Consider the following 142,807-nt stretch of genomic DNA (forward strand, 5'->3'; position numbering starts at 1 on the left):
AATATATATATATTATAAAATATAATATAATATAAATATATATATTTATATTTAAAACAAATTAAAATTAATTTTAATTAAAATGAAAACAAATCAACATTGTTGATGTTTTGTATCTTCAGTCATTGCTCAATTTGTTAAAAAAATGTTTCAAAAGATGTAAATTATTTGTAAAGTATTAAATGTTTGTTGGTGTAAATCCAAAACATAAAAAAAAAAAAAAAAAAAAAACACAAGAAACTCAGAATCAAGCCACTTTTATTCCTCCATGTAGATGACAACAAAATATTTTGGCCGAGGCCCTGTGAAGCTCGCTATACGTTTACCCCCATCAGATTGACCGGCCTGTTGTGGTATCGCTTTGAAATGTCTGATTCAATCTGTAGAAACAAACAAGGGTTTCCAGTTAGAAAAGATGACACTCGTAATTACTGTGATATACTGTGACATTTAGTTTAATTTATATGCAACTGTTTAATACGCAGCATTTACTACCACAGATGTATCGACATGATGAGTGCTGACATTTTCAGTATAAAAACTGCCCCTGAAATTTACTGAACTCAAACAGACGACAAGGCTGCGTTGCCTCCTTTTTTTAGTGACTTGGGAAACCTTCAACATAGTGAATATAACTAAATGAAAAAAGTAACACAATACCAGTTTCTGGAGCTCCCGGGTGCATCCTGCCAGCAGGTCAATTCGAGGCTCCAGTCTCGACTGCTCCTCTAGAGCTTCCTGCCTCTTCTCAGCCATCGTGGCACCTTTCAGCACCAGAATATCCGCTTGCTTCAGCTTCTGTCTAAGCACCTCTGACACACGTTCAACATACCTACACAAAGTGATATTTATTTATATGGCATATTTCATTCCAAGGAAGAGTCAATGTGCTTAATGAAAGCATGTGTGTACAGCATCCTGTACGCGTACAAGTGCAAAACAATTAATCTAAAACCCAATCACAGACAACCAACCAGATCAACCTAAATACTCAAATGCACAGAAAGTTTTTTTTTGTCTGCTTTTAAACACTGCAAATTTTGGAAACAAATCTAATACAATCTGGCAAAAAAATGTAATAAAATTCCAGCAACTGGGAGGACAAGAAGTGAAGAACTTCTTTAACTTTTGCTATGATTAAAGAGTCTGAACCAGAGGACGGAAGACTGAGACATGAACTTGAGTCGATCTGAGAATAGGCATGAAGCAGAACAGTTAGTTTATTTTCATTTTTAGCTGCAGTCAGTTCATAGTATTTTCAAGTAGAGCACAGAGGAGGCACGGCAAAAGTCCAACTGATAGGATATGAATACAGGAGACATAAAGCCCTTATCTGTTTTTTTCTTGTAATGACAAAAAGAATTTTTTATGCTGGCAACATAGTTCTGAAAGTCTCAATCAACTATTATGCATTTGATATTGAGAATGATGACAAAGGCACATTTTCAATGCCGCAGGAGTAAAGCAAGGATCTTTATGCTGCTGCACAAGTTACATACCATTCTGTGCAATAGCAAATGTGTAAAACAATGACACAGTTTATGCTGACTGACATTGATTTGATGAACATCATTTACCGTGGCGAGGCCTGGATCATAAAGAGGTGCTGCATCCGTAGAGTGGTCAGCCGGCCCAGAAGGTCCTGCACCTTAGAGAGCATCTCCCGGACATGTTCACAGGTTTGGTTTTGGATGACAGAGGGGGCCAGCTGGAACTGGCTCATAGCCACGACGTCTCCTTCTTCTCCCATCTCACTCAGGCGCTGGGTTAGGAACACTTCCAGCTGCAGAAACACAAAAAAAACCACCAGCACAAAAATGTGACCCTCCATTCTGTGACAACCCTGTCCCACCTGTCACCTTCCCAGGAATTCATTTCACGCCCATAGCCCTCATCATCGCATTTATTGCAAACATGTTAGCAAACAGTTATTTATTTACATATCCAACAGACATGCAGAAAGTCGCTGTCGCTGCAGCCAGAGATGACCCTACAACCCAAAACAATGAGCTGAGATATGGTGAAGCCCCTAAGAGCTGAGGGGACTTCAGATTGAGAGATGATATTTCTCTGTGTTCATCTCTGAAAAAAGACCCCTTTCGTGAACATGTCACTTGATTCATTGTTAACAGAAAGGAACTGATTGAAACAAACTTACGCATAGTTTAGGGGGAAATGGATTTTCTGTGAAAAGCAGAGAAGTATGTTTGGCAATGACTGAGTGAAAGTCCTGAACCTAATCCTTGACAAATGTTGCAGAGGGAGGCAGACACTTCATGCAGAAAAGCCAACCAACAGCTGTTCTGTGAAGGAGGGGCGTAAAATCCCTATACGCCGAAATGCATTTAGTTAAAGTTTTAGTAAAGGGGCCACGTCATTTACTAAAGCCACAGTACATAAATGAATATATGTACTTTTTATGTCTCATTTACATAGTTGAGTTTCCTTTTTTCTGGTTCTGGGACCTACAAACTTTGAAGCGCCCCTGTATATTGCACATTATTATGAGTATGCTTTTCTATAGCTCCCTTTGTTATAGGACTGTGATCTTCTGACAACATTACTTTGCACACAAAGATCAAACGGGAGCGAAGCCTTCAAAAGGTAATATGACACTAGATGACCGTACTCTTTACCTCCATTAGCTCATCGATGAACTGGCTGCGTGACTGAGAGTTCTCCAGTATGGTTAAAGCATCCTCACCCCTTGCCACACCCTCAGGACCTACAACATAATACGATACACTCGTCTTTAGCACACAGATTCCTACAATTGGAAGGGTGGTAATATTTAAAAGTACATACAGTCTGTGCCTGCATCCACAATTTCAATGGGAGCTGCTTCACTGTCCCCCCAGTCGATACCACCTGCACCAGTGTCCTGTAGAAGGAGACACACATGACTGATGTATTAGAGCTGTTGATTCCAAATGATTTTTGTCAGATTAAGCCCACCACCACCACCTTTCATATTAAAGTACATTTTAAACTAAAATACGCTCCCACACTTGCTCATAGTTTATCGTCATTTATTTATACAAGGTAAATGTCAGTGTTTAAATTGGTGGAATCTGTATGTCGATCATAAAGCCATATTAAGCATAACGTTTAGCAATATGGGTAAAGTATTGGCCACTTATTTAGCTGTTTCAGTGATTCCAGCAACTTCATTATTCATCCATTACTTAGCCAACTATTTTGGCCATTTTGCATTACTTTTAGTCATTTAAAGCATTTATCCTTTATCTATCTATCTATCTATGTGTATATATATATATATATATATATATATATATATATATATATATATATATATATATATATATATATATATATATATATATTTTTTTTTTTTTTTTCCCCAGGTATTTCATAGCTAACAATTGCAACCATTTATCCAATGCTTTCAGCTATCTATATTGGCCATTTATGCTTTCTACCATTTATTCTAGCTAACAACAAAAACTCATATTTTGTAGAGACCTTTCTTAGTATATTTGATTACCAAAATGTTAACAATGGAATAGCATAAATTAAGATCAACTTTAAGATTAAATACAGATGTGTTCAGATGGCAAACGTCCAACGTTAGTGTAATACAGTAGTCAAGTGAGACGAGAACTTAACTTAATTTATTGATGACCATTTTAGGACCATAAAACGAAAACAGCTGGAGAAGGTAAAAGTTTCCATAGTATCATCAGTCCAGTTGTGTAGAGCACAAGAGGCTGTCCATCGATTAAAATGAACAAGAACAGGATGTCTGACTGAAGGCGAACATTCAGGTGCACAAATCAGACACAGCACTTAATGTAAATCTTACCTCATTAAGTAGCTGTGAGGTTGGATAATATTTGCTTTACAAATTACAAGGAGTTTAGATAAAGTAGGTGCTGTTGTGCCCTGTCATTGTTCTCCATAGCTGTTCCCAGAATACAAATGGAATCCACTGCTGGCAATAAATTCTGCTAATGTTTTGTATGGTAGAGTGGGCAAATTACATTTTAGTTTGAAGAATGTGATGCAAATGTTATCACTTTCCGTGTCATCAAACATGTAGAAGTGGAAAATCAGAAACAGAAATGTAAAAAATATATAGACATAAGGCTACATATTTCTTTAAAACACTGAAAAGAAACTACTTCATAATTTGAAGAGGAAAAAGAAAATACCGAAAAAAGCTGAAACTATAGCACTACATACCCCTGAGTTTGGCTCCAGACTGATTCCCCAGTCTGTACCTTCCTCGAGCTTGATGCCAGAACTAACACCCTGAGTATCTGCTCCTTTGCCAAAGTCACCCCAGTCAATCTAAAGCGGGTTTTAAAAGACAAGGAAACACAAGTCAGTCATGAAGAGAATCTGTTTTGATTGCAAGAATATGTTGCAAGAATATATCTGAAATCTGGTAACCATGTTAAATTAGCCACCCTTTTGTGTTCTTATCACGATCAATGCTTAACTTAAGAGAGAGTAATACTAACTGTGCACTCTGTGACTGTCTCAGGAGGAGCATCCTCCACAATTGGCCTCTCAATAACTGTGGGCACCTTCCCCGTTCTCCACTCATAAAACGTTGTGTTTCCTCTGTTCTGGACAAACGTCAGCATCGGCAGGACCGGTTCAGACCTGCAAACAACAACATGTCAGGTCTTATGACAGAAAGTGAAAATAACCTGTTTCTCTTTTATAATAGTTACAGAAAACACATACTGGCAATGAATTACATTTTTTTCAGAGCTTTAGAAACTGTTAACACTGCACTTTACACAGGGATGTGTAGATGCAGTATACTAAGAAATATACGGTACTTGAACAACTATCAAATGATATTTTATTATGAATCCAGATTGTATGCACTCACCAATCACATATAAAGTTGGTGAAAGCAGTGTAAAACCGGATTAGTTCCTCTAACTTCTCTGCATCTTTACCGACCTCATCAAGAACAGCTGGTAAATCTTTTACCAGTGCCTGAAGCTCACGAGCCACGTTTTCTCCCTGCCAACAGAAAACAGAGCAATCATGGCAGCTCATCAGTTTAATATTCAAATGCATAATTTGGAACATTATTCGAGTGTTAGTCAGAGTTCTTGTGTTAAACTGTTGCGCATGCATGTTCTTGCACGTACTCTGATGCCATACTGTTTACAGGCAGCATAGTAGCGTTCCCTCAGGTCTGCAGCTGAGCTCTGGCACTCCACTTCCCGCCTGCTCAGCTCCTGCTGCAGCTGCTGGGCTTTGGCCAGCTGCTTCCTCAGAGCCGGGCCTTCATAGCTCACATTGCGACTCAGCAAGCTGGCCACCTCCGCTGGGAAACACAATCAAATATTTTTATTTTTACAATGCAGCAGTTATTCAGCTATTCAACCAAAACCACGGTTTAGCCGGGCGGCTGTAGCTGAGTGGGTAAGGCAGTCATCCACGGACCACAACGTCAGTCGTTCGATCCTCTCATCAGGTGTCCTTGGGCAAGGCACTGAACCCCAAGTTGCTCCTGCTGGGTCAGGTGAGCACATTGCAGCTACCGCCATCGGTGTGTGAGTGTGTGTGAATGGGTGAATGGGAATCAACATTGTAAAGTGCTTTGGATAAAAGCACTACATAAATGGCCATTTACGGTTTTCTCAGTTTTTACACGTTGAATATTGGCTTCTAATGCTTTAAAAAACAAAAGCATTTTTCTGTATCACACTTACCCAAATAGACATTGTCTGCCTCATAAAGGGACACAACCTCCTGCCAGTCCTGTGAAAAGAAGACCAGATGCCACAATTTAAATCCAGTTTTTAGAACATCTTTTGGTTTGACACACCATTTAGAAACTTTGGCCATCTGATGTATTGATGGACCTTCTGTGAAACTGACAGAATCCTCTCACCTTCATCCTCTGAGATGAATATCTGCCAAAGATGTTCTTGGAGGAAGCCTCTGTTCCCTTCAGTATCTCCACTATCCTCAAGCAGTGAAAGTAGTGAATGTCTATGGATGAAAGCAAAAAAAATAAGTATTCAGCTTTATAATAATTTACCCAAAGTAGTTTATTAAAGATAAGCTATCAAATTTAAAACGTATACACACTAGTTTTCTCAAGTTAATGAAAATTTATTGATTAAAGTGGTAGTGTAACGTGTTTTAATTTTAACGACTGATCAAGACCTGCGCTAGTCTGCACATTGTTGTGCGATTTTCGTTGCAGGACTACGTAATAATAACACTTATTAGTGCACATAGTAGTTTATGAGATGCATGATCTGCTAGCTACAAGAGACCTACAGGACCCGGACAGGAGCTGCTTGATCTCTTCGTTTTCTGGCATGTCCTGGATAGCAGCATTAATCTTCTCTCTGATTCCTTTGACTGCATTCTGCCATTTCAAATTACAGTGTCGTCGATCCAGCAGCCAGTCTGCAGACCGAGAATAATTAGTTATAATAAATGTACGTGGATGTTATGACCATTTAATTGATCTATTCGAGCCAATTCATGAAAACTGTAAACTGATAACCAGCTTTGAGTAATAAGCCAATGGAGAAAAAATGTATGAGGAAAAAAAACACCAAGTATTGACATTAATAAGAACCTGTATAAGTCCATGCACAGAACCCAGACTTCCCAGTGCATTAAATAAGATAAAAAGTAAGTAACACAATATAATAATGGGAATGTCCTGTTTTTAGGTAGATGCAGTACTGCAGAAGCAGTACTTTATATGTCTCATGCCTTTAATTATTAGTCTTTTTTAGATGTACTCAGTATCGTGGTGACTTCGTGACAGATGTCAGTACACTCAATGTGATAAAGCAAAAGAGAACTGATGATAAATGTAACGTAAAAACATTAGGCTAAAAAAAACAACTTAAAAATAAGTCTCACTTTGCAGCTCAGTGTGAGTTGCTGTATGTGCTGAGTCAGGAATCTGAACCTGACCGAGAATTATGTATTTTAGTTCGTTTAACATTAAGGTGCCAAAACCCAAATTTTAAAAGCTGATGTCGATTGTCCGGTAGGTAATAAAGAGAAGATGCTTCTTGCCTTACCTAGAAGCTTGCTGGTCTGTATGTCAATGGGGAGGTTTTGAATGTCCTGCTAAAGTAACAAACCGTCAAATCATTAATGTCAGTTCCTCAGGATATTCAGCAGTGTGAAAGAGGGTTACATTAGTCAGCGATTTGCAAAGTTAAGAACAGAATCACAATAATGAAGAAAGAGGACAAAGTACTTTCTATATTACGCTTTGCAAAATGTTTCTTTTTTCAGCTAAGTGGACCTTGACAGCTAGTTGACGTTAGCTAACAGACTATAATGGTTTCCACAAAAGACAACCAGAGAGTGTCAGCCTACATTAATTTACCTCCATTGTGTCTTCGCCTTTTATCAAGCCCAAACACTTCCAAGATTTTTTTTTATTTTTTTTATTAAAGCTTCATTATTAGTATCTTTGGGGGATCTGCATGCTCGGTCCTAAACACTATCCAGATTTCACTGTTTATGACACGTTAAGAGAAATGGAACCAATAGAACGAGGCGATATTACGTCGGGCAAAGGACCTGACCATTCAAGTGTCAGCGTGCTGAACCTTGTAGCTGATTGGTTGATATTTTAGCTCTCATTGGGTGCAGTGTCAAACCCTGTCAGTAGAGGGCAGAATTGCACCTTTTTAACTAATCAGTAATAAAATAACAAGACAGAAATAAAAATAAGACATATGAATCAAAATGTATACAATGAAACATTTTGAGAAACATAAATTAAAATTAATGTAATAGTATTAAGAAAAAATACTATCTTTTGCATACACTAACTTTCCTCTTACCAAAGCCCTCAGGAAACCAAACTTCATCATGTTTGGTATGTAGACAAAAATAAAATTATAACTGTAGTAAGATGACAATAAAAATCCTTGTTTAAAAAAAAACACACACACAACTATGTTAATACACAAAGTATTTTACTATTAGAGCAATACTGCTTACTGTAGGATGATTGGTTTTTGAGGCAAAATGTATTCAAAATGTGTTCCTTTTTTTCTACATAATACTTTTCAATCTGCATAGTGGTTTCAGCTGCTTTTGTCAGGTTTGCAGGTATGAATTTCTGTATAAGTCTGGGTTGACTAATAGGTGACCGAGGAACATTTTGGAACTCTTGACAAGTGTTGACTTTAATATAAAGTGCTGATCTGACAAACTGGTGGAGGGGGTTAAAGTTCTGTGCAATGCTGATGGCTTTAATTGTTATTTATATTGTAACTCAGATCCAGGAATGTGAGAAAGCTTGTTTTTGTGTTTAGTGGTGAGAGAATTGTGTCCCCAGAGGAAAAACTGAAGACGAGTAAAGGCTCAGTGATCTGAATACTTCTCCTATGACTGTGAAAAACATCGGACATTTAAATAATAAAGCTGAGCAAAAGTGACCCGAACACAGTCTTTGTTGTAAATCTCTGCATCTCCAGGAGCAGCATCTCCACCGTGACCTAGTTGGAAGCTATTTGAATGGTAAAGTAAGTACCAATTCACGGTCTATGATTTTGCACAGAACATGCAAAACATCAGGGAAACTCAACTCATTCACATGGTCTTTTAAAGCTTTGAGCTCTTTTCTCCCTGCCTCTCTTCTCTCTCCAGCTCAGAGTAATTACTAAGAGCTGTGTGACATAAAACTGACATTATTCTGTGTCTAGTATCCACATTAAAACAGGACCAAGTTTGCATGTGACACTGATAAAGCACATTTATTTGCAGTTTGGAGAACTCAAGTTCACATTAACCCTGCAGTCCTGATGTACACTGGGTGAACCTGAATCACATGGCCACAGCATTTGCTCCTTTAGCGTGGGGCGGGCTTCAGTTGAGTGTTTGAGGAGGGTGTGTTCTAGGCTGGAGAGTACAGAGGGTAAAGGTGTGTGAGAGAGAGAGAGAGAGCGAGAGATGCTGCACCTGTGCTTTACCACCTGAGGACAAGAGTTTAAAAAAAACACAGACGGAGAAGGAGGAGGAATCATGGAGGAGCAGTTTTACATCTGAGAGAATCTCCTTCAACAAGCTCCTTGTCAACAGGGTAAGAAAAAACAACCCAAATCAAAACGCTTAATGTCTTGTTGTATGTATTTGATAAAAGTGACTTATTTTGGTTGACAGTGGGAATTTGGTTTGTAGCGGTTTTAATGATAATTTATCAAAGACAAAACCTCAGAGTCTAAAAAATAAAGTTTGACTGGTTTCTGCTCTAATGTCAGTGGTATTTTTAGAGCTCAATAGCTTCACCAGTCCGGGTGATCCATTGGCAAATAAGTGGACAGACAGAAAATATTTCAGCAGCTACTTCGATTATGAAACGTTTTTAATGGACGATTTCATGCCTTTCTTAGCCATACATGGGAGCAAGCAGAATATTATTGGTTTTTCGACTCGTTATCAGACAAACATTACTGACCGCAGCTTCCGCTCTGGACTGTTGTCGTCGTCATGGGGATTATTATGTTTTAAAAATTAATTAAATTTAAAAAAAAAAATCCAGTTGTAATACGAAATGGAGACAGTTCCCAGTTTGCCTCAAGCTTATTAAGTGTCAAGCCTAATAACCAGAATTGTTGATATGTCCTATGATCAAACAATACTAAGAATTCACAGACCTTTCTACTGGTTCTAATTATGGTCAGACCTGAGGGCTCTTCGTCAGGTCATGCAGCTATGCTGCTACGGGTCAACGCTGAAACTGTCACAAGCGACGAAACCTGAGAATCTAATGAACCTTCAGCTCAATTATCAGGGCAGCAAAGTCCTCGGTGCCCTTGGGGCCTCCTCTGGCTGCGCTGCTGGAGAGGGACTTGGCGGCTGGTTAGTGATTCAGTGTCTCCTTTCGCTCTGTGATCTCTGAGCCTTTGCTGAGCAACTCAGCCACAAATAACAGAACGCACGGTAACTTATTAAAGAGAACTGCGGAGGGCCTCCTTTATGTCAACAGCTGTTTTTTTTTTTGTCTCAAAGGTCACATCGAAGTCAAACATGGCATACTTAAAGAAATATGTATGCATACCAGAGCTGCCCGCCGTCTTCTCCTAATGCCGTACAAGTTTGCAGCTCAACTACTTTGTTCTGCAGAAGCTGCTTGATGAAAAGTCAACAAAACTGCACAAAGGCAGTGTAAATGTTTGTTATGGAGCAACCTGTCTTCCGTTGAAGATCAAACACATCCATGTTGCTGAATTTGGCAAATAAAAGTAATTTTGAAAAAGAGGACGAGGATCAACCTTAGATTTACAATCAGGTTGAAGTGACTGTAAAGAAGCTGGGAAACTGCAGTGTTTGCTGTGTCTGTGCAGAACCACATCAGAAACAAGCAACACTGTTTCACTGTGGGACTAAGGTTCCAAAGCCTAAAGAACAATAAAGAACAATGCCTCTTAGGGAACAAATATTCCGTATAAGTGTCCGTAGACGCGGTTTCAAGGTCACTGTCCCTGCCCTGTCACATCGTCAAATCCAAAATCTCATCTGCCGTTTCCTTCCAGAACCTTTGCACTGCTTGCTTGTGCCAGGTGCTTAACATCACATGGCTCAGATAAGAGCAAGAAGAGTGTTTCTGGAAAGGGCACGGACTCTTTATTTGCATAGGTGCTTCACGATAAAATCACCACACGAAAGAAGGATTTGTGTGGTTCTCTGCTTCCTCCCAGCCCTCATAAAGCAGGAATCGGAGGGTTTGGGAAACTCGTAAAAGCCGATTAATCCCAGCACTGTTTCGATTTCTTTTACAATTTAAAGCTTTAAGTGTGTTTCAGCTTTAAATATATTTAACAAAGTACGAAGGAACATTCACGTTGGAAACAAAAGAATCGAAAAGGCTACGTTGGAAGAAGGATTCCGATATTTTACGGAAACAAAAGTAGAAACACTACAGTCGCGGAAACTATTTCACAGGTAAAAGTCCTGCATTTGATATGTTAGACAACTATAAAAGTATTAAATGAAAGTAAAAGTACATAAGATGTGTTCTGCAGCTTGTACTGGTCATTCGTGTACAAGTACTACAGCCCAGTCTGTTTATTAATTATGTAAAGTTGTCAGATACACACAAAAGTACAATTAACGTACAAAATGTGCCGCTGAAATTGTGGCAAAGTATAAACTAGTACATTTTAAAGTATAGGCTCCATTCTTATGTAATCTCCAGTGGAGACAAACAGGAAACAGGCGGTTATAACAAATGTCTGCCATAGTTTTTCACCTTTGAGAGTTTGTCCCAACTGGGAAGATGAATACAAGTACAAAACTATTATTCATCAAATCAATGACACGTTGATATTATCAGCAGCCTCAAAGTGCAGCTTAAAATGTAAATACATTTCAATAATGTAGTTAGTATTTCAACTTGGGTACAGAATTTGAAGTGGTACTTGTTGTAAAGTACTTGCACTTTTACTTACTAAAATGTCCCAATAATCCCCACATTTATATCTGACACTTAAAAAACTACTGAACTTGTTAATAAACTTCCAAAGAACTAAAAATCTTACAAACTCCCCTTAAAGGACATTTTTGACTCTGGAATCTTTACTCTTTAGTGGTTTATTTATGTGATTTATATATTGATAAAAAGAGGATTAATCGGTTTGACATGAGGAAGTTGTTTCAGTGGCGGCGTTGCCATGTAACCGGGTCTAATTGCTGCTTCTGTAAAGTTGAATGACGGCAGGAGATGTCACAAAAACAAATGAGCATCCAGTCATTTAGTGATTCTGACACTAGAGACTCTTCTTTGCTGTTCAATCACTGAGCACCTTGATGGGGGATTAAAACAACAGCTTGTTTCCTCATCAGCTGAAGCCCCCCCCCCCCCCCCCCCCCCTTTTTTTTTTTTCCTGACTTCATATCAGATCACATGGAAGAGACAGAGGATACTGTTCAGATGCTCATTAATTTATCAGCTGGGAGCAAAGTGTCAGGTGTCATCCCCCCATTAGGTTACAGCTCCATCCCAATCGTGGGCTTGTGCAGCGGATTAAAAGCTTTTGGGCCTTTGAAGCAATTTGACAAAAGACTGTTAGCACAAAGTTTGCTACCACACACTGAGGCTTTCATCAGTAAATTAGTGTGGTGTTTCTAAAAATGATCTTTATAGACTTAATCTACACACATACTTCATTTCTTAGGCCCCATTGGTTCTAATTTTGTGTAGATATGTTGGACAGTTTTGTAAAATGGTAAATAAAGTTGGAATAAACAATGCTTCTCTGTCTTTCTCTTGCCGTCCATTTCCAACCACTTTTAACCCCCTTACACAATGATTTAAACTAAAGTGGCCTTCTGACAAGATCAGTCCAGAAATGCAGATTTACTGTTAGGATTGATTTTAAAAAATGTGCATAAAAACATTCATATTTTCCCATCTGTTCTTTTTAAAAGAGCAACTAAAACCAACCGTGTGCAGCTGTATAATAAAAACCTTCTGTTTGTTAAAGACTCCAAATCAGCGGGAGCAGTTCCAGTGAAAAGGTCTTAGAGAAAACCCAACAAATCCCCCTTGAGGAGCACTAAGGCAGCAGTGGAGAGAAAAAAAAAAACTCCCTTTAACGGAAGAAACCTCCAGCAGAACCAGGCTCAGGGTGGGCGGCCATCAAGTGAGTTGGTAGGACCAGTAGCTGCGCAATGGAAAACACCTTCAGAAAGGGACAGAGAGAGGGAGACAGAGAAGGAGAAAGACAACTACAGCAGAAAGAAGACACAAAGTTAATGTCCTACAGGGAGAGGAGAGAGGGACAAGAGGAGGAAAGGAGCTCAGTGCATTGGGGGGTGGGTCCCCCAGCAGTCTAAGCCTATAGCAGCATGACTATAACTAACTATAAGCTTTATTAAAGAGGAAGGTTTTGAGCCTAGACTTCAAAGTAATGATGGTGTCTGCTTCCCGAATCTGAACTGGGAGCTTGATAGCTAAAGGCTCTGCCTCACGTTCTACCTTTGGAAATTCTGGGAACCACAAGTAGGCCTGCATACTGAGATGGAAGTGGTCTACTGGGATGATATGGTGCTACGAGGTCTTCTATATACGATGGAGCTTGACCGTTCAGAGCTTTATATGTAAGAAGCAGGGTTTTCAATTCTATTTTAGATTATATTGGAAGCCAATGGAGCGAAGCTAGTGAAGGTGAAATATGATCTCTCTGAAGAAGAAAGCAGGGCCAAGCCAGACGTTACAGTTCTGTGTCATAACTTCACAGTTTCAGTTTGACTTCTACTTTCCTTTGCTGGTTTTGGTCTTTATGAATATGTTGGTTAAGTGTTGGAGAAGTCAGTGGTTGCCCTCCTTCCTATGAGCCAATCAGAAATAAGAAGCCACGCGCCGAGTTTACGTGCCCCACACGCCGGTTTCAGTTAGGTAATTGTGTAGGCTTGTTGCTGAAGGCAGGGTTTTTTTCCAACCATTTTCCACAGGAAGCATGAAGAATACACCCCCTCTAACAAGCCCCTGGGTGTCACCTCCAATAAACTTCACTGTTGACACACAAACTGCTGTTGCACTTGTGTTTTATGTTGATGCTCACAGTCTAAATACAACTGCGGTTGGTAACGTGTCTCTGTGCTCTGTGGCCTGCAGGTCAGCCCTCCGGTCTCTGTTGGTGCCATGGCCGAACCAAGCTGGTGGAAACTGACCTTCTCACGCAAGAAGAAATCCGAACCCAAAGTCCTGTACGAGATCCCGGCCGAGCATGGCAGTAACACTGGGAACAAGGCACCGTCAAGCAGTAACCCCCCCGCAGACCCCATGGACAGCCAGTTCAACGCCAGACTGGAGAAGATAGTCGATAAATCCGCCACAAAAGGCCGCCACGTCAAGGTATCACACTCTGGTCGCTTCAAGGAGAAGAAGAAGGTCCGAGCCACGCTGGCCGAGAACCCAAATCTGTTTCCGGAGCACAACCTCAGTGACGAGAACCAAAAAAATTAGACTGAAAAATAGCACACACCCTCCCCCAAAACACAGCAGCGCAACAAATATACTTGATCACAACTGTGTCATATATCAGTGTCACGATTCTAGAAGCTTTGACAACGACTAAAGTATACAGCATGCAAACACAATGATGTTGTGCTACAATTTCAAGGTGGATAAACACCTGTTACCATGCACCACACCCACTTAGATACAGTAACCAATGGACTCACACCAATACAAACAACTGGTATCAGCAGAAAACCATTAAACATTCACAGAACAGAGTGAAGGCTGAAGTCCTGGACACATTTGACTCTCTCAGCACCTTCCAAACTGTTGCTAAACGCACCCAGATAAAACTGATGCAGTCTAACACAACAATCAATCTGCAATGAATGTTGTTGTTGAAATTGTTTTAGAGATATGTTGAGTCAGCGAGGCTGTTATTTAACCTTATTTATATAAATAGGGTGGACAAAATAATATAAACACAAAAATATATTGAGATATTGCAGCAGGCGACTAATCTACTTTTGGATTAAGGCACTAATACTGTAGACGTAAAACATCTTTGTAACACTTTTGTAATTTAAGTTTTTGGTTTTTTTTACCGTCCTTGCTGTGGAGTTGTTGTTTTTTTTTTTATGTCTTACACAATCAGTCCAGAAGATATTTGTGTAGAGTGCAACCAAAGCACAGGAAATTTTTATTACATTTTTACGAACCAAAGCAAATACGGACTTGATTTTGGTCACTGTGTGTGAAATATAGAACATTTAAAAAAAAAATGCTGTTTGTATAATCATTTTGTTGGCATCCTAAAGCAAGACAAATTTGTTTTTAATAAATGTAATGTGTTCACGTAAACGAGCGCTTTGTGTTTGTGCACGAGCCTGCACACGATCACACTTATTTGTACGTGTAGATCAGTGACTCGAGCGGCTTAACGTGTTCCTCTCAGTGACATCACTCTTTCAGGTTACAAGCCGAGTTTGTCATTTCACCTGAACCTTCGCCGTCAGCTTTTGTTGACATGGCGACAGTAAGCAGACACTGACATTTGATACCACATGCAGTGCTCCTACCTTTGGCTGCAGGTATGAGCTAAGTGATTGCAAAGTGTTGTGTTGCTGACATCTGCTGGACAAACACGCACCTAGTCCTCAGTTACAAATGACACTTTATTACCGGCTCTATTTCACAGTCGATTCCAACAAACAAACAATCTTAAGTTGCACATTACACATGTGAAAATGTGCACAAATAACATCACAATTAGTTCATAAGCAGCTGCTTGGATTATTTGGCAACATCTCACTTTAGTGGGATTCTAATTTCCTACAAATGATCTGAAATATCTGATAACATGAACGTTCCTGGGAAATGGAGACAGTGTTCACATTGGTCAACACACTTCATAATAATCAATGAATTCCATTTGACTCAATTCAGCAGGTTTTGTCTACAGTCAAACACATTGTTTATTAAATGAATTCTATTACATTGAGAATTGTTTCTAACCTTCCGCCCTCCCTTCGTTATCTCCATGAGGAGGCAGAATATTAGAAACCTACACCATCACCACAGCACTACAACTACCAGTAGAACTGAATTCACGTCTCAGTGTAAAATAGTTACGAGCATCACTGTAGTAGATTTTAAGATCTAACTGTTGTGTTTGCGTTACAATTTCCACGTGTTACCTAATAGAGTGGCCTGGAATTTCCTGCAAACTAAGAACGTGTACAACGTGTACAACAGCGCTGAATCACCAACATTAATGGAGATCGGGAATTTACAAGAACAGGTGGAGTTTGCTCTCCGGTTTGGGTCGGTGCACTTTCTAGCCACGCTCCGTTTGGCCGCGCTGGCGTGCTGCCCGGTGGGTTGCGGCAAAGGTGGGGGAAACCTGAGTCAATGAGATGCAAGCAGCCAATGAGGCTGCTCATCATCGTCAGCTGAGGGACAGAGACACATTAATATTGTCCCAATAAGTGAGATAGTCACAAATGCAGTTTTAGGTTATTCAGTTTCATTCACTTATGATTTTACACAGGTAATATTCAGCTATCATGTCTGGAGACTTTCTGATACACAATGAACTGTCTTGCTGCATAAGTTGCCTGTGCTTTCTGAAAGCACATTGCAAATAATATACGGGTCAGTATACACTTTGATTTGGCACAAAGAGTAAAACAAAGACTTGTTTTAACCAACCTAATATTAATTACCATTGATCTGGTAATGATGTTCCTCATCATAAGCAAAATGATTGAAGAGTAAAATCCAAAGTTATAGTAAAATATTTAAAATTATTTGAGTGCAAAAACTTCACAGGGTCGACTGTCTCTTCATTTTTAGCTTTTTCACTGACAGTAGCCTTACGTCTACACCAGACGCCTGATTTTACACATTAAACTTAATTACCTAGAGCGTTTATCGAGGAGGTTGCAAACGTTTGCACTGATCCAATTTGCATTATTTGACTAAAACAATTATTTTTTTATTATACCCTCCTGTCTTGCCAAACTCTGAACAACATACTGGCTCTGTCACGAGTCTCTCATTTAGCAGGGGGCTTGGTTGGCCAGTCACATGCATGCAAGTGCACACTCCTGGTAGATTAATTTAAAACATTAAATTCAGATCTTTACCTTCCGCCTTTTGATTTCATGATGCACAGAATATGCAAAGTTGCACATTCAGTTGTACATAGCTACCACTGAGCAAAATGTGTAAAACTGCTGGCCTCAATAAATTTTCTAAGTTAGGTTCCAAGACAAGATGGTGAAATCTGGGAACAAACTGCGGCGCCTATTTAATCACCACGAAATGGATTTCGTCAATAGTGGATGAGTAGTATTGCAGTAAAGTTGGTGAGATTTTATTAATGATAAGGTTTCGTTTTTAGATTAAAATTCCGACCTTTCCCGTATATGACAGACTGTCGTGGTCTCGTCTCACGGAGACAGTCGCTGGTACACCCAGCCTCCCTCTGCAGGGTGCTGAAACTCTCCCAAGTCCGACTCTCCATCCTTTGGCCTGGTGAAGACGATGCGGTCGTGAAGTCTATTGGTCTGACCCTGCCAGAACTCAATCAGGTGAGGCTGGACGATGTACCCACCCCTGTTAGAAAAACACGCCGCAGGACAGTTACAGTAGGTGTAAAACCCTTTGTATGTGCAAACACATTCGGTGCACAAATGCAGTTTCTGACTTTCGTCTGAAAAAAGATGTGCTATTAATTTTTCAAAGAAAACTTGGACATCTTCAAAATAATGCTTGTGGCTGTGTGCAAATGTTATCCAACTGTTAAACACGGTGGCGGAATTTGCACTGCACTGACAAAGAGAAGAATGGATTCCGCTAATTATTAGAAAATCCTGGAGACAAATGTCCTGAAGTCAGTCAAACAATGAAAGGGAGCGCACACACACACACACACACACACACACACACACACACACACACACACACACACACAATCTGATGGGACATATAAAATGTGCTCTGTGTGCAGGACAGTCCAAAAATAAAAGGGAGAGGAAAGACTGGCTACAAAAAGCCAAATGTGGATTCATTAGGCCCAATGGTTCCAACTTTTCAATACAACTCTACTTGATTTCTTCATAAATTATTCAAATCCCATTTTATTTTCATCACAATTTAATGTGTTGTACACTCAATTTGGATAAAAGAGACATTTCAAACTAATCAATAACCCTTAATTCAGAAGCCCCCTTTAGCCAAAATTACATCTCTACACATTCTCAAGTTCTGTCAGACAGGTCGAGATCATCTATAGGTTTCTCCAAATGCCTTTAATGCCTTAAAGTGACATCACTTTTCTTATTTAACTCTCTGCAAGAAAGCAAAGCAGCATAAAAAATATTAAATCAGTCCCATAACACTGTGAGACTAAGGACTAAAAGAAATTCTTACCAGTAGTCAGGCATTGGCACTTCTTCCTTCTCGTACTTTTCCTCCAATTCTGCATTTTTTTGCCTTAGATACTAGGAGAAGTCAGAGTAAGATCGAATGTTTACTGTATGCATGACCTGCACAGCACAATATGGTTTGGCTTCTTACATCTCTGTTAGGAACAGGGCTGCTTTGCCGGCTCACGACGGCACCGATCTGGCTGCTCTTTGGTCGGGAGTGGAAGTATTCGCAGGAGCTCTGGTAGGGGATTTGCTGCACTGTGCCCTCGATGCGTATCTGCACAATAAAACGAAGGAAATGAAAGTGAAATTCCGCGATTGTGGCGTGATAACGGAGAGCTGGGTAGGAACATGAGATGTGCTGTACCTGTCTGTTGAGGGGTTCCCAGTAGAAGACTAAGCACGCATGTGGATTGCTCTCCTGCAGGCAACAGACACATCAGAGGGGTCAATTAGTAAAAAAAATAAATAAATGAGAAAGGTGGTTCACTTCTGCCCTCCATCAGCACTAAACATACTCACAAAGCAATGCATCAAATAGTTCAAACAACCAGTTTAAGTAGACAATCGGAGCTGGGCCTGCAGCTACGAGCATTCACTTTATGGACCACGCACTTGGCCCACGAAATGTCACAGGTACAAATGATTTTGTTCTGGCTAAATAAGTATTCACACAAATGTTGAGACATTTCCACAAGCCTCCTTACATCAACTAAGGCCCCAAGAATTGTGATTGTAAAGACTGTACATCACAATTAAACCGAGATATTTAGCATTAGGCATGCGGACATATGCGCGAACATCACATAAGTCACCCACCAGCTCCGAGCCCTTTCGGCTCTCGTAGCTTGTAAAGAAACGAAACCCTTCGTTGCTGTAACCTTTCAGAAGGACCATACGAGCAGACGGACGTCCATCTCTGGGCAGACACAGATAAGGTTTGACGTTAAGACTGTGAAAAACTGTAAACAAATCATTTTCATGACAAGCGCTGGTGCTACCTACTTGGTTGCAGTGGCAAGACACATAGCGTTGGCTTCTCCAATTTCAGGGCACTTTGAGGCTTGTTCAAACCAATTTCCAAATTGCTTGATGGGGTCCAGAGATGCAAGCTGACTCTCCTCGAAACACTGGGAACAAATTAATCAATTATATTTGAAAGCATTAGAAAAAACATAAACTTCATTAGATTACTAACCAACCATAGCAGGGGCCAATTGGAGGCTTGGGGCCCTGTCAATATTTACTATATGTAATTTGGATCTGGATCATTGTATTTATTGCAAATGTGTTTTGCAAATAGAAAATCCGCTCAGACCATTCTTCTCAACTATTATTTTAACCACCAATAGTTCTGACAGTTGATTTCCTTATCAAATTATTAATTAAGTGGAACACAGACGGAAAAAAAACCAAAACTCCCCAAGTCCAAGCATAACATATTCAAATATCTTGATTTGTCTCATCAATTCTCAATAAAACAATGTAAATAATAATGTATGGCAGTTGTCCACGGACCACAGGGTCAGTGGTTCGATCTCCAGTCCCCGCTATATGTCGAAGTGTCTCTGGCCAAGACACTGAACCCCCAACAGCCCATTCGCATCCCCAGTAGCGCAGCGCCTCTGAACGCACAGGATAACCCGAAAGGTCAAAGACAAATAAATAAAAATTTAACAACACGCGCAATGTAAATCTGGGGGGAAAGTAGCATCATCGTACTATGGAATGGATTTTTTATTTATGATATTTGAGCAGGCCACAAGTCAAAATAAAAGTCTGAAACATCTAGGTCACATACAATGAAAGACAACTGCTTTCGCCAGCTGTTATCACCACAGTGCATATTGGATCCACACTGGAATATGTGCATAACTGGATTTTCATTATAACCTTGCGGTTACGCGGACAGGGCGTTGGATTAAGTAACAACACTCAGCATAACATTTATTCACCGTGACACGTGTCTGTGGAAGGATCCTCACCTCATCGGCCGATTTGTATTTCTTCCTCATGTTGCTCAGGTCCATGTTTCCACTGTCAGTCGGGGATTTCCTGCAGAAACGCAGCGCAAAGACCCGGTGTTGACCCACTGGCAGAGAGGCCTGATACGGAAGACTTCCACAAACTAACCCGACAGACCTCAGTAAACCCGCACTGAGTATGCGCCTCATGCTTGGCAAACAGACCGTGACGTAACCGCGCAGGCACCTTTACGTAGAACAAACGTTACGTCAAACGTGGAGGACTTTTGGAATTGGACCAAAGGTTATTTAAAAATATGTTTTTTTTCCCACTAGACTTTAGTGATGAATGAATATAGCGTTGCGTGTACAATGGGTTTGAGTTAAAAACAATTTCCAAAAAGCGACATTGAGGATTTTAACAACATATTGATCGACGTGTTGTGCTGCGTTCACGTCCCAACTGTGAATAATGCAACCAGGTGGAGAATTGTCTAAAATAAAACTACATTTACCCCACACACCATTTAGACTGTGAATAGCTAAATGTATTTCAGTAAGGTCTTATGATAATGATTGATAATCAATTTAAAAGCCATACAATTATCAGATATTATGTCATGTGCAAAGGTGCTATGAGTTCACAAATGTCTTAATGCTCAAGTAAAAGTGCATATACTTCTGCTCCCTTTCAGGGGTCTCCACAGCTAACATGAGCTGTCCCTCTGATGTCTTCAGTCCTGATCCTGTCCATCCTCGTCTCTCCCAAATAGAACCTCAACATCTTAAGCTCTGCTACCTCCAGCTCTGCCTCCTGTCTTTTCTTCAGTGCCACTGTCTCTAAGCCGAACAACATCTCTGGTCTCACCACCGTCTTGAACATCTTTCCTTTCATTCTCGCTGATACTCTTTTATCACACAACACACCTGACACTTTTCTCCACCCGTTCCAACCTGCCTGCACTCGCCTCTTCACCTCTTTTCCACACTCTCCGTTGCTCTGAACCGTTGACCCTAAGTACTTGAAGTCCTGCACCTTCTTCACCTCTGCTCCCTGTAACCTTACTGTTCCACCAGGGTCCCTCTCATTGACACACATGTATTCTGTCTTACTGCGGCTAAGCTTCATTCCTCTGTTTTCCAGAGCAAACCTCCACCTCTCTAGATTTTCCTCCACCTGCTCCCTGCTCTCACTACAAATAACAATGTCATCTGCAAACATCATAGTCCACAGAGATTCCTGTCTAACCTCATCTGTCAGTCTGTCCATCACCAGAGCAAACAAGAAGGGGCTCAGAGCCGGTGCTTGATGCAGATGTGGATGTGGTATGTCATCAGGACCAACTGCCTTTCCACTCTTCATCTTCTTCAACGCCCACCTCACTTTATGCTTAGTAATCTTTACTTCCTGCTTCACACCAGTCACCTCTTTTCCTCTTCGTTCCTTTCACTTTCCTATTAAGTACCCCTTCCATCTTACCACAGAGTCCCCTCCTACCTGTCTCCCTGATCACATTAGCTGTACTGGTCCAGTCATCTGGAAGCACCTCCAAACCACCCAGAGTCTGTCTCAGCTCCTCCCTGAAGACTACATAACATTCTTCCTTTTTCAACTTCAACCACTTTGTCCTCTGCTCTGCCTTTGTCCTCTTCATCTTCCTCATCACCAGCATCATTTTACACACCACCATCCTGTGTTGTCTGGCTACACTCTCCCCTACCAACACTTTACAGTCACTGGTCTCTTTCAGATTACAATGGATGTCGTCCACCTGAGTGCTTCTGACTCCGCTCTTGTACGTCACCCTATGTTCCTGCCTCTTCTGGAAGAAAGTGTTCACTGCAGCCATTTCCATCCTCTTTATAAAGTCTACCACCATCTGTCCTTCTGTGTTCCTGTCCTGAAGACCAAACCTGTCCATCACATTCTCATCACATCTGTTCCCATCACCAACATGTCCATTGAAATCTGCACCAATCAACACTCTCTCACCTGTGGGGATGCTTTGCATCACTTCACCTAACTCACTCCAGAATTGACGTCCTCCCTGTAGTGCATCAACCTGTCTGATACTCTTTTCACTTCTAGAACATTCCTCACAAACTCCTCTTTCAGGATAACTCCTTCCCATCGGACCAATGATAAAACAACTTGAACCCTGCTCCTAAGCTTCGAACCTTGCTACCTTCAAAATGTACACAAGTAAAAAAGTATACATTTAAAGTATTATAAGAGTACTCATTTTAATGCAATACAGGTAGAAGTAATATAAAATGAAAATTCTTAAGCACGTGTAGCTGGTTAGTTTCCTGACTGGAAATGTGAGAAAACGAGTAATTTGAGGTTCATTTCCACTAAAATATGATTTCGTTCTTCCGACGTGGCTACGAATGCAGCATTTGTGCGAACGTCACTTCCTGAAAACGCGATCTCCCGTCAAACATGGCCGCGACCTTGTGCGTGAAATATCTACCGAAACAGGGTAACGTAGAGTCAATGCTGCGTTTCTAACCTTTTCTTCGTACTGTGTTCCACGTTGTTGTACAAGTTGCCAAAGCTAACAGCGGTAGCTAGGCCTCGGCTAAAGCGCTTAACGGAGGTGATGCTCAGCCAGTTTCTCCGCTGTTAGCATCCTGTCATTCTCACTTCCAGTGCAGCTTCTCGCCAGATGTTAACCAGATTTTGTGCCTTTCAGGATGGCTCCCGCTCACACAGAGTGTACGACACGGCTCCAAGGCAGTGACTCGCCACAGGAAACCCATGCACATCCACAAGCAGAAGCTAATGGCTGTTACCAAGTATATTCCTCCTCCAAAGGCTGCTCCTCCAGGCGCCTATATAACCGCAACCAACCGAGTCCAGGAGGTAACAGTCATCCACGTTCTTCAAATCACAAGTGTGTCAACACCATCTAACCATGCAAACAATGTGATCTGCTGTTCTTACATCCTCTACTTTTAAGGAATGACATTCGACAAAAGTGTGGGACGTGGCTGCAGGGATTTATTATTTAGTGAGTTCTGTTGTTGATTGAGAACTTGTGGGTCACATGTCTCAGAGGGCTGTAAATGGGGCTGAGGTCAAGGCCCTGTGCAGACCGGTCATGTTCTTCAACGCCAAACGGAGAAAACGGTTCTTAATGGAGCTGTCTCTTTGAACAGCTCTCCCTGTTTGGAAAACAGTCCGTATGAAATGTCACCCGCAACCAAAAACTGGGCCCGAATCACAAGCTTAACTCCAAAGTTCAGCCTAAGTTGAGATGTCACTGTTTCCCTTAAGCTCAACACTGTGTTACTGCCAGCTTTGCAAAACCCAGACAAATTGTTTTAATACATACTTCCCTCCTCAAACTAGAGCCACAGAAAGCAAGTTGAGCAGATGTGAAGTTACCCTTCAATGAATGTCATGTTCTATTACTCTTGTACTCTCGGACAGTCTCTGCTGAAAGTCACACCATTTTTGTATTCATATTGTGTTAGAAATTAGTTTTTATATTTCTATGACGGTGAGAGCAGTGACTACGGGCATTATGTTTTTGTCTTGTCTGTCCATCTGTCTGTCCTGTTTCTGAGAACACGATATCTCAAGTGTCCGCTTGAACTCAATGCTGACCTGTTTAGATATTGATGGTCAAAGATCCAAATAACAATGAACTCAGGTCTGTCCAACTCTCATCAACCTAAAATCTCAGGAACACGAGAAGGGAATTTTATTACATCTGGCACAAACGTCCGCATGGACTCATGGATGTATTGATTAGAATTAGAGTTGATACAGACGTGCATGATGACTACGAAGTGACCGATTGGTGGAGGAATACAGAGAAGAGGAGACGCAGTTATTCTGGTTCTGTACAAGTTTAAGGTGATATACTGAAATGTGACACTTCCTCCTCTTTTATTTCATCAGGAGAACAGTTTGGTGATACTCATAAAGAAGGATCTGGAGAAGCTGTTCCAGAATTGTAGGATGCTCGCTGTGGTCCAGAACAATGCCAGCAATGCTGAGGACATGAGGCTTCTCAAGCACAGACTTTATAAACATGGCATCTATGTCAGGTTCTTTCCCAACAAGGTAACACGAAAATGTTTTGTATTTGTTTGGCGTTTTTTTTTTTTTTTTAGTTTTTATTGTTTATGTAAAGCTGCGAACAGAAGGCTTCCCTTTGGTAGCTGGTAGAGAGTTGATGAATAAATTAGGGTGAGAGGGATTCTGCAGGTTCTTAAATGTTCTGAAATCCACTACCCACATTAGGCCATAAAACGTCTTAGATACAGTCGACTGCAACAATAACCATCAAAGAAAATGAACAAGAACAACATATTTATAATTTCACCTTTAAGATCATAGAAAGTTGTTCTGCCCCCCCCCCCCACAGGTTGTACAGTCCTTCCTGAGTGACAGCATTTACTGCAACATGGCTCCACTGTTCATCGGTCCAACTGCTGTGGTTGTTAGTAAAGAGCCGAAGGTGAAGGAGATGCTGATGACGCTCAAGTCCAGCCCCCAGATGACCCTCCTAGGTATGTGTGTTTTGGATATGTCTGTGTGCAGGAACCATGTTCTGCAGGATGATTATAAAGTGTAATATGGATAGATTTCCATCCATAAACAGTTTGTTGCATTGGTATTTGTTACTGCTTTTTATTAATGCAGTGACAATATAACTAACACGAACTGAACAAATGTTGATACTGTTATTATATGTATGCAGATATAGTTTGCAAATTAGTTTGAATAATTATTGTTGATCTAAAATAAGTATTTGCTTGTTGAAAATGGTTTTATTATATTGTACACTTACATTTTTAAACCTAATTACGCTGAGCATCATTACTGTTTAGGGAAAATTAGGGCTGCAATTTAAAAGTTTTTTTTTTATTATTATTTTTCTTGATTAATCATCATAAAATACCAGGAAATTGCTAAATGCACATTTACCTTCTTATTGCTTTATTCCGACTTTCTGAAATCCCAAATATCACAAACGATGAACAAAAGAAGCAAATCATCACATGTGAGAATTTAGAATAAAGAAATGTTTCGCAATTTCACTTGAAAAAAATATTGATTGCACGATAATCAAAATAATTAACAACGTACAATTTCTTTACAAATGTTTATCGTGAATTAGAAGAAACTGTAATTTGGTCATTTAACCAATCGGTCACACGTTTGTTTAGTATTACTTACCTGATTTATTAATGAACTGATCTCAATACACCTGTTTCACAATGCAAACCATCTGTGAAGAAAGACTCAATCCTTTCACTGCAGCTCATTCCCCACTGCACCGCTTCCTTTTCAACAGGCGCCTGCATAGACAACACGTTGCTGAGCGTGCAGGGTGTGGTACACTACTCCAAACTGCCATCGGTGGCTGTTGTCCAGGGCGAGTTTGTCAGCGGGCTGGTGATGCTGACTTCCAACACGGCCTCCATGCTGCAGCGCAACCCAACGCACCTCTCAGCCCTGCTCCAACAGTACATCAAGCAGCAGAGCCCAGAGAGCGTTGTGGAGAAGGCCACGTAGAGCCTCAGAGGACATGACTGGGACTGTTTGCCTTGAGGATTTGCAGCAGCTTGGACTGAGTTGGATGCACGTCTTAACATTTTATTTAGTTCAGGGAAACGTTGAAGAGTCGGCGAGAAACAAGTTTGTTGCTCACACACTGTAAAAGTTGAGAGGAGATGTTAAACCTCTACAAAATTTTGACTAAATCCTCCGCAGAGCGTTCACCTGGAGGAACTCTGAGGTTTCTGGGAATGATTGAGTCTGTAGACTTGACTAGTTTCAGTGTATCATGGGGGGTCAGTTTTGGCCCAAAGATTCCTTTATTAAAGGAAACTGTCACATATAAAAATAAACTGTCAACTGAATCTATTGCTCTGAGCTATTCCTTTGGGTTTAAGAACTGCAGGATTTGTGGCAGACATGCATTCAAATGGTGGGTTTTAATTGTTAAAGTAATAAAAATGCAAATTTTCTTACAGGTGACTGTCCCAGTCCATACTGAAGGCTTAGTACAGTACACAGTAGTAGCTGGGGTCCATCGTGGGTGGCATCATGAAAACCACTTCAGCCAAAATACAAGTGGTCCCAGATCCTGATAGTTAATGGGGAGGGGACAGCATGTTAATCTGGGTCACTTGGTCTATTATGGCCCGCACTCAAGCAAGACCGCATGCTCCTGCAAAACAACACTGCTCTCGAAGCCATTTTGGTTCCCAAAGCAAAGCTGCAGCCCTGTCACTGTACTTCCACCTCAAGATAGTTGCACTAAGTTCCATATCTATCACAAAATGACCGGAACTGCCAAGAAAGGGGCTTGTGCATCTTTTTCAAATCATAAATTATGAGCTGCAGCGAATGACCCACAACTAAGGAAAGTATTAAGCTGTGTGCACTAAATAAAAACCTTTAATCAATGCCACCGCTCAGGATAACAAGAGCTTATTGAAACGCGTGTTTTTGCGCATCGCAAGGAAAAAACCTCATGTGTGCAAAGTGAGAGCAGGTTGGCCAGACTTGCCCTCCACCACATCCCTGCTAGACACCCTGTAAATCCAGCTTATGCGGATAATGGCCAGGACACGTTGCGCGCAGTGCGCACTGCCTGCGACTCACAGCTCTCCTTGGATTTGGAGAGAAGTCCTGTCCGAGCACGGCCCGTGAGATTATGTGGTCGGAGTAGGCGATCATCCGTGGATACAACCGGGGGTTTGGCGATAGTTTTTTGGTTTTGGGCTCGTCGAAATGGGGATTTTTCTGCTCTCTCTTGATCGTCAAATGACACTTTTGGTGGATTATTCAGAGGACTGCAACAGATGATGAGAGTCGGGGGTGGATTTCAGGTAGGACGTCTCGTCTCACATAAAACCATATTGTACACGGGTCTCTGTTGTGGACACATTGGGACAGACTTTATGATGTTATAAAATAAAAAAAGTTGGGTAAATGTGTCAAAATGTTAATGGAACTGATTTTTACTAAAAGTGTAAAAGGCGCCTGGTTGCACATAAGACATTTGCGACTAAAATCAGTGCAGCTGCCTCCTGTTTGTGCTTTGTCACTTAAACATCTAAAGAAATGCGGCCAAACACTTTAACAACTGATAAAAAGTCTAAATACTCGTGCTGTGCTTTGATGTACTTTGATTTATTGAAGAGTAAATCTGAAAATCCTCACACAGTTCGTTAAAGGCTCATTAACAGCGAAAACTGCTCTTTCATCAATATCTTGTCCTTTATCCATCGGATCCGTGTTTTATTGGCAGCACTTTTTGTCCCAGAGAAGAGATTATATCAGCCACCATCTCTGCATCTTAACTCCATCCTCTGGTGTGATGGAGAGCGGCTGTTGCCAACATGCATCCTGCACCTTGGCTGATTTTTTTTTGTGTGTGTGTGTGTGTGTGTGTAGGTTGGAATGGGCTCATGAATATTATTTCCTATTTGTTCTGTGCTGAACATGAGGGGAAAAAACGACTCAGTGGCCCAGAATACATCGTTTTATTGTGACTCGTCATACAAAAGTATTTTTTCCCCTTGTAGAATGTGTTCCTACTTAAGTAACCAAGCTCTGAACCTGCAAATCCCTTCATCCTGTTTCCACCATCACTGAGGTCAGTTACACTCATCCTCTCCTGCTCTTATGTAACAGCGAGACAAAGATTTACAAAGATATGTGTTCAAATGGAACAAACCAGACCGAGTCTGCAGCCTTTGAAGTGGCTCTGATACTGTACACATTCCATAGGGCAAGTGTTGTGTTCACTGACATTTATCCTTTAAAGGCCGTTTACATAACCTTACTTTTATTGTGCTACAGTTCAGAGGGGGATATTTAACTTCACCCCTCAGAATTTGCCCCTTTAGGTACTTTTGAGATGCAGATTTCAAATGCATTACATAATCTAACTGATGAATAAAGCTGCATTATTACGGATTAGCAACCCGTCAGTACATAAAGTGGTTAGCTGCCATATTAATGATGTTCACCCATGAATTACTTAATATTTATAATTCAATAATATATGCAAATCAGCATAATGAACAAAATGATGTAACTTGAACATAGGACATTCAACGCACACCCACCAAAAGCGTTTCAAATGAACGGTCCATAAACGCCTCACGAACATGCTCTGGAAGATTTACAGTTGTAAAACGAGCGCAATTGTTTTCCTTCAACCGCAGCTGCATGTTCGTCACGTTTTTGTGTCTGTAAAATGCTTTGTAAACCTTTCGCATTGGACTAAAAGACATGATCATCGCTCTCTGTCTGAATGTTAAGCGTTCTCCTACTTTGATTGTGGTCAGCATCTGTGAACCTTCTTGTTGTGTCACTGCTCTCGTCGTTGGGATCATGTTGCTAAAAACATCCCCTGAAAAACCAATTAGGCAGCGGTTGATAATCCTCCTTGCAGGCAGCATTGGCCGTGGTCTCACACAGCAATTACACCGGCTTGTGTACATCATCCTGTATCCTGTGTGATGCGCCCTTGTGCTTAATTTCCACTTCATGGTCTTTGAGTTGTTTCGGTTTTATTTGACCTTTTGTTTCATCTCCCTTTGTGTTTCTGATCTCCAGTTTTGAGAGGTGCTAGAAATAAAAAATCTCATGACATGTTATAAGGCAAATTACTCTACTTGTTTTAGGATCATGCAATACTACTAATAATAATAGGCCTATTAAAATAAACGATTTATAATTGATTCTTGTTATATATCAATTGTGTTGAAATGAAAAATCTTTCTCTTTGAATGTTAACTTTAATATTTTTAGAAACTTATATATCAAAGGTCTCATCTTCTCATGTCAAGTGTTATTTTTTTTTTTTTTGCCCAGTGAAGTGTGACTTTAAAATCCAGGGTGATCTGGATGAGGATTTAAGACCTGTTGTACTGTGTCCAGGTAGCTCTCACTGGATTACACACTATATCCTCTCCTTTCTCATCTCCTGAGTCGATTTAACACTTTGGCCTCTTGTTTGTGGTCTTATGTCATTGTGCAAGGAACAAACTTAACATACACAAGTTTTTTTTTTTTTTTTTTTGCAGGCTGTTGTATCTCAGCTCCTGTCCTAAGTTACTCAGGGAGGATTAGTCATCAGTCGTTGCAGCTCTACCTGATGTTCTCTCCTTGGCTAACCTTCCCATCCCGGACATTTCGGGAATCTTTTGGTAAACTGAAGTGGATCTCTCTCTCTCAACAAACAGGCGGGGCTTTGAGGTCTGTGCTGCAAAATGGATTCTTCGCTCAACCGCAGCCAGTCGCTGGCGAGCGGCCTGGAGAAGACGTCGCCAACATGGAACAAGCCACCTCACTCTAGGAGCAGCAGTACTCTGTCATCTCGCCACTCCAGACAGGTGAGTCACAGGTGAATCAGTATCCTGCCTGCATTTACGGTTTACCAGGCCACCGTTAGGTAGTGGGTTGGAAATTTATGATCAGATTATCGTGCACATGTGGTAATTTGGCAACATTTATCAATACACTTGCGTAATGCAGGATTAGATGAAAAGGAACAGTTTAGATGAAAAATGTAAATATATAAAATATAAATAAAAGTTGAATTTGATTTGGGCTATGGCAATTTTTCTAAATTTAAATAATACAAAAACTCAATATATGGCATCGCTTACAGAATCGCAACATAGTGTCGTATATGAAAATGTATCATGTATAAATGAGTTGTCAATAAAAAGCACTCAGTGACCTAATGTAAAACCAACAAAGTCTGCGTAAGGGGTGAAAGTGACAGTTTGCTTTCTGTGTCAAACCTAAAGTCAGCGTTCTAACTTCACTGTACTTCACCATAATCTTTTCCCTCATTCTGACCAAATCCTTTTTTTTGTGCCCAAACGGAACAAAGTTGCAGTTCTGTGTTTTAGTGTCATAACCATGAGCGCACATGTCTGACCCATGAAAACGTGCTACGGTCCCCAGAAAGGGTAATAGGTCACCAACGCATCCAGCATTTGTCCTGTTTGTCCTCTCCATAGATCATCAAAGACTGGGAAGTGGTTGAAGACCTTCATGTAGATGTGCACACGGGAGGTGACAGTCCTCAGGACACGGCCCCCCCAGGTTTATGTGAAGGATATCTGCTCAAGAGGAGGAAGTGGCCGCTGAAAGGGTGGCGCAAGGTGAGAAACCCGTCCAATCTTGTAAACCCCGTGAAATGTAAACAGAGACAGTTGGTGGAAACGTATTTGTTCTTTTGTTCAGCGATACTTTGTCTTGGAGGCAGGAATCTTGCGTTACTCCAAAAATCAACAAGATGTGAGTGAAGATTACGGTTTCCAACAGGATTTTCCTTCTAATAAAATTGAAAACACATATAAACTATACTTATTTTTTACTAAAGGTTTCTAGGGGAAGAGTACTGGGCTCCCTAGACATTAGCCTGGCTGTAATTTCAATAAATAAGAAATCAAATCGAATTGACCTGGACGCAGGGGACATCCTCTATCACATGAAGGTAAAGTCAGTCATTGAATGCTGCAGGTGTTTGACACAAAAAGATAAAGGAGCTAAAAGGCTTTTTTTGGTTTGTTTGTTTCCTCACTAAGGCAAAGTGTCCTGAGATCTTCTACATCTGGGTCACCAAGCTCCAAGCCCACCGACTGTTTAAGAAAAACGAAGCCGCCCACATTCACAGCGGCTTCCTGCACACTTTGTCCCACAGCACGGCGCCAGAACCACTGCAGACAAACGGGGATTTGGTGACTATCGCTTAAACAATGACTCTTTACAAGTGACCCAAAGAGATTTTCGAATGAAAACATGTCCTTTTCCGTCCGTCTTTGGTTCAGCAGAGCCCAGCGGGGACGGCAGGTTCCCCGGCAGCGTCAGGAGTGCTGCCCTCAGCCAGCGCTGCTGTGAACAGCAAAGTTTCTGCTTGGCTGCAGCAAAGTCACGACCCCGACACCTGTGTTCAAGGTATCCGTCACACATATTCCGATGTGGAGAAACAGACACGAACTGGTTTGGAATAAGATTTGTGTATATTATCATCTGTTAAAAAACTTCACTTCACTGTTTGTGGTATGAGGACTACGGATGAAAATGAGCTTCTAGCTAAATCCATCACGTATTTGCACCAAGTAGTTCATTAGTATAAAGTGTATGTTAAAAAAACACTTTAAACTTCTTACTACTCAATGTGATGCTTACTGAATATGTGGCTTTTAAGACAGTGAGGTGTGTGGGTACTGCGTCTGTCCATTCTCCCTCTGACTCCCCATAAAACCCTGCATTGCTTGTAATGTCTTTAATGTCAGAGCTGAACCGCTGCCATTTGGACCTTTCTGAGATAAACCTCCTAATCCAGAGGCTGCAGGCACTGGAGTCGGTCCAGGCTTTCACAAATGGAGAACTGCAGCGAATCATCAGCATACAGGTAGACTGCTAATGAGTTTTCCTGCCCAGGCGGCGTCGCACAGAGAGGTTTATTTGAGGTAACGTTGCGTAACGTTTCCTCCCAGAATCTGTCACTTGAGAGGCCAAAGAAGTCAAAGTCGGGGAAGAAGTGGGGCCACTCTCGCACGCTGTCCCGAGTGGAGGCCCTGGGAATGGTAAGAATGGTCTGTAACCTCCTCTGTCCGTACAAGTTAGACTGAGTGATGTGAATATGTGGTTTTACAAGTATCACTTCATAGTAACATGTCATGCTGATTAAGATGAAAGAGTAACTTCTGACTGGACACGATAAGTGTGAATGGCTTTGTTGCTGTACTAGGCGGTTCTGGACTCGCAGGGCTCGCTTAAAGGGCTCAGCAGGCAAAATGAATCATACTAAGAGAATGAAGTGTCCTTCTCCCCGTTTTTGTAAAGTGGCTCATTGATAGGATTATGATACTTGGAGGAGTTCATTTCTGAATCCTACAGTAAATTAGTCAAAGTCTGGAGGCCTGTCACAGACCACATCGGGACACCAAGAGAAAATGTATGTACTTATTTATTTTGCCTCCTGGACTCTGCAGACCCCCCCCCAAATCCTCTTTTTTATATTATACATGTAAGTGTGGCTCAACTCTTCACTTCAGCCCTGTTCATCTTCTAAAGTAACTGTCTGACGCTTTTATTTTTATTGAACTGAATCTATTTTGAATTGAATCTATTGGGTTCACTTGTTTGAAAGATGCACAAAATGTTCCAGGTTAAAAAAAAGGAGTCTCCAGTGAGAAGAACATGGGATTTTATTTACATCATTTCGACTCTCTCTATAACAGGGGGACAGTCCATGTCTGTCCCCCAAAGTACATTCTACACAATCGTACCCTCTAGGGCAAATTATTGGAATTAATCACCATTTACTGTCTGAGAGCCAATAAGGATATTTCCAGAGTAAAAGGCGGCACATACTAGATCCTCAGTTCTCACACCTTGTCTCACCTTTGTCTTACTCTCACAGTTGATTTTGTCTCGTCCCTGCAGGAAAAAACATACAGTAACTAACTCTGTTCCATCCTGCTCTCTGCACCTAGCTGTCCTCCGGTCACCTGAGCAGCTCGTCTCACCTCGGTGCATCAGTCCCCTCTATCCCAGACTTTGTCTACTCTCAGCTGTCCCCTCCGAGTGTCCCAGCACCTGAGGGCAAGAAAATCCAGCAGGACATCTGCGCCATGTCACTACGAGGTACTTACTGTATACACCAGAATGTTTGAACTATACAGTTTTTATATGGACGCCGTTGAAGAGACAGGAGACCTAACTGCAGACAGATGTGGGAAAATGTTAGTATTCAAGACCCCCATCTTTAAATAAACCTCATGTGTCTTGTTCCTTTGCAGTACTGTCCTCTCTGAAGTCAATCCATGAGACTCTGTCCCAGGAGAGGCAGAAACTGCAGGAAATCTGGGAAGCAAACAACATCCATCAGTCTAACACCTTAGCCGAGGTGAGATCCCTGCTCTGTCTGTCTGTCTTTCTGTCTGCCTGGATTCTCTGCCACATATTCTGTCATGGTGTTGTGATTCTCTTCCTCCGTCGTCAGCCTGCAGCGGTGAGGCCTTCATCCCACGGGCCTCCTTCAGTCGCAGACTCGGCGGGAGAGTATTTTGATGCTAGCGATGACGTCCTTTGCGGCAGTTCCTCTGAGGTATCTGATGAATCAGGACTTAGCGAGGGAAGCACCACAAACTCGGAGCCCGAGGAAGGACACGGTGGGTACATGTACACCAGCACATTTGACAGAGACATTTGGTGTCCAGGGGATAAATGTTCTGCACTTATATAGCGCTTTTCTACCTATTGGCTCTCAAAGCGCTTTACACTGCTTTTATTCACCCATTCACACTCACAATCACACACACACTCACACACCGATGGGGGAGCTGCTATGCAGCTGGCCAACACTCACCATTTAAGTTGGGGTTCAGCTCAAGGACACTTCAACATGTGACTGGAGGAGCCGGGGTTTGAACCAACAACTGTGAGACTGGTGGACAACCGCTCTACCTTCCTGCCCCACATGAATTCTAACAAATTTAATGATCTACTACCTTCTCGTGTAACAACACCACCACCACGTGTTTTTAGTAAAATATCGACTATTCGACGGTTGACTTTACAACACAACACCTGTAAAACTAATGACAGTTCCATCAGTGTCCGTTAGGCTTTGGATGTGGTGATAATTAACAAATGTTAGCAATTTAAAAAAAAAACTCACAGTACGAAGCAAAAGTGCTAATTTTCAAAAAACATTTGCAAATATTACAATTTGTAATATTACATTTTTACATTCTTACATTTTAAAAATATAATTACTTGCTAAATTCATACAAATGTTTATACACCAAGAACGCTGAGGCTTCAGTACTAAGACAACATAGCTATGATTGATTAAGTTGGGCAAAACTAATATGGGGAAACTGCTAAACATCAGCTTGTCACCATGGTTACCATACTGACATTAATATTTACAGTTGGTTAAAGTACTACTGTTTCTACTGTAAATAAGCTATTCTGGGTACTTTTATTCACAGGGGAATAAAATCCAAGAACCTACTCTGAGGGTAAATCTCCCTCCACTGCATTGTTACCTGCCTTTCTGCAGCGGGAACAAAGCCCCCACTGCACCAGCTCACTCCACACCTGATGCTGTAATCACTTAATCCTGTTCTGGGTCCAGTCTATGTCAGGGCCAACTCAGAGAGACACACACACACACCTAGGTGCATGTGTTTGAAACCCACACGAGCACAAGAGAACATGCAAACTCCAGAAAGAAAGGCCGCAGCTGGTTGGGGATTCAAACCGGGGACCTTCTAGCTGTGAGGCAGCAGCGCTAACCACTCCACCACGGCCTGCCTCACTAGTCACCATCAGTATTTAGATGCAATTATTGTATATTGTATATGTATATTGTTTAAATAGTAATAAGTCCTGTTTCATTGCAGCATCAGCCACCCGTAAGTACCGTGCTAGCATTTCCAGGACTCCTAACAGTGTTGCTCCCAAGAGCATGGGCCGCAGAACTACCCTGCCCGCTCACTGTCCAGACAACAGCCACGTGGGCCTCATGGCTATCCTCTACAATAACATAGGCAAGGGTTCTAAAACTTCCACCTACCTGCATTCACACAGACCCTGTTTTCCTGGGGCTCACCTGCTGTTTTGTCCTCAGGTAAAGACCTGGCTCGCGTGTCCATGCCGGCTGCCCTCAATGAGCCAGTTAACCTGCTGCAGAGACTGTGTGAAGAGCTGGAGTACAGTGAGCTACTGGACACTGCCAACAACACACTGGACCCCTACCAGAGGATGGTAGGCAGAGTTTTAGTAAGAGAGACAATCTGTGTTCACCTGCTTACAGGTTACTAAGTCTTCATCTTAAATGCATCAATTATTTCTTATACCAGTACGTAAGTGAAGAAAACAACAATGCTGAGGTGCCGTAGTTTTTATTGGCTTTAAACTCAAATAAAAGATGACAAAACCTAACTCTTTATTTGGTGCAGAGAATGATCCACAATCATGCAGCCACACAAGCAAGCAAGCAAATGACCCTAAGATTTATGTTTTTAACTTAACAATCCACAGCAACGTGTCAGCATTGCTGCTGTCGTGTTGCTCTGCATGGAGCTCCAAAAAGAAAATAAGACGCTCATTAAGCTGAGACGCCCGAGGGTAAGACGTGCACCAGTAAACATACTCTGTGTACAAAGCTGCGGAGTGTGGACACACCAGGAGGCTGGAGCCAATGCAGATTGACGGGATTGATTGACAGTTGCTTGGTGCCGTCTCCAGCTCCTGGACTCGCACTGAGGCGGAGTTTTCAGATGCACTTGCATCATACAGGCCATCAAGTAGCTGCTAACCAGCTGGTTATGTGTCCGGTGCACAGCTGGTATTTCAGTGCTTTGCAGTAACATTTGGCAAGTAGCTGGAATCAGTTGGCGATGTGTAATAACTTTTTTTATGTTTGTGGCTCCAAGTGGAAGAGATGGTGCTGATTGTAACATGCATCTCTGGGCTTCAACCCATGGATTAGGAGATGCGGGTGCTGGCCTCAGCCACTTAAAGAGCATGAGGACGTGTTTTCTGGCTTCTGTGTTTGGATCCACATCGTGCGGCCTGCCGCACACGCTCATGTTTTAAAGCTGCCACTCAGCACATAGACTTCACAAAATGAAACTCCTCGGAAAGTTTTCCAAATGTTGAACCTATGTAGATAAAAAAACTAAAACAAAATCCTTTTTGCAGAGAGGTGGATTTAGTGTTTTTTTTTTCTCCATGCAACACGACAAAGACTAAACCAATCTATAAAACAAAGGATTCCCAACATATCTGCGATGTTTAAAACTGAAGTGCTGCTTTAATGCTTGGCGTTTTATCTTTTGCAGGTTTACATTGCGGCCTTCGCCATCTCTGGTTACTCCACTGCGACGTTCAGAAACCGCTACAAGCCCTTTAACCCGGTGCTGGGGGAGACCTACGAGTGCGTCAGAAAGGACCGAGGTTTCCGCCTCATCAGTGAGCAGGTATCCACAGAGAAACCTGCCTCGCTATAAACGGAGAAAATTTCTTAGACAACATATACATATTTATCAACTAACTTTATTGTTCGAGAGCCAACAAACAGGCCGCGTGTTCCCCTGCAGTCTAAGCTGTACGTTCTCAGTCAGACAGTTGTAGAGCCGATTTAAGACCAATGGAATTTTTGTGCTTTTGTTTCCCTTCTCTTTTCCCACACCAGGTCTGCCACCATCCACCCATCTCTGCTTGTCATGCAGATTCAGAAAACTTCACCTTTTGGCAAGGTAAGACCCTCCCAGTCAAAAAGAAATGCAGTTTGTTGTGCCACTTGTAATAATAAGATATGATTTGCTTTCTGAACAGACCAGCGTTGGAAAAATAAGTTCTGGGGAAAGTCAGTGGAGATTCTGCCAACCGGGATGGTGAATGTGACTCTTCCAAGGTGAACCTACTGTAAACCTTTACTGCTGAATGTAATGGGAAGTAATCAAGAAATCAGTTGGGAGCAATGAGACATAACATGCTTTTTACGAATATTGATGTTTCAGTGTCAGGAGCCATGGACAAGACCAACTATCTGTCCAAATGTCTCCGAATCTGACCAATCTTTTGATTAATCATTTCATGGTTTGTTTTTTCCAGCTACAATTTTTACCATATAAATTATTAAACAATCACAAGACAAAGCATCAAATTCTGATAGTTGAGGATCTAAAACTATGAAAACAGATAAAATCAGTTTGTTGCCATATGTGATAAGCTTTTCATACGTTTGGGTTGCAAAAATGCACTTTGCCGACCTAACTGAAGTTGTAATATTGCAGTGCACAGATGAAAATTCTCAAGTGAATCGATATCTGAAGAATTACAGTGAATATTTTCCTCAGTATTTCACCTTCGTTTCTCAGCTGACTGTGTTGTGAGAGACAGAAAACATATAGGGCAAAGAGATGAGTATCATATGTAACTAATGTTCCCAGCCGGGTTCAGGGAGACTATGTGGTTATATGTTATGCAACTGCCGTGTTACCTGGTCTTTTTCTTCCATTTGTCTGCTGATTGCTGTGGACGTGTAAAACATTTAGAAAAATGTCCAAAACAGTTTCAGGAAAACGCTCACAATGCTTGTTTGGTGGCAGCAACAGTCCAAATGTTAAAGATGTTGAGTTGAATATAAAACAATACAGAAGATGCAATGTGTGTTATTTTTCCTTGATGATTGACTTCAGCCTTTAATAAATTATAATAAATGTTTTCTCATTCAACTTTATGGTCCAGTGATGAATTGAATTCCAATTTTTTTTTTTATCCAGGTTTGGAGACCACTATGAGTGGAACAAAGTGGTGACCTGTATCCATAACGTCTTCAGTCAGCAGCGCTATCTGGAGCATTACGGAGAGGTTACCATTCGAAACCTTAAAAGCAACGATTGCACCTGCAAGATCACCTTCGTCAAGGTGAATGAAACGACCTCCGGCATTGGTCTGCCCTGTTTTTTAATGTGTGTTTGTCTATGCAGCGTGTTGTAGCCAATTTTCATTTTGTTGTAGTCGCGCTACTGGGGTTCAGACTCGAACAAGAACGAGGTGCAGGGCACAGTGCTGGACCAAAGTGGGAGTGTCATTCACCGCTTTGGAGGTCTGTGGCATGAAGGCATCTTCTGTGACACTCTGCCGACACCGAAATGTGTCTGGAAGCCACGTGAGTGTGCCGTCATTCAAATGATCGATGAGCAATTAGACTGATTTTTCTTGCCTTTAGAGGGAAATGATTAAACACTCCTGTTGCCCAAAGTGCTAATCAGCATGAATCCAAGCCCCACGTTTGTGCAGCAGCTCACCTGAGAGGCCTGTGTCGCCCCCACAGATCCCCAGCCAAATGACCACCTGCTGTATTATGGCTTCTCCACCTTCGCCATGGAGCTGAATGAGCTCACACCCGAGCTGAAGCCTCTGCTGCCTCTCACAGACACCCGCCTGCGCCCGGACCAAAGGTGAGCAGAGCTGGCGATGTTCGGATAGTAACGCACTGATGTCGATGTCACGTTTGCCTCTGTTCAACGCTTCATCCGCCTTCATTGTAGAATGCTGGAGGAGGGAAATGTGGACGAAGCAGACAGAACGAAAGATAAGATAGAGGAAATTCAGCGGGAGCGAAGAAAAGAACTCACCAAACGGGGCGAAGAACATGTCCCACGTTTTTTCAAGTAAGTGAATTTCGATTGTATTCCTGAAGTTTATCACACAAAGTTTCAAACACCGTCATGTCCTTATGCTTTGTGTGTTTTTATATTTGAAATGTTCACTTCTTTTATGACACACATTTATGTCAATGCTATTGTAGTTGTAAACACACGCCAGGTGTCACTTTACATCAAATCCTCATATTAAGCCTAAGCATTGCATTGAATGTGTTACAACTCATTATTATTAAGAATGTGATCTTTAGCAGATATAAGTGTTGGAGGCTGTTTTTATGTGTACAGTAACGCAGAGTCTGTTTGATGGCAACAGGTTGAGTAAAGTAGGACCCAGCAATATTTCCCAGCTCCTCCAGTGGGATAGTCAGGTGGTTTATATTCTGCCCCTGGGTCTCCTAACAGTTTGAGGTGCCCACAAGGCATCCTGACCACCTCAGGTTGCACGTTGCCATGCAAAGGGGAGCAGATCTTTGCGCTCCATCTGCATGCATTAGTGAGCCCAGCCACTGTTCTGGCCCAGTTTTGCCTTCTGGTTCGGCTCCATCTTCACCACAGTGATTAATGTCCACATTACTGCAGATGCTGCACCAAAGTCTCCTGGTCCCTGTTTGTATTGTGACATTCATTCCCTAACCCAGGCCTAAGAGGGGAAGCTTACTGGGGAGTCTCTGGCAGTCAGGCCTGGTAGCGTGTTGTGGCTGGTGTCTTCGTAAGAGAGGTTATAATTTTTTAAAAATATGGTGAATCAATAAACATTTACAATGTCCTTACATCTGCTTATAACTACATATTATCAATTAAGTTTAATAAAATGAAACCCATAAGGTGTTAACAGTAAAATGTACTTCGAATACCCAGTTTAAATAGTAATTTAGTAAGTCTCCCTCTTGTAAGGCTTCCTCACTAACGTCCTGTACAACTTCATGAATTGTAGCAATACCAAAGCTGGTGAGTGATTCTTCTTCTTCTTCTTCAGGAAAGCCAAAGACTCCTGTGGACGGGACGTGTGGTTGACAAACGGGACTTACTGGGAGCTCCGAGAACATCCAGGCTTCGCTAATACCGAAGACCTAATCCTGTGGTGATGCGATAGCACTGAGAGAAGAAAAACACAGGAGGTGAAGAGTGAGAAATTTATCCTGCTTCTACCCCCAACCCCCCCCCCCCCCCCCCCTCCCCATGACTGGCTCATGGGAAGCTTCAGCAACAAAATGTTACCTATTGAGTTAATTCATCACAGATTCATCAAGATGAATTTTCTAATGCAATTTATTTTTTAGATAACTTGATTAAACATATACATTTGGACTTTTGAGAATATCACTGTTTCCGGCAGAGAAATGTATCTTTTAAAGCTGTGAAGTTGGATTTTTTTTCAGTCCCTATTGACTGTATAAATGTACTCACGTCAGTCCCACAGTCTGGGCTGGACTATAGCAACCAGGTGTGGTTGCTGGTTTGGGTTTATGTACAATAAAGATAAAAACTTAAAATTGGCTCAAATCTGTATTTTGAAAATCACATCTGTAAAATGAAAATGTAAACACAATGTGGTTAATATTGGGAACACATCAGAGCACTTAGCAGGTAAAGACACACAATATTAGAGGGTGGCTGAGACCAAACCAAGAGCTAAAAGAGATTTTTCCTTTGCTTGACATAAAAACAAAATAAAACTAATGTCACAGGTTGAGTGTTAGGGGTTTAAGGACCCAAGTAGGTTTTATTGTTTAGTGGTAACAATAAAAGAATATTTAGGTAACATCTAAATGAACACAGTAAAACGGAACATTGACTAAAATACAAAGGAAAGGGAGGATAAACTAAATTGTAACGAGGGAACCTGGTTATATACATACATGTAAATGACAGAACGGAAAAGTAATAACCAAGGTATGTGTAAAAACAACTAAGCTTAAAACACAAATAAATAACCAAACCTCAGACCCAATACAGGGAAAAGAGCCAGCGACTTGCTGTCCAGGAGCATGTCAACGAGACAAAGACAAAACTGATAGGGACCTGAGGGGAAAGCTGGGTTTAAATGATCAGGGGCTGATGGTGAGCGGTGAAGTGGCCGAAGAGGCCAAAGTTAGGAAGTAGAGCTGATGGGCTGTGAAGCCGGGGGCCAACTAAACTCAGGGAACGGGATCATGGCAATTAATTGACAACAATGAAATGTTTTCAGCCAGCAAATATCTCCAGACTCGTTATTATATAATTGTGTGCACTGTTTTCAGACAAGACACATGATGCTGTAGATGCTGGTTTACACCTGAAAGAGGAAAACTAGCTGTGTTTGTCACTAATACGCTGTCAATCATTTAAATTTTGGAAACTGAGTTTCCTGTAGCCCTAAAAGTATGAGTTACATAGTTTGAACTGTTTATTGTTTTTGACTTAAATTAACTGACCGTGAGAAAACAAGTTCAACAAACTTCATATATTAAGTTTAATCAAATGTTTTATGTCATTATATATTTGGCCAAGATATATTTGGGTTCCTTGTGCTTATAAGTTAGTAGTTCCCTTTTTAAAAAAACTTGCACAGTACATACTAATTTTCTTCATAGTTTTTGTGGTTTTTGAATAATATAAAAAGAAACAGCAAGCTTCCATCATTTAATCATTCAAGTCAGAACAAACAGCTCATGGAAAATTTAAATTGGACTAAAATTTAAAGTAAAATTATATTGAAATGAACAAACTCACGTCAACAGAAAATCACATTAACAAAACTCACAAATATATATATATATATATATATATATATATATATATATATATATATATATATATATATATATATATATATATATATATATATATATATGTATAATTTTAGTGAAATGTAAATTGTATTTTTATGTTTAAGTGAGTTTATAGTAACTAATAATAATAATAGATTTAATTTAAATTTGAAGCAAATCTCATTGTGCTATAACAGTGTATAGTAACATTTTTCATAACAACTTTCATTATCCGGAAAAATAAAACTTCAAAATCAGTGTCTTTCTACCCACATTAAAGACGAATAACACCAAACCATTTTGTGTAAGCTTTATTATCTTCAATTAAAAAAACAACTATACATTAAACAATTAAGCATACTTTAATAAATAATACTCGCCCCCTCATAAATTGTTTCTGCATTGCAATTTATAAGCTCTACAAAGCAGGATTATGGCTCCCTTCACATAGTCAGTGCAACTGGATCACACACAGAAAATAACATGCTTGTTAACCTGCCTGATCTCCCTTCTCCTCGCCTCTATTTCTATATATTCCAGTGAATTCTCTAGAAATACAGTCCCTGCACACAGTTTCACTCCTTTACTGAGGAAAAAGTGTGTTAAAGGGAAACGTACTCATGGGAAACTGAGGTACATAGTACTGGAGGATTAACATTATGGGGATGATTTGGGCTTATTGGCTGGAGTTGGTTCTGGCAGCTGATGCATCCAGCAGGGGTCGTTCCTGAGGTGTCTAAAAGCTTTTGATTTTCTGCACTGAAAGTACCACATGCGATGACATACCACACCACTTAAAATAAAACGGCCGACGTCCCGTGCCGTCCAGTGCTCATTGCGTGTCGATGCCATGGTGAACTTGTCGTCTTTTAATTGCACTTGAAACAAGAACGAATACGTTGACATTTTACACAAACAACATTTTTTACTACTAGTCGATCTTAAAAATGATACCCATTATAAAATCATGATTGCCAGTTGACATGATCATTTAAATTATCGGGTCATATCCATTTTGCATGAAAATCATGAAGTACTGCACTGCAGAAGAGAGACATTACACCTACGTGCACCATGTTTGTATGAAGCTCCAGTGTTACGACCAAAAATGTTGATTAATAAAAGAAAGCGGCAACATAATAAAATCCTCATAATGCAACTGGGGAAGTAGCCTTGATATTAGAAATCTATATATGCCAATAAATACAGCATACACTTGGTAATTTGCTTATTCACTATATTGTTGAGTGATAAATGAGGAGATCATGTCTCTGCACTAAAATATGAAGCTACAGGGTGGAGACGGTTAGCTTAGCTTAGCATAAAGACTGGAAACGGAGGGAAACTGCTAGCCTGGATCTGCCCAAAGGTAAGTAAATCTGCCAGCCAAACGGAAGAGTGTTTGAAGCAGTTCCTTTCATGCTTTTTTTACATTTGAATCCAGTCGTGTCATCTCTCCCCCACAAAACACCTATGTGACCCTGCTGCTCCTGCAGGGAGTGGGAGACTGCCCGTCGGCCCCCAGTGTTGTCTGAGGCCATTAGCACACCTGCTAAGAATTGAGGAGCAGATCTCTGATCAGCGCTGACTGCAGCCTCACTCTTCATTTCTGTCACCAGCCTCGAAGCCGGGCCTCTGTCAACCAGTGTCAAGCGAGGACCAGGGGGGAAATTCAGGGTGTCTGCCTGGTCGCTCTCTCCTTCCTGTTTATTGTGCTCAGGGGGTGACAGTGCCTTCTCTGTTTACCTACTGTACAGGTGTATGTTGCCATTCTGAATGACCCACTTGAAACACGGCTCCCACTCTGTGGGGCAAATCTGCACTGTCACAGCAAATCAGACGGAAAATTAAGAAAGCCCTAGTGTAATTTAAGCCAACCAGACGTCACTGAACCAGACTGACCAATTGGTGAGACCCCTGCGTGTCTATGAAACCAACGGAGACACGTTGGACTCCTGGCTGAGACCGGACGACATGACAACCTGTCGTCTTCAGATGTTTTTTCTCTACCACTATTAGTCTTTACCAGCGATTTGATTAGACACCAGATTGTAGCAGCTGAAACACTTGGATTCTTTTTTATGCAAAACCACCTTCTCAAATGTGATGTTATGAATGGATATGAATCATATGAAGCACCATTTTGGCGCAGGACAGTGCTACGATTTGCTCACATTACAGTGCAAACACACAAAGATTTGACCGCTTTGGACTCTGTACATGGGCAGTGTGCAGCCACCATTGTAAACCATAATCCCAGACTGGATTTACTTTATACAGCTGTTATTTGCAATAAAAAAAAATCCTTTACACCTGTGAGATATGTTTTCTGCTGCTTGTGCAGAGTTAGTTCTGGTGCGGTTCCCCATTTGTTTTTACATTAACACACACACGCGTACACACACGCTCACAAAACAACACACAAGTGCTCGTCCTCGGGTTGGGACAGATTAGCAGTCTCACTTGACAACATGTGCTTGCTAACCTCCTGACTTTTTTGTGAGGCTCACTCAGACACTCGGGCCTCTGCACTGCCACTAGTGGGAGCTGCACCAAACAAATGTAATGCAATTTCTGCTCACAGTGATCAGGGGGAAATGAACACAAGCGTATGTGTGAATGGCTGAGAGTGAGGAGGAAGAGACGGGCAGACACAATACGGAGTAAAAGAGGGGACAAGAGACTGTTTGATGCAGAAAGAACAGACAATCCCTGCAGGCGTCTGCCAGCAAGGAGATATGCAGATCGTTTTTTTTTTTTTTCAAATGCCTTGATGTTTCAACGACTAAAGTCACAGGTCTGTTTTTGTGACTCTAGGGCAACATCCCAATCACCTTCAACTTTGAAAGGAACCTTGAAAGTTCCTCATCGTTTCACACCTTGCAAAGGGACTTTATAGAAGACACTGGTCACAGTGTGTGAGAGCAGATGAGGTTGCGTGCTCTGTTATTGTGTGCGGTTCTGTTAATTGTTTTGCAGCACCTGAACCCGACAAACCAGTATGTCTCCTTGAGGTTGTGAAGCCCTCAGTGGGTGTAATAGCCATAGTAGTCTGCATCACTGTTGCTGTCTTTCTCACACACGTCCCCGCTGCGTGTAGGTGGGGAGTTTTCGTTGCTGGACGTGTAAGGTGACACCTTCCTCTTCTTGTTGTCCCCCACACTGCCCTCAAACAGGCCTGAGTCTGCGGAGTCTGCGGATTTCACAGAGGGAGGTTCGAGCCAGGTGTCCTCGCCCACTGGTGCCACAGTGTCTTTGGGTTTGTCCTGCAGCAGGGAGGGCTGCAGCGTCTCGAGGAGCGAGGGAGGATGCAGCCTGGCGTTGCCGGGCGACGTAGAAGAAGATGAGGAAGAGGAAGAGGATGACATGGGTCTAAACCAGCCCAGGCTGGGGCTGGGTTTACTCGGGTGGCTGAGGTACTGAGGCGTCGGCCTGCTGGTGCTCCAGCCTGCTGAGGTGGCTCCTGACACAGACATGCTACCAGATGCAAAAGGATGGTCGGGGTAGTAGCTGAGGGGATGGTGAGCGGATGTCTGCAAGGGGAAGGGCTTGTAGAAACTGTTTCCTGAGAAGTCCCCCTCATAGGAGGAAGTGAAGTCAAGCCGACTGGGGGCCACACCCTGCTGAGGTGGCAGGTACCAGCGGCTGTGAGGGCCGGGGCTGGAGGATGGATCCTTGTGCTGCTGGCCCATACCGAGAGGCTCGCGGCTGTAGAAGCGGGTCTGTGGCAGGGGGCTCATGTACTGCTCAGAGAGGTAGCCCTGGGGGTAGCAGCCCCCTGGCAGCAGCTGCTGGCTCTCTGTAGGGGAGGGGGTGAGGCGATCAGAGTCAGGAGGAGCGTACAGCCTAGGCAGGGGGGAGGAGGGGAAGAAAAGAGAGTGTGAGAAGAAGAGGAAAAAAAGGTGTTATTTCCTGCCCAAACCTCAAACTATCTATCAAACATCTCACAGTCCCTCACACCCTTTGACTGCAGCTTGCTTAAGCAGTAAGTGCATCTATTCCAGGGTGATACGAACACTCAGGACATATAAATAGCTGCTGTGATGCACTCACTGTTTATGTTGAGTAGATGCAAGGTTCACATAACAATACGTCCTCTGAAAGAAGACGTTGTAATGCAGCTCTGTACAAACGCTGCCTTTTTGAAATGGATTACTTACGTGTCGTAATTGTCTCGGAAACCTTTTGCGAAGGGGTTATGGTCTATTTTCAGCTGAGTGATCTGTGGAGGGAATAGTAGGAGGGCAATGAGAGAATGTGGGCATAGGAAAAAGGGAAGGAGTGAAAGAGAGAGAGAGAGAGAGGAGGTTACTGACTAATAATTAATGAGAATAACGTCAGTTTCTTGTTGTTGTTGTTGGAAAGGGTTCTTTGTTAGAACCAGAGAGTGGGCACGTCGCACATGCAGCATGTGCTGATAGAATGATCATCATGTAAACGGGCGAGACCTCGGTGGCCCTGACACAATGAATTTGAACAGCTGCTGAGGATATACTGTATACAGCAAGAAGTGGAGAGCAGCGAGCTGCAGTTCTCAGCTCGGCCGAGGCGACGCTGAGTCGACCTCGGCCACTGTATATTTACACATGCAAACCCTTTAAGTGGGTCGCAGGAATGGGCGTTAGTGTATGTGGATTTATGATGCATGCATGCAGAAAACCACGGCTTCTATCTGAAACATGTCGCTAATTAAGATGGTGCTGTGATGACTAAGTGAGTAATGTATAACTGCCACTCACGTCTGCGTTTTGATAAGCAGTGACAGCGATGAACTGAGTCTCCGGGAAGATGAAAGTCTGAGCTTTGGATGAGATGTAGGGATCCTCCGTGCCGTCCTCCTTCACCTCCACGATGTGAAGACGGGGCTGGTACTTGTGGAGCGACTGGAGCACAATCATCTGCACAGGAGAAGAAAGGCAGGATGCATTCATAAAAAAAAAAAACTGTACGCCCCTGATGTAGTCACGCAACTGATGCAAAAACATGAAAATGAAGGTGTGAACACCAGAGGGGCAGGAAGTGAGAACTGTAGAGTTTGAAGGTGCACAGTTACTCTGGCTCAGGCATCTTTCTCATCACAGAGCTGGTCAAACAGCAGCAGTGATGTGAATGCTGAACAGTTCTGCTTGGTTCTCTGGATTCATACCGGCGAAGTTATCCAAAAAAGCGTAACCCAAAAATTATGAATAAAAACCGAATGCAATATTTTGCAAATCTCAAGAATCCATATTTTGAAAACTGACAAGATTTAATATATAAATGTCTGGGAAGTGAGGAGACCAGTTGCTGGACTTTTAGGAGACAAATGTTGTCCCACTGTTGTGTGATGCAGGATTCTAGCTGCTCCAACTGTCGTGGGCCTTTGTTACCGGATTTTTTTGGTTTTATGATGCCAAATGTTTTCTATTGGTGACGGTTCTGGACTACAGACAGGCCAGTTCAGCACCTGGACTCTTCTCCTGCAAAGTCATGCTGTTGTGATGGATGCAGCGTGTGGTTTAGCATTGTCTTGCTGAAATAAGCAGGGTCTTCCCCGACAGAGACGTTGCCTGGATGGGAGCATATGTTGCTCTAAAACCTCAATGTCCTTTTCAGCATTGATGGAGCCTGTTCAGTGTGTAAACTGCCCACATCATAGGCACTAATACACACCCACACCATCAGAGATGCAGGCTGTAGAACTGTCTGCTGATAACAAGCTGGATGTTCTCTCTCCTCTTTAGTCTATAGAACAGGGGATCCATGGTTTCCAAAAAGAGTTTGTAATGTAAATGAGCAATTTCAATTTCATTTTAAATGAGCTTTGGCCCAGAGAACACGGATCGTGTTCACAAATGGCTGCTTCTTTGCATGATACAGCTTTAACTTACATTTGTGGACTGTGATATTTCCTGAACCTTTTCCACAATGTTTTGGCACAGATTGGTGAACCTCTGCCCGTCTTTACATTTGAGAGGCTCTGCCTCTCTGAAATGCTCCTGTTGCCAATTAACCTGATTAGTTGTCAAATTCTCCTGTTTTCCAGGAAATGGTAAAATTACTCAGTTTCAACATCTGAAATGTTGTTCTATTGTGAATAAAATATGGGTTGATCATTGCATTCTGCTTTTATTTGCGTTTTCAAACCTTCCCTACGTTTTGGAATTGGGGTTGTAATTCTATTATATATTTCTGTGTGGAGTTGCATATGCAAATAGTTGCCATGTCACGGCTGATGGGGACGACAACAGAAAAACCTGTAAATCTATGTAGATGATGTGTTGTTTGTTATTGGTTTTTCTCTAAAAGTCTAACCAAGGACAGGGGCTGCGAAGTAGCTTTGGCTATGAGCTCTATACATCAGTTGCTTTGTTGTAACAATGTTTAGTTGTATTGTCGCCGTAAAATAAAATATATGTAAAAATATTTATTTGTGTAACACAGCAAAATATTCATATAAAGTCGTTGGCAGGTTCTTCATGGAATCAGCGTGTATTATATAAGGTAAAGAAAAAGAAAAACTACCTGGGACACATTATTGGTGCTGCCCTTGTTGTTGGTGAGCTTGAGCTTGCTAAACGACACCTCTTGTCTCATCCAGTGAGCGCCGGTGTTGGGGGAGTCGGGGTGCATGTACATCCTGTTACCTGTAGGCATAACAACAAAGCATGACGTCTGTTATGTCTCCCAAGGCACCAGCACACATTCTTATTGCCATCACACTTTTAAATTCAAATAGCAGCGTTGTCACATGACTTGTTTTCCATCAGGCTCTGCCTAAACCATTTTATGTGTTTGCCCTTTCTTTTTCGGTTTGATGTTTTATTCTTATGGCAGGATACAATCTCAGCGCCATGATTTTTCACAGTGTTACCACAGTGACCTGCTAACCTTATATGTGCACACCACATAAGTGCACTATTAAATCTAATTGAGTGAAGCTGTTTCACCACAGTTTCCACAACTGTAGTCACCTTTCCACAACACCTGGTGCATGTGTGACAACACCTTGCAGTTCCTCTCATTTATATAATTGTGGTTTGTCTATCATCAATCACATACAAAAAGTCGTTTTGGTTAACTTGCTATCGTTAAGCTTTTTTTTTTTGTCTGAGGTGTGAAGAGAAAGAAATAATGATTACATGGAGGATGTGAAGGCAGGGAGTACCAAACAAGGATGGAAACAGATGATAAGAACTTAATTCTCGCCTCTTGCAAAGGGCGAAAGCATCAAATATTTCCATCCCTGAACTTTAGCACGGCGTCGCAGATAAACGAGAAATGAGAGACTGAAATGAAGAGTGAAATTTCACAGTTTAGTCGGGGAAAAGGCACGAAGGAAGCTGCATTTTGGTGACTAAGAAGATCTCACGCTGGTTCACGAGCTGTGGAGGAAATGTGAGCTACAGTATATTTATAATTATTGCATTTGTGAGATATTTTTTTTTACCCCAACCTGAATGATGCCTTTATTTATGGCACTATCTGTGACTGTCTGCACAACCTGAGCCACTCACTGTTCAGAGCTCTCCGGTTACTACTATGTTATATCCTCCATTCCCCTGCACATCATATGCAAATAGCACTGTGTGTTTGTACTGCTGGTCAGATGCATTTCGTGGGGTCAGCATGATGACAGAGACTGATTCTGTAGGGACCTCACAGACTTTTTTTTGGAAGAAGAGGGGGACTGTAAGTCCAGGACGCTGCTACTGCTGCACCCCATATCGCTTTGATGTCTTCGGTTGTGCCGCCCCGTTGCTTTAATACCAAAGTCTCCCCTTCTTTTCGTGCGAATAGCTGCACAGGAAACATGTTTAATCAAGAACACTGTGTGGAATGCCCATTTCCCGTGTGTGAAAAGAGGAGACGCTGCATGTGGTTTTCACTCAACCATGAAGTGGTGGTAGTAACCATGGCCTGATGGGTACAAGACTTTAAAAGAATGGCCTGATTTACAGTAAACGTTCGAAGAATGATGGCTGACATACAGTTGCACGTGAGGGTGATGTAATCATTTACTTGCTGTTTCAGCCGTTGTATATTGTGCCTGTTCTGTCTCTGCTTTCACCCACATCCTCACTTCCCCAGGCCACTGTGGGTGTCACGAACTGCCATTCAAGTGCCACCCGGCCACTAGATGTCCCTGGACTTTGCCTCCATTCCCAGTCACCTGACTTCCACCTCAGCCATTTCCTGTTTCCTCAGCAGCTCACGGTTTAAATTCCTGCCTGCTAGAAGAGTCGAGCTCTTCATGTTTGCTGGGGACTGTGTGTCGCCCTCCTCGTTACCAGTTTTGTTGCTGGTCCTGCCTTCTGTCCTGTAAGTGCATCTTTCTTTGTTTTGGTCAATATGTCTCAATGTGAGTTCTCAACCCTTACGATTGTAGATAACTGCTGTAGAACTTTTTAGCACCAGGACAACTTAGCAAATCTGAAATTTAATTATTATGTACATTTCAGTTGGTTTTATATATTTTATAGAATTCTGCAGTAGATCAGCCAGGCAGTATATCCCTGCATGATGGATTTTTACCTCCACCCAACTGTTTTTTTTTACATTTTTTTTTTTAATGACTACTCAGAGTTAAAAATGGTGGATAAGTTACACATTTGAAATTTCTGACACTGAACACTTTACGAACAAGCTATTGGCTTATTTAAATAGAGTTTATTATTTCCAAAAACAGCTTAAAAGCATAATTTTCCAAATTGGCCCCTCTGTTTTGAGCGGCTGCCCCAGTCTGGCCACCCCAACAAAAATTGTTTAGCTGAAAGGGTTTGGTACTTCTTTTTAGACTCCTGGGTTCCAACTGTCTGTTGGAAATGTTTCTATGAACCTAGTACAAGATTGTTCAGGCTGAAGAACACCTGGAAACGCCATCAAGAAACTGCCCTTCGCTTAGCATTTTTCAGACACAAATGAGTCTAAAATGGTTTATTTAATGTAATTCTTAAAGGCCTTCACCAATTTTGAACTTGCTTCGTTTGATTCTAGTGTTGGTACATGAACATAAATACCTTTAGCTTCCCTCTGACTTCCCTGTATTAAAATATCTCTCTGTTTCTAGCTGAAAAACGCCTTCGGATGACATCACTTGGAGGAACCCTCAGCTCTTGTTGCATTTGTAATAATAGCCAGAGGACATCATCTGAACTCCTAATGATGAAAAGTGTTTCAGCTAGAAGCAGGTAAACATTTTAATATAGGGAAGGAAGCGGGAGGATAAAAGCATTAACGTACATTTACAACCTGAACTAAAGCCATAGAAAGCAAGTTGAAAATTGGTGAAGTCTTGAAGAAACTCATCTTGCAAATCAGAAATATTCTGCTGTTACTGGACAGAGGACTTGTTGGATCCAGGGAAATACTCATTAAAATGGTATTGGTGGATGCATACTGAGCTACACCAGAGAGAACAGATAAACCACTTATCTTAATATATTATTTATATGAAAGTAAAATAGAAACAAAAACAATCTATAGATATAGTTCGTCTCTGCCGAAAGAGCAAAAACTAATATTAAATGTCCACAAAACCCCTCTCAGATTACTTGTTTGTCGTGATGCACATCTCGGTTTCCCTACTGTGTGCATGTAGGTTTGCTACCATATTGCTAAATAAACCACTTCCTCATGATCTGCATGCGCTGAGCTGAAGACCCGGCTCACTGACTGACCACGATTTAAACTCATCAGCCAGTCTTGGCTCATGTGCGTTTGTGGCAGAATTTGCTTCCTGGCATAAGAAAAATGAGGATGAACCCAGAAAAGCTTCTGAGGTTAGGTGTGTGCACCACTCTGTATTAGATCAAGATGTTGGTGTCTCCAAGCAGTAGCATTCTGTGCACGCTCAGGTTATCGCTTCTTCAGCTGTTGGTGAATTTAATACAGCTTACTTTAGCTTTTTTCTCCTCACAAAACTAAGAGTCTGTCACTGTTAGAGAATTTTAGTGTAACTCGTGGTCACAGAGAAAAGTGCCATATTAAAGAAAATGTACCTGGCATGTTACCCTCGGCTTTCCCACACTGGACCCACTTGCCGCCTTGGTACCTCCAGTGGTGCTGATCGGCCAGAATCACGTCGACGTAGACGTTATAGTGGGTGGACGGCTCCAGAACACTGATGTTGAAGCTCAGAAATGGGAACATCCTCCTAAATGAAGAAGAGTTAAATGTTTATTTAGGAAGTTACAGATCTACTGGACATTGATGGAGAAGCTCCTGTTCAAAGTGGAGGGAACGTATCATAACTTGGCAGTTATTGAGGGGAAATGCATCATCTTGTTGCATATATTAAGCTACTGTTGATGTTGCTCATGTTTCAGTCACATTTGTGCATGTGCGTCAGTTTGTGAATACATTGTTCACAGCACAGCACACATGTCGATTACTAACCTGAATTTTACCTCAACTTCATCAAAATATTCAGAATGATGAAACATTTGTTATGAACAAAGCCTTAGCGAGTTGGCTAAAATGTACATCACTGAAAAATGTTTTGGATTCATTTGCATTTTGTGTTACCTGTCAAATATATATAGTTAAAAAAAAAAATGGACTAAAGGTTTTATTGAGGAACAGCTCTGGACACAAAGGTTCTTCAAACTCTGACCAGTGGAAATTTTCAGCAGAATTTACAACCATTAACAAATAGGAGTGAATGCGCTCTACACTTCTTCTGAAGGACGAAAGAAATACTTCTACATTCTACTTGCAAATTACTAATATAAAGCAGCGACTAAACTATGTGCAATAAAAGGACAATTCGCACCAGTGGAACTTCAGCAGTCAACTTTGTCAGAGAGCCCCCATTGTCCCCTATCCAGCTACACATTTCAGTAGGTCAGTGACCATTATAGATGTAGTAATAGTAAAGAGAAAAAAAACCCCATTAAAATAAACAGCGCAATGTAAGGCAACATGTCTCGGAAAGGCAGGGAAATGACTGGACCTCACGACAACTCATCTCTTTGTTTTACTACCAGCTGAAAGTTCTGAGTAATCCAGGGGAGGGGAAGGGGCTGGCTGACAGGGGCGACAAGTGTAGGTGAATATTTGATGCTGCTGTTAATAAAAGATGCACCAGAAGCTGCTCCTGATTGCTGGGGCTTTACACGTTGAGCTTAAGTTGATCGGGGGGGGCGGGGGGCTTCAGGGAGACGGGGTAAACGGGTGGTCGGAGGGTCTCTGGGCACCATGAGCCAGCGAAGGAGAGGGAGAGGCTGGGTTAAACAAACAAATAAAAAAAAAAATAAAGGGCATGTGCATCAAATAGACAAAGCCACAAACAAACCACAACAGGCACAACGGCACATCTTTGTTTCACCTGTACATTTAAAGAGAAGCATGGTAAACAACCTATAGTATTTCTCTGGGGCAGCCATATTTGTGACCTTTGTTTTGACCTTTTAATTGCACAAAAACTATGTATAAATAAAATGATGTGTATATATAAGAACGTGGAGCATTTTAGGAAACATTCGTTCAGCTTAGCTCAGCATAGGGACTAGAGACAAATGATTAGGAATATTTCCAGACACCAGCTCCCTGGCTTTGGTGCTGACGTGAGCAAAGGTTGGATTGCAAATCTTTGCCGATTGATTCGTGATTCCTTTTTCCCTATTTGAGCTATAATACTGCGCTAAATGCTAATATCATTGTGCTAATGGTGGATGTGTAATGATACTGGATCAAAGTACAGCATTCATTCATCCCTACACAAGCTGCTCAGTGGGAGGAATTATCATTCTTGCAGATTTCATCCACACACACAAAAAAGACCCAAATTATCCTCATGCTTCCCAATTAATTCATTATTATTTTTTGGCTTATATTTTTTTAGGGTCCAGTTGCGCCTCTAACCCTTTTTGACACACATGACTGGAGATGAAATAATATGAATAAATTATAAACGTTCCAAATGAATGTCAATGTATAAATTGCTCGAATAGAATATATAATAAAATGCTTTTTGCTTTTCATTGGATTTTCTTTTTCCTCCAGGGACGAAACAATGCAGCTGACATTCATTAAAATATTACAGTTATGGACCGAAGGTTTCCGTCCTTATCTGCTACCATGAACTCCACAGAGCGGCACCACACCATTTAATTTCTTAGTGTTTGTGGCTCATGCAAAAAGTGAGGAGTAAAAACAACAAGTTCTGGTTATGTGGTAGATTGTGTGATCAGAGGAAAACAAGCCCTTTCCCCCGGCTTTCAGTCTTTAAGCGAAGCTGCTGGCTACAGTATTTAGTCAGATATGAGATTTTTATCAACTTACTCATTTAACTGTTGACAAGAAAGTGAAGCCTATTTCACAACAATTTCTTTAAATGAGAAAACAAAGTACTGTACATTGTCTGGACAATAAATGAGCCACTGATATAATTCACTCTTGCACTGTATAGACATATGTATGAATTTGCACTGCACTCTAGCTATGAAAGCTTAAAATACAATACAATATAAACAGATATCACTGGAGTGTATTTGGGAAAAAAAAAAAATCACACCAACAGCACCTCAGGCTATGTGCATTTGTGATGAGTGGCAAACACCTCCCTCCATCCCTTTTGAATTTCTTCGATATGAAAGTGTTAACTTAATTTTAACCTCCTGCAGCATGAGTCCGTGTGTCTTTAAATGAGGGGAGGCTTTCTTTCACAGCAAATGAATTGAAAGAGATGCACAGAACTGATTGGACTGTTCTATAAAGTGCATGTCTTAAATTAGTCATTGTAAGAGAGAATAAAAGACTGTACGTAAAAACAAAAAAACAAAAAAAAAACTTCCTTTTCAGAAACACCCTCTGCTCTTTTTCTAAATTGTTTGTGGGTGGAACAGATAAGATCTGATGTCTATTTGATCGATGCTGTAAATACACTTACAGACTGTTCTCTTGGGCCCAAACAAGGGCTGAACATGTGATGATAATTCAGTGTGATAAAGCAGCTCCAGCGTGGCGGAGCTGTATAGGAAAACTGCAAACCCTGCTATCTGATCTCGATGGAAATTCATCTCATTTAAATTTAGTCTCCTCCCTGAAGCACTTTGGCCATTTAGTGGTGTTAAAAACAAGTCAGGTGTGTAAAGAGACGATTGTGTTCGAGGCTCCTGTTAGCAGGCTAGTGGGACACCTGCAGGGGCCTGTCTTTGTTGATGAGGATTTAACATGCGTGTGTGTGACCTGTGTGCATGTGTGTTCATACAAAAGCCACTTAGAAATACATCACCCAACCCAGAGAAAACTTTACTGATCTCCTATTGCTCAATATTGTGATCCTCACTTCAGCCTCATTTTAGTTTCTATTTTGTCGAATATATTTCCTACAAATTCACAAGTAGAAATGATTAAGACAGAGTCATCTTATAGAAGCAAGAGTGACACAAGGGAGATGGCTTCTTGTATTTTGGAAAAGAAAACGCACACTAACAGATCGACGGTGGAACAAATCCTTCCATTCGTCCAGTGCAATGTGCAGTTTCTCTTCTAGTTGTGAAAAACTAGAAAAAGTGCTTCAATTGTCTTTTCCGAAGAAGAATCGGTATTGAAATGGACACCTTGTGAACTTTATCAGATAAAATACAAACAAAATGAGGCTGAAATGAGACTCACAATCATAGCGTTCGTCAGGATATTGTAGCTGTTTTTGGGCGTAAATCAACTGTTACACGCTTACAATAAATCAGTTTGTTGTTTATTCTTAGAACAAATGCTATTCCGCCAGTTATAGTTTGGTGCAGACTGATGAGTCTGTAATGTGAGTATTCTCTGATCAAATGTTTCCTAATTTTGTTCACACATGATCTTAGTTGAGACATTTTGTTGAGACAAAGGCGAAGGCCCTGCTAACCAGCCCCGTGTTTTTGTCTGCTGCGCCTTGTCGCTCTTGTTGCCACCCACTCTGAGCCTGGTTCTGCTGAAGTTTTCTTCTGTTAAAGGGAATTTTTCTTTCCGCTGTCGCTTTTTCAAGGGGGAGTTGTTGGGTTCTTCCCGATTATTTTGTTTTAGGGTTTCACCTTATTATGCATAGTGCAGAGTGAGAGGATTAGTGCTGTGATGTAGGGCTGGCTTAAATACTCAAACTGATGGAATTCCTTTTTCTTTTATTACCAAATACAACACAAAAGTACAAATAATAGATTGATCTGACTAACAAGTATTATGTGGTGTAAAAAAACAGAACTGAGACACACATTATTGCTATGAACACACACAAGGTCCTGCTGCAATGATGGATCAATTGCACCTAAAAATACTCCCCCCCCCAAAATGTACAGTTTACGCCGGTTTGATAATGCAGTATTACTTCTCATATACTGCGTGTACTCATATAAACCGTGCTAAACAATTTGAACCACCGATTAAAGACTGGTTTTGAATTTTGTGTTGGGAAGTGTTCACATTGGCAAAGTCTTCTTTTTTTTTACCCTTCGGCGGTAAGACAAAACCCGTCCCTGAATGGTCCCAGTTGGGTCTTTCTGGCTACAAGGCGAGTCCAGTTTAACAATCAATCATAGTTCTCGGTGAAACACAATCGTGGCTGCAGCCCTTTAGCGGCCGGCAAAGAACAGGTGAAACGGCTCCTCTTCCACTGCAGTGTTTAATACAAGTGAAAACAGAAAATTGGCTGTTCGGCGATGGAGCAGCCCATCTACAGTGTGTGAGAGTAATCCAGAGAGTAGATGAGTAAGTATCTTTTTGTTTTTGCGCCACTGATATTGTTAATTCACCTCTACTAGAGCCTTTTATAGGAAATCAGAACTTGGCAAGGGGGAAACCATAGAAAACACAACACAGAGGGTATTTGCATATGGGGGCGGCACTTAAGCTTTCTGTACAGAGTTCACCAAGACAGGCAGAAAAACATACCACATGGTAGCATGTGAGGATTGTCAGTGGGGTGGAGGCTTTCTGTCTACACATATATGACTTTAGTTTTATATAACTGTCTGCTGCATGTTGCAGGAGGCCGATACACATGTGCATAGACATGCACGGCTCTGCAGCTACAACTCAGCCTCCCTGATCAGCCTGCCAGTGTGCGTGCCACTCTGACTCATTGGAAACTTGACAAGAACGGCGGCTGCGCCGTTCTCCCTCAGTCTGATCGAGGTTTATATGTGCATGAACACTCATAACTGTAGTCTAATGGCAAGAAAAATGCCAAACATGAGTGTGGTGGGCCAAGAAAAAAATGTAAAGACAGCAGTGCTAGTGGTGACATTTAAAAAACAAAAAAACAAAATCAAAATAAACTGGGTGGATGTGAAGAGACGAAGGGGAGGGAGTTGAACTGGAGCAGACAGAAGATGTGGGAGGGGAAACCGCTAGGGGAAAGGGGAGAAGGATGTAGGTTAGAGGAAGGGAAAAGGAAAGAGCAGAGGGTGGGGTGAAGGAAGGGAGGGAGGAGGAGGAGGTGGAGGAGGAGGAGGAGGAGGAGGAGGAGGAGGAGGTGGGGGATTTGTCCTGGGGATGGAAGGAGGAGAGGAACTGGATATTCACCAGGGAGAGGACTTTTCTACATGAGTGCACCAGCTGATTCATCCAGACAGGAGCTCAGGTCCGGTTTTTGTCACCGTGCGTACGCTGTGACGAAAACGTGCCAGTCTACAGCTGCTGCCAGACACACACACACACACACAAACACACACGCGCTTGCTTCTGCATTGACTTATTTCAAAAGAATTCAGCCACTCGAGCCATCTGATACAGTTGATTTCACGCTTCATATCTCATAAAGGATATGGGTGGTGCCGCTAAGGTCAACAAATTCTACGAAAAGACCAAATGTAACATCTCGTTTCTCAACCATAGGGCGAAGGCCATCGGAACCAGTGTACGCAGCAGTTTGTTTCAGCTAGTCAACAGCTGGACTCTGCACGTCTTTAGCAAACATTACTCAAACAGTAGGAAATCAGTTGGGGATATTCCTCTCAGCTGTGCATCGGTGTGCATTCGGTGCTCTAGTGGTTATTTCCAGCAGCAGGAAGGTGAATGTGGGAACATGTCGCTCGCATGATTAGTAGTTCTTGGACAATAATGGAGCACTGTGGTGCAGAGGAGTAAGACGTATCAGGTTTTGCTGTGGTTGGGCTGTTGCCAGCAAGTAAAATCTAAACACGCCATGCTTTGCGTCTAATTAATGAAAGAAGGAACTGGCAACATTATTCTCGCGTCTTGTCAGCGCAGGGTTTGCGTGAACACGGTGAAAGCTGAATCGAGAGACAACTGCTATTAGACGTGCTTATTGCACACTAAGAGGAAGCTCTCGGTAGGCTATCAAAAAATATTGGTACTAGATGTTTCTGAGAAAAGAAAAATGCACACATTAACAGCTGAACAGGAAGTGACAAGTCATAAGCACCGTCAATACCTTGAAATAGTTCCACTTCTGCTTTCAGACAGAATGAGACAGAGGGTGTATTAGTGCTTAAGACTTCCAAACATTCCTGAAAACAGCATCTTGCAGTGACAGACAAATATGTCACGCTTTGCATTTGCCCTTCGACACCTATGTCCACATGCTTGACACTACTGGGCTACATTGTACTGAAGTTTCTGTAGCCGTGCACCACAGAGAAGACGCCCACTCTAATTTCCTTGCTGGTGTGTAGTGATAATTTCCAAAATATGACATATCTAATTTGGAAAGCAAATAAATTATTCTATGAGTTTAGAAATGTAGGGAGTTTTTTTTTTTCTTTCTTCTTCATTCTTTTCTTAACTGAGCAGCTGCCACATTTTATAAAAATACTTAAAAAGAAGAATAAAAGATCAGATGTCACTCATCAGAAATTCCCTTCGTCTGCACGTTAATTTAGCTTTTTTGCAACAAAGCTCCAGCTACATATTGCAATACTTGGCTCTAAGAGCTTAATAAATCTTGAGATTATTTCCTCTCTGAAAAATTACCAGACATCAGACTGACACATGTTGGAGTCAGTGGAGCAGAGCGAGCAGATGAGCATGATTCCTTTGAGTCTGAACTTTACCCCTGCATTATTTCCCTGAAAGGTGTTTGTAAGAACTTAGTCAGTCCTATCTCCTTCCTAGAACACGTGCATGGTCAAGTGGAACCTCTTTGGCATGATTTGTGACCGCTTCACGCTCTTTGAAGGTCTCAGAAAGCTTGAATTGCGGCTTCAGATACAGCAGCATCTCAAGCTGATCATCTAGACCGTTTAATTATGCGTTTTGAGTTACACAAAACAAAGGATTTGGAGTTGTTTCGAGTTAAATTTGTTCATTTAAACGCAACGGGGTCTTCCTGGAAACCGGTGTAGGGAAAATTAGCCCTCTTGAGTCATGTCTGAACCCAGCCCAGGTGTAGGATTAACGCACTAATCAAACAAATGAATGAGGGAATAGCTTCACTTTCTCTTTTCAGTTTTACTCACTCACTTTGTTTTACTACAACTCAAAAAATCCCATTTTTATGCCCGACCAAAGCCCCCTGTTCTTTATTAATGATTTCGTTTGCCTACCTTGATGAACTTTGCCTAAACGCACCACGCAAACATGCCCGAGACCTGCACCAACTGGTGTGGTGATCTGAATTTGGCTCATGAGAGGTGTAGATGAATTCGGCTCCCTTTGCTACAGGCCATGAAAATGTCTGTAGATTTCAAAGCCCAGGTGTGGTACATGAGCAAAACTTCTGAGAGATCTGAGCCTTGTACACCCAGCGTCTAGTGCAGACTGAAGAAAGCAGCCAAAAAAAAAAAATAAAAAAAAGAACTTATTTCCTGAACTTCAAAGATGCCTCACCTTGTCAGCGTGGCCATCTAAAGGCTCAGTGGTGTTTGACCCTTCTCTCTACTTTTCTCTGCAGTTTCTTTTTACCCTTCCTCCTATAGATACCAGAGTTTTGATTAACTTTGCAGACCCCCAGGCCCCTCTCTAAAAACACTGGAAATTTATTGTGGAAGCTTGAACCCAAGATGAAAATTTAAGAAGGATATCACCTCTGATATTGAAAATAAAAAAATCACACTTTTTTTCCTCAACTCTTCCAAAATCTAGCTGAAGTTTTTGTTATGTTTCAGAAAGTCTGTTGTTTCATCATCTTTTTTTTTTTTTTTTTTTTTTTTTGTATGCTAGATGCTTGCAATTTTGCATGTGAGGGACTGACTTCTAGATAAAGGGGTGGGGGGTTTGGAGGGGGGCATTTCCATCATCAGGATGTAAAATTTTTAGAATATGAGGTTTGTGGTTGTTTTTTAGTTTTTTTTTGCAGAGCATGAAAATTAGCTTATTGTTGCATGTGGAGGGATAACACCTCTGCGCCTGCTTCACTGATCCAGTTTTTATTGTGGGCAGCATTTATCCTTTTGTGCGGAAAAGTCAAACAAGTGTGCGTGAACTTGAGTTTCCTTTGAGGGCAAATGGAGACAAATGCAAAATTACATCGAGTATTTGATTTGCATGGCAGCTACAGACTCCAGTGTGCGTTTCTACAGACTAATGTTTGGCAGGACATGGTTGTGTCACACTCGCACTTGGAGAAAGTAAAGCAAATTAAAATTTGCCTGAATTCTTGAATTATCCATTTAGCCAACATTGAATCATTGCAGAAAGAGCTCATCAAGCCGTTGATTGTGTTAATTAATAACAGAAATAAGACGTTTTAATAAATCATCCCATCATGATTCTTTAAAGAGCTTTTCGTGGCTTTAAAAATGGAATTTAACTGCACACGAAGCAGCTCTGACAGCAACAGTCAGCTCGAAATCAAAGGGGAACATGCAGGTCAAAGTGGAACGTTTTGCAAGAGTCTCACTTGCAGAAGGTGAATTTAAGCCCTAACTCTGAGACTGCATGATAACCGTGGTGGATTGAGATAAACAGAAATAAAAAATACGCACGCACTCACACTCTCTCTCTCTCACACACACACACACACACACACAAACGTTTAGAAATGTGCATGGTATCAGAATTTTAATTTCACTAATAAACAAACGGGGCTGCAGTGTCCCGTTGAGTGACAGCGCACTTGTTTTCTGTGCGCAGAGCGGAACCATGAGAAAGCCACGGCCTGAAACCTGCTGTCAAACACAAGCGTCGCGCATTAGTGAATTAACCCCCATCGACGTGACGGCGTCTCGATGCTCGCTGACCCGTCACAGGAGCCCGGCAGCGCCGTCTCCGGCGCTCTCAGGCCAGGAGCTCCGTGCTGCGCTCGAACCTGTGAAGCCTTTGCACTGTGCTCTCTGAAGACGGTTTGTTTGTCAGCAGAAACATTTGAACACTGGATGACTTTTGTTGAGTGTATCAATATTAAACCCGGTAAAATATAGAGCAAAAAAAAAGTAATTTACCTGAGCTGCAGAAAGCAAAGGGACTACAGTTTAACTAATTAATTGATTATTTTTTTTTTGGGGGGGGGGGGACGTTAAATTCTTGCCCTTTTCAGCTGAAGTGACTTCAGAGGTCAACAGAGGAGTCAAATGTTTTCCAGCAGCTCAGCCTGCAGTTGATATTGACTGCACTTCATCACTTCTTTGGTTCGTAAACTTTCGCCCATAGCAAAATTTAGATTCCGTCAAATGTTTACACACACACACACACACACACACACACACAGAGAGAGAGGAGGAGGGAAACTGTAGCCCTGTGCGGTTTAAATAATAAAAAATAAAATTCAAACATTGGGCCCAAGTCTACTTTATCTTCTAATTTATGGACATTGTGCATATTTCTGCTCAGTTTCAAACCTCATCTGTGCTTCACGTTTCCCAAAATAGCAACGTGCGGATTCGCCTTTATTGTGTTCAAATGCAGTTCAGAGGTTATTCTCACCATTCTCTCACCTAAATACGCCAAAGTGCAAACACCCTCATCACCTGACCAGTGATGTGTGAGTGGTGCCTGTAGCGAAATCAGTGATCCCCACAACACAGCATCTCCCAGGCTCTAAGGGGAATGAATTCTTGAAATTATCTTTTGGGGTCAATTTAAAAAAAAAAAAAAAAGAGAGAGAATCTAGAGGCTCTTCGTTAGGATAAAACGGTGTAAAACCAGGACGAAAGTGATGCGTAATTTGCATTTTCCCTCCTCCGCTACTTGCTAAACTTTGACCGTGTGCGTTTGACTTTTGCAGACAAATAACAGAGAACCTACCTCCCCTGTTTGGTGATTATCATCTCGGTTTGGAACTTGTGAAACTTGGCCCACAGCGGGTAGTTATTGAGGATAGCCTGAGTCTTGCCGCACACCTGTAGCCCAGGTAAAGGGTAGAGAGACGTCCGCTGGTAGCCGTGCTGAAAGCTCGCAAGGTAATTCTCTGGAGACGGGGAGTACACGTCTTTACCGCCTGCAGGAAACCCGTCTCCTACCGTCGGGATGTAACCTTGCGGGGCTCCGCTTCTCGGCGGCGACCGCACGCCGCCATAAGGGCAGCTGCCGAGGGTCTGCGCGTAAAACCTGCCGGGCTGCGCTCCGTACCCTCCCACCGCCTGCTCCGGGTGGTACTGCAGAGCCAGAGCTTCTTGCCCGCTTGGAACCGAGTCCGGGTAGTAAGACCTGGCCTCCTGAATCCCCATTTTAATCTCGGATAGATCCTTGCCGCCGCGGTGCAGGTGACTGCTGAGCTCGGGGTTCTTTGCGAAAGTTTGCGTTTCAGTCCCATTCAACATGCTGAGGTAGAGATTGCCACCTATGCCGCCCATTTGCAGCCCCGCTCTCGGTCTGTGCGTAATTTCATAAGTCTCCCTTCTGCGTCCAGACGAATAAGTGCGCGTGCAATAAAAAGCAAAATCAGAAGCCAGCTGTTTGGACTGTTATTCTCACCTACGAGTCAAAGCGCGCTGACATGCCGTGAACTTTAAGAATCGGTGCGTCGGAGTTCACTACACGAAACCATCCATGGACTTTTTTAATCGGCCAACTTTTTCAAATCACCCGAGCAGGAGACTGTCTTGTCTTGTCTTTTTTTTTTTTTTTTTTTTTGACGTCTGGACTCGCGAGCAGTGACTCGAACACATGCTAACCTATGATATATACATTTAGTGAGGGACTGTATTTTGGAGGAGTGTCTGGTGCAGAAAGGCGGCGCGTGATAGGCTCCAGCCATGAGAGAGGCGTCCCCCCTGTCAGAGAGCTCAGCCAGAACCACACACGCTGCCCCGCAAAGCAGGGCCGAAATGACTCGGGCACACGTCGGGAGAGGGTTATTTAAAAGTAATTAGTGGGAAATCAAATCAAATAAATTAAGGGCAAATTAAAATGATTTATATTAACTGCTGTAAAATGTCAAACAAACACCACAAACTGCCGACTGGCTTCATTTTCGGTGTATGTTATAGTGAAAGGGACAAACTGTGCCTATGATTTTGCTTTTTACAGACGATCACTAAATATTTGGTGATCACCAAAATGCCGACCTGAAACCTAAAGACAGACACTGAATCAAAACCATTTATCGCTACTAAGTCTACTAATTTAAGCAGAGTTTGTCATTTTGACCAAGCACCAAAATTCCACACTGTGCGTTCAGAATATTAGATTATAATTTAACATAAATACAATGTTGCGTTTAAGGTCGTTTGACTTGTAAAAAAAAAAAAAAAAAAGTTTTTGGATGATTTATTTAAAATGTTATGTCTAGATTTTTCACTTCTTCGTCTTGCTGGTGCTTTACACGGTTTTGCACGTTTTCTCTCCAGTGAAAACAAAAGTGATTTCTTGTAATTTGACCAAAACTTAATTTAAACATCACGGAGGGAATTTTTGCGAAAGAATCGCACTCAAGTAAATCCACCTTTTGTAGTAGTATTATTTTATTTTAATTTTTTTTTTTTTTTTTACAATAAACCAGTTTGAATTTAGTTCAGTTTGATTTTATTTTCAATTTCTATTTGAATCACGTTAAAACTAAAACCTTATTCGGTTTGTAATAAGAATACCTGGCTTTTTATGGCCTCATTAGGCTTTGAAAGTAGTGGAAATGATCAATTTAAAACATAAAATAAAACCGGGGAGCATTAATATTCTTTAAGTTAATATGCAGACTGAACCATACAGCAGATTGTTTCTTTTTGTTGGGTCAGCACCTGTTTCCCAACAGAGGAAGTCATGAAGACAAAGTTTCATGTATAATAAAAAGAGCAAATCTGCAAAATTAGCAGGATTTTCCTGCTGTAGACCAACACTATTAGCTTTTTTAAATGGGCCCAAAGTTGCCATTTGCTGCACAACAGCACCTCAGAAAGCAGCAGGTAAAGTTTCAGTCCCTGTCCAATATGCAAAATCAGCTGAGTTTCCTGTGATTGTCAAAGCTGCCACTGTGCTGTCGTACAGTTTCCAATACACCTCACTGCATCAAGTGTGAATACAACAGAAACTGGTTTACTGCCTTCACTTCCCTCGGAGACCTTGGCCATCGCCGGTCAGCCTGCATGGTCTGAGTACTAGAAGCTGCACGTGTGTGACCATGCACACATTAATAGGTGACCCCCACCCCCCACCCCCTTCCCTCAGTCCAGGTATGACACACTTATCCCTCCAGACACTGATGCTGCTCTAATCCCACTTCCTGTGTCTCTCCTAGCAAGGTGAGTTCACAAGGGCACACGCTGAAGTCATCAGTGTTGACACGGGTGGCGAGAGGGCGAGGGTGTGAGCGACACCGCGGCCAGCCAGGCGTGTCCCCTTCACACACATCCCCCTCACCCCCATCCCCCCCCTTAGCTGGTGCCACAACTTCCTCTGCTCTGCTCTCCCTGCTTCCGGTTAGAGCCCCGGGTCATCACCTTGTGAAAGCAGCAGGTATCCTGAGCAGGTAAACGCACACACCTGATGAGGATAAGCTGTAGTGAGAATAGTGAGACATTTCTGCCGTGGTGGAAGAAGTAAGAAAACCAGTGCTATGATGTAAGAATAACTTATTCTGAGGTCTTTGCAGAAAATTAGCCCGTGTAAAACGCATACAGTGCTGCAATGATTTTCATTTTTACCAGTGGTTCCCAGTGTGGGGCCCTTCAAAGATTCACAAGACAAACAAAATGAAAAGTAATTTCTACGACTCAAGCCTGTTTTAATCCTTCTGTGGTTCATGTGGTGGTGAAATATAGCGTAATTTGAACAGGGCCGACGAAACCACACGAGAGGTTTGAAAGGGAAACATTATCAACATTATAAATTTGTTGGGAGAGGGGGGCACAGACGTACACTTATTTATTGTTAGAGGTCCCAAGACAAAAAAAGAGAGGTTGGAAACCCGTGGTTTGATTGTAGAAAATGTGTTAGATTGTTTTCTGTGTAACATAGAAAACACAACTAGTAACTCATGCTGTAGTAAATGCATTAATGTAGTTGGGTGTAAAGTGGCATCGTGCTCTGCTCATTCATATCTAGGCACAAGAACAGGAAATACACAAGTAAAGTGCTAGTGCCTGTGCAAACGTACTTAGAGTACTTGAATACGTGTACTTCCACTGTTGGGTCTGTCCTCAATCCCCTGCTGCTGCTTGTACCGTGTGAAAGTCAATCTGGGTGAGTAGAAGTTATAAATAGTGAATTATACTCCCAGACGCTGGATGTGGAGCTGCTCTGCAACTGGACACTGAGGTGAAAATCTGGACGGTTGCAGAAGAATGTAGTGAAAGCACATGGGGTCGTCTTGTGCACAGCAGACGCCGCTTACAGGGTCTCCAACCCATACTCTGTACATTAGCCATTTTGTCCCCTACCCCCTCAAATGCTCCGCCGCAGTGTTCGCTTAAATAGCTCACAGCAGCAGGCGTCTCTTGAAACCATCGAGTTCTCCGACTTCAATGCAACCAGTGGTTGTTTGTCCACATCCTCTCATACCACCCAGTGACCCTATTTATTAACTGTGGGCTTCCCACAGCGGCTTGATTAGGGTGAGGCACCACATAATGATATCTCCTTTACATAACATCCCACGTAACAAGCGTCACGTGACTAGTTGCACCAACAACAACGGCAGTTGTTTCATACTGGACTCAAACTCTGGTCTTATGTGTGAAAGTCCCGTGGAGAGCCAGACGTTTCCCTCAGGAGCCCGTGAGGCCCAAGTTGTCCCTTGACTTACAACGAAAAACAAGTTTCTTGTCAAAGTTACTGACACCTTCTGCGTTTTCTGTGGACACTGTCTTACCTCGTCCTTTGTTCCACTACAGCCACTAGAGGCCTTTGTCACTTGAATGCAAACATATGTTGGTTTGCTACACACTTTACCTTTGGATGTTATTGGATGAGATGTGAACCTGAAAGGCAGCTTTAAAGTTTTAAGGCTGACACCACTTAGATTACAGCTCGATCCAGCTGAATGTGCACTGGAAAGACCCACCAACCCCCATTTGAAACCTGAGGAGGCTACATGTTGCTCTGCCTCATGACCACAATGCTCACTATGTCAAACTCATTCATGCTTGTCACCAATATCCACCACCTATCCATAATTCAGCCACAAGTTATTGAGTTAAAACCTTATCGTGGCTTCAAATGGTTTGTTTTTGTGTCGGTCGTCTGCTTTAAGTCCACTGGACCTTTTGGGAGCATAACCCCCCCCCCCGGTCATAAATATCACATCTTGACATTGGGCCGACGTGGGTGGGCACGGCATGCCTGACACGGAGTCCACAAATCAAAGTAAATGTACAGGCTGAGCTGTGGCATTCAGTAATTGACAGATTTCTGAGACCTGCATGAGCCTGTTAGCTCCAGGAATGTAGTCCGAGCATTGTGCAGGGGATGGATGTAGAGGTAACACTTTCAGGTAAAGGCTCTGTGCTTGCTACGCAAATTAATGTCAGTAAAATATTTATTTCCATGATTTGTGATCCATCCAACCACCCATTTTCTTAAAGGGCAACTTTAAGAAAAAGGCTTTTAAACTTCCGTCTGACTTCCCAATATTCAAATGTTTCTCTGCTTCCAGCTAAAAACTTCCTCCAGATGACACCACTGGAGGAGTCATCATTGTGAGTTCGGATGATGTCGTTTGGAGGAGCTCTGGAAAAGCAGAATGACCTAGTGTGAGCAACAAGATGACGTCCAGGTTACCTCCAAGTGATGTGATCTGGAGGTGTTTTTCAGCTGGAAGTACAGACCTGGACCTGTGCACCACAAACAACATGATGCTCAAACCGTGCTCCCAGACACACGCAGCTCATTTTTGTGGCGCTGACATTGTGCATAGACTTGTTTCATATTTAACTCTACTGCGACTATCTCAGCGGGAGTAATACGAAGCGATTTTTGCTTTATAAAAGATGAGGTGCAGTTCAGAAATTGCCTCAAAATAGTAATTACTGAGTTTGAGTTTCCAGTATTATTAAAATACTCTCTAAAATGCTCTTTGATGCACACACATCCTTGATTTTTGATTGTCCTTGAAGAAACTGCAGATTGGGGGAAACACACCAGTAAAAGTGAAGTAATCCAAAGGAGAAGATAGTTATTCATATTATACACGCAAACACTACAAATAAATAATGCAATACAAAAGACCTCCGACTTGGTGAAGGGGATTTCACTACTAATTGTGTGCACTGCCAGGTGCTTAATCCATATTAATACATCTTCTTTTGTTGGTTGATAATATTTTGTATAAAGAATATGAAACCTAACAGAGTAAATTTCACATACCTTAAAAACCCTACTTTAAAGACAGTCGTTAAGTGACGGTACTGAGTTGCTCACGTCCTCCTAAACAGCCTTTTAAATATGTGAAGATATGCGTGAGAACAGTCGGTGATAAAATACTTCTTAGTACATATTATTAAAACATATTAGTACTTAAATGCATCAAAGGGCAGAAGAACAAACAGTATTTTCTTGTTACTAAGTATCTGAGTAATCTACATTTGCTTACTACAAAATTCTGCAACATACACCTTAAAAAAAAAAAAAAAGATTTTTTTTTCCCACATAGTGCTGACTTGTTGACAAGTTTATTGAAGACTGCAGTAAAAATGTGATGAAGCCTGAATTTACTCTGGGTGTGTTTGTGAGCAGGTGTTTGGAAGCTGTGAGAAGCTGGAGTGAGGACGTTCCTCACAGTCACCACTTAAACTCTCCTCATTAAACCGACGTAGCCGGAGCTTAGACTCTCCAAACTGGCTCCCGAGGAACGTCTTCCTGTCTGAGACGCACGGCGGCTCTGGTTCGATAATTAACGCAACATATGTTTATTCAAATCTCTGCACGGGGTGTGAAAGTGGGCCTCAGGAGGCACCACCCGCCCTTGGCTGTGAAAACAGAGGGTGGTGGAATTAAGTGTGGAAAGAGAGAACGGAGAGAGATCTTGCGAGCTCCCGACAGAGTGAGACAGAAAAGGTAGCACTTAGCCGCTCATGAACTTTTGGTGAAGTGCAAATGTATTCCTCAGCAACCCAGAAACAAACAAGCTGCCACTTCCGTAGCCTATTATTAGCTGGTAATCAATGCTGGGTGACTTTCTGTCCTGTGAGACATCCGCCAGCCATCGTGGGGCAACACTAGACCTGCAGCTGTACTCTTAGGTCTCAGATGACAATCCAGCATAAAGCCATGTTTTTGGAAAGTGCTCCTTTACTTATGAGGGCTGCCTGGAAACGGGATGTGCATGTGCTGCAAGATCAAGTACAGCTTTGCATCTTGGAGGAAATGTATGAAACGGTAACCCAGTGGGACATTAGAGTCCCCTCCATTGGCCCTCGTCATGGTGTGGCCAGTCCTCGACACTTGCCACTTTCTCCAAGAGCTTGCTTGGTACCTGTGGACCTTAGATAATGAGCAGTACCGTGTAAGATTTGCTTTATTTAGCCTCGGTTTAAATTTAATTTCTAGTTGCCCCACGAGTGATCGACACATTTCTATTGACCCAAACGCTGCAGTTGATACCAGTGATCTACCTGCTTCATGGATTATCTCAGCCAGATACAGATACACTTTGAAACAACATGTGCATATGAACACCTGCTTTGTTTATCACAGCGGTGTCTGCATGGGGTCTGCAGCATCATGTGGCATTTGGGGGCAACAGGCTAAAGTCACGCAACAGTCATTTCAACGTATCTGCCCTTTTTCCCTGACACTCAAGGCAGACGCTTACACCCTTTACGCAGCATCAGCTGATTTCCATCCTTAAAAGGTTGGATTTTGTTTCTCAGTAACTGGTGCCTTCATCATACAGTTGTGATATGTAAAAAAAAAACACGTAACAACACAGTGGATGCGTGTTATTCTCTGGTGATCATTCAGCTGTTGGAGGGAGATCTCTGCTGATGGCGAGTGGCATTTTCATTTGGCAATTAATAAAAGGAAGTGCTCAAAGCCCGAGCTCTGAAACTTCTGGCTGCACCTCCAGTGACGCAACCTTTTCCTAACATTTATTTATAGTAGATACATATTCCTCTTTTTTCCTCTTTGTAAACAAGCTGTGCGCCTGAGCTGTAGCACAGCGATTACACTAGATCTGTATTGTCCACTGAACTGAGCCGAGAGCGATCGCACTGTTAAAATAAATCATATGATCATGCTCTTAAAGTCAAATTCCTTTTGTCTGTGCAAATATGTCTTTAACATGGAATCCTGCAAACTTGTATAAAATTCCTCCTTTGTGTTTCACTGCTGGGTTGCAGAGGAGGTAACGTAATGACAAGAAACATTTGGATTTTAGTCCCAATCTCTTCTTTGGGAGGAATCAGTGTGAACAGGTGGGTAAGGCCTCTTTCACACTTCACACATGTGAACCCTTTTTTTTAGTGCCTTGCTCAAGGGCAGCACAATGATGCTGATGAGTGCTGTTCTCTCTCAGATTCTCTCCGGGTTCCATCTCGTCCAGTGATTGAACCAGCAACCTGTCAGTGACTAGCTCGCTTCCCTAATGTTTAGGCCACAACTGTCTAGCAGGTTTTTTACAATTTGTATTTATTGTACATTTATAACAATTAACACATGATGAGCTGGGCTAAGCGTAGCAGGGAGGGGTGGAGGAGCTTGATTCCCAAAGGCTGCACATTGGAGCTTTAAACACTTAAGTCTTATTGGAGAGGTCAATTCAAACCTCAAGTAATAAAATTCTAGGCTATTTTACCGGCGCGTTTTCATTCCCGAGGTGTTAAGAAGCGCGTAGTCAATTAGAAACCCTGCCCCATCAGTATTTGACGCCTTATAATTGGAAAATTATGTATTTGAACATTTCGTTTTTAAATGTTGCTTTCTGTGTTTGTAACGCACACTTATAAACTTGGAGTCTGCAAGACACTTACCAATTGTGTTCAATGGCCAGAAAAAGACAGTGTGAAAGCAAAACATACGTTATGTGGTTTGGTTTCACTGTACAATATAGATCTAAAAGACTGATGAGCTCAACGGAAATAAACGAGTCTGTGACTGGTGTTGCTTTCAAGCCCAACCTCAGCTGTAGTAGCTGGTGCCCAAGTAGGTTCATTCATGGTGGGTTGTGCATCTGGGGCCCACAGGTCCATGGGAGGTCCTGCACATGAACGCACAACACTGGCAGCTTTATGTTGCTCCCAGACAGCACAGGGCGCTGCCATGACAAAACAAGGCAGCTGTGCATTTCCACACATTCCCCTGGCCTGCTCCATGAACGCAGACCACCCCCCACCCACACACACACACACCCCACCCCCACCCTCCACCAACATAAGCAGACAGACCTCTGCTCCCTATATTATTTTATTACCTTTAAATGTTTTTTACATTGTACTATATATTATATTATGTTATAGTGTTACATCATATACACTATATTATATTTTATTGTATTTGTCTTATACCTTAAGTTGCCATTTTCTCTTTTAATTCTACCTTGAAATCTGTGGTTCTGTATGTGACAAGTAAAAATTTAATTTGAAATTTGAGACTCCCCAGTTCAGACACCGTCCACTCGCTCTGCTCTTTGACTATTAAGAAATCATCAACCTTGTCAGGTCCAAGCTGACCCTGCTAAACTCCGCGCTGAGGGTCAGGATCAGTGCCGCGGCTGCAGCCACCGCACTGTTGATGACAGTGAAACCCGGCAGAGCTAATGGCTGTTAAAGTCTGTGTGTGACTGAATCGGTGAATGATTGGCTCTGCAGTCTTCGGGCCAGTGGCCAGTTTCTCTTCTTAGCATGTTTAGTCGATTCAAGAAGTTAAATAGACGATGACGGAAGAGAAAAATGAATTAGAAAAAAAAATGTGCAAATGGAAAAATTGAAATCACTTGTACGGTGTGTTTGTGCACCGAGGGCACAGCAAGGAGACGACTTGTTTAGCTCGGCATAAAAATAAGGGTCAAATCCACCGACGAGCACTAAAGATCACTAATAAATGCATTTATCTGGATTATTTAATCAAAATAAAAACTGCAAACACCACTTAACTCCCAATGAAACAACAAATCGTGGCTAAATTTTGCTTTGTGAACTGACTAAAAATGAGTTATTGATCTTTTACATATACATTTACCTGTTTTGCTTTAAACACAAATAACCTAAAAATAAGCGTCATATTTAAATTTACAATAAGTTGTGACAGCCTTGATTGTAAAAGCCGGACTCTCGCTGAATCGTCTGTCGCTTCACCTTTTATTTTTATACCTGTGTGCTCATCTTGTAATGCTTTGCTAACTTAATAAAGTTATTTGTGGCGTGGAGAAATACAGTATATTTCCCTCCTGTGACAAGCTCTGTTGTCTTTGTATTTCCAGAGGAGCAGCTGATGTGCAGCTGCTTCTCGGTAAAGGCCTTTGTTCTAAAGCCTAATTATCAGGCAATAAATCCTGCAGAACTAGGTGTCAGGTGCTGTCATTGATGCCAAAGGTTTACGTGGGACTGTGTCTCTTGTTCAGACAAGGACGCAGTTTACACTTTTAATAATTCATTGACCTTTGTACACGTTGGGGGCATGTAGGCACCTCACTTGGTTACTGTTGTACCATGCTGACAATGGAGAACTGGCTTTATTATCCCGGACTTTAAGTCACTTTACTGATGGAATTCAGAGTCACTCCACAAGATAGCAGCAGAAATATGAGCTTTTTCCCATGAAATGCAATTTCCTCTGTCTACCACCCGGTACAGTTTATACTAATTCCTGCAGTGACGGAACTGGGTCTGGTCTTAGGGGCATGACACACAGGCTGGTGTCGAGCCTTCGGTCCCCCTGGCCACACCTGAGATTGCATCTCACGTAAGCATTTCGCTAATTTCCGACAATGTGCACAACCAACACTCTAAATTAACGCAGGCCGGGAGATGTTGCCGTGATGTGAACCCACATGTATAGCCGCAGCAAAATATCCTTGCCATTTTTGGGTATTGTCGTCTTTGTTACCTGTCCGCCTGCTCCCTTTGGGACTTGGTGTCCCTGCTGACTGCTTGCCCTTTTCCTAAACCCTGATGATTGTGCAATAACAACAATCTTCTATGTATATGTATATTCAAATCTTGATCACAGCCTGTGTCAGGGATGCTGTACGGTAAAAGGTTAGATGTCCCCATCAGGGGTGACCTGCAGAGACACAGAGAACTATCTTCAGCAACAAGAAGACCAAGAGGTCCTGCAACAGTCGCTGTCTGTTGTGCCCTCACTGAACCCCGATTCCAACATCATAGATCCAATCTGGCGCTACATGAACCGATGTACAAACTTTCTTAACAATTTTTAACAAATGTACAGAGAAGCAGCAAAACAATCAGCAGGCTTTGATTATGGCATGTGCATGGAAAACTTCTAAACTCTAAGGGGAAAAAGGAGGTGGAGGATGAGGAAGAGGAGAGTCTGCTGCAGCATGGGACAAGAGGGAAAAACGAAATAACAATTTTGCCTCCCACAAGATTGTCAGTGTCTAAATATTTCACGTCACAACAGCAGTCAGCATTAACATTGTTGGATTTTTGGACCCAAAAACTTACGGTGTCATTTATTTCGATGCAGCCTGTGTTTGGTTGCCAAAGCTCCCATTCAGCTTGTAAGAGCTCCAGGATGCACAGTGGAAAGTGGCTGTACGTACTTTTCTTCATTTCTCCACTGGTCCTGCTCTAAATTTATTCCACGTGTATGATTTGAACGTGTGCAATTTTAAAAAATCGTAATTTGATTACGTAAACCTGGAGAAATGAATTTGCATCATGTTGTAGTTCTGAAATTGTTGGGAGAAAACCAACATACAGTCGGTAAGTTCGCACATTTTTCCCAAGAGATTTTAGCGACTTCGTCAGTTCTCAAAGGTCCACTTTAAACTTTTGGCCCCCTTTACTCTCTGACTCAGTCTTTGAAGAGCTCCGCCCGAGAAGGTGCAGCAGAAATGTACTTTTGAAGAGAATCTGATCTGAAAGCTGTATAAAAAGTATCCTGCCCCCTTTGCTCCGTAACATCCTGCAAGCTCGACGCTGGGGGCCTCGATATTACAATCACTGTAATGAAGCCAGGATTGACTGAATGATTGGCAGCTTGAGACATTTGCGATGAATGACCTGAGCTGCGGATTAATGCACAAACACAGCGATGGACACAGTGTTCTGGGGGATGTGAAGCCATGGAAAGTACAGCAGGGTTAAAGCACAAGAGGGTAAGACAGCAGTGTGTGTGCGTGTGTGTGTGTGATTGTGTGTGTGTGTGTGTGTGTGGGGGCAGATGCTGGAGTCCGGTAGCCCTTGTTTGTTTCACTTGCTTTTGGGCGAGCGCTGGGATTTGTGTGCAATGTGTGTGATGTGAGTGTGTGTATTTGTGTTTGAGTGGCAGGAGGCATAGGGGCACTGCTAGGGGTGGTCAAACACAAAAAATGAAGGGGGGGGGTGTTGTACTGGTGCTGTGGTAGTGCATGTGTGCGCTGGGATTCAGACACGGTGGCTTTGAGCAGTGTCTCAGCTGACAACAGCTTGCCAACCAGAGGTCTTGCCTGCCACTGCCACCACCTAAGTCCTCTGATTCATCTGTCCCTATCAGTCCACTGCTATCTGTATCAATCATTAGAAATCATTTATTTTTAGTGGGATGTGGCCTCCCACCCTCCTCGCTGCCCTCGTGCCCCCTGCGGGCCCCCTCTGCCCCGGAGCCCCTCACTAATGAGTGTCAATCTGGAGGGCCGTGGCACTTTTACTGCGGACACCTCCCCTGACAAACGCAGGGCTTCAGTCAACATGAATCATGCATGCTGACGCCAGCTAAAGTGACAACCGAGCCATCCGCTGCCAAACCCCTCCCCTTGTTTCCTCCCCAGCCATTTACAAGTTTGCTCACAATTTATTTCTTTATTTTTTTTTCGTCTTTTGATGCAATTTTACAGCTCGATCTTCGCTTTACAAAGACTGAGTGTGTGTCCCAAAGCCATCGCTGCTTCCTTTATATTATATACATGAACCAAAAAAGACGTGTAAACAATCTGAAAAGTTAAGGGGCCATCAAAGTCTGTAGGGTTCATACCTGTGGGAGCATGAATGAGCATCAACCAACGGTTGTGAGGACATTTCACTAAAACCCACAATCATCAGCTTCAATAGCTGCTGAAATAGATGAGAAGGATAAACTCTGATCTGCTGTTGGCACTAGAGGAAATGTCAGGGGGTCACTAGAGTTTTGGGGATTCAACCTCTGGGTACCCTGGAAGTACAGTAGAAACCAAACGTCAGGGCAATTCATCCAATAGTTGCTGAAATCTTTGTGTATAAACTAAAGTCCATACATTTTCCCACTGTAAACACCTTGAAGTCGGTCTCTTTGGCTCTGGGCACGATCCTGTCACACTCTACAACCTGGATTATCTCATTCATCTGTGGGTAGCAGTTAAACTATTAATAATTTAAAACCAAATAAACCACTCTACACTCACCGGCCACTTTATTAGGTACATCGGTTCAATATAATGCAATCCAATACAGCAGCTCTGCCAAGAATTGTACTTTTCAATGTTAGAATTTCTCAATTTTTAAGTTGAAAATGGGAGAAAAGTGAGAAGTGATACTGAACATGCTAATGATGCATTTTGTCATCTAAAATATCCAGTCTGGCAGTACATCACCCAGTTTGTCTGACTGAGGCTTTTGTGTGGGCATTTTCAGGTAGTAGCATTTCATTCATTAGAAAAATATGTCAAAAATAATATGCCACGTAGCGCATGTACTGCTTCATGTCCCCCCCCCCCCTCAAAAAAAAAAACTCAGAGTGGGCCATAGAGTAACAGGTTTGGACACGTGCAGCACACAGGCTACATGCAGTACAATGTTTTCTGTTTTGTGTATTGACATTGTTGCGTACACTCCAATTAGTACATGGGGTCACAGTCAGGTCACGGTTTAGACCACAGCCTCCCTCCCCCCACTACACAGTTTGTGTGCTTGATGTGACAGTTTGAAGGCTTCCACTCTGTGTGTTGTAGTCATGATGTTGGACGACTCATCTTAAAGTTTTTCTGTGTGTGAGAGGACTTTTGTCGCAGCACAATTTACTTCGCTTGTGTTATAAGTGGGCACAGTGTGTGTCTATCCTCTGTGTACTTCTGATTCTTGGGATGCTGGTGTATTCTAGTAACCAGGCAGACGTCAGAGGTCTATTCTGGATGCCTGGTGCGACAGCCGGCCAGCAACAGCAGCAGCAGCAGGGGGAAGGAATGCCGTCTGTCCGGAGGCCTGGGCGGAGCGATGGCTGATCCTGGTGGAGGAAGTAGAGATGGCAGCTCTCCTGTTTCATGGCTTGTGGAAGACGTACAGACTGAGGGGAGAGTGAGAGTGGTGGCGGTGGTGTTGTCAGGGGCTGGAGGCATTTGGTTTGGTGCCAGTCGAGCCAGCTTTCTGGCATGCTGCGTTCCAAGGGATCAACACCGCGGTGTTCCCTTTCAGGCCCTCAACCCAGATCCACTACCCTGCAGTTCACCCCAACCGCACCAGCACAATCGTTTTTTTTCAATAAATCTTTATGGAACACGAAGAAAAACAGTGTCAGGACTCGGGGGGGGGGTAGAGTATTTCCATGTACGGTATGTACTGTATACTTTTACTCAACCACAATACCATTTACAGTATTTAACAGCTTAATTTGCTCAGTAATTTTTTGCACATGTAGATTTTAAATCCAAAATATCATCTACTAATAAATTATGATTTATTATTGTGGATAAACCAGAGCTCCGTACATGAAGTGGTTAAAATGAACTCCATCTTTAGCAGCTTTTGTGTTCCACACTAAGGCCCTAAAACATCTTTTTGGTAAAGTTACTTTTGGTTGCAGGAACACAACAAAGGTACATTAAACCCAAATGGAGTAAAGTCAGGAAACTATCCCAGCTGTGCGGGTAACACCTGATTTCCTCCTCTCCCTGAAGCACGAATCAAACGCACCCTTTGCTCCAAGGCCGACTAGTTTAAGGCCACTCTTTGCTTTGTGTTTCTTACTGAATTACCATGTCGCTGTAGGTCGCTGTGCTGCACCGGCTCCTGTTGCTGCCTGATTTTATCCACCTCGTTGTTTTAATGTTGGTTTGTTGGCTGTAGGCCCCGAACCCACATTTTTTTCCTGTGGGCTGCTTGGACCCACAGAGACTCCTCACTTCGCTTCATTAGCCAAGGTAAGTTCCTGCTGCGTTCTCTGCTGACATGCTTGCATTGAGTCGATGTCTCAGCAGTGTTCACCGATGGAAATGAGCTTTGTGGTTCTAGTTCAGAGGAACACTCCTGTTTGAGTGTTACGGGCTAAACTGCTTTTGCAAACATTTGCCCACTTGTGTCTCTCATGTTTTACTTTACATTGGAGCAACAGAGGGTGCGCTCCATTTGTCCATCCTGAAGTGCCACTTGTTATGTAGTTGTGAAGGTGGCGTTGATAGCTCTACCAGTCTCATATTGGTCTTACAGATATTTCTAAACTTATAGTAAACTGTTTATGCTAATGATGAATTTACTCTTAAGAACATTTCTCTGCTGTTTCTGAAGCTTTGATTACCTGCTGCTGTGTGGTGTGTGTTGTGTCTTGACTAGCCGGTGATCACCAGGTGCATTGTTTACAGTAATACAGTACCTGCGTCAGAGAAAGACCCACCTGGAACCAAAGTGTAGTCACATGCTTCGATCGTCTCTGAAATGCCACCAATGATGTCGTTGACACAATTTCAGTTTCAGTCTTGTTCTGTGGCTAATGACTCAGATGGCAGCATCTGAAGTGACATTTTGAAGTGACATTTTAAACTTCAGGGAACATTATGCTCAGTGCGCCTGGTGTAACATGTTGGCCTTCTACCACCACTGCCACCAAGTGCCCCTGAGCAAAGCACTGAATCTTTGCTTTGTTTTTAACTTGTCTATAATCTTTTTTTCACTTTTAATTTTATTGTTATTTAATCATATTCTCATTGTTTTTGATCTTACAAAAACATAAAAGCACAAAAGTAATTGCTCGCTTAGATATTCTTTTTTTTTTTTTTGTTCGTCGTAGAAATACAGATTGAATTGAATTGAATTCCAACCTGCTGTTGTTTGTCACTGAAACGAAGGAATAAAACACATAAAGAGAATTGCAGGCTTTAAATCAACCAGTATAATTTTCTGTTGAGTCTGTGGGATTTCAGACTGAGTGGAGACACATTTGACCTCCAACCGTTTCAGCTCTGTTTCCAATCTGGCTGGAGCCTGAAGACCACCCCATCCCCTCTGACCCTTGTCCTTTTCTTATTTTATTTCTGTGAATATGTTATTGGAGAAATCTATATTAATCTATCATCTTTAGCTCACCAACTGTGTCTGGAGCCAATGTACAACTGTTTTGCTAGTAGTGTGACACGGTGACCGAAATGCCACTTTAATCACTTTATTTTAGACTGAAATATATCAGCAACTGATGTGGACTGATGTGAAGATTTGCACAGTTCCTCCATCACCAGCATTGGACTGATGTTCATTTTTGGAGTGCAGTGATGCAGATACCTGCTAATTGAATGGCCTTTATTTCGTACCATGCGGTCACTTTATTTGTAGCTGCTTAATCACATGATCATATTTATGTCCAAGTTGAAATAGTATAGAAATGTATTTCAATGTAGGTGTGCTTCAGTCTTTTGAACTGGTTGTCTAAGCGTGTGTGACTCTGTGTAAAAGGAGGTGGTTTGTGTGGCTGTGGATATTTTTACGAATGTGTGTGTATTCATACGTGCACCCTGTGTATTTTTATGAATCTGTGCATGCACTCACACATGCACGCCTGTGTGAGTGCAGCATGGTGGACGGTCTGTCAGCTCAGGTTAACCTGACGCTGAGTGGCCACACCTCGAGGGTGCGCAGGCCCGTGAGGCAGGCTCTCTCTCATCAGCAGCATTAGGCCGCCGTGTGTGATGGCTGCTGACCCCTGGCGAAGCGCTGGCCCGTGACCGCTGGTTGGCCGGTGCTGAACACCAATAAAGGCAGGTTCTGGGCTCACTTCCTGCCAGGAGCAGCCCTCACTCTCCTGCTGTCAAATATTAAGTGGCCAAGGCAAATATGGCACTTTGGGTAATGTGTGCTGGGCCTCATCAAGGACACCCTGTTAATATGCCCCATGTCTAAGTCATAAACCGTGGAGGAAGAGATGGAGTGGAGGGGAAAGTTGTGTGAACAAAACTTTTTCCACTTTCAAGAGAGACTTAGAGTAATTGAAGTTCATTGGAACATGGATTTATTTTCACATTTAAGTTTCATCAGTAAGTCTGTCGACTCACCAAGTAAATTAAGATCAGGAAACAAACACTTATACACTGTAAAATCCAACAGCTGTCATACATTAGTAACTTTGCTCAGTTAACAACAATATGTACTATTTAATAGTTAATACTAAGTTAGACTTACATTTATTGTTCAAGTACAGTAGCAAGAAAAAAAGCAAAGTCAGAAAAGCACAAAACGGGGCCTAGTCTGCTCGGAAGACTTGTGAACGGGTGGCAATGTATTCCTACTGGGTGCAGGTGTAAAGCAAAGGTCACTGACCTTTTTGTCTTTGGAGCACCCTCTGCTGGCGTTCGCCAATGAGAGCGGCGGTGGTTTGTATATAATCCAAAGTCGCTGCTGCAAATGATGTCGGGTTTATTCAATGACGTGCATTTCACACTGAGCCCTGGTTCATTGCAGCACCATTGCTATTGTGCAGCTGAGAGATAAAAGCAGGGGACTGTGCAGATGGGAGGGATATGTGGGGGAAGCATCTGCCTTTTTAAAGAGCTTGCCCCAAAAGTACAGTATATAACAACTTAGTGTAGTTTGGCGATGCACGCTATTTTTGGGGGCGTGGCAAATATGAGTAAGCGTGTCCCTTCAGGGGTCGCCACAGCACAATGTGCTTTTCACGCAGGATGCCCCTCATGCCTCAACCCTCCCATTTTATCTGGGCTCAGGACCGTGATTTTAGTGTGTTTTTTTTTTTTTTTTTCAAACTTTAAGTGGCAGGAAGATCGATGTTAATTAGCTCAGCTGAAAAGTGTTTTATGGATTACACACAGTATATTTCACTTTGCAACTGTAAATCTGAGTAATCTATACTAATTGTACATCAAATGTCAATGATCGAGTACAGTTATTTAAACTCGAGTGTAGTTGTACTGCACTAAATAAAAACGCTCCATTTATTAGCACAAATTATTTATAAGTACATTTATTAGTACAAATTGCAATTTCTAATCCACTTAATTTCCATTGGCATCAGTCGGCCAGTTAACTAGCTCGGCAGGACAGGAACAAGTGATCGGTGATGATCACACAAAAAAAAACCCAACAAGTTTTCAGGTTAGATCCATACAAAGGTGGGATAATGGAAACCAAATATATTTCATTACAGACAAATTACAGACCACATACCTGGTTCCTGATCAGCTGGAGTGTAGTGTTCACTTTCGATTTTACCTCCAAATAAAGACACTGATGTTACCTTCTAATAAACTGAAAATGGTCTCAAGCAATTTTATGCCAACAACACTTGCTCTCTTTGATTGAAAATATATAAAATAAAGCAATTGTTGGAATATGACGCTAAAGGTATGTGTGAACAGAAGCATTTGGCTTCCTGTTGTGTGATGGTCAACAATGGCAGCAGGTGCACCACAGGGAAGAACAACAGAGAGGCAGGCCCACCACCAGGAAATGACCCCTGCCACAAAAACAACAATGGAAAAGCCAGGGTTCTGGAGCCTTGAAAATATGAAGTGACAAAGGCTGCCCTTTGTGTGGGAATTGACATGGTTCAAGGCTGACACTGTGCACCCTCTAGGGGTTCCAGTCAGGACCAAATGCCAAAACTAGGTCAGGGGGAAGAGAGACGTAGAGAGACAAGGAGGAGGTTCTGTAAATAATAAAGGAAAGGGGTGCATTTTATTTTAGTGGTGAACCTCCTTAACAAAAATCTATTTGCAGTCATGGAAAGTGTCTATTTTAATCCACTCATCTGACAAACGTGTGCAAAACACAAAGGTGACAATAAACACCCAGTAGCCAGTAGGCAATGACAGACTTGTGGTTTTGTAGTGATAGTTTTATCCATGCTGGTGAGAAGGCACCTGTGGTTGTTACCGCAGGTCTCCAGACACCTACAGACAAAGAACAACTGCTACTGACAAAAGCAGCAAATGAACTTTAGCTGAGTTTTATGAGTTTGATGTTTTGCAGGATGTTGTAGAGAACGAGTGACAGTCTGTCACTAAAATGCTCCTCAAAACCCACTGAAATGTGTCCCTGTCCCTGTCACTGACAATTTTATTATACACGCTAATTAGTTTTAGCAAAGTGAGCTGCAAATGTTCACCGGCTGTTTCCAGGGAAGGACCTGGTGTATTTTTGGGAGCGTGATGGATGGTGAGCGTTCAGCGTGCACGGACTGTGACAGCACACTTTGCTTCCTGAGACATTCAGGTTAAGCAGCAGGTTTAGGTTTTTTTTTTATGCAGTTTAGGCAACAAAAATCAAGATGTTCCAGTAGAAATGTGCTCAGGATCAAACCTTAACCCGCAGCAGCGATTTTAGTCTGTGAACAACAGATTTTGAACAACCGTCGCCAACTTGTTGTGTACAGTTACCATGGTTACAGTGCAGCGGCCCTGAGAGCTCGCAGCATTGCAAATATACAAAATCCAAGCCAAAAAAACAAAACAAAAGCTTGAACACAACAGCGGCGCCACCTCTCAGGGCCACCATATGACTGTCTATTGTAGGGTGACTTGAAAAATCTCTCTGCTCGATCAGCTCGTGGGATGAAGAGAAGTGGTTTGATAATACACGGATTAATTTTGCAAACACAGCACTGGCTAAGTGGTAAATTGACTCATCTTTTCATGCCGGCATGCTGCTGCATGTTCATATTCTCGGCTGTTTTTGTCCAAATTCCCAGAGGACCAATTTAGTACGTCTTGACTAAAAGACCAACAGTTACTAAATGATGTTGCAACAGGCCAAGGCAGCTAAATCAAGTATTTATACCAGAGATCTGTCAACACTGGATGTTAAAAAATAAGGTCATTATAGTTAGAATTATTAAAACACATTTGCTATTTTCTTTTCTGAAGAGGAAAATGAAGGTTTTAATGGTTTTTAGATGAACAACTTTTTAAAAGTAGTAAATCAACTAAAAGGCTAAAGTCAAGCATTACACCAGCAGAGAATAAAAAAATGCAGAAAAGTTTTCCTATCAGACAGTCAACAAAAATATAGTGACAATAATCAGTCCATCCACAAAGGCCCAGTGTTTGACTTTATTATAATCCAATTTCTTTTTTGCAAATTCCAAAGAAAAGGGGCACATGTTCACCAAATCATTCAGCTCCAGGTAAATCATTTTCCAGCCCAAATGTCTTCTCGTTTTGAATCAATTAACTAACACATTCATTGAGGGCAGAAATAATTGCCTGCGGCCGCGATGTCTAATGGCAATTGGCGAGGGAGGCTGTAACGAGGTGAGCGCAGCGTTCTGAAAAATTTAACCTCTTTTATAACGATTGGGTATGTTGTAATTTGTCCTAACGAGGTGGAATGCCAAGTTCTGTCTTTGCCCTCCAATCACCTTCTACCTACCAGCCATGACTTGCCTGTGAAGTTCTCATCTGGGAACGTGGGATGGACGGCGGCAGCAGCAGCAGCAGCAGCAGCAGCGATGACAAACAACTGGGCTGATCTTCCCCTCCAGAGGAGCGGGGGTCTGGCTGGTCCGAGCACACAGGCAGCCCGGCCTCCCTCTGGCCCTTGTTTGTCACAAGCTGACCCTTCCATTTAATTAATTAAAATTAGCATCTGTCCCCTTGGCATTGACTTGTTACGTCAGATGGAATCAGCTTTTGTTTCCGTAAGCCCTCCGGTGCTGCTGGCCCTAACGAGGCCCCGGACTTTAATTAGACCATATAAAAGTGAGGTGAGCGTGGGGGTAAGAGGAAGCTGGACAACAAGGAATGGAGAGAGAGAGAGAGAGAGGGGGGGGTCTGGGCAGGGGTGCACAGAGGGTCCTGCTGGGTTGAGTCAGCCCCGCGGGAAATGGGGGTATTTATACACTCAGCACCTAAACACGATGGAGGGGGAAGGTGGAGGAGCGAAGAAGCCCTGAATCTTTCTCTCTATTTATTGTGCATCCTCTCTGTTTCTCTGTTTATCTCCCTGTGTCTTTGTCCGGCATGTCTCCGAATGTGTCTCTTTCTGCCTCCCCTCCGCATGTTCACACCCTCGTTGTCACACTTAAACAAGAAAACACGGGATCAGACAAGGATGTACGAAACCCGATTTAGAGAAGAACAAAGCACATTCCTGCAAAGACTCCAGACTGTGACGAGCCACTTTCTCACAGTACCAACAGTTGGACTGCACCAATTTTACAAGGCTGGACCAGAAACTGTCTCACGGTTAAACATGGCGGCTGATGTGTTTTCATTTATTCGTGTGTTGATTTACACTTAGAATGATAAAGTACAGTTGCAAGACAAAAGTAAAGGCACCATTTCCATCTTTCTGCATAAATTGGTCAACATCATCTGGAGGAGTTTTTCAGTTCTGATGATGTCACCTGGTTCCTCATACAACATCAACAGCAGCAAATGTAGTTGGGGCTGATCTGCTTTACCAGAATGACTTCACATGACAGAACCACACAAAGTAAATTAAACATCAGTGAAGTTGCCCTTTTAATAAAACCTTCCTGTATTTATTGAGCACAGCCCATTTAAAGTGATGGTAAGTTTCATCAGCTCAGACATATTTGATATTTGTGACTAGTGTTGATCAGATCTGATCACATTTCTTGACCAACAGCCACATCACTTTTTTTTTCCCAACTGTAATTAATTTAATCTAACAGCTGGAATAACTGATATTTAACGGCATTTTTTTTTTAAGAGGCTAAACACAAAGATCACATTCAGTACTTTTATAACAAAAACAATACTTTCTACTTTCAGCAATTGTATTTTTTTTCCCCCCTACACTTTAAAAAAAAAAAAGCGTCTAAAACCGTAAATATCTGATCAAAAACTACATCTAATCAAAAATATATGACCAGACTGTCATGGCAAAGACACGTGTCAGTTGGCACCATGAAAGTGGTGACTGCCCCACAGTAGCTAAACCTAAGCAGAACTGCTAAGGTCACATTAATGGGGGGTCCTTGCACGGAGAGACACACTCTGACAGACGCTTGACTCACTGCGTTGACTGCTGCTTATCTCCGGTCTGTAAACCACAAATGTATCATACGTGCACTTGGCCCTCTGAAGCATTTGGCAGAGCTGCTGGCGCTGCCTGGGTTTCAGGCCAGTGCCATATCCTAATCATCTCACTATCTGGGGTCGGTGGAGACAGATGCTGGTGTTCAGGCGGCTGCTGGTGACGAGGAGCCACCCAACGCGGGTAGACAGGATGTGGACAGCGCCTTGTCCTAGATAGACGTGTGTCAGTAAAACAATGGGTGACATGGAAGGACGCCCATGTGGCGGGAGATGTTAAAGCCCCTCTGAGAGTATTAGAAGGAGACACATGTGAGACCAAGATGGAGAGTGAGTCTGAAGCGTTTCTGTTTGAATCAGCTGTGAACCTGCAAGAGTGCGAGCATGTCTGTCTAACAAAGCGTGGAATAAAGCAGGATATACTGGGGTGGGGGCATTACTTTTTTTGAATAATAAACCGAGCCTTGACTGTTTCTTTTCTCCAAAAAAAAAATAAAAGAATTTAAACCTTTTCCTTTACTGAAAAATGCAGGCTCTTCGCATATGCAAATGTTGTTGAGGGAACGTGGGAGCCATCTTCTGAGTTGGAAGCCGGGTTTGGACTTTCTGCCTTGATTCTGAAAAGTGTTCTTGGTAGGACAGTAGAGGAGTCAACAGGTTCTCATCCCACAACGTCAGGTAATGACAATTCCTAAGACGTCTGTGTCTTCTTGTCCACCTCCCTACCAGCAACTGGTCTCCTCACTTCCCAGACGTTTACAGGCAGTTGTTAAAAGAAGAGGGGATGCTGCACAACCCTGAACAGATTTGCAAATCACTGCATCCTGTTTTTATTTCGGTTTTACACATCATCCCACTTATTTTTTATATTGGGTCCAACAAATACCAAAGCCCTGATCATGAATCCTTATAGTTCTGACATCAATAACACTAAGGGGCCTTTGAACAATGCATATACAGATACATACAGCAAGGAGTCTTCCTCCACACCTAGTCCAGACCATGTCATTACAATTTTAAAAGACTACATTTTGACATTCAAAGTACATATGGCAAACATATGACATAAGAGGATATGGCAAACTGGCTCATTTATTTGCTGCAATTTTTTTTTCAGTTATAGATATCAGTAAATGGCAGATGGTGCCGAGCTACCTGCAGGTACAGGTTGTCACTATGAACTTTTAACAGTGGTAACACATTCAGCCGTCTGCTAAAAAAAATCTCAATATAAAAAAATACAAAGCTCAGGCAACTTCTTTCAAGTAGAACAGCATTTGCATGTAAAGCACTGTGGTTCTGAAAAGTTGTACATGAAAGACATTGGTGTAACGCTTTAGATTACAGCCCGCAACTCACAGAGTAAGTACAGCAAACTTACTGTTTGTGGTTACTTGATAACAATATTTTAAACTTTGGGGAATGAAGATGATAATTAGGAAATCAGCTCCAGCATATGTATTTAGTAGTTAATTGGTACTTATGAAATATTACATGATAGCTGATTTGTAACTACAGAGAAGAAGACGGAAAGTGGCTCCACTTTAAATTACAGCCCTCATTTGTGACACCTACTGTATAACAACACTTTCTGTTTCGCTGATTTTCAAATTTTGAATAACACGTGAGGACACACTTTGGTTGGTTTACAATGAACGTTTCCGTTTATTGGTTGGATAATGAACGTGGCACGTTTTCACGTGTCACCTGTTCGAGCGCACCCGTCGGTGCAGATGTACAGTGCTGCAGGTGTATGTGACTGTGTTTGTGGAGAACGGTTAACTATGTTTTTAGGGAGGTCCGGGTGAAGGGGTCAGTCAGTCATCGCCACCCAGTTTTTAAATGAGAGGACTGGGGACCACATGGCCCCTCTTTTAACCGTGGTCTCTCCAAATACACTGCCTGTCACATGCCAGCTTTTTTTTTTTTTTTTTCAAAATCTGTTTTTCAGGGGCGTCGTTCACATGTTCAACACCTGATTTGTATTAAGAATCTGTTGTGCAGCAGTTGTTCTTTTGTGTGCTTGCAATCACTTGCAGAATAATTTCTAAGACAAAAAAAACGAGTGTTTTCTGTAAATTGTCTTGGAAAACAATTTTTCTGCTTCCAATATCAATGTAAATATACTCGTGTCAGTAGTTAAGTACACTGGGGGGGGAAATGGTAGCTCAGGAAAGTGTTGCTTCCTGGCTGTTGTTCTGCGTGTGTTTATGTGCAGCGTAGCTGTGAGCAACTCCTTCAGCCCGTATTGTCATCTGGCAAGCCATCTCAATATAAGCACTCTAATTGCTCAGAAAATTACATCTGACGATGATTGCACTTGACACGGGCTGACATTATGGCGACAGCGCAACGCCTCGCGCCCCAGCACCCCCCACCATCGTCACCTCGCCTCCCATCTCTGCCCGACACCCTCCTCAGGATGTTGTGCCAGCCCCCATTGACCGGAGCCTTGCCCCCGGTGACCGCCGCGTGCCCTCTGCTTGCTGAAGCTGTCCAAAGCAGAGATGTCCTAAAGTTCAATCTGCTTTGCCGTCGCTTTCTGCCAGTCCACATCTGTCAGCCAAATGGTTTGTGAAGCGCCGTAATGTGTGCGATCTGTGTTGGTGGGCCTGTGACCGTCCTCTTTAAAGGATTTTGTGCTCATGAAGTTTTCTTTTCTGGTAATCTTTGCTCTGCTCGAGCTTTGAATGAGCATCTGAATCACGGTGATGGAAGTGATTGTCACGAAGGCGGCTGAAATACAGAGGGAAGCTTCAGTGTTCGGTGGTGATAGCATAAAGACTTTGGCTACCACTGAACACTACACACAGGGTAAATGCATGAGGAAATGTGTGCATGTGCATGGATGTGTCCACATACTCGGGCCCCTGCAGGCCAGGATGTGTCATATCTTTATCTTGTCAGTGTTATTGTGAGCATGGCCAGCCAGGCGTGGAGCTGTGACAGATCAGCAACCGAACTCCCGCTACCCCACCCACTACAACCTCCCCTCCCTTGTTCCAGCACATGGATTAAACATCCTTTACTGTCTGAGCGTAACCTCTGGCACGGGGAATTTCAATTTAATTTCAGGTCCGAACCTGTCCGTCACTGGCGCCACAAGATGCCCAGTGGGCTCTGCCTGGGTGACCAAGAGGATCAGGGTGATCGCTGTGTACAACAGGCACCTCACAGGCCTCAAAACACATAGCTGAGAGCTAATGTCACGGCAGCACTCTGCAGCTAAACAATCCTTAATTCACATTACGGGTGGAGGCAGTGCGGGTGTGGTGTGACAGTAAGGTGTGAGGCTCCTGTAAGTCGGCGTTTTCATTGCACAGCTGTGTGCTCAGCGCCACGTACACAGTAAACATCGTGGCTTTGTGGCTGACACTCTGTAGCTGCTCGTTACGCTGTAGCTTGTTTAAAGCCGGAGCACATGCACACCTCAGATTTGGCCGTGATAACAGATTTTATAGATCGGTATAAACTCGGTCTAAATATAGAGCTTCTAAAATCAGCAGGGTCTGAGTGCACACTTCAGCTGGGCCTCAGACAGTGCTGGAGCTGTCACATCGTGTTTGTGTTAGTCTTAAATTTGAAGCGATCAATAGGTTCTTAACTGTAATTGTAATTGAAAATGTGCAGAAGGACGTTTGATGTAGGAGCATTTTCCCCTCTGCGATGCGAAAGCCACCTGGTTCAGACATCTGGGAGAAATCCACGCACATGTAAGGTTCTTGGCAATGCACATTAATTTCCTCCTCCTGTAAATTATTGAGCCCCCCCACTCAGACATTTAGACACTGTAGGTTGCCGCCCCCACAACGCACACGCGTGGCTAAAATGTTTTCTTGTGTTTTGCGATACTCAGACTTAGTCAGTGGAAGCCTCGTGACTCAGAAGTGACACTTCATTAACCGACAGGCAGCGACCACTCTTCATCAGAGGCAGACAGTCATCCACTCGGTCGCAGTCCTTGGTGTGATGGGCAGATTATCACAGAATGGAAACCGTATGTGTCATGAATATTCAGCATAAGAGGGCTTAGAGTTCATATCGGGGTATTTTTGTATTTCTCTCTCTGATGTGGTATAAACTGTGGCTTTCCTAATATAAATATGCATCCATCTTACCAACAGTCCTGTCACTTTACTACTTACGAGTTGTTTGTTGTTTTATCTGACTTTTTAATGTGGCATCTCTGAAAACTTTCAAAAGGGCAACCTGTGCAACAAGCTGGTAAATTGATTAATGGTTGACAGTAAACCCGTGTTGGTGGATGGGTGAATCACACTGTAGTACTGATTGTGCACAGTAAACACAGTCATACCAGTTTCTATGGTCGACGCAGTTTCTATTTGAAAAATTAAAAAAAACAACAAAAAAAAAACATAGTCATTGCAGCTTAATCCTGCCCACAACACAGCAGAGCCACTGGACCCCTTGGCTATATGGGTCAAACTAAACTAAACATTCAGGCCGGTGTCATTCTGTCTGTGCCCGCGACACATGCACTCGCCCACATGTTGACGATATAGTAAAGCATGACTCATCTGAATGCATCACTTTTTGCACGTCATCGTAAACAAGTGCCCATGGATTTTCCTCAGATCTTAAATATGCATTCACGTCTATATTAAAGGGTTTAAGCTGTTAAACCCACGTCATTGTTGACAGACGACGACACCATCATTCTGATGAGGTTTAATGACGTCCTTCCCATGGATCTGAATGCAGACATGTGTCTGCAGTCCCTGTCCCTACTGAAGCCAGTCGAGCTTTGAGGCCCCTGCCATCCCTGCCCCAACCATGAACCCTCTTTCAAAGGCACTCGGGTCTGTTCCTGTTGCCATAGTGATCAGCATACAGAATTTATACATTATGCCACAGAGAATTGCTGGAATCATCTGAATTAGTTTTGTTTTTCCGCTTTATGTCGGAAACTTTTCGTCTTAAAATTTTTTACCCCGTCCGTAGTTAAAAGCCAAAGACAGCTACAACCACAGTTGAAGCTGCTGCTGGGGGACTTTTGTTGCATGTCATAGCCAATTTGTCCCAGTCTTTCCTGTCCCTAAAACAGACAGGTGAAACATGCCTCCAGCCTTTAACCTGCATGTTGTACAGTATGAAATGATATTTTTAATGTTTTTCCATGAAAGCTATGTGAGATGGAACCTAGTTACCTCAACATAAAGTCGTCATTTTAAATATCGAATTTATCCGCTTCAAATTGCTGCATAAAGAACAATCTTATTACAGTCAAACCTTTGAAGGAAATGTAACAATCCTTCAATTAAAAAAGTCTTCAGGTACAATCTTCCCTGCACCTCTACTAGTGGAAGGAGGCAAATAATTTCCAAAACAGCTTCTGGAAGTACTTCAGTGTGGCACCTTAAGCCCATATATGCAGAAATCCTATCTGTGCCACACTCTCTACATTGAACTGTTAATGATTAGAAGCTGACCTGTCAAAGTTTAAGTTTTTATTGCACCTTGAGGACCCCTGGCTCTGTTGGGTGCCCCTGTCATTCATCCAGCCACAGTGATGGAGGTGTGGTGGCAGAGGAGGTGGAGGCGATGGTTGTTGGGGATGCGTGATGTGTTGTGACAGCGGGAGCCGGGGCTGGCGGGCGGTCACCATGCGGCACCATATTGCCAGGCTCCCCGGGGATGAGGGATCAGCATGCCAGCCTCTCCAAGAAGTGCTAATAGGCGCAACACGTCTTGCTTTCACACATTAAGGCAAGTGAAGGGTGACAGATCAGAGCTGTGATACTGCTGCCTGTAAGGAAAAAAATAAGGGGGCCACGCCGCCCGTTCGCCATGCAGTGCAGGCTACCGAGTGGAGCAATATGCCCACCAATCACCGCGCTGATATGTTTGTAGACAGATCTCCATCTCCCTGTTGTCAGACAGTGGAGATGAGTGCAGCCTCTCTCGCCTCCATATTGTAACTGACAATAAAGCCACGCGTGTTAAAACGCGATCAACACTTTGCGAGAAAGACTTCTACACTCTGACTCGAAGCAGCTGAGGTCAAGTGGGCCGCTCTGTGCCGCAGCACCCTCGTCACATCCGTTACCAGAACCCCCAGCTTGGACGCAGTCTGCTGAGCTCAGTGTTTCACCGTGGAGAGGAAACGAAGCGCTCTCTCTGTTACTTCCACCTTAGGGTCCATATGGTCGATTTGGCAGATTCTCAAACACCTGCCTCCATTTGTTTGCCTCAGAAATGACTTGGAAGTGTTTATATAGCAGAACAAGGGAGGAGTTCAGTTTACTGCTCCAGTCAGAGTCTTTCTCTAACGACCGTTAATGGCAGCACTGAATGGAAGAGCAGCACATGGTTCGAGGTTACACCCAACCTGTTCGTTATAGTTTGGACTCAATCCATCCATCGCCTTTGAACCGGACCACCGACATCAGCGCCCAACATCGGGGTGGGAACAAATGTCGAAGACCATGTCCATGTTCGCTCTCTTTGTTTTCCTCACTTGACTATAACTTGACTGACTGAGGACATTCACACTTTCCCTGTCTTGTCTTGATAGGTCACCTCGTACCTTTGTGCACAGAGAACAGTGGAATGTCTCTGTGTGTTTATTGGTCATCATTGAGTACATTAAATTACACACATACACATTTACATCCCCCTGGGCGCCAAGGCACTTCAGGTACCTGTTCACGTCGGTGCTTGGACACTTCAATATTTGAAGCTTGAAGCAGTGACGTAGGATATAGAGTGAAGAAGGATCAGGACGGGTTGGTGGATGGTACAACAACGCACAGGTCTGTTCCACAGGAGACCAGAGTTTTAATCTAGTGCGAGCCACTGTCCATAAAAGCAGCGCCTACATTTTCTGGTTTCGTTTTGTACTTTTAAGTATCAAGCACAAGCCTTTAAAAATATAATTTCTTTAACCAGCTGCAAAGAAACAATCTCATCTTCTTGTGTCATGTGTCTGAGAGACATTTCATATACTGTAGCTGGATACCCTGATGAAGACCCTCGTGTTACATCAGTAGCTGCCTGGTCGGGATTAAATATGAAAGCAGGAGGCTGTGCTGACAGTGAAAGCTACAGAACATGCTAGAACTGTACTGGGCCACTGCATGAAATGTTTATAATAAAATCTGAAGATGGAACTTCTGTTAGACTGAATTGCTGTCTTTAATATATTCCTAAGAATTATCCTTTTCACAGACTCAGGGTTATTGTTTTAGATCTTTGTCTGCTCCCAAAATTGGAGAAGGGCCCTTGCATTTTAATATAACCGCCTCCTTGTGCACCGGTCTGGTTCTATGAGCCAGACATTCTCCAGACAATCACTGTTCAAACCGCCTGGGTACGGGTGAGGGTTGGGTACACTTTCGTAATTATTGCTCAAATATCGGCACGTGGCAAGAACTGTATGACCAAAGTGTGGAGAACCTCCCCGTTATAGCATTTATGGATAGTGTCAGTGTGTTTGAGGAGAGTTTGTGATTACAGTTGATATAAGGCAAATAGAAATTAGAGATCTGGGACTAGATATATGGATGGATAACCAAAAGAGTTTTTCTCTGCAGGCCCGAAGGCCCATTGTGAAGTAAGTGTCAATGTTTGTCATCTAAAACTTGCAGAGCTCTGTTAAAAAAAATAAAAATGTTAACAAATGTCCCAGAAGAGACACAAAAAAACTGAGAGACATTGCCACAGATCAAAGATAAAATATAGAGAGTGAAAACAACCAAAAAGACACAAAACAGCACAAAAAGGATAAAAAAAAACGTTATCAGAGAATTTAAAAAGACAGAAAAGAGCAAAAACAGCGACACGGAGATAAAGACAAAATGAAAAAACATCAAAAAGGCTGAAAACGTAGAGTCTTCCTGTGTCTCCCTTTCAGCTGGGGGATCCTCTGGATGAGGAAAACCCTTCAGCCAAGCTGAACCAGGCGAGCAGAGGCTGTTCTAGCAGAGGCTTAATTCTGACGGACTCTTCTGCTGCTCTCAGAGGGTGAAGTTGTGCAGAAGCCACTGGAGGTTAAGGTCCCTCAGTCCTCCCCCTTCATCCTGTCCCGTCATTATTCCACCATAACACTTTGAGGAAATAACTTTGACCGGTGATATGTTTTCCACTCACCCGTCCGTCCATCCCTCCCCTCACGCCCGTCCTCCTCCCTTCCCCCGCTCCCTGGGGCCGTGCTGTGCTTGCTGAAGCGCTGTGTGCTGAACGTGCGCGCTGCTTGCCATCAATATGGGTGAGTTACAGAGGTCACCGGTTCAAACGCAGTTCACCGCTGAACGCCAACACTAGCCGGGCCTCTGCCAGAGCAGGATGTGTGTGCACGAGTGTGCTTGTTTGTGCTGGGACTGATAGTTTGCACATATTTGTGCTCAGTCTTTGCATGAGTGCATGTGTGTTTGTGTGTCATTGCTCTTCACGTATTTCATTCTTTGCATGTTCACTCAATCGGCCACAGCTCCGAGGGCTTCGATCTCTTGGCCTGGGCCTTCTGCCAGCCGGCGTGATGAACACGTCGTCAGTGGAGCGTGTGCGATACCAGCACTGATTCCCACCGGAACAGCAGGTGGCGAATGTGGGCCCGATCGGCCGTATCACTGCGTGGCTGCTTCTGTGAGAGGAAAATGTCAGGCAACAATCAATGCTAAAGTAGTAGCCACACCGCTTGACCTTTCAATCATTGAGTTTTTGCACGGAGGGTCTTTAACTTGTGTCCTTACAGTTCTTTTTTTTTTTTTCCACACACAAACGATCGAACGTAACTTCACCGTGTTTTAATGCAGCCAAACTCACAGTACATTTTCACAGATGTATTTAGTTTGAAAGAGGCGTCTTTTGGACAGCAGGGACACTTTTTGAAAGAAAACAGGTCTTTTTTACAGTGAGTAGTGCGTTTGGAGCTTTTTGAAAGTGAGGACATCTTTTGTACACGGAGACAGCAAAGACACTTGAGCGCGGACACTTTTGGAAAACGAGGACACATTCTAAAAAAGGATCTCTTAATCAGAGACGTTTCTGCACAATAAAAGACCAAAATTGTAGCATTCCTACTACATCAGATCTTCTTGAAAGTGAGAAGATGTTTTTTGAAAATAAGACATCTAGAGAGGAAATTTTGAAGGTGGGAAGGTCTCAGTTTTGGACAACGAGGAAAAGCCCAGGACAGCAAAAAAAAAAAAAAGACTTTCAAAGGTGAAGACATCTTTTGCACACTGAGGACAGGGAACTTCTCAAAATGGAGACGTCTTTGGGACTGTGAGACACAGGCTTGGATAAAGTGAAGACATCTTTTGCACACTGAGGTGCCTGTTGTGGGTTTGGAGCAAAGGTCATGACGAACAGGGACAGAAAAAGTGAGGTGTGTGGTTCATGTGGTTTATGTGGCCATCTAGTGGGCTGCTCAAACACTTCCTACATGGAAACTAAATGTGGGATGGAAAACGTGACAAGAACAAAGTACTAATACAAACGACTACATATAAACACACACTCAGTAATTTTCAGCACCTCCCAAAAGACACGTAAACGGTTACAACCGAACCTGCTGTGCACGTGCTGAGGACCTGTGTGCTGTGATGCAAAGAATCACAGCGGGTGGAAAACTGGTTATCAGCACGTTTACTTCCCACGCTCGCGTTAAACCCTAAGCTATCGCCACCCTAGCTGCTTTTAAAAGTGTCAGCATTTACATTAAAGCACATTAAAAACAAACAGCTCCTCTCACTCCGCCATCATTAAACGATGCACGGCTGCAATCAAAATGAGTAAAATCCCACTTCGAAACCACAATGTTTCATTCCTCATTTCTGAGCAGGCCCTGTGTGTCTGTGCTGAAACTGCCACTGTCACTTATTGAGTGGAGAATAAGCCTTTTATTTTCATTTCCCCTGCTGTGATTTCTCTCCCCCCCCTTGCCCCAAATATCCGGGGGCCGGTTTCACTTTTTAAGCTGGTCTGTGTTATATAGTCAAAAATGATATTAATAAAATTCTAAAGTTTCAAAAACCTTTTTTTTTTTTTGCTGCTCTTTCCCCGGGTCTCACTCATAACGGAGAACCAGGTGTCGGTTATATCAAGCAGTGGCACCTGCTGACAAAAAAAGGGGGGAAATGTGGCTCTTGGTTTGTGGTTTGCTGATATTACTATGGAGCAATCAAGAAGATAAAGAGTTGATTTTTTTTTTCCCCCTTTACTTGTAATTTTGTTTGTGTAAAATAAAATCATGTTTCTTAGTTTGAAAGATGTTTTCATTCAACCGGATGTTATATCTAATCCAGCTAAAAAATAAATTGTTGCAATGTCAACTAGTTAGATTTGAAGTATAGTTGGACAAGTCTGTCTCAGTTCCAGGAACCATCCCTCACAGGGAACTGGGATTCCTACAGCAGGGCCAAAGTCTTGAACAGATAAAGTAAATCTGCCGGCTCAAAAGCAACCAGGGACTTTATTTCAGGACACTGGCTCCTCCAGTAGAAACACAAGTGAGCGACTTGAGTTCCTTAAAAGGTTCTTGGACCCTGGACAAAGTTTCCAGCGGTGGAAACAAGCCTTTTGTGACACTGGTGTCTCTACTGCGTGTTTTCGAGTCCAAATCCTGCCAGTTCTTCGTAACAGGATCCACATGTCCAAAATAGAGGACAGTGAAGTCGTCATCCACGCAAACCTTTTACTTTGTGTATTCTCTAACGTGCACATCGGTTTAAAAGAGAAACAAAAGGTGTCAAATGTTCCGCAGTAGCTTCTTTTTAGTGCAGGCTGCAGACTGTCCACGTTGATGCACCATGACATAGGAAATACAGTGATGTCAACCTCATGTATATTTTCAGGAGGTGGGGCAGCAGGAAGGATGTCTGTGGGTTTCCTCTGGATGCTCCGGCCTCCTCCCACAGTCCAAACGCATCTAAAGGCCGCGACAGGTGGATGTAGCTGCCTCTGGTCCCGTGCAGGCTGGGATTGTCTCAGATACAGACAGCGCAGCGGCTCTAGGTATGTTGACATGTGAATGTGTAACTGCACCCGAAGGAAACAGTATGACTACACAATCTTCCATATGTGGGGCGATTACAACGATAAAGGGATTTAGATTCGATCCTGAACATGCACATTTATGAAAGCAACAAAAACGTAACCACTTATTAAAATGTGGCCTCGTTTCCAAACGCAGCAGGTGAGCTGTGGTGTGGGTGAGGATTATTGGAAATGGAGCAATGACAGAAAAAATCGTAACTTCTAAGAACTGTCTTGTTTACGGGTGTTTGTGTTTAAGACGGAGGCTTGCGTGCACGCTTGCGTCCGTGTGTGTGTGTGTTTTGGAGCGTTTGTGTATGTACAGAGGAGTAGCTGTTTTTGATCAGTGAGCAGAAAGTACAGCCTTTGTATAACTTATTGACTGACTTCGTGTGGTTTTTTTTTCTCGCTGCAGCCTTCTGCTGCCTGTAGCTTCTCATACAAGTCTGCCAGGGTTTGTGGTTTTGTGGCCCGGATGGGCGGGTGCATTTTTCTTTTTCCTGAGGTAGGCTATACGTATTGAGGTTAGCGGCACATAACTAAAGATGTAGGAAACAAACTCGGCAAGATGCTTGGTGGCTGAAGGAGGGAGGTCATGATTTGAGGCAAACAAAATGGCTTCGTACAAAACGGATTAGTCGAGGTTTTGATAACTGTGTGCATGTGTGTGTGTGTGTGTGTGTGTGTGTGTGCGTGCGCGCGCCAAATGTTGGCATTTAAAAAAAAATGAACTTCTCTTTTTGATGGGAGCACTTTTACCAAAATCCTCATGCTTTGTCCACAGTGCTGGAGTTATCTTTTTATAGTTATTAAATTAAATTCTACAGACTAATATCCTGTTATAAGTGATAACAAATATGTTTTAGTAAAGGAGACTTCAGTAAAATGTTTACTGAAGTAAAAGCAAACAAAATATTTTTTTAAAATAATAATAAAAATAAATAAAATAAATTTACTCTTTCTGCATAAAGGCATATTTCACAATAATTCATGTGTTAATTTCTTATAATAATTAGTTTATTGCTTGACTTTTGCAGCTTTTAAAAATGAAACTTATTTTAAAAGCCTTACAGACGGCTTTGAATTGCTGTTTTTAATCTGATAGTTCTAGTTTGAATCGCTTGACACACTGCTGGGTAACTTGCAGTCTCACGTTAAAATGTACCACAGCTACTTTGGTCCACGGCACAAAACTCACAAATCTCACAAAGTGAACTGTGAAATTGTTTTTTTTTTATTTTTTTTAATGGCTAATGTTGTTTGTCCTAGTGGTGCTGCCATACACATCGGTTCAAGATGGAGGAGTGTTGCATTCCTGTTTTAAATCATCTACCAAGATTAGAAATAACTAATAAAACAAACACCCATTCATTCACTGAACAAACCCCCATATTATTATGGGGGTGGTTATTCTAAATGTTATTAAAAAAATGTGTGTAACTGGGTTGCCGGGTAACACCAGAGATCAATGAAGCCTCACTAATAAAAGGTCACGTTGATTTGACCTTTCGACCATGAGTGTTTTACGCCGGATGCCATCCAGTGGCCTTCCGCATCCCAGTCCGATGCTCTGCCCATTGAGCCACCAGGCCCCCCATCAATCATGTTCCAAAATATAATTACAGTTTGAAATAAATGCAGTGCAGTACTGAGAATACTCAATATTGGACTTAAGTAAATTTACATAGTTAGTTGAGAAAGTAATAAATTGACTTAATATATTATTGGGAGTTTAGTACAAAGGTGGTACTGGAAGTAACCAAGTACATTAACTCAGTTATTGTATTTAAGTACAATTTTGAGGTACTTGTCCTTTAAGAGTTTTTCTAACAAAGCAAAGGGAAAAACTTTACTCTTAACCACATTTCTTTGACTCTTACTTATCATATTAAACATATTAGATTATTATAATAAACATATTTCAACTGATTTCTATTATTAAATCCAAACTAATTTGTTTTAAGTGGGATATTTGTTAGTACAATATTTAATGTAAGTATATTTTAGAGTATGTATTCAACAGGAGTAAAGCGTTTTGAAAGTGGTACCTACACTTCTACTTGCGTACTGAGTTTTTTTACTTCTGTCACCACTGCCTGGGTGGTGTTTTCACAGCCTCAGTCACAATGTAACAGCACGGGGCTGCTCTTCAGGAGTCGACTAGTTCCTGTAGACGCAAAAACACATGTGTACACACACACACACACACCACCATTAAGCCTAAAACCCAGGTCTCAGCCGTGAAACAGCCTCTGTGAGCCTTTGTCGTCACACTGATGGTTTTAAAAATAAAAGTTGTCCACATAATGTAATACAGAAAAGTACAAACAAATAATCACAGCCTGTGTGTGTGTAAGACAAACCTATAAATGCCTGTGTGTGAAAGTGTGTGAATTGAATTTTAACACACACACACAGGCATATGGAAATGTTTAATGTTTTAGATTGGAAATTCTTTGGTTTTTTAAAATAGGGTTGGTTAGTTTTTAGGTTGTACAACATTTAAATGCACTAAAGACAAACTCAGTCTACGTCTACAGTGTGTCTGCAGAAAGAAGCCATCAAATCAGCACAGAGTCTTTTAAATATGCTCCATCAGCTTAGTGACTGCTGCTTTTTGCGTTCTGTCAGAACAAGACCTACACGCTGGGTCGCAGGACTTGTTGACTTTAAATCCTCTTGCTCACGAATTCCAAAGCGTAAAACACAACCCAAAGCGTGAAATGCAGCCGAGGCCATCGCAGCTGAAATGAGGAGCCAGTCTGTGCAGTATTTATTTTAAGTTTTACTTTATTTTTGGAATATTTACAGAGCGACACAGAGAAAGGAAAAAGTGAGTCTTTATATACCTCTGTTGTTGCCATGTCTAAGTCCTCGAATGCCAGCAGTGTTTGTTCCGGCGCACAGATATCACTTCTCATTAGTGGCGTGGAAAGTTCATTAGTGCTGGGGTCTCCATGTGTGCTTGACGTTACCCAGGAGAGAAACAGCAGAGTGCAGCTATACCAGAAAGGTAAAAGGTTTGCTTTTTTTAATTCGTTATGTCTCCTGAGTAAATCTGAGCGAAGTTTTGAGCGAAACTTTATGATAAAGACATTGAATTACACTTGGCCAAACCAATGAGTCCGTTTGCTGCCAGGACACAACAAGAGCAGAGAGACAATGAGAGGATTTGGCCTTTGACTTTCTATAGTTTACCAGTGGATGGACAATAAACCAGAAAACCACAACCTTGAATCTGACATCAGCACAGTTTGTGTGCGTATGGATGTTTTGTCGCATAAACATCCGTGTGCATCACACCGTGAGCTCATACGGGGCGTGATCTGCTGCTGCTGCTGCATCTGCTGCTGCTGGCCAATAGGGCTGTGGTTAAGAACATCCAAGCACAATTAACCACAAGGCAGCATCCTTCCACACACTGACATGAACAACAAAGCTCATTTCTTTCTTTTTTTTTTTTTTTTTTTATATATATACGAGAACAGGAAATATGTCTTCTTCTCTTTATGCACAATAAAACTCAATGCTTCAAATGGAAAAAAAAAAAAGGCATGATTCTAATTTCTGGTCTTACGCAATTCAATTTTATAACGTTGCACCGCTGTCAGTGAAGACTGACAGCTGGTCCGTGCACATTCCGGTGGTTGTGCTTCTCTTTCTCTTCTCTGCAGGAGAAATATGCATCGCAGATTATTTCTCTATAATAACTGACAGCTTCAAACAACATCATTTTTCATTGCTTTTTTTTTTTCTATAACCCACCGTACTTGTGGTTGTGTAGTCAAATCGTTTGATGTCATATGTGACAAAACCTGAAAGTGCTCACCGTCATACATCTCACAGCTAAAAACTGTAGTTGGAAATTAGTTGACTAGAGGACATAGTACTACACAGTGAGTAAAAGAGGAAAGTTTAGGGGAGTGTTTGTGTATAACTCGCATATAACTCATATTTAGTGGGATGGTGGAGGTGGTCAGGATTCTATATACTGATTTACAAATACTCCAATTTGAAGTAGTTGAATAATAGAATACATGTTACATTAATTGTACACACTTGTAAAATATCTGTTTGTACATATTTTCTTACACAGACTGATATAGAAACATTAAGATACTATAGAATAACTGGGAGTCGTTAAAGCCCAGTTTGGTTGAAGGGTCAAAGTGTCTCCATGCTGCCTCGAAGGTGTTTGATTGTGTTTCTGAATTTGGGTGATTTAGTTACGGTAACACTTGGATGTGAGTGTTACAGCGTTCAGGACATTAGACGGCTTATTAAAAAAAAAAAAATCCCAGATTGAGACACAAGCGCTCACAAAGATAATCGGAGCTGTAGGAAATAAAGAATGCTCGTTTATTTTTGACACTACTTTTAGACTACAACGTTCTTGTGAAATTCTGAATAGTTTCCAGGGATTTCCCCAGGAAACTGGTGAGTGGAGGTGGCAGAAGTGCTGCCTGGGCCGCGTACGATCGGACATAGGTGCAACACAGAACAACGTTGCACCGGATGACACATTTGTTCGAAGTCGGCACTTGGCTTAAATGTTTGCCCAGCCGGCAGCGCGGTAAAATACTCGGATGGTTTTGTTTAAACCTGACATGCATTATTTACCGCCACAATGCAAATTTAGTTACTCGTGTCTTTGCTCATTTCCCCTGAAACTCTGCTCATCTGCCTTCTTCCGAGCGATGCCACAGGGTCCCCAGTAACTTGGCGAGTACAATGTTACCATTTCCAACAGAGCCGGTTGGAAATCCGTTGAACTAAAGTCCAAGTGCCAATAAACTATTGTTATCCTTTAGTCTGGTGTTCTGTGACACCCCCCCCTCCACTTGAAATGCTCTTCTCTTTAAACCCAAACACTTGCTGCAAAACCACCAGAGCCGGTTAAAAAAAAATCAGTGTGTTGGCTGATGCTAGGACCTGCATCATCCCTGTGTGCTCTAATCTACCACATTTTATCTTTTCAGTAACTTCAAACCAGTTTAAATGCATGGGTGGGTGTGTAGGGACATCCCCAACACTTAAAAACTGCACATGTGACTGAAAGCCTCAGATTAGCTGACATCAGTGTAACTTTGTTTTGTTTGTTTTTTTTTTTTTTTTTAAACTTTCTTTTTTTGTCATTTTGTCAAAAAGAAGTCACAAAGACAAATCTTGATAAGAATCCACTTGGCACAAAAATGAAACCCATGTATCAAAAGAAGAGTATCTTCTATGCTTAAACCCTGCAGAGATAACGCCCCTGATTGGAGATGATGTCTCTGGTTATCAGTTCTCTGAGATAAAAATACAGTTCGCTAAAAAGCCTGCCACTTTTTCCTCAAAGCAAGTCAGACGTCTTGATCTCATGCAGCCAACTGTGTGTGTGTGTGTGTGTGTGTGTGTGTGTGTGTGTGTGTGTGTGTTCCTCACTTTAGTTTTTTGTTGCATGGCCTGGGCAGTTGTGACATCAAACTGTTTTTGAAGGTCCGATCTTTAGGAAGACTGAGGAGAATCCCACTAGATACGTTCAAGTCTGTACAGAAAAGTATCCACGATGTGGGACTTTGACCTTGGACTCCTCTATTTACAACAGTGTGCGAGCATATGGGAAAACATGTCACCAACGTGAGCCATATGGCGCAATAGCATTTGCAAAAATATATCTTCATATTTTTTTGCCTTACAGATCGTGTATAAATAGTAAATTATACGTGGAAAACGGAAATGGGGACTGAAAACCGATGCTTTGTATAGGCTATGCTAACGTAAAGTGCTAAGATACTAAAACCCTTTGACCAGGCTGCAAGCATAAAGGTAGATCCTGACCAAGAAATGTTCCCTCCACACGTTGAGATGGTGCAGTATCGGTGCCCCGCCCTGCAGGGCATCATCAAATGTAGCCATCATTTCAACGTCAGCCATCTTCAGACTGGTCCAAACAAACTCTCCCATTCTCCAGCTTGTCAGTTGACGTCTCGGCAGGTGAAACGTGACACTGGAATGTGTTTTTTTTTCGACATGGAAACATACTTGTGTTGTTATAGAAAAGTGAAGGTGAACTGGCAGAAAGCCCTGATCGACGGACAAGCCGTCAGAACTCCTCCACGGTGTCGCTTCTCTCATTGCTTCAGCATCAGAAAGTAAAATCTCTGTCCTAGCTGTCTTCAGCTTACTTTGCTAAACCAAACACTGAAGCAAAAAAAAAAAAAATAACCCAATAAAACAACAACACAACACCGCGAACTGTCCAAAAGCACACAAACGACTCATAACAAAACAGCGGCGGCCACAGCCGGTGGTTTCACATGCAGAGCGGTTCCAAGGACAATCAGTAAAAGACTCTGCATGTAGACTCCAATCCAACATGGGCCCGTGTTAAAGTACTTCGTGCGCTTGTAGAGATTTGCACATTTAGGGTCGTTGAGCAAGACACTGAACCCCAACTGAAATGCTCCTGGTGAGCGTTGGCCAGCTGCACAGCAGCTCCCCCATCGGTGTGTGAGTGTGTGTGTGTGTGATTGTGAGTGTGTGATGGTGTGATTGTGAGTGTGAATGGCTGAATAAGAAGCAGTGTAAAGCGTTTTGGCTGCCAATAGGTAGAAAAGCTCTAAATAAGTGCAGACCATCTACCATCTACCATTTACATAGCCTTCGCATTTCCGTTCGGCCAGGTCTGACTGTCTCTTTTAACCGGGAGGGCAGGGGTTTGTGTGTGTGTGTGTGTGTGTGTGTGTGTGTGTGTGTGTGTGTGTGTCCGTGTGCGCTCCGTGCAGTTGCCATGGCAATCAGATCTTGCTGTTCTCCAGGTGGGAGTCTATGTGCTTGATGAGGGCGTCATCAGGGTAACCGATGGGAAAAATCAGCTGGCAGAGAGGGCAGCTCCGCATGTCGCTCTCCTCGGTCTCCATCCAGAGCTGCAGACACAAACACACACACACACACACACATGCGTAATTAGGCATCAGTGTAAATAGCATGTGGCTCCCAACATACTCACTGGATTGTGTTAGTCATTCTGTAAGAAGCTTCAAAAGTGCATCACTACTTGATGAGTGATCACATACACAACCACGGACCACTTGATAGTAAGATGAAACAGAATGATTATTAGTAGGAGCAGTAGTAGATCCAAGTGTAAAACTCTCATCAAAGTACTGAGTCACTGTTTTAGCCAGTTCAGAGGAATTGGAAATTGGTTTGAACAGATCGTTTTCTTTATTTTCCGGAGATGATTGAAATCACTTTCTTGCCTGAGCGTTAAAAGCTGAGCTGCAGTCGGCGGGTTCAGCCGAGCATAGCTAAGCAACAACGAAATATGGCATTTGCAATGACACATACGTGTTTTTGCCCTCCAGCACCTCCCAGGACAAAGGAAGGTTCTAATTCACTATGATTCACTAAGATCTTTCTATCCAGCTCTCTTTTTTTCCATCATTTGTAACTGTGCACCCTCAATATTTCTACTTCTTACTGACACATACTGTAGCACTCATTTGTTTCCTCTTCTGTATAGAAAATATTAGACATTAAAAGCAAAAAAAAAAAAAAAAAAAGAGGAACTAGCAGCTGTAATGAAACACATATGACTTGGTGCATTATCTACTGTCAAAGGGAAATTAGATTATTAAACATGATAATAGTGATTATTAAGCAGTGTGTCCCATCACCTTTACTGTGGGTAAGTAATCTAAAGTATTAAGTCTGTAAATGTGAAATGCTGCAGCAGCAGCCTTTATAATAGTGATATTATAGTATGTATCACATGTAGTGGATACTATACTTTTGGAAAGACATTTATGATTTCAGCCTGTGCGGTGGCAACATTCACAGTCCTCGGTCTGTGCATACAGTCAAAGTATTGTTCATTTAAAGCTGATACGAAGTCAATTTCTTTTAATGTTCGTGGTTCTGAAGTAAAATCCTCTCTTGTTCGCCTGGACTGTGTTTTTGCTGTGGAAGAACACGAACACCAATGAGGCCACAACTTGGGCAGAGATCCGCCTAATTGTGACTAATTTCAAGGCTGCAGGCTTAAATCGTCTTCAGATAAATGTTTGAAAAGTGCACAGCATAGGTTGCATCACCCATCACTTAGATGGAAACCATCTTTTGGTTTCAGAGGAATTGGTACAGCAAGTAAAAGCTGTTTTGTTGCTGGCTGACTGATTTAAAGCTCGGTAACCCACATTAGACGTACGCGTTCTAAAACTCCAAGCCCTTTCTGCTCTTTATGTCAGGCAGCCCAGTTTGTTTCATTCCTATCTGCTCAGAAAATCCTTTTTTACACATGTAATGAATCCCCAATCTTTGGAGTTCCCCTCTCCGTTCAGGCGACCATCGTCGTCACGGTTAAGAGAAATCAGCAATGCTTGTAGGAAACAGTAAAGGAACGGTGGTCAAAGTGTCAAAGTCTGCCGTTTGCTTAAGCTGTCCGTCCTCCCCAAACGCCTCTGCCTGCCGACTTGTGGCTCTTTGACAACACGTAACTTTTTCCACTGCAACCGATGGACAAATGGCTCTAATCCTACAGAGACAAACAGTTACGTATATCCTGCAGTTATTGCCTATATAAAGTCATAATAAGTTTGCTGAAAAACTCAATTCCATCATGGGCCTTGTCTTGCTGAGCTTAAAGACCAGAGGCAAAGGGACACAGCTGGCCTGGCTCTGTCAACAGTCCGTATGTACCAGCAGCTCTGATACTGTTTACGTCTGTGCAACATCACCTTGCACTGGTGGTTATACGCAGCTTTTGGTCGACCAAAACCTTGCAACCAAAATGAAAAACATATCGGTCACTTGCTCTCAAACCAGACACTTTCACATGTGCAGATTAGGCAAAAGCGATTCAACGTCTTACTTTGATAGCTTTAAAGTTGCTTCGGAATACGTGTCTAAATGTTGGACAGAGCCGGAGAAGCTGCTTTTCACTTCATGGTAAGCTAAGCTACACAACACACGTCTTGACCCCCACTTGATGCAGAGTCATAAGATTGATATCAAGCTTCTCATCTCGCCCTGTGAACATAAGCAAAAAAAAAAAAAGTGTATTTCTAAAAACTGCTGAACTATTGTTTTAAAGGAACTTGGAAGAAGAAGAGACAAGGTGAAGACAGATGCTCTGAGATGATTGTGACATGCAGTGTGAAAAAACTGCCCTCAGTGGAAACATTCTTCACAACAAAACTTACAAAACATATTTTAGCGAAGCAGCTCAGCATTCCTGTGGTATCTGCAGCGACAACGTGACACTGGTCACTTGAATGTTTCACTGCTACAAACAATGTAGCTGCGCTCATGTGTTTACATGTCTAATAGTCATTAATGTTGGATTGTAACTCACATTAATTGAAGGCCAGGACTGAGCGTGCTCTGCTGACATGTATCCGGCCTGCGGGTGGCAGCTGAGGGTGTTGGGCCTCTGAGGAATGGGGAAGGCCGTGCAGGACGCCGGGCCTCTCATGGCGCCACTGGGCACAGCGGCAGAAAGCACCCCCAGCGTCCGTGGCGGGCTGATGGGATGAGGACAGGTCCATTCCTCCTCGTCCTCCGAGGACTGCGGGGGCTGGGGCGCCGACGTGGATGGAGGAGGGGGCTCAAAATGAAGGTGGGCCACCTCGGACAGCGGGAATGGCATCTCCCGCGAGTGGCGCATGGAGCTTTCGCCGAGGCCCCCGTCTCCTCCTGCGCCGCCCTGATGAGAAGACGGGGAGCCTCTGTGCTGCAGTCCACTATGAGGAGAGCCCATGAGCTGGGGCTGCTGTTTTTGGTAGCCCTCAACGTAAGGCCGAGGCTTTGGCAGGGTGGAGACGGGGTCCAGGGAGAAGCGGGAAGGGCACTGATAAGCCGAGGGGTCAGCGACCTCAGAGTAGCTGCGGCGGCCCTGGAAGCTGGCCCTCAGGTGTTGGGTGGGTGGCCGGCAGGAGTAAGAAGCCGGTCCGTCGTTGACGTCAAGCAGGGGTGAGCGACGGTGCATGTCCGGGGAGAGGCGCTGCAGGACCGGGGAGCGTCTCTGCTGGATCGGGGAGTGGTGCGGCGGAGGCGGCACCGGAGAGTGGCGCTGAGAGATGGGCGAGTGACGCTGAGATACTGGAGAGTGGCGCTGGTGGTGGATAGGAGAGTGGCGCTGAACTGAAACACAAACACGGCAAAATAAGTTTGAATAAAGTTTGGTGACTTGCCCAAAAATACGTGGACACGTACTTTGCGTGTGAGGCTTTTCACGGTAGATGAGTCTTAATGCAGCTGCATATAAAGATATTTTAGACATCAGTGTGCTTCCCACTTTGTGGCCACAGGCCTGATGGTTCTCCTGTAGACATGAGCTGCCCAGTTTGGTGCACAGACCCTTGATCTCATTCAGCATCAGTGCTGCACCTCTAAAATGCAGCGGTAAGAACTGAGGCTGTCGGAGCACGTGTCCACGCACTTTTGGCCACGTAGAATAGTAGAACCAGAGAGAGAGACACGACTTTTTTGCACAGAAACAGTGACACAAATATACCTGTTGACATTTCCAGTACAAGCAAGTGGAAATATCACTCGTCCACGTTTGTTATGCTGAAATATGACAATCTCCCTCAGGTACATCAATTATTCTGTTGCTGCCTGCCACTGAAGATGCTAATCAGAAGACATTCGCGAGAGATTTTTTTTTTAAACAAACCTATCAGTCACTGCACCAGAACATTAGGTTAATAATGTGCACATTATGTTCCTCTATGAATTCATAAAAAGATTTATATCTGCACAAGTGCAGCTGTAGTGTTTCCTGTAATTACAAGATATGAGTTGATGAGTCAGTCACCCTGTAGTCACCACTATAGCTCCACTTCCCATTTGAAAGAGGAAACATCATTTATGGCCAGTTGGTTGAGGTGTTAAAAGAAGGGGGGAGGGGGGGAGGGGGGGGGTGTTTGTGCTCTCTGATGCCCTGAATGAGGAGATAACGAGTCAAATGGCGCTTTTCAAGTTCATGCTTACTCTTACAGTGCAACACGCATGAGGATTATCATGGCTCCACACACACACACACACTCCCACCTTAGGCCAAGAGGCCATCATGCTGCGTGCACGATATTAAAGCTACTGTAATTAAGCAGAAGTGCAGTTCAGGTCACATTTTGTACTGTAGATTCAAACGTGATGCAGCTCGGCCCTCAGGGAAAAGCCAAAGCGGAGTTTGTTGACTGCGTAGAAAGACGCTGTTCACCGCTGACTTTATGCAACACATTTTTCCAGTTTGTAAAAGGCATCGCATGCGGTGCCTGTCGGTTTGTGGTAGCTAGAAGATGCACAGTTGTGAGACATTAGCTATGTGTGTGACTGTGTGCAGGAAGAGAAAGGTGTTGCTTCTGTTCCGCACTTAGGTTGTACTCCACACTGTTGCTATCGCAACTTTCCCCGTGTGAGAAAACTGAACCAAAAAATCACAACCAGCCTTCTTTTTGTTTCCAGGGCAAAAACAATCGTGTTCGATTCGAAACATGCACATTTTAAATCAACATATTTCTACTTGTACTGTACTTGGCTCTTTCAATTTTCTCAGGTTTAAACAGTTTTTTTCTTTTATGACTTTCTTTTTATGTTACCGTCCCCTCACAAATACATTTCTCTTATTTTAGTTCACTGTGCCATCGTGTTTTCGGGTCAGAATGATGTTGTTGCAGAGATCGATGACACAGGGAGAGCTTTCTTTAAACTCACCTTAAAGTCTGCGCGTCACTTCGTGTGAACACAAACCCCAGATTGTAATCTAAAGAGCTCGCATGCTGATAATATATGGTGGAGTAGCAGACCTTTACTTTGTATTTGTTTGAGCCCTTAAAATTTGAACATGAAGTATATTTACATATTCAAGGATCCAGAGTGTTATAAGTATAAAATAAAAGGTTATGTGCTTGTTTAACACGTAAAATAATTTTTTTAGTAAAAAAAAAAAGTACAACAACCTATGAGGTCATTATTTTTATTTTAAGCCGTGTGATCTAAAATGTTTTTATGCACGACTGGTTTGCTAACACCGATTCCCATAGGAGGAAATACAAGTGCAACGACGGCAGAGCAAAAGTCAAAAACAGCACAGAGTTAATCTGGAATAAATAAATATATTCAATGTTCAGATAGAAGAGCAACAACGGCATCAAAGAGACATGTGCTGTCATGCTGTGCAATCAGGCAAATTAGCCCATGTCACTGGAGTTTGACTGGGAGGGAGCCATTCATTTGAAAAGCAATAAGAACTACTTCATTTTGTAAAATACACGTAGCCTATGTTGCAAGTTACTGCATACAGGCAATATTTCATAGAATTATGAAGTATAAACCTGCCGAACAGTAGCAAAGTGGTAAGAATGTGAAAGCAAAATCATAAAAAAGTGCCCGAGGACAGACAAAGCTGCTGGAAGTAAAAAAAACAAAAAATAAAAATAAAAAGGTCGAGACAGACAGACGGCCACTCCGAGCCTCGTGTCTGCTGGAGGACGTTTTCCGCCGTCACCGACCGTTTGCTCCGTGGGGAGATTTGCTGGGGTCGCTCTGTAAGTAGCTGACCTCACTCTACAAAGGGCTTTGAGGTCATGCTATTGTGAATGAGGCCCATCTCTACATGAACAATCGGCCTCAGTATTATTAATTTCTGCAATAAGCATTTTTATTTTAGAGGCATCATCAACGCACAACTTTTACTTGTAGTATTTGCAGTGCGCTGTTTCTAAAAATAAAGGAACTACAATAAATACTTCCTCCGTCACTCGGGGAGTTTTGAGATAGTGGCCCAGTTTTCCCACATTTGTGATGCACAGTAATTTGCATGGGGGCCCGTAAATACTAACCTGGACTAGCCTGCTCCTGTGAGGCTTTCCTCAGGATCTCCGTCTGCTTGGAGCTCAGTGCCTGGAGGCGCCCCAGCTCCTCTGTTAACTCTGTGTAGGCCAGAGCCAAATTCACCCTGAAGAGGAAGGGAGGCAGTTATGTAATTATCATCATCATCGTTGTCATCACAGTGCACAATATGGGCGCAGTGCGATTGTACTACGAGTGATTATACAAGCACTGGAGCCTTAGTTTAATCACCAACATCTATGCCATCGATGTTTGAAACTGCAGCTGAGCTGATCTGAATACGCTCGGCCTCACATATCAGGAGGGCTAATTGAGAGGCTTATAGGCTTATATTTTTAGAGTGTGAGTCACAGCGCATAATAGACGTACATGAAATCACACCATTCTATGGGAGATGTGTCACGACTCTCTCAGGGGCTCCACTGACAGAGCAACTCGATTTCAAGACCCGTAAACAAGGGTGGTGGGCTTACGGGCCTCTCCGTCTTCTAACCACGCCGCCTCAGCTCGTTAGCTCGAAGCTGAACCGAATCCCAGAGCCGAAACGAACGTGAGACAAGCGTTATACAAGCAGAATGAGGAACAATGCCTCAGCAGACCCCGGTGAGCATCTGCTTGGCAGCTTAAACCGGACAAAGAGTGATATTGGCTTTATGTGGTTAGATGCAGAGTGACTTTGATAGTGTAGGCTGGATTGAAGCAGAGGATTTAGTTTAGATAGAAAAAAGAAACTACATTACAGTGATTAGTCATTGCTGGTGCATGCCCTCAAATCTGATAACAATCTGCTTATCTCAAAGGCCAACCCAATTTTTATAAACTCCTCAGGGTTGAGCCGAAATTCATTCATTCCAGAACCAACCAGTGGTTAATCTGAATGTTTTTTACCAGACGACAGACACGAAACTTTGAAATCTACCTCCAAATCTGTTAATACGATCAGTTTACCCTGTCACTCTGAGTAAAAGGGGAAAAAAATATTACAAATATTCAGCCGTTTTGTGCAGCAGCGTTTGTTTTTTTTTTCATCAAGCATAACTTAAACCCTAAATTAAAAAACAAAAAAACAAAAATGTTAGCACAGACAGCACCTGCGCTGCTGATGAGCGGAAAGATACAACTAAAAGAGGACGTTGTTTGCGCTGGAGCCAGATTGTTGCCAGACTGATCTGATAAAGCTGCTCCGTTGCCCAATTTTACATCTTTGTTGATGAGAATTTGACTCAGCTTATTCCTTTATAGAGATTGTGGCAGATAAAAAAATGACAAGCAACATTTTGCATATCCTGGGGAATATATACATGAACTTCCATTGCAACAGCAGCACCAGAAACTAGAAGAACCAAAATAAAAAAAAAAAAAGTTTTATGCATCCTGTCTACACGCAGCAAATAAAACTGCCAAATTAAAAATATGTTCCTTGACACACCCACGCTCTAACGTAATTGACTTTTCCCACTTGGGTTTATATTTTATGTTCTAATAACAGCAAATTCTTACTTCCACCATTGAATTACAATCTCATTCTGCAACTCTTTTAACATTGAACTCGGATCTGCAAAGGCGTGCATTAAAAAAAAAAAACTAAACACATTAAAACCAGAGTGCAATGTGCACACAAAAGAAGGGACCCCATTTCAGGGAAGCTCGCAATTTCATAAAAACAGAAAATAAGTCATAACTTCCACTGATTAGTTGGCTTTGTGACAGGCCCACTTAGTTTTCCACAAACCTGCAATGACTCACACAGAGTGGGGCATCAAATCCCCTTCAGCCCCCACCTCACAACTTCCCTGCATGTGGTACGAGTTGGTGGAACCCACGCTGAAATGACTCAGGGTCACCTGTGCTGAAAGTGCTCACTCTACCTGCCTGTGGACCTGACTAGCCATCTCCTGCAAAGCATTTAAACACGGTTAAGGCATCAGTAGGAGCACAATCATTACGGTTACTTACTGGCATGGTGGGTGGAACGTGAGGTTTACACTGATATCGACAAAGGTCCCTGAAAAAATTGTTTATCCGCTGTCTTTCAATACTCTCAAGTGACACTACTCTGCTGCGGAACGTTGTCTTTGCTCTTTTCTAAATGCAGGTGTATAAAGAATTTCTTGACACTTTACATGCATGCACCTCTTCCTTTTCACACTTGTACTATCTCACTTTTCAATTTTGCTAGCAGGTTTTGATGCTTTGTGTCAGAGCCCTGGGTCAAACTGCAACACCTCTGACTAGTGGCACCCGGGAGCAGAGCAGAAGTGTGATCTGAAGGTGGGTGCACGTGAGGCAGACTTACAGTAACGAGGGTTTCTCCATCATTGCCTCTTTCAGAAAGTGTGAAATTACAGGCATTACAGTTTGTTATTGTCTCTCTGTGACTCTTGAAAGTGCACAGATGCTTTTTTTGGTTTTTGTATTTTCCGTATTTATTTATTTTTTGTTTGTTTCCTGATCTTTGCTTGCATGTGTGTAACTGCGCACACTTACTGTACAAATCTACATTAGGGTGCGTAGGAGGGGTGTGATGCTGTTGATGCAGCTCTTGATGAAAGGTTTGTGGCAGTGAATCAATCAGCTGCAACGGTGTGTGCACTCGCGCCGTCCTGAATCAAACGCATCGGTTCTCCTTCAGCGAAGGTCACAGTTCAATTTTTTTGACAAAACTGCAGCACTGTTACATTAGACTGCATTAGCTTTAGCCTGGTGTACCTAATAAACTGAGCCTCTGTGTGGGAGGTGAAGTGAGGAGAATGTGGGCTGGAATCTAACCCCTGATCAGATCAGATGTTTCAAAGAAAGGGCCGTCTCCAGAGCTGCCCGAGCTCCTCTTCGCCGGCTAACGCTCGTAGCGATAATAAATGTTGCTTTTCACATCTATTGGAGCCCCAGACACTCAGTAACACTGGGGACGGGGCCTTGAGGGAAGACTACAGATGCACGGCAGTCAGCGAGATGTGGCAGTAGTAAATATTCTTGTAAGCATGTCAGTGTGTGGTTTTGTAAAAAAAAAAAAAAAAAAAAAGGAAAAGGAAGATGTTCATAGTTTTTCAAATATACTTAGAAACTGACTTTGAGTCTTCGCTGATTTCCCCCCTAAGGAGGGGACAGGTGTTAAACGACTATCAGATCGTGGTGCAGGCTTTTCACGCTCTGCAGTCCACGCTGTCGCACACTACCAGTGCTACAGTATGTGCACGAAGCACTTTCAGCCGAACACAAAAAAAGGTGTTAAACAGTCCTCACACCAGTGCACCACACACTCACATTCGACTTTAATGCATCTTGCAGGTATTTTTTTTCTTCCCCCCCCCCCCGAGTGGGTAATTATCAATGAAAATGCCGGCACGAATTTCTGTTAAGACGTCAGAATTTATTCTAAGCAGAAGTTAATTCCTCAAACTCGATGATGTTTTACACAAGAAAAGGGAATTCCATCGTGTTGTGATTTATTGGAAACAGCTCACTTTCTGAAAGCTGAAGAGTGATTAGTCAGTCGCGCTCTGTGCTGAACTATTGGGGGGGCGGGGGTAGTGGCAGGTGGCTGCCAGCATCTACATCAGTGTGGCTTGTGGTTGCGAGGGCATCAATGTTCATGTATAATTAGTAGACGACCAAGGCGCACGAAGATCCACGCAAACTTAGTCACAAGAAGGCTCCAGAATTTGCCCCAAACTCCAAACGCACGTAAAGAGTCTAAACTGCTTAGAGACAAATGGAGGAGAGAATGAAATTTGGGTTTAACAATACACAAATTCACAAAGGAATTCAGAAACATAGTGGAGAAGTTTTTTTTCTTTTTTTTGTAAAGTGTGGCAGTGGAAGCCTGAGGACACCAGTTTCCGCTAACCAGGTAACAGCTGCTCCTGATATTTAGGGCAAAGGTGGCGTGTTAATATTCTCCAAAGCAGGTAGAAAATCTTCCAGATCAATCTGTGCAGTTTACACTAAATGAGCCCAATTACAAGAAAACGCTCCAGGAAATGGAGTCTAGGCATTGCAGTTCTTCAGTGGGAGTATGTGATATTGTTGAGTAAAACCAAAAGGTGTGACCAAGGTCTGGAAACAGCCGTGGGCTTCCACCACACACTCTGAAAGACTTTTTGCTTTGCTATCTCACCATTTACTTTCATTTTGCTCCCATCGAAACATTTGTGGGGTTTCATTGTGTGGGAGTCAGCTGCCCAACCTTCTGTGGTTTTTACGTTCTTTTTTTTTTTTTATACCTGTGACACCTTGTAAACAGTAATGCAAAGCCCGGGGACGTGAAAAAACAAGCGACTTTTCCTTCTTCGGTAAACCAGGTTTGGCTGAAAGCGAGGGAGAAGTGAGTGGATGCACCACAGCGAGGACACTCACTGCTTACAGATAGTCTGCTGGTTTCAGCTGGAGAGGTTTAAAAGAAAGAACGGACGGAAACGAGCTTCACGCCTCACACAGATGGGAGGAAATTAACAGGAAGACGCCCTGCTACGTTCCCACACTGCCCCCTGCTGCTCACTGAGGTCTCTGATGTTAATTGGTGTTGCAGTTGAACGCACACATTACATGCAGTAGTGGTGCCTGCACTATATGACTTTATTAATGGTGCATTTGAACCCACTTAGCAGGAGATGGAGGGCTGCACTAGTTTCTAATGAGGCCCCTGGAGGTCGGCTTTTTGCTCCTATCTGCCTTGTTCTTTGTTTTTATGCGTTTGTTTTTTCACTGTGGTCATAGATGATTATCTCCAACTCATCTCTCTCCCTCGGCCCCTTCCGCCCGCCACCCAGACAATCGGCTGAGGTCACTTACTGCTCATCTCCCACCTTCTTTATCCACTCCACATCGCACTGCTTGCACGGAGAAGTCATTTCCTGCCAAAGTAGAGCGTGAAATTAGATTAGCATGCAGGTGCAGGTGGAATATTGGACAAAATCTGACAGCACTCGCCCACTGAGACGCAGCATGCGGAGATGCTTGGTCTGTGGTTAAAGACAGGCCCAGTGCAACTGTGGGCCTCTCTGTGCCAATGTAACCCCATTAATGAAACACCACCTTTTTAAGCACTGCTGCTCAAACAAACACACGTTAAGATTTTGTTCTGGCTGTCGCTGATGATAAAATCCTGTGGTGCGGCGTGGAAAGGAAGCCAGTCGGCGATGAGAAGAGGCTGACATGACCACCATACTAAGACACATTTCCTTTCATGGTGAGAGATTATTTAAAGAGCCCGCAATGTCCATCATTTCAGATTTATATTTTTAATCGGAGGCTGCACTGAAACAGCTGTGGATGAATATTGTGCAGCTGTGTACAGTGTCCAGTTTATAGACAAACAACACTGATGAGGATGCAGACACAGTCTCTGGGAGCCACTGGAAGGTCTCACAACAGAGGCAACAGATTTGTATTTCTTCAACATGTCTTCATGGTCACATCATGTGGACAACTGACATCACAACTCTTGAAACTTGAATTTGCACAGAAGTTTAGACGTGGTTAAACTAACTTAGCTTTATATCTATAGTCCAAATAAAAGAATGGCATCAAATTCCTTATGTGCTCCTCAGCAACAATGTTAATGTGCAGATTTTCCAAACTTACAGTTTCTATACACGTCAACGTCCACATTGTAGACACATTTAATAAGATGGAAGTGTAATGTGTAATGTAGCCAAGCTAATGCAATTTCATGTACGTACTGTTAGCACAGCAAAGCCTCGAGTTGTATTATTTATGGTGCTAAAATCATTCTGCTGTTATCAGAACGAAAATACCAGATTTTACAGCTTGTCTACACTGAAAGCATTTCAGCCTCTTCTTCCAGTCCTTCCTCTCACACACGTCCGACAGAACAGATGTGATCAGTTCGGGTTCAGCAGCTTGTACTTCACCTGCTTAGGCCCAGCAGTGCTTAAAGGTGGGTAACCACAGTCAATGAGAGCAGGTTAAGAAAACACATGCAAAATACAGGAGGATACTACAAACAGTAAAGACGACAATGGGAATGTTTCCAAGGGGAACTAAGAAGGCCTGGGCTTGTTGTTGTTGCCATGGTGACTCAGAAAGCAGAAAGTTGAGTGTGTTGGTGGTAAACTGGAAAGTCAGTGGAAATGTAAGTTTTGTGATTCTTTTAATGTTACTCTATGTGTCTGAAAGTTGAGCGATGTCGTTCATCCTCGCAGCTGCTTTTCTTAGTCCCTAATCGGTTTCTCCCAGTCTGAAGAAGCCTCGTAGTAAAATGTTTTCAACCAACTAACGAGAACGAAGCCCAGTAGCCTCACTCGACTTCCCCTCACATTTGCTTGTCTTTCGCCTGTTTTCTTAAAGCAACGATATACAATGGAGCACTGGCACTAGACTCTATCTCCTTCAACTCTGCTCCCCCCTCGCATTGCTCTGCTGTGCTCGTCTACTGTCTGTTACACTCCACCACGCTCTGCACATCCCCATAGCTCCACCATAGTGTAATATGCTATGTAATAGAAACCAACACTGACCCTCTCCCTCTGGCTGTTTTGCAGCTGCCTTATGTCGTCCTTCAGCCTCTCACACTCCACCTTCAGCTCCTCTTCCCGCTGACAGGCCCCCTGGGCTTCGTGCCGCGCCCCCTTCAGCTCTGCCTCCAGGCGCTGCAGCTTTAGGTCGGACAGGGCATCCAGACTGCGGGAGCTCTGCAGGGTCAAAGCCGGGCAATCCAGCGCTGAGGGGGAAGAAGGGGGGGAAAAAAAAATATAGACGTGAAATATAAAAGCCAGCAGCACATCTTGATCACTTTGCCCCCGGCTAATGACACCGTTCTTGTATCCATAGTTGTCGTGCAACAGATGAATATAGAAGATCAAAAGAGGCCGACTTCTTCCAAGGGGCGGCATCTTTCAGTTTGTACCTGGATGTTGTGACCTGTGTGGGCACATTAGTGATTCAGCTGCCTTTACACAGACTCAGTCCTTGAGCCAGGAGACACTGTAACAGCACAGCAGTATCATCTTTTATATCCCTGCTCCTCCTGCCTCCTCACACACACTGTACGCAGTCGCCACTGAAAGAAACCTTCTCACATTTACACACATTAATCAGCGCTCTGCATTGCTACCATATGAATAGCGTATAAATACACAAACCATAAAAGACACGGGAATTGTCTCGATTGAGGTATAGCGGAGCATTAGTGGAGGTGGCGGTGACGCATTTCTACCACATGTCCACTCACATTGTTGACGAGGGCAGCGTTTCACTGTGGAACGTCTTAAACAGCGCTAGTTGATTGCAAATAAATTTCAGTGCTGCAGTCAGAAAAACGGGAATCTAACCGAGTTATTATCCGGAATGACTGAAAGCAGTGAACGCAGTGCTGCGACCTTTAGTGTCTGCAGCATTTCTGCAACTTGTGTACATTTCTGACACAGGAATCAATTTGCATCCTAATAAGCAAAAATAATCTTACGTGTTTACTAGCACTTGGTGATGCAGACAAGTCACAATAGAGATCACTCTGCAGACAGATGGAAGGAACAGGCTGGATAATACAGAGAAACGGTGAAGTTTACAGTACAAGTCATTCCACTCCAAATGGTTTTGAAGCCAGAGCGATTGAAATTCAATCACAAGCGCCTGTTTAGTTCACAGGTCCTTTTCTCTGCATCTGTGTCTGGGGAGTAGGAACAAGATATCTGAGATTCATCAGGCCGAGGATTAAGCTGACATCAATTAAAATGCTGCCTGGCCAGATTGTTGGATTTGATCGACGCATGAAACATGTAGGAGAGATGAGCAGTGATTAATACTGATAACCAACAGCTAGGTAGGATGTTGCTTATGCGGCTTATCTTATCTTTACTAGACTTATCTTACAAATGAAAAATGATGGATGAAAATCAGCGCTGAATTTTACAAAGAGCCAAAGCCACCTCTGAGGTTTCTACGTCACATTTATATAATGTAGATAAAAATAAGGGAACAGAAGGGTTAAGAACGTGAAAACACAGGTGAATATTAAAATGGATGTAACACTTACATAACCGCTTTTTGATCCAATACAACAGATTAAACAAGAAAATAGAGTAATATTTAATGTTAGGATTTCAGTGACTCTGACTAGGAACAAGTTGTGATGGTCGGAGCGAATCCAAAACTGCAGCTCTTGTTGGATGCTCTCAGTCGGCAGTGGTCAGGACCAACCAAGGAAGGAAAACTGCTGAACACTGGTGCTGACGGATGTGCGAGTCCGAACCAGTAGAAGAGCTACTGTAGCTCAGACTGCTGAGAAAAGGCCCCACCTCCCATCACGCAGGACTTCACAGCCTGCCTTTAGAGGTCTAGTCCATCCCTTGACAGGTCAGTACTCCAAACCCGGCATAATGTTACGGCGTGTAAGATTCTCAGTGACATAGACAGATATACGTAACGTCGCTTACTGTGTGTGTCGGGGCCGGCGTGGAGCTGCAGGTACTGCATGTCTTTGCTGTGCAGCTGCATGTTAAGCTTCTGCAGGGAGTTGTCCCTCTGCCTCAGAGCTGACTCCAGGCTCAGGATACGCTCGACATGCTTCTCCACCAGGCTGGTCTGTAAACGCACACAGGTTCAATGTGAAGCCACCACTTACGTCACGTGTGTACAGGTTTGAAATATTCAGACTTGTCCGAGCTAAAATGAACAAAACTTTGCCTCTTTGTTTTCCAAAACCCGACTGTGACCCACTAGCGAGTTATCAATTTCTAAACTTGCCCAGGGTTTCTAAACATCAGCATCACTAATGTACATTCAGCGTTCATCTCACACACACACACACACACACACACACACAGTACTTGGAGGTTTAACTAGACAGGGCTCATTTTACACACAGTGCACACCATTATGAATTTCTATAAAAAGTAAAAATTATATACAATGTTAATAGAAATATAATGTAGAGTAGTTAGTGACTGCAAAGCGGGGAGGTCAAAGGCCAATGAGGCCCAGCAGGTGGATGGAGCCCAAATTATTGAATGTGTTCACAACTTCATGTGACGTTGGCACGGTGTTGGTCCTTGGCAGGCAGCCGCCCCGACGCTGTTGCCGCACCTCTCCGACCACATAAAACTGCTGAGGCTGCTCGGAATGAGCTGCTCAACGGAGTTCACTCTCATGCGAGATGGTTTATTATCGCAGAGGGGATCTGGGAAAGACCAGCCAGCCAATCTGTTCTGTTGGAAGCCTCTACCTGGTCTGGATCCACTATGATTAGAAAAATGTGTTTGAAAAAGTCAGATTCTTCCAGCCTGAAATCTTCCAACAGAATGACTGTTATGGTTTGTTTCAAAGAATAGGAGATGCAGTATCTTGGGGAAAAAAAAAAAAAAAAACAATAATTAAATGTACTAAATTGAATCTTTTCTAAAACGATTCTTGGCAAAAAAAATATGTGCGTCTCCTCACAGGCAGCAACAACAACAGCAAAAATGCAATCAAGTGTGTTTTGTCAGAAAACGAAATTTCACTGAATGACTCTAAAAGGACTCTTCTCTGTGATGAACTGTTTACGAGTGAATGTATTGGAAAACGTTTTCTCAGAAGGTAATTACAGTGAAGTGAGCAGTGGGCTCTAAAGTACATAACCCAAGTGATGCACTGCATTTTGTAAATGAGCTTTGTAAAAAGCTTATTTAGAGTCATAAAAATTATTATTCCCTCTGTTTGGCATTAAGAAAGTAGTTCATTATTAACAGTTTGTATTAATGCACAGACTAAAATGTTTTTAAAAAGTATGCAGCCCATTTACTGTACGTACACAGTTTGTGTACAGTATTGTGGCCCTGAGATCCAACATTTAAAAAAACCCCAATTGTTAATTGTTGACCTCAGGTTTGTAAGTGATATCGATCCAGCGCCAGTGTGAATGCTGTCGAACTGCCACACATGCTCAGACTGAACTGAAGTCTGAGCCATGTGCTGACAGCAACAACAACGTCACAAAAAACCTTTGGGTTACAAAACATGATTCTTCCAGTTCTGCACGAACATGTTAGGTTTTTAGACTGTGAGATCCAGACGCTGATCGATGGCGACAGGCGATATGAACACGGGCACAGACGTGAGACAAAAAACCCCACAAATTCTGATCTGACTGTTCTGGCAGCTGTTGTGGGCAAAAAACCCAAATCTTATTTGGCCTATTTTGGCACGAAATGTAAATGTAGCCTAAGATATAGGAAATCCGATTTTTCTGTCCGACTGTCAATCACTTCATGAACTGCGTAGGTGCTTCACCTGACCTTTGACCTCCCTGTGATGGGGAGATTCACTACAGGTTTTGCTTCTTCAAAGGACAAATGCAATGTGAGAAAAAGAGGCAGAGAGACATTCAGTATTCTATGCAGCTTCACTATGACAAGGGCATACGTGTTGTGTCTGAGCTGCATATTTCATTCTAATATGATGTAGACTGAGAGAACAGAATCATTAACGCTAAGAAATGCTGCTTAAATCTCTACATTGCAGAAATGTCATGTCGTTTTAAACCATAGGCAGTAAATGTTTCAAACGAAGCTACAGTACGTTTACTCATCACCACGTGAAACAACACAGCATTTGTTAGGAAGAAAGTTAGATTTTTTTCTTTCTTTTGTTTTGGCCTTGAGGCCTCTGATTTGAAAAATGAAGGAGGGAGACGTTTAAAGGATGTAGATACGTCAGCTAAGGATTTGGATTATGAGAAAATCAAACATTTTTGAATCTTGACCTGCAAAAGTTTTTTCTCTTGTAAGAGATTATTTTGTACCAATTATAAAGCAGCATGGAAGAAAAGAAAAGGGGGGTTTCAACAAAGATCCTGCTGGTTTATTCTCAATACTTTAAAAAAGCCTGAATTTAGTGCAACACTACACTACTAGAGTAGATCTTTAATGTTTGGGTATTACAGCTTCTATTCTGTAGTTTTTAGGTTTCCACAAAGGTCCAACACTCAAGTAGAGCCAAATGGTCCCTTTTCCACTTCACCTAAAGCCGCTGGATGGGGATAAGGTCAGGGCTGCGAAGAGTGGTTTCTTTAAGGACCAGGCTTTGTGAACAATGACTTTAACACACAAATAGAGCGAGGGAGTGTCCTCAAACTACCACCACCCAAGTAACCCAACGCCAGACCAAGTGTATCTCTGCAGGGGTGTCCACATGTTTTAGGCCTTCAGGTATTGTGCATTTGCCGAATTCCATCTAAACATCTTGTATTTGTTCCTCATCAGCAGAATTTAGACTCGATTAATGGGTTATGCAAAGCTGCTGTGAAACAACACGTGCACAGTCACAATCAGTGGCGCTGACCATCTTGTCCAGATCCCTCTGCAGGTTGCTCTTCTCCATGTGAATCTTCTCGTAGGCCTGGATCACATCCTCCAGCTGCTCCTCTCTCTCCTTTCTCTTCTGGAGCTGCAAAAAGAGAAATGAGAAGCCGAGACTTAAAAAAACGCTGTGACACACATACGTTTCCTTTTTTTTTTTTTTTTTTTAATTCTTTGTCAGTTTTCAACTTCCTTCCAAAGAGACACACAGAGAAAGAGAGCGAAACACCAGAAACTTTCATTGTGAGAGTCATCAAATGTGTCTCTAAAGAAACTATTGTGTAACCAAGCAAATTTAGGACGCCGAAATCCTGACACCTCAGCATGTACTGCAACGCCGCCCCCGCTTCGACAAATGGATAAATCATGATTTCAGCAATGAACTTTGGGACGTCTTCTCTGATCCAGTCTCCTTGCAGCACGGGGATGGTGATGGGGAGGGCGAGTGTCGCTGTGAGTGAAATCCGCTTCACTGAAGAATATGGTCACTTCAGAGAACACACAGAACGAGAGTGGGAGCAGCAGCGAGGGAGTGAGATAAACAGAGAGCCGGCGAGTACAAAGAGGTATATCACTGCTGTGTGTTGGAGCACCGAGGCCCTTTCAGCATGTCTATGGTAACATATGCCTCAGAAAACTGGCACCAAAGTGAGGGCGGCTTGTCAACAGCATCGTGACTGCAGAGTGCACGGTTTACTCCGGAGCTAGACGTCTGTAAGGTCAGACACACCCAGTATCTGCGCTATTAGAGGCGGAACAAGGAAAGGTGGAGACAACAAATGAAAGGAAATGAGTTTTATTGTAAGTAGTGTGTGTGTGTGGGGGGGGGGGGGGGGGGGGGAGATGGAGGTGTCAGCAGCAGGGAACACGTTGGATAAGGGACACGATGAGGGAGCCTGGGGAGGTGGGTGAGTGGGGTGAAAGACACACAGACAGAAACTACCGGAACAGGCATGGGGCGAAAACACGGGAGAACGGCAAGAAACAGAAAGCAGCCACTGACTGAGTCCGTGTCAGAAAACTTCCTCGTAATTGTCATTAACTCCAAAGTCCAAAACACACAAAGTAACAAATAAATAGGAGACGGCACCAACATGAAAACATCCACTTGAGACTGTAGAGGAAAATAATGAATTCGATCCATTTTGGAATAAGGCAGTAACATAACAAAATATGGAACAAGCTGAGCGCTGGGACAGCTTTCTGGAAGCGGGATGTTTGGGGAAATGGGGACATTCAGTGGCCATAGTTAATGTGACAGGCACCTTAAATACATTTGGGAACATTGTTTGGAATTGACGGTCTTTGCAGGGTGGTCACCGCCGCCTTATTTTAACATCGGCAAAACACAGGCCACCAAGGAGAAGCCAGACGGGAGCTACAGTATTTTACCCGTGAAAGTCACTTTGGCCTTTTCCAAACGGTTCATATTGACCAAACTCGTTGCTACGGTGAAGTGTAAAACAGCCCAGGTCAACAAAAAGATGGCCAATAAAACTACAATGAAGCCAAAGTATTTTTAGCCTTAAAGCTTCAAAAATAGACAAAGCTCACAGCGGATAATGGACTTTTAATACTTTAGTTTACAGACAAACGGACAAACATTAATGCTCACGTTCTTCCCTTCACAATCCCGTGCACAACCACCCCACACATCATTTGTAGCCGCATGTTTTAGCAGGCAGAAGAAAGTTTTACTGCGAAGCCAAATGTTTCTGATTTATACTTTGTTTTCTGTGCTGTTAAAGACCATGGAAACGTCCCCCGTGTGTCCCCCAGAATCATTTTAACTCCTGAATAGTTTGCACTTCGCGTCCCTTCTGACTTTATCTTCGGCGTGTTGCTACCTGCGCTACTTTGACCCAGCTTGGCTTTTCTCATTCTGCTGCTGTGTGTGTCAGTGCGTCTGACGGATGCAGACTCCCCATCAGCTTTGATGACACTGTGGGTCATAATTACCGCGGGGGGTGGGGGGGTGGGGGGTAGAATGAGTTGGAGTGTGCGCAAAGTGAAGTGCAGGGATAAACCATGACCCCCTTTGCTGCTCTTTTAACTGCGGCTGCTTGTCAGCAGATGCAGCATCACGCTGCTGCCAGTCTTTCTTTGTATCTGGGTTTCATCAGCAACACAGTCTAATTATCTTTGGGTCTATATTTGGATCATGTCTCACTCAGGTTCGTTGTGTGGGGTGGGGGTCATTTCTTTTGTAGCTCTTCATCAATTTGTTAATTTTAGAATAGGAGTCGTTCAGCTTGCAGATTTTAGAAACTAACTTGGTTATTATGTGACAATGCTGATAAGTGAACAAAAAAAGTGTCATTGTAATAAAACAGAGCCTAGTGCTGGAATGTGCTGTTGTTGTGGTTGTTGCCAAAGCTGGAATAACACTGAACCACATGGAGTTGGGTCCGCTTCAAATGTGGGTTGGATAATTATAGTACAATGTGCAATTAATTCATTTTTTAATCATTTTTTGGACTGATGAGTAAAACAATCCAGATTACAAACTAACAGACATTAAACTTTAGTGGAAGCTATTAAAGGCTGGTGACGCAAACGTCACCCTTTAATGCCGCAAGTTCTTTATTTCTCTACAGTTCTATAACGCCATAATCCATCTTCACCCCCAGAGCCGCTCCGTGCCGGCAGCTGGTTAGGGTCCCAGGCCAGTGCGTGCAAAGTGTGTACTACCAGTCGGAGACCTCCCCAAGAGTGGGGCTCACTTTAAGGCCTTTAAGTTTCACGTTGTGTTTCCACCTGCCTTAAACATCCATATAATGCGTGATTTAAGAAGGCAAATGTCCGTGATGTGTCAGTGCCGTCCCAGGACTCACAGTAGCAGCACCCTGTTTACTCTGTGCACTGGGGTTTTACATGCTGATTCACATAATCCCTCATACAGTGAGCTCGGTTGGTGGCTTTGGTTATCAGTCGCACAATGTGCAAGGACGAGCTGCACATGTGCTGGTTCATCTGCCTTTCACATGAAAAACCCCCTTTTTGGCTTCATGTTGCTTTTCTTTTAAATTCCTCTGATGCTTTTCTCTGTGATACCTGGAGAACTGCGCGTGTGTCCTTGGGGGTGGTGCTAGCAGGGGTCCGCTCTCCATACAGCACACAGCACTATTCGTTTCTGCTGCTCCCATAAACCATTTCCTTCCTCTTTCTTGCTCTCTAGCTCACTGCCGCAACCAGTTTTACCACCTCTTCATGGCTTGTTTGTCATTTCAACATACACACTTTCTTTCTTTAAGGGGCACACGACCTATAAATAGAACACAGGCGTGAAAAATCCTGTCACAGTGCAGCTTCAACAAACGCTCGGTCTCTTATTTTGCTTGGGCAGTAGCATCAGTGCTTAATTAGTTCTGGACATCTTTCACCAGCGTTGGCTGCAATTTCTGTTTTTAATTCAATTAATTCAAATGCACGGAGGGATTTCTGCGGAATTCAAACCCTTTTTTTTGTGGTTTCTCTGCTTCAAAAATAAAAAAAACATACATATACATATAAATATATGTTGGACTGGAATTTTCACAGATTTTATTTTTACTATTGCACTTGTGCGTTTTCTTGGTTCTTCCTCCTTCTCTTACCTCGTGGGCCAGGACGCTGACTCTCTGCTGCAGGTTGCCGTTCTCCGACTGCAGCAGTGCCGTCTCCTTGCTCTCAAAGGAACAGTAGGAGTTGGTGTCCTCCCCAAACTCGTTGATCATAGGGAACTGTAGAAACAACAGGAAACATGGTTAGAATGTGGACACGGTAACATAACGATTCTTTTCTTTCTTTTTTTTTTTTTAGCTTATTCTCCCTTTTTTCTACATTTTTAAAATTATTTTACAAGGTTATCAAAGGTGCATCGTGCATCAAGTGCAACTTGTATTTGATATCACTCAGGTCAGGGACTGTCATGCAATGTCATGTTTTTGTTTTGTGTTGGGTTTTTTTAAATTCTTAAACTAGATTTTAGATTTCAGTTCTTTTAAACTAATCACAGAATCTACAATGGCAACTAATTTCATCCCACACACCAGGGAGGGTCTGTGACTCAGCTGCTGATGGTGAACCTGTTAATCATTTACTGTGTTTGCCCATCTGTTCTTCGATTAGTTGGATTAGTGTGGATTTTCACGAATCACCGTCAAGTGATGCACCTTACTGCACCACAGTGATACTATGAAAATGGTGCAATCCTCAAAATATTGAAAAAGGCTACAGTTTGAGAATGTTGTCATATTTCAATATGTGGGATTCATTGAAAACATCATCCTTCAAAGGTCACTACCTTTTTTCAGTCCTTAAATAAGAAATATCAGTACAGTTCTTCTCTTTATTTTTATTTACTTATTGGTTTATTTGTCAGGGACGGTGTACATTGATAAGTATTTCAGCAAATGCACCAGAATTAGCCAAAAGGCCATTTTTCATCTGCAGTCCCTGGACAGATGTTAACCTTGCCTCCAAAAAATCCAACAAATAACTAAATAAAAAGTGGTGACAAATGCAGTGAGTAGACCCGATGAAGCAATGCCTAAAAGTTATCAACAGCTAAATAAAAATATTCAAACGTTTAAACCTGTATTGAAACAGCAAGATGGCAGAGACAGCAGTAGGAGGACGGTAAGGTCAGGACACAGCACCCACACTGAAAATCCTAATGCTGATGCTTTCGGAACAGATTGCACGAGGTCAGTTCTCTGAGGTTCACCGGAACAGTGTCCCACTCATGTCCCTCTTGCTATTTGGTGTAAGGTATTTCTAAGATTTATATTATATTTGTCTATATTATATTTTAATACTATATACAAGGCGTCTCCACTTTCATAGATTGGGATGACAGCTGCTGCTCTTCTCAGTGCTGCAGATAACTTTACATGCTACGACTTAGCTCATGTTGGAAGAGGTTAAACTGCAGGCAGCTACCCTGGGCAGAAATCCAATGTGATTAGCTAAAGCTGCTTAAAAGAAACCGAAACTGAAACAATAAAGGAAATTTGGTAACACTTTATACGTGTCAGCCCACGACTTACAGGGAAAGTAGAGCAAACTTACTGTGCATGTAGGTTCATGACTACATGCTCAGAGACAGAAATGTGCATTATTTTTTAAATAGATTTAGAAAGAAGCACAGGCGCTTGGTCCTGCAGTCATCATGGAAAAGAGCCTCCTTTCCAATCTCAGTGAAGGTGAAAACATCCTTCAACATCCGCTTGTTTTTGGATTCTGGCGAAAAGGACGGAGGAAGAAGATGCACTGAGTGAAATGCATCTGTCCATCATTGTGACCTTTAACTAGGATTTGTTGACGGGATGAAAAACAGTCAATATGATCAACCCTGTCGTGTTTCCATCCTACTGCTTGGCTACAACTCACCATTCACGGGGAGAAACGCATTTACTGTTGTATATAATTATACAGAAAAACAAAACAATGACATGAGAACTATTAAATTATGCAGAGGTAATGACATTATATGCAAATTCAATCATCCTGATATAACTGATTATATAATCCTAACTATGTAGACAGCTATAGGCTGTGCCTCATTTACCACTGTTTAAGGCAATTTCTCTGGTTATAGTGCCAAAGCGCCCTGATAGAAACACACACGGCAGTAACATGGCAGCATGCAGTTCAACCTAAATGAACACATTTACATTTAGAGTGGCTGCCATACGCAAGCAGGGCTTTTTCATTTTCTCTGGGAAACTACTGCTGCTGATGCAATATCTATTTGAGGAGCAAACAATCCTTCTTCCATTTAGTAGAACACCACTCTCTGCTCAGTTTAAGAGTAAATGTTCACAACATGGGCTAAATCCCCCAGGGGGGCCCAAGAATTCTCCCTGCGCTGTGCATCGGGACCTCTAAACCCGAAAACAACCTCACTTTCAACCCACGTTCAAAGCAGCAGGAAGTGCTTCTATCTGCATCATTACTCCAGCTGCACTGAGGCATCTTGAATTTAGAGAACAGCTGCACAACAAGGACTTAAAATCATAGAAGTCTGATCTCACTTGGGCTTTTCAGGTGTTAATGTTATGTTTGCATTGTCTAGATTGAACATCCAAACACTGGAGAAAAAAAAAAAAAAAAAAAAAAAAAGGGACATGCTGTATTTATCCAACTCCAAACAGCCGACATCTGCACCTGCTCCCCCCCCCCCCCCAAATCAACACCTGTCTCTCTGGGAATGGGCCCTGAGCAAACTACCGCTTGCAAATACACTCAGCAGTGATGTGGCAGCCTGCAGTCTTCAGTTAACAGCTGCTCGCTAACGGGATGCAGGATGTCTCCACTGACATACATGTCAAAAGAGGCAAAACGGAGACCAACGGCATTACCGACAGTTTAACAGCGTTCATTTCTTAGACATCGAAATCCTAAAGAATATCCTAGAAATCATGCAGTTTCTATGTCAGTCCCACTGTGGAGCTCCAGATTACAAAAAACATTTAACACTAACATAACCGAAGATGCAGGTTCTCCACCAACTGTGTCCCTAGTAGATCGTCTCACTGGAGCGTCTTTGATAACGTTTTGCCCTCCGAAGCATTTCCCATAGGACTCAACTAAAAGTGGGTAACATTGGCTGAAGGGGACGTGGGTCCATTACGGCGTCATCGCCATATAATTCTTAGAATACTGTAGGTATTCAGAGGGTAATGATAAGAAGACGGGGATTTTTTTTTTTTAATCCTTCATTGTTCTTAATAACAGCAAATCTTCCTTTCTTGCTCTTCACATCATCTGTCTTTACTCCCACATCTATCCTCCTTTTTCCATGGCTCACATCGCATCCTTCCACCCGTTTAAGTCCTTATTTCCACTTGTTTTTCACTGCGCCTCACTTTTCTCTCCTCCCACGCCGTTTGTTTACGCATACTGGCCTTATCTTTCCCCCCCGTACGTTTGTCTGCTGGTCCAGATAATCCTAACAGGTGGATTTCTGCCTCATCTGCTCTCTCATCCAACTGAACTCAGACTTTAAACTAGGCCAGGTTAATACGAAATATTGACACCATGCTACTGATATTAACCCAAGAAGAACAACAGTTGTTTTTGATAAATGGAGGGGGGGGGGGTTGCTAGGACAGACTTTGTCGAAGACACACAGTTCACCAACGTTGGCCAATGTCGGACCCTTTTACTAACAGAGATAGTTAAACTGCTGAATAATAAAAGAAGCTCTTACAAACACTGTGCAAGTATGTTCATGCAATTTATGGTCCACAGTCCCTCATCATTCTTAAATCACTTTAAATCTACTAATTGTGTAAAGATAATGTATCATTTGTGCTGTGTAATTTGTTACACTGCCCACACCATCGACGTTAGCAGCCAGGTAGCATCAAATGTTGCAAACCTGTAACATTTAGGCTGCATTAGCACATTCACACCTGGTATTTTTTTCTATCATCAACAATTATGTCAGCGCAGGTGTAAAAGGACACTGAGCCATTTGCTACCTGATCCCAGCCACATGTGAATTTGCTCTGTGCTGTTAGACCATCAAAATCCTCCAACAGTTTAAAGCCAGGATTGGAGACTTGAAACAAACTCATTCGCGGACTTAAAGCTTCAATATGTAACTCAAGCCAGCGCTACCATGAGCCTAGAAATCAATCAGCTCCTCGTGTGCATTCATTGTTAGGAAACTGCAATAAATATAAATGTAGCAGAGGTTTAAATGGAGCACAGCTCCGTCTATAGTTTCTAGAAGTTGCATATTGTTGCTTTAACAACAATACATATTCACAGGTAATGGGCACATTATCCTTCTATTTAATACATTTGGCAGAATTTTCAAAAATTCACAGAGTGTTTATTTAAACAACTGTAGAATCCGGCTGCAATATAACAAAGTTAAAAAAGTGACGGGGGTCTGAAAACTTTCTGAATGCACTGTATCTGTTGTATTAATGTGCGTGGACCTGTGACATCATCATCCTAATTGACGTACCTGAGCAGCTACCTGGCACAACTATTGTCTCCTCCTAATGATGGTTTGAAACCAAAAACCTGGAAGCAAAGTGCCACCGTGCCTCTGTATCCACATGCAGGTCACATTTACTACTTCAACCGGCTGCACTGACTGTAGCTCCCGTCAGCTGTTAATTCGGGTTTGACAAGGGGCTTTTTGTGACAAACCTCATTTTCCTGACCTGCTCCAAGGTCTCTCTTCAAATGTTGCTAGTGAAACTCCATTATTTTGACTTAGCACAGAGTTATAGTCTCCGCAGCCTTCTGTCCTCTGTATGTAGTTATGTTCTTTCCCTTTAGAGCCATGTTTATTCCCCCGCTGGTCCAGGATGAAAGACCATCAAAGCTTTTCCTCCTTTTATCTTTGTGTACTATCTCGCTGCCTCAATAAAAATGTAAAACGCTAAGGGTGAGTGGACCGCTCTCCCCCTCTTTGGAAGGCAAAGCAGACTAGCTTTTTATTTGCCTCGTGTTTGTGTGAAACCAGCGAGGACAAAAACAATATTAGATTTCCAAAATGTCCTATTATTTGTGTTTGCGATACAGTGAAACCAAGTTCACCTTGATCTCATAGATCTTGAGCTTCCTCTTGATACTGGTGTTCTCGCGTTCCAGGCAGGCCAGCCTCGTCTTGATCTCCTGATAGGCGGTGATGAGGGCGAAGTGAGAGGCCGAGTAGACGTCGTCGGGGTGCAGGGGCGAGGAGCGCCACGCCACGCCGCCACAGCCATCCTCCTTCAGGCCCCCTGCACCGCCGTCTCCTCCCAGCAGCCCCAGCTCCCCTCCGCCGAACAGAGACTGCATCGCTCAGAGCCTCAACCTGTGGGCAGACAGTTATTTGCTTATTCATTATTAAATCACCACATTGTTTCCATTCAATTAAATGTTCCCACCAGAAATAACAGCATTTCTAAATTCTGTCAGGGGCCGAAAACAGCGCTAGTGCAGCAGAACCGTTGGAACATTACGCAAGCAGCTACTCACAACATGCAAAAAAAAGAACAAAGCCGTGTTGGACAGAAAGCAGTCGGACTGCTGGCACACTCTACGTAAATGATTCAAAAGTAAAGTGGGTGCAGAGAAACACGGGGGAAGCCTGAAGGACGCTGTTATTCCGTGTGAAATTTCAAGATGACTCAACGTTTTACTACGTTTCATCACTGCAGGTGCGGATATAATTATCCAGCTGTTAGTTTGCGTGCGCGCTTGCATTCTGGTTTTGATCACGTCTTGGGTCCAACACTGATTCATCGCTGAGTGCGTGTCAGTGGAGTGGACGCGCACGAGGAGATATCTGGCAATTTCACCCTGATGGTGCAAAATGAGGTGAACACGTGATGTATTTTCACATTGGTTTCAACCTGAGTCAAGATTTCACACTTTTCACGCCATTTTTTATTTATTTTTTTGGTTTTTTGCTCATTTTGTCTTTGTTTCTCGTAGTTTTGCGTTGGTCATTCTTGCACCTACTTTTGCAAGGTTTCAGATTGTTGCTTTTAAATGAATGACATGAACAGAGACTTCAGAGGGTCGGCCCATGGGCTCTGATCTCTTGAGCCCCCTTTAGGCCCCCTCGGTCATTTATCCACGCTTAACCCAGGTATTTCTAACGCCACTTCCTAAGCATACAACAAAAAGTAAAGAAAGCGAGAGGGCTCTCTAGGAAAATATCAAACAACAGTACAACGTTTACTTGGTCCAGTTATAGAGTTTGCCAGAATAATAGCAGGTGAGTCTGAAACACACCTGAAGATAATCCAGGTTTCTGATCGACCTCAGCTGCGTAGGCCTGTCTTTGACCCCTGCACAGCTATCGTCCAGAGTGGGATGTTAGTATATGCAAACACAGAGCCAGCTGAAGTCTTTTGCATTCACTTTACATTTTGTTAAGCTCTCCCCTACAGGTGCATGAGTAACCAGTACATGTGCTATAGGTGTTATGCTAATCAGACACTGATTTACATATGAGTCTGCTCCGTAGTCTTGTTTCATTTCACGGTACTTAAAAAAACACGGGCTGTGACAGCCTACGCTCCTTGAGTGGCATGATGAATGAGCTAGGCAGTCAGCTGACCGTGCAGCATCGCCGCCAACCGGACTTGGCGTCCCTCCCCCCCCCCCCCCCCCCCCCCCCCCCCCCCCGCACCGAAGTCTGTGGGCAGTGCTGTCAAAAGTGATAAACAGCTTCTGTGATGTCACCGCCAACTTTTCATGCGTCCACAAAGGGTGCGTGTGAACAGAAGTCAGTAAAATACGATACGGGCACACAGAGAACAGTGTGGTTTGAAGGTAGAGAGGTAGTTACACAACTGTTCGCTGATTTGATGTACACTGGAATAGATGCTTTCCTGACTCCCAGCATCGCCTTGTGAGTCAGTGATTGCCTACTGAGCTATTTTCATCTGCTCCCTTCCTCCACGGTGCTATTTTCTTTGTGTTTAAAGAGGGGGGGGGGGGGGCCTGAGCCAATCTATGTCTCTCTTCCTCACTGGTCTAACAGGATGATCCAAAACCACTCCTACATACACAGGCGTGCACACACACACACACACACACACACATGCCTTTTTGATCAAACACATGACACACGAGCAGACGGACTGTGCCGGTCGCCGGCCAGCTGCTTGAGAGCTGGCGTTTGCCCTGGGAAAACATTTTGGACTCTGTGATGTGCATGTACTGTTCTGACATTGTGCTGTCGTGCCTGGTGCAGTTCTCTGTGGCAACGCTGCTGTCACTCCAATATATCTGTACTCGCTATGTGTCACATGAGCACAACGGGGTTTTTTTCTCACTATGTGCAAAAAAAAACCCCAAAACAGTCAAACAAGTATATAAATATATGACAAGGTGAGACGATAGAAAACAACATAGCAGATCTCTGTATGAAACCACTCCATCGCAGGATAATGAAAAGTCCTCACATACGTTTGCAGTGAGTTCAAAGTGAGCTCTGGTTTATCTGAGCCTCCTTACTCACACTGCATCCAATGCAAACCATCCCACTGAGCACCAAACAGCGGACACATTTACAGCTGTAATCCAGCCGGTGAGCGGAGCATTTAGTAGCCTGGGGCCAGATAGATCTCTCCGGAGTTGGTGGAGACCAAAACAGAAATAAAAGGAGATTAAATTCTTACGTTCCTCATCTCAAATATTGTTAGCATAAAAAAATGTGATGAGGTGACACAAGCCCACCATCCACCCCTAACAATCGACCCTTTGCAATTCGCTTTCCGTTTAGAAATTAGTTTTGAATTGCAAGGCCACCCGCAATTCAAAGGGGCATTGGAAGAATTAATTGTTTGCGATCTCAAACTTTGCTCCAAAACCTAATCCTCCTATTGCATTTCTTTCCTTCATGTCGCTGCATTTGCTGTTTTGCTGCATAGAAATATCCTTTTTAGGAGACGGGTGCGGGTGATACTACGGGTTTCATATTGTCAGCTCGTTCTGAAAGCTAATGCAGCTTTTTCCATGATCCCGGTTTTGCTCCATTTCTGAAACGTTCCTCCCTACAAGTGTACGTTTTCTCATTTCTATTGTAGTAAAGAGAAGCACCTCAGTGTTTCAAATGCAGCAAAAGCTACTACTCCTGACACAGTGGCGTTATGTTTCTATTTATTGCAATGCTGTGTGAAAAGATGGATAGAAAGAGACGAGCTTTTCGCCCCATTGTACTGTATGTAGTGACCACATTTCCATCACAATCCTACAGGAACCGCATCCATCATCTACCTCCATTCAGGCTGAAGGACATAATTATGCACAGACCAAAAATCCTAGTACCTGTTCACCATTTATATCCCTGCAAAGACTAATAATTACGCTGGCTATATATATCAGGGTGATTTGTCTAGAAAATACCTACATCCTGACTAATAACCAGCTCATATGCTGCAATAAAGAAAGTGCAGTGGCCAGTAATGGATGTGGCCTCGGACAAGAGATAAAATAAAGGACAGGGACACGGGAACATGTATTTGGTCTGTGCTCCTCTTATTGGCAGCACATAAATTAGGCATTTATCACACACACACACACACACACACACACACACACACACACACACACACTCCCGGCTCCGACTAAGCCTTCCTTTCTCTATCCCTTCTCTTGCTCTCTGCTCCTTTACCCAAAATATCCCTCATCCAGCTTTATCCAATCCCCAGTCTGCCCCAGTCACACACAGTCTACTCCATCACCTGGACCTCGGGCCTCATTTTCTCCGGCTCTGTGGCGCCAATAACCTGGAGGAGCCGTGGCAGACACGTTGCGCCCAACCAGCCCCCTGCATAATTATAACAATTACCCCAAGAAGTCATACATTACCCAGGGCCCACGTGCCATATGCTGTTCCAACCAGACTCTCCCGCTCGCTTTCTCTCTCTCTTCTCCCGCGTTCCCCTTTTTTTCCTTTTCTCTCCAGAGATTAAAGCACCACCACCCCCTCCCCTCTCTCTGTGTCGGTGCTGGCGTCATCAGTAGACCTTAAAAATCTAACGCCTTGACCTGAATGGGTGACTCAGAGAAGCTACTGTGCTACTCATTAGCGCCACATGTTCCTAGATGTAGAAAGATTGTAGGTCTCGTGTCTGAATAAGCCCCCGGACTGTTAACTGTTATTGCCACGAGAACTACTTGACAAGGTCTAAACTGCGGAAATCTTCTCTGAAAGTTTGCATCAAATGCAGCAAAAAGTGAAATCAGGGGAGAGCAAATGTGCGTTGATGTGTTTTCCTCTTCTTAAACATATAGGAAGTAAAGCGGCATCACATTTTCAGGTTTCATGAAGTGAGAGATACCTAGAACGACATTATGCAGTCAGCACCACAACCAACAGAAATTAGGTCAGTGTTTGGCAACATTTCCTCATTTTACAGTCTGTTGGTCAGACAGTCCATCACTTCTCGTACTTAAGCGTGGATTTCCATGGGGTACTGTACATATTATATATACGTATTATGGGACATAACCTACTGAACATTTCGCCAGTCTACTGATTACTTTGTCGAGCCCCTGACAGATATTGCTAAAACCTCAACCTCAGACCAATTAGAGAAGCAAAATCCTCATTCTTTCAAGTTCCGGTCTTTGAAATTACCCTGATGATCCACACGCTTCCATAGACCATGCCCACTAGGGACCTTTCCCCACCTCCCTGAACACAATCCTATGACTATTCCAGACCTTCCAAATAATGTTGGACCAATTTGCAGGATTTGCGGCGCTTAAAAAAACGTGTTCACTCATTCACAGTGATTCGCTACGAGAAACATCCTTGATTTGATAGACGCAGAATCTGCGATACCAGCGTTTGCCACTACACCGAAACGGCTTCAGGGCCCAGCTCTGATCCTGGGGGCTCAGTGGAAGCCCATGGTTGTCAGTTCACAGTAAACAATCTAACATTAAGGTGTTGGCATTAGCATTTAGCCTGAAAACAGCCTCATAGAGCCTGTTGGCTTGTGGAGAACAGCTAATTGAATTGTGTACTGTACTGTATCTTGTGACTGATGACAGAATGGAGAAAAAAAACAAAGTTCTGCCTCGCACATAAATTAATCCACAAAAAAAATAAGCATTCAGCTGTGAAACGAGTAACAAAATCCATCTCTTCATTTTATTCTCCAGCATGGTGCCACGGTTACCTTCTCATTCATCACGTACCTTAATATTATCAGTAGCTCTAAGCATAATAATGCCGTCATGTTCAAATGCAATTGTGCAAAAAATAAATAAATGAATTGCATAAAGCCAAACTGTCTTTGAATACCAAAAAGCCAAAGACAGATAAATGTTGCAAATGTATGGCCTGTAATCTACTCGAGGATGGATTTTTATTTTATTTTGTAGCATAGTTTCTTAAGTGTTTTTATTTATCTGCATCTGCTGTGCTGTCTCCCTAATGTAGAATGTGGACGTCCGTCTCAGGAAAGCACAGATTTGGTGTCCTCATTTCAATGGTCCTCACTTTAACTGTTCATTGAAAAACAAACTATGCTTCAGCCAAAATCACCACAGAATATTAAATTATTGGAAATGTGACAACCTCTATTTACAAAATGGTATTTATTTCCAACCCTACATGTTTACCTTATGCTCACTTCTCACATTTCCCATTTTTAGCACTATGCTGGAACTGTGAGGTTGCACAGTATTATTATAAAGAGTGACTTTAACCATGGGTTAATGTAATATTGCTGAGACTTGTCGTATCCTTTAACTGGACACAAAGCGGCCGGAAGACTCCTGAGCCTCAGCGCGATGTCCCACGATGTGTATGAAAAGAACAAGTCTCATCCATTTGCAAACATTGCTAACCCAGTCACATCCCAGAGCGGGAGCTTTCTATGAACACTGCAAGTCATATTTTTGGGTTCATTTGAGGATTGAAGCAACAGATGACTGTTCTCTGTTAGCTGACCACAGATCGCAGTGGAATATAGCAGCGCAAATCTCTTCTTACAGATGTTAATATTAATGAACTCTGTTTTCTTTGGTAACACAAAAGAAACTGGTATATACAGTAGCCATAAGCTATTTTATTCTTCTCCGTAAAGCCTGTGCATAATTATACAGTATACAGGGCTCTGACTGTGTGTCTCCGTATGCTTGTTGTCTCCAACGGCATAAACATATGAGAGCAAAAGAAATCATGACAGCTGGGTCAAGGCTGGGCTTTCTGGTGATAACACAACCAGCATCAAAGAGGAAACCCGGGGACTGAGTCCCTGCAGAGTGTGACTTTAATGGTGGATCTTTCCAGCCCACCCTGTTCCTTCCCCACAGATGGCAACGTGCTTCACAGTTTCTTTCCTTCACCCTTCACGCCTCGTCATTCCTTGCATCCCCACTCGTCTCTTTGCCTCGTCCTCCTTCTTTCCCTGCTTCCTCTCTGTCTGGCGGGGTTAAACAGTCCAGCTCTTCTCAGTGCCACGCCGTGATCCCCACAAGGGTGGATGTTTAGCACCTCTCTGACTCAGAGACAGTGCAGGCCAGTCAGCGGGTTTTGCTTTTCTGCCCCGCATGTCTCCGCCAAATGCTCCCAGAATTCCTAGCTTTGCACTCCTACACCTGTTCCATCTGCTTAGGTGTCCTTTCTCAGCAAACAAGGCCAGGGCTGGACAGTAGACCACACACTGACAAGCTATTAACATGCTGGCAGGTTTGATCATGTGCCTTTGTGTGTGTGTGTATTAATATGGACATAGGAGCACATTGATGTTGCTGAGTGTTTAAGTGTGTCAGTACAAGGACAAAGCCGCTCTGTGTGTGTCAAAGAGGGGGGAAAAAAGGAAGGAGGTATTGATGTGCTGGATCTATATTGATGCTGTGTGCTGACCTTCATATCAGCCAGACATGTCTGATCCATATAAAATTCTTTTGTTATGGTCTTAATAAAACTAATAACAACCAAGCTGATTTTTGCCCTCAAAGTCTCCATTCTTGCACATGACTCAGGCTGGTTGAAGCTTCCAATATGTAACATTTTTACGGTGAGTAGCTTCAAAAGTACAGTGTGTTGACTTGTAGTAAGGCAAATGGCATCACTGCCATTCCAGGCCATCATCCTGGACTTGCCACACTTTATGACACCACCCAAGAAGAAGCTGGCTCATTATTTTCTGAGCTGTGTGGGGCTCAGTATGGCCGAGGCGTCAAGATTCTGAAGAAAACTATGTTGCAGGAAGTAAAGAAGAGGAAAAAGAGACAAACGAAGGTTAATATCACCCTGAACTGGTTTCGAGAGAGTTAAGAGAAACAAACATACAGATGCTGAGCTGCTGTTCTTGGTGTTGGACAAATACAGTAAGTGATAATTAATTAGCTGGTTTGAGGTGTGTTTGCTTCATGTGGGGTTGTGTCAGTGAGGTTTTCACTCTTTACCCGCTACCTACATTTGTCAAGGTAAGCAAATGTGTTGCTAGACGTATGATCCATCTACCCATTATGTGCAAGTGCTCATCTTGTTCAGGTGTCCAGTGTATCTCAGGGCCAATACAGAGAGATGTGCACAGTTGTCTTTCTGCAAAATTATATATTCATCACAATGTCAACTGTCAAGTTGCTGGATGATGATCGAGAAAATTATGCTTTTTTAATCACTAAATGATTAAGTCATATTTGTATAAATTCTTGTTATGTGCGTCTACCATGTCAGTGCATATCAGGCTTTGGTGTATGAAGCTTTTTTTTTTCATTGGCAGCTCAGCAACAGCTTGTAAACAAATGCACACTCGCACACTGCTGTCAGTGAGGAGGAGTCAAAGCGTGACTGGTATTTTCGGCAACGGTGGAAAAGTGAATTACACTCAGCAATGGCAAATAGCAAAAGTACCAATTGCTCCCTATCGGGGGCTTTGAAGCACTCGCACCTTTTTTAAAAACTCCTGTTTAACCAGTGTGCAAATCATGGTCCTGCTCCAATGAACTAAATTAAAACCCCATTACACCAAATTACCCTTATCTGTTTAATTATTGACTAATGACATCAAATATATATTTGTTGACACCAACGCACATGATTTTCTTCTTGACCTGACTCTCTCACGGCCGTTGCTGTGTGGCGGCCACACTTGGTTTACCTAGAAGACACGTGGATTTATATCTCGATGTGCTTTCAGAACGCATGTGCACTGCACACACACCCACATACACACACGCACGTCTACATTCCCGATACAAAGCACTTACGCGGTTTGTCAGTGCAGGAGAAAAACACTGCCTCTAACAAATTCCGAGCTGTGCCATGCCATACCGCACCATGATTCATCACTCGGGGAATCGGCCGTGTAGGCAGGCAGATTGCTGTGTGTGTGTGTGTGTGTGTGTGAGTAAGGCAGCTGCCATTCGGGAGATTGATGGCAAGGGCAGGATGGAGACAATGAGCTGTGTTGGTGTATTTTTTTTTCTCCGCGCTCTGTTTTCTGTCTGCTCCATCTTGCTTTTCTCTTTCCCCCTTTGCACCCGTTATCTTTCTGTTCTAGCAAAGCCCCACTTGTGTCCCCTCTCTTTTTCAACCACCCCTCCTTCCTTTCCTCTCTTCCTCTGTCATTCATCTATCTTGGTATTCAGCAGCAAAGTTCATCACAGCCCCCCTGAGCAGAGGCATAAAACCCTTTATCTTGACGTGGAATGAGAACTTTTCCTACCAATTCCAATACTTAGATTCCCTCGCTGTGAAATCTGAGACCAAGTCAAACTAAGCTGCAGCCCAGTAGCAAAAATCAGACAGAGAATGTTTGGGGAGGCAAGATAAGACTTTTCTTCTCCTTTTGCAATTAAAGCCCACCCTCTTTTTTTTTTTTACCAACTTCACACTGCCCCCACAATTAAGAACAGCCCCACGCAGTCACGAACACACGTGGCACACAGGCAATATACACATACATGCTGACACAGTGACTTAGGTGGATGACTCATGAGCAGTAATGTGCTTCCCAGTGTAACAAAGCCTGTAATTTGGTCTCAGCTGTTACAAAGCACATTAAGAAAGAGAGTGTGGTGGTTTCTCTCAACGCACAGTTGGCACCTCGGCAGGACGGAGTGAAACATGACTGCTCAGGACAGATAAGATGCACATGTCACAAAAAGGGAATGTGAGAGAGCTGTGAGCACAGTTGGCCCTACAAGAGGTCGGATGGAGAAATTTAAAGATTCCCATTACTAATGGATCAAATGGCTGAATGTAATGTGAAAGCTGTGATGTATTGTCCCCTGACTCAGCTTGGTTTTCACTGGAAAGGCTGTGACAAACCCACTGTGTGATACCTGCCCAGTGCCCAACAGCAGACAGTCAGAGTTAATGGTCCAGCTGGTGAACATGGGGCAGCATGTAGCAGCTAAAGAGCCGGAGCTTCCATTTGCTAATGTTGCTTTATTTTCTTGGAGCATACAGTATAAACAGGCAGCTGTTTGCCAACAGGTCCCTGCCATCTTCAGAAGATAATATAACTATTTTATTTTATTTTTTCCTGGCCCCAAGTAGCCTCAGATATAATTCCTGCAGCTTTAAAGCTGAACAAGCTGATCATTGGTTTACTTTGTAGAACTTGCATATTCTGTATATATTTGGAATTGTAGTAAAGATTTGTATTTATGGTGTTTTTTTTTAGTTGTTCTGTGTAAATGTGACAATTCGGTGCTTTTTAGTAAGTTTACTGACAGTAATAAAACAAAGGCTGGTGCAGCAGTAACACAAGTGAAGAAGAGTCACTTGATTTGCTAACGCAGCACCAGACAAAGTCTGAAACGCTGTACTGTAGCAGCTAAGAGCTAAAACTCTGGGTGAATTGATCGGAGCAAGAAAGTTTTGTAAATTTAACTCTTCATTCATCATTAAGATTGAGAAAATGTTTTTTATGTCTTTTTAAAAATATTACTGTAATTTTAAACCATTTATTTATTTATTATGTCCGACACTCACCGATTCCAATCTTCTCAGATGTGAGTAATGGTTTGTTTTGCTTTTATCAGTTTTATATCAAGTGAATAAACATTTTAAACTTTGAGTTTTGGATTATTAGTCAAACAAAACAAGGTATTTGACAATGTGGCCTTTTCTCAAATTTCACTTTATGACAATACCCCACCTGATTCTGAATGTGTAAGACCTACTGTGCAATGGTGCAACGATGTGATGAGTCTCATGGCTTTTTCATTATTGGGCACAGTGCTGTTCTTTGCGGTTTCATTTAGAGATGCTGCAGTTGCAAAGTGCGTTTCCACAATCTGCTGCGAGGGAGGCTCAGTCGCTGAGGAAAGTGTTGCGATGCAAATACGGTACAGCGTAACTTCACAGCCTTGAAGTGGAAAGTAGTATCAGTCAGATCCCATCACATGCACCTCTCAGTGACAGCTGGAGCAGCTTGAATCCTTCCAGTGCTAGTGGCCCAAACTCGTACTTGGCTCTCGCTTTTGTCTTGTTTCCCCAGCGTCTAAAGGCTTGTGTGCTTCACAGAACGTCCCATCCTCCCCGTAGTTGTCTGTTCTGCTGTCATGCACGGACTAAAGAACAGACTGATAGTCAGACTCACAGGTTTGACACACACCAAGACACACACACACACAAAATATACTAAAAATGAATATACAATGATATAATACTAATATGTTTGCTTTTAAACTTTTTTAGCCTCATTCAAGCGGGTGGAACTTTCTTGAGCAACCATATGTGTAGTAACAAAAGTATACGTAACACCCACCCACACAGATGCCTCATAAAATGCACAGCAAAACATGGGTTGATGCAGACGCCTTCGTATCTGATGAGACCTGGACCCTACCATCATATTTTTCTTTTAAATTTAAATTTTTTTTTAATGCATTCAATTCTAAGAAACATCAATAGAGCTGCAAAAACTGAGGTTAACTCCCAATCTGGCCTCAATTATATTAAGAAATGAAGATCTGCGAGAACCTGCTAATGACAGGAAATATGACCAAATGTTTAATTGGCTCCCAGTGCTGATATGCCAATCTGTGGGTGCTGATTAATTAACAGTGCTGCTGCAGCTTGTTGGATGAATCCAGAGTCATGAGCACATGTGAGGCAAAAGAGAGCATTGCCTCAGATCAGAAAGAATACATGATAAACATGAGCAGTGCATTGTGGGAACAGAGCATGTGTGCTCCTGATGTGTGCACGTGTGCATAACATAATCTTTGCCTCACAGATTCACCATTGTACATCTGTGGAGATCTAAAATAATACTGAGTGTGTGTGCCTGTGTGAATCCTCTGAATGTGTGTGTACACTCCATCTGCATGTGTGTGTCTCTTTGTCAAAAGTGTTAGCACTGTAATGAAAGTCAATGCCTTTACCAAAGGACCCAACCACTTAGCCACCGATGGCCGCTGCCCTTCCCTCTCAGTCTTCAGAAACAGACACGCATTACACCCCGAACCACTCTCTCCGCTGCTCTGTGATGCTCATTTTTCAGAGAGGGACCGGAGCGATGAAGGATGAAACAGAAAGCCTGCTGTACATGGAAGCACTGTGTCGGGGTTTTGCGTGTGTGTAGGGAAAATCAAAAGACAGTGAGGGGATGGACAGGGAGTCAGGGGCAGCGAGGGAAGGAGCTGGATCCAGTGAGTGAGAATGAAATGTCACTGTTCAGGCGCATGGAGACAAATTCATGTTCACATGTTGACAAGTTGTCCAGCCTTAATGTCCATATAGTCCATTTGTCCCTGCCCTCTAATGCAACCAGTGGGACAGTTTGTTGGAATGGCACCCCCACATGTCCCCCCACATCTAGCAAAAGTGCACCCCTTTTGGCTGCAGGCACCACAATGGCGGATACCATCTCTTGGTGCCAAAATGACCAGTCGCACACTTATTTTTCAGGCCTTAACACTCAAAGACAAAGGATTGAAAGTGGTCAGGCCGAGGCACAAAAGAGGATTGTCCTGAAAACACAATTATGCAGGTGTCTTAGAAGTGTCACATAGTATCTGTACTTTCAAATCAACAAACACAGGGTTTTTCCACCAGACTGGGGTTTGTCCAGTCCAGTGTGAAACGACTGCTATTGCTGTTGTTTAACGTGACACCTCAGCCGCTGTGCGTCGCCCCACGATAATGTGTTTCTGTTGGTCCCTTTTGTCTCCTTGTACAAATGATCTGCTTAGCCATGCAGTATTTTACAGGAGCCCAGTCCCTCAGATGGATGCATTGATGGTATCCCTATTAAAGTGCAGGTTTAGAGCTCTGACTAATTCAAATGCTTGGCAAGTTGGTAAAAATTAAGATCTTTGAGAATAAATAATAACTGTGCAGAGATACTCGCTTCTAAACGTTTATGAGCGACAACTGCAACAATTTCTGCTTCATCGGTAAGTTTTGGAGACTCTTATTTATTGCAATGGGATCATGACTAAAACCTGCAGGGCTGTGCAGAGCGTGGTGGAGCGTAGCAGGTGCCGCGGGGAAGGGGGAGGCCTGGGCGGAGCAGACAATCGGGATTTTGAGTCTCATGCTGAAGCTGGCACATTGTAGCTTTTATTTCTGGATAATGTAGAATTAACTGTGTCATTTGAAAAAATGTCATTACATTTTGTTCAATGCAAATATTAATAATTTATTCATAATACAACAATGGTCTACTTCTGTGAAATGCTAAGCAAATAGGACCCCTCCATCCAGTGCAGAGCAGTAAACCTACCTCGGAGTACGCTAACGGTACGGGTAAAAATTGCTTCGTAATTAAAAGATATTTTAGCCCTCCTGCAGTTAGCTGGCATCCCTACGTATGCGCCTGGTGAATCAAGCAGTTCTTAAGTAGGGCATCTCTCTCTCTCTCTCTCTCTCTCTCTCCTTCACTCTCTCGTTTACACGCAAACCGGGGTGGATGGAGAAGGTACACACACACACAGCAGCAGTCAGCACTGACTTATTGTCTGCTAACAACATGCATATGCAGTTAGTGGAGGGAAGAGTAAGAGACAGAACAAGAGAGAGAGACATTTACTGTAACCACGTGACCTGGAGGAGTTTTGGACATCCGGCATTTGTGGAGGATAAAACTACTAGATTAGATTAGATACTAGACTATTAGATTACGGCACCGCTGACGTGATAAGCAAAGAGCGATTAGGGAGAGAGAGGAATTAAGGAATAAAAGAGAAGGTGAATCCATAGGTTTCAGTTCACGTGTCTCTGCACACTTCACACACTGCAGATCATTATGGACTCATCTACACACTCTCGCCTGCTTCCACCTTGTTCTTTGCCATTGTAAAGTACGGTTCTGTATACATTTAACACCTTTGGTTCAAAATAAAATAGGAGTGTCACGGATTTAGGATTCAGTATTTAAGGACCCAAGTAAGGACACGGCAAGAGGACGATTAAATGTTGGGGGATTGTATTATTGTAGGGACTGGGGGGAGCGACAACTGAAAATCGCTCCAATAGGAGGCAGGGTCCAGGGCCAGGCCCAGGCATGCACCCGGGTGCATGAGCCAATGAGCAAAAAGCCCCTTCAGAGCCAGCAGAGCAGGCTGGAGGTCTGGCTGGAGGCTGGGCTGAAGACTGGGCTGAGGACTGGGCTGGAGGCCGGTGGCGGCGGCAGAACCCCTCCGGAGGCCGAGACAGGTGGCAGGCGTTGACAAAGGCGGAGGAACTCCGAGACGGGTTCAGGGGCAGGAGGAGTGTCGGCAGAGACATTAGCTGGAGCAAGGACGATGAAGATCAGCTCGAAAACCAGGAGAGTATCCATCGACTGTGCCGGCCGCGGGAGCTGGACCTGTGACAGACTGTTCCTGCCCGGTGAAAGGAGCAGGAACAGACGGGGTGTCAACCAGGTTGGACCCCACCGAACCGCACAGGAACAGAAGAGGCGGCGTTGGTCGAGCATAGAGAGGGGTGCCTCTCTTTACCCTCAAGCAGCAACCAGGACGCTTCCTGTCCGGGAGCATGCAGCATAACAACAAAGACGAACTGGCAGGGAACTGAGGGGGAGCAGGGGAAAATAATCAGGTGCTGATGACACTAAAGACAGGAAGTAGGCTGCGGGGCTACAAAACAAAAGCTGGAAACAGGTAATGAATCTGGGGGAAACAGGGACAAACTGAACTCAGGGAACAGGATTGTGACAATGAGGAGAAGAGAACATGTCTTTGACTGCAACATCGACCACACAACACATTGTTATTGTGTTTCCTATTGTGTGTACTACTCATCTTTAGCGCACATTGTTTTTCACCTGTAATTCTGTGTCTTATCGACACCGGTGATACTGCAGTACAGAGCAGGGGGCCGAAATCCAGAAAGTGTAGAGAGAAGTGATCGAATATGTTACTGAAGGCTTTTTGTCGCACTTTGACAAAATTGCCTTATCATTGCCGCTTTGTTGACTTGCATTAGCAACAATGAATTAATTGTCCCAATTTGTCGTGTACAGTTCATCTGTTTATTGGCTCTCAGTAACGTGGACAGCAGCCCACACAAGCAACGACACTACCAAGACTTTACTACAGGAAACACAATGTGCCTGTTGACGGTCTTGGATCCCGAAAAGACTGTTTTTCAGTGAGACACTTGTCTGTTAGTCTGGACTTATTCAGGCCAAAAGTTTCCTTTCCTTCTTGGATGATTTAAAAGGATATGTCCATTATATTTTTATGGATCTTAGTCGCTCGTCGCTGTCCCTGTCAGTGAGTTCATATTTTAGCCGACATTGTTCACGCACATTTGAGCCTTGAACTGTTTGTGTATTCACCACAAATATTATAATAAAATTTGATTTGCTTAGGCTGCGTGGTTACATAAGAAAGACGAAGAAAACCAATTTAGCTCTAATCTCAAGTAAATGTGTAAAAAGACCGATGATGATTCACCATCTTACTAATGCAAACAAAGTACTCATATTTCACTACCTGACATAATTAAGTCAGCTTGATCTAGTCTAATGTTTTGCTGACTTAAAAATAACTTTTTGTTATACAAGAGGCTGCAAAAGTTTGCAGCCCCTTAGTTTGAAATGGCAAAAACAGAAAATGAACAAAATATTTAGTGCTCAGTTTGCTACTACAAATATTCCTTCATTGTCAATTAATTTTGTTTTCATTTTTTCAATACATTTTTCATGAATCCATACTCTACATTCTACATTATTATTAGTTCGCATCCGTTCTACATGCAATTGCAATGTAAGGGAATGAAAAGTTTTGCACCCAACTCATACAAAATAGCTAGTCAGCAGCAATCCATCATGTCGTCATCTCAGAAACTCACTTCACTAGTAAGGTTTAATTCAGCGACCTGAAACTTTCCTCTGTTCTCTGGTAAATCCTGCTGCTGAATCAGCCCAGGTGAAGGCTGCTGAGGTCAGCGAAAAGCCTTGTAATGTCCGGAGCTACTTGTAATTGTTAGCTGGCCAGCAATCCCGCTCAAACTGAACGAAACACATTAATCCAATGGCTTTTTGGGTCACACGAAAGGACCCCAACCGCAGTGTAACTTCGATGGAGATATTTTAAAGTAATAAAACTGCTCTGATGTGTGATGTGATGAAAGAACGGTGGTCTTCTTGTTTTGCCTGTGAATTGGGCCTCATTCACACGGTCCCACATTGGTCTGCGAGTCTCTCCCCGGTTTTCTTACGCCGTGTCTGCCAGCCATGTCCTTTGTATTTGGCCCTCAGAAGCACAAGATCAACGACTAGAAGGCTGGAAATGCAAAGTGTAGAGCTAAATCGAATCCTCGTACAACCTTCTTAGCGACACACAACGATGAGGCACAGAGAATAACGAGCGCGTCCTCTTAGACTTTCTCAGTAGGCTGCATGTCACTTGCCCTGACGCTTGTTGTAGCCGATTTCAGACATCTTTATTGGAAATCTATGTGCTCTGCCTGGGCCCTGCTGCAAACACAAAGATTATCTCACAGATGAAATTATTCTTTGTATCCACAGAGTCACTGTGACGGCAGTTTGTTAGTCCGGTCTGACTCCGCACAGAGGCAGGCGTCTTTATTCTGAGAGATGTGACAGTGTTGTCTGCTCCTCTCTTTACTGTGCATGGATTTCACGTGGTTTAATTAAAATAGTAAACATTTTCTCAGATGTCAACAAGACATTTCCTTACAGGGCATTCTCCAAAGTGTGAGCAGATATTCTTAGGTGCACCCGGGCCGGTAACCTGGTTTTCCTGAGACACAAAAAGAACCGTGTGAGTCCCCAAAGAGCGAAATGAGTCCAGGCCCAGGACGGACTTTCTCCCCCTTTTTCTTGAACCAGGTTACCTCCAGTTACACACACATACCCCCACACACACACACTCAAAATGTCCTTTCTAGCTTCTCTCTCTTCACTATGACTCTCTAGTCACACACACACACACACACACAGACCTTCTGTGCTTGTTACTCTACGTTATGTGGTTGGCACAGTGTCTTGAGTGGGCTGAGAGAGTGAGTGGTCACATTACACTGCAGTTACATCACATTCCTTCGGTCTCCACAGCAACCAGGTGTCCTCTCGATAGAAGAACAACACAACTATGACCCTGTTATGTCATCCTCTAGTTGTCACACAATGTTCAAGGTTTTACATAAACAAAAACAAATAATAAAAAAATCCCATCACATCATTTCCCATCCTCACCATCCTGCTTTACTGCTGCACAAAGTCTTGGTGGTGTTTGCCACAGTCAGTCGGGTTGTTCTTGAACAATGAAAACACCCGGGACAGTGCAGTGGGAGGTGTGAGTTTGTTGCTTCTGAGAGCAGTAAAGCAGAGTTTGGAAGGAGGTGAGGCTTGTTTCTCCGCTGAAAGAATATGGCTAAAGTGACTCATCTGTTGCCAGAACTCCGAT

General features: G+C 42.8%; 7 protein-coding genes across 23 annotated transcripts in view; 3 read left to right on the forward strand and 4 right to left on the reverse strand.

The window, feature by feature from the left end:
- Positions 1-241: 241 nt before the first annotated feature.
- Positions 242-7,519, reverse strand: cdk5rap3 (CDK5 regulatory subunit associated protein 3). Of its 4 annotated transcripts, none has more exons than XM_067487286.1 (14): positions 7,355-7,519; positions 7,041-7,086; positions 6,277-6,408; positions 5,882-5,982; positions 5,700-5,748; positions 5,133-5,311; positions 4,865-5,001; positions 4,485-4,629; positions 4,204-4,311; positions 2,806-2,881; positions 2,637-2,725; positions 1,578-1,783; positions 661-832; positions 242-380 (listed from the first exon to the last, which is right to left on the reverse strand). In XM_067487286.1, the coding sequence occupies exons 1-14, from the start codon at positions 7,358-7,360 to the stop codon at positions 315-317; spliced, it is 1,512 nt and encodes a 503-aa protein (XP_067343387.1). In that variant the 5' UTR covers positions 7,361-7,519; the 3' UTR covers positions 242-314. The 4 variants fall into 4 exon arrangements, with proteins under 4 accessions (XP_067343387.1, XP_067343386.1, XP_067343389.1 ...); XM_067487285.1 differs by having other exon boundaries at positions 7,041-7,089; positions 7,355-7,518; XM_067487288.1 differs by lacking the exon at positions 6,277-6,408.
- Positions 7,520-8,626: 1,107 nt separating this feature from the next.
- Positions 8,627-14,797, forward strand: prr15lb (proline rich 15 like b). Of its 3 annotated transcripts, XM_067487295.1 has the most exons (3): positions 8,627-9,061; positions 12,465-12,623; positions 13,598-14,797. In XM_067487295.1, the coding sequence occupies exon 3, from the start codon at positions 13,625-13,627 to the stop codon at positions 13,946-13,948; it is 324 nt and encodes a 107-aa protein (XP_067343396.1). In that variant the 5' UTR covers positions 8,627-9,061; positions 12,465-12,623; positions 13,598-13,624; the 3' UTR covers positions 13,949-14,797. The 3 variants fall into 3 exon arrangements, with proteins under 3 accessions (XP_067343396.1, XP_067343395.1, XP_067343397.1); XM_067487294.1 differs by lacking the exon at positions 12,465-12,623 and having other exon boundaries at positions 8,818-9,061; XM_067487296.1 differs by lacking the exons at positions 8,627-9,061; positions 12,465-12,623 and adding an exon at positions 10,628-10,923.
- Positions 14,798-15,099: 302 nt separating this feature from the next.
- Positions 15,100-20,068, reverse strand: pnpo (pyridoxamine 5'-phosphate oxidase). 2 transcript variants are annotated; one of them, XM_067487289.1, is made up of 7 exons: positions 19,833-20,068; positions 18,883-19,007; positions 18,697-18,796; positions 18,245-18,298; positions 18,026-18,154; positions 17,879-17,949; positions 15,100-17,062 (listed from the first exon to the last, which is right to left on the reverse strand). In XM_067487289.1, the coding sequence occupies exons 1-7, from the start codon at positions 20,049-20,051 to the stop codon at positions 16,897-16,899; spliced, it is 864 nt and encodes a 287-aa protein (XP_067343390.1). In that variant the 5' UTR covers positions 20,052-20,068; the 3' UTR covers positions 15,100-16,896. The 2 variants fall into 2 exon arrangements, with proteins under 2 accessions (XP_067343390.1, XP_067343391.1); XM_067487290.1 differs by having other exon boundaries at positions 19,863-20,066.
- Positions 20,069-22,224: 2,156 nt separating this feature from the next.
- On the forward strand, positions 22,225-25,721 carry mrpl10 (mitochondrial ribosomal protein L10). Of its 2 annotated transcripts, none has more exons than XM_067487292.1 (5): positions 22,225-22,324; positions 22,538-22,707; positions 23,752-23,916; positions 24,221-24,365; positions 25,154-25,721. In XM_067487292.1, the coding sequence occupies exons 1-5, from the start codon at positions 22,285-22,287 to the stop codon at positions 25,372-25,374; spliced, it is 741 nt and encodes a 246-aa protein (XP_067343393.1). In that variant the 5' UTR covers positions 22,225-22,284; the 3' UTR covers positions 25,375-25,721. The 2 variants fall into 2 exon arrangements, with proteins under 2 accessions (XP_067343393.1, XP_067343394.1); XM_067487293.1 differs by having other exon boundaries at positions 22,317-22,441.
- Positions 25,722-25,872: 151 nt separating this feature from the next.
- Positions 25,873-39,607, forward strand: osbpl7 (oxysterol binding protein-like 7). Of its 9 annotated transcripts, none has more exons than XM_067487279.1 (22): positions 25,873-26,696; positions 28,905-29,213; positions 29,850-29,993; positions 30,076-30,129; positions 30,215-30,328; positions 30,420-30,572; positions 30,663-30,789; positions 31,131-31,249; positions 31,335-31,433; positions 32,337-32,487; positions 32,643-32,749; positions 32,846-33,014; positions 34,254-34,406; positions 34,487-34,632; positions 35,697-35,834; positions 36,050-36,113; positions 36,193-36,271; positions 37,143-37,287; positions 37,381-37,531; positions 37,697-37,823; positions 37,914-38,036; positions 39,007-39,607. In XM_067487279.1, the coding sequence occupies exons 2-22, from the start codon at positions 29,091-29,093 to the stop codon at positions 39,113-39,115; spliced, it is 2,595 nt and encodes an 864-aa protein (XP_067343380.1). In that variant the 5' UTR covers positions 25,873-26,696; positions 28,905-29,090; the 3' UTR covers positions 39,116-39,607. The 9 variants fall into 9 exon arrangements, with proteins under 9 accessions (XP_067343380.1, XP_067343381.1, XP_067343382.1 ...); XM_067487280.1 differs by having other exon boundaries at positions 34,487-34,617; XM_067487281.1 differs by having other exon boundaries at positions 30,666-30,789; positions 31,335-31,424; positions 34,487-34,617.
- A 1,469-nt stretch (positions 39,608-41,076) lies between these two features.
- tbx21 (T-box transcription factor 21) lies at positions 41,077-61,748 on the reverse strand. Its single transcript, XM_067487297.1, has 6 exons — positions 60,890-61,748; positions 50,761-50,915; positions 47,285-47,406; positions 45,520-45,678; positions 44,941-45,002; positions 41,077-44,626 (listed from the first exon to the last, which is right to left on the reverse strand). The coding sequence occupies exons 1-6, from the start codon at positions 61,435-61,437 to the stop codon at positions 43,807-43,809; spliced, it is 1,866 nt and encodes a 621-aa protein (XP_067343398.1). The 5' UTR covers positions 61,438-61,748; the 3' UTR covers positions 41,077-43,806.
- A 34,379-nt stretch (positions 61,749-96,127) lies between these two features.
- tbkbp1 (TBK1 binding protein 1) overlaps positions 96,128-142,807 on the reverse strand; it is a 55,997-nt gene continuing 9,317 nt past the window's right edge. For both annotated transcript variants that reach the window (XM_067488458.1, XM_067488459.1), the window contains exons 2-10: positions 126,047-126,305; positions 121,099-121,224; positions 117,486-117,590; positions 114,602-114,749; positions 112,685-112,887; positions 110,997-111,058; positions 106,196-106,311; positions 102,706-103,493; positions 96,128-100,276 (exon numbers count right to left, since the gene is read on the reverse strand). In XM_067488458.1, coding sequence (XP_067344559.1) covers positions 100,148-100,276; positions 102,706-103,493; positions 106,196-106,311; positions 110,997-111,058; positions 112,685-112,887; positions 114,602-114,749; positions 117,486-117,590; positions 121,099-121,224; positions 126,047-126,289 — 1,920 coding nt within the window. In that variant the 5' untranslated portion in view covers positions 126,290-126,305 and the 3' untranslated portion in view covers positions 96,128-100,147. The remainder of the gene's footprint in view (positions 100,277-102,705; positions 103,494-106,195; positions 106,312-110,996; positions 111,059-112,684; positions 112,888-114,601; positions 114,750-117,485; positions 117,591-121,098; positions 121,225-126,046; positions 126,306-142,807) is intronic.

Source organism: Channa argus, chromosome 20 (assembly GCF_033026475.1).
Source record: "Channa argus isolate prfri chromosome 20, Channa argus male v1.0, whole genome shotgun sequence".
NCBI lineage: Eukaryota > Metazoa > Chordata > Actinopteri > Anabantiformes > Channidae > Channa > Channa argus.

Excerpts from the sequence above, each read along its gene's own strand:
- cdk5rap3 (XM_067487285.1), bottom strand. Across the intron at positions 2,726-2,805 it reads TGTGGATGCAGGCACAGACT|GTCCTGAGGGTGTGGCAAGG; the intron begins GTATGTACTTTT and ends ATTATGTTGTAG. Across the intron at positions 833-1,577 it reads ATGATCCAGGCCTCGCCACG|GTATGTTGAACGTGTGTCAG; the intron begins GTAAATGATGTT and ends CACTTTGTGTAG.
- osbpl7 (XM_067487275.1), top strand. The coding sequence starts at position 29,091 with ATGGATTCTTCGCTCAACCGCAGCCAGTCGCTGGCGAGCGGCCTGGAG. Across the intron at positions 30,790-31,130 it reads CCCCGACACCTGTGTTCAAG|AGCTGAACCGCTGCCATTTG; the intron begins GTATCCGTCACA and ends CTTTAATGTCAG. Across the intron at positions 31,250-31,334 it reads AGCGAATCATCAGCATACAG|AATCTGTCACTTGAGAGGCC; the intron begins GTAGACTGCTAA and ends GTTTCCTCCCAG.
- prr15lb (XM_067487295.1), top strand. The coding sequence starts at position 13,625 with ATGGCCGAACCAAGCTGGTGGAAACTGACCTTCTCACGCAAGAAGAAA.
- tbx21 (XM_067487297.1), bottom strand. The coding sequence starts at position 61,437 with ATGGGCGGCATAGGTGGCAATCTCTACCTCAGCATGTTGAATGGGACT. Across the intron at positions 45,003-45,519 it reads CTGCTTATCAAAACGCAGAC|ATCACTCAGCTGAAAATAGA; the intron begins GTGAGTGGCAGT and ends TTCCCTCCACAG. Across the intron at positions 44,627-44,940 it reads TTCCGAGACAATTACGACAC|GCTGTACGCTCCTCCTGACT; the intron begins GTAAGTAATCCA and ends CCCCCTGCCTAG.
- mrpl10 (XM_067487292.1), top strand. The coding sequence starts at position 22,285 with ATGGCCGCGACCTTGTGCGTGAAATATCTACCGAAACAGG. Across the intron at positions 22,325-22,537 it reads GAAATATCTACCGAAACAGG|GATGGCTCCCGCTCACACAG; the intron begins GTAACGTAGAGT and ends TGTGCCTTTCAG. Across the intron at positions 24,366-25,153 it reads CCCCCAGATGACCCTCCTAG|GCGCCTGCATAGACAACACG; the intron begins GTATGTGTGTTT and ends CCTTTTCAACAG.
- pnpo (XM_067487289.1), bottom strand. The coding sequence starts at position 20,051 with ATGAGGCGCATACTCAGTGCGGGTTTACTGAGGTCTGTCGGGTTAGTT. Across the intron at positions 18,797-18,882 it reads TGTCTTGCCACTGCAACCAA|AGATGGACGTCCGTCTGCTC; the intron begins GTAGGTAGCACC and ends GTGTCTGCCCAG. Across the intron at positions 17,063-17,878 it reads GTGCCAATGCCTGACTACTG|GGGTGGGTACATCGTCCAGC; the intron begins GTAAGAATTTCT and ends TTTTTCTAACAG.